The sequence below is a fragment of the Pholcus phalangioides genome, unplaced genomic scaffold (assembly GCF_987345545.1).
Source record: "Pholcus phalangioides strain wild (caught in Gottingen) unplaced genomic scaffold, Ppha-v1.0 ptg000011l_1, whole genome shotgun sequence".
NCBI lineage: Eukaryota > Metazoa > Arthropoda > Arachnida > Araneae > Pholcidae > Pholcus > Pholcus phalangioides.
Genome location: NW_028301604.1, coordinates 27,372,404 through 27,483,667, shown reverse-complemented (window position 1 = coordinate 27,483,667; position 111,264 = coordinate 27,372,404). Strand labels below are relative to the sequence as shown.

Sequence of the window (111,264 nt, the reverse complement as noted above, 5' to 3'; positions counted from 1 at the left end):
TCGCGTGCCACCGTTTGGTATTATCTCACCGTTCGCGGCGAATAAACTAAATTCGGCTGAAGAATTGAGTGACGTGGATGACGGATGAGGAATAATGCTGACTTGGCTTCCAGTGTCGAGCAAGAACACCCGGTTGTCGTTGACATTACGGACGAAAAGACGACTTGCTGGTTTGAAGAGAAGGGAGTAGTGTGTGTGTGTGCCTCTTTTCCCTCCCTGTTCACAAGTTTTTTGCGTACGCGTGGGCGACGAAGTTGGACGAAACGCGAAAAAACGAGCACGGTGTCCTACATTTGCGCACTTTCTCTTTGAAACACAAATGGTAGTAACACATACCTGTGTTACCTCGCTTTGGTGATCACTCTCGCGTCAAACCGGTACATCGTTGCACTGTTGTCGAGACCTGGAAATCCTGTTGACTTCGTGTGATCGCACGAGTGGTTGACACTTCCGATGATACAGTTGCGCTTTCGGTGTTAGCCGGAGTCACTGCGAGGATCTAGTCGGCTTGGTTCGCTAAGGCGTAGAGAGGCTATTCCGAAATGGGCAAGATTGAATACACATTAGACCCGACACCCCAAATTTCTGAGCCGAAGAGAAAGGATGGGCGACTAGTAGAATCGAAAACTCTGATTTTGTCTCCAAAATTTGACAAATGTCTCAATGGGGAAGAATACAAGAGTTTATTGATGCGTAGTTTAGAAAAGGAGTAAGCTTGGTCTATATGCCTTGTGAAAGATCCGTTGTAGTGGATATTAATCCACAAATACTTGTAACGATTGACAAATTCCATCTCTTCGCCAAGAAACGACCACCTCAAAGTGACAGGGAGCCTGAATCCTCTCCTAACAACCACTATCTTGGATTTAGATAGGTTTACCAGAAGATAGGTGTCATGAACAAAATTCTCGAGCTTGTTAATCAACTTCTGCAGTCCACTCTTGGAATCTGCCATCAGAACAATATCATCGGCAAAAGCTAGGACATTCACCGTCTCGTTGAAAAGCGAGACACCAGAACCTTCCGAAGAAAGGCCTAGAAGAAAATCGTTAATGAAGATATTAAAAAGAAGAGGACTGAGGCCGCATCCCTGTTTTACCCCTTTTAGAATACGAAACTTCTCTGATAGGCCAGCATGAGAGAATTGTGCCATGGTTTGAATTATACAGACCAACTATTGTGTTAACAAATTAACGCAATAGTAGCTCAACCCAAGACAAAAAAGTTTAGTAAAGAGTAAGTTTCTATTTATTGAGTCGAACGCTGTCCTGAAATCCACAAAGAAAGCAAATAGTTTCTCACTTCCTCGTGAGAGGAACTTTTGAATCAAGGTGTCAAAAATAAGAATATTGTCTAAAATTGAGCTGCCGCTTCTAAATCCAGCCTGAAAGGGGGATAAAATATCGTTGACAGAAAGCGATGATACAACATGAAAACATATGATTTAGAAATTGTACACAGAAGTGAGATTGGGTGGTAATTCTGGGGGTTGGAGATAGAACCTTTTTTTTGGGTGGAGGGAAAATCAGACTTGTTTTCCAGGAATCGGGAATATCATGACCATCAAAAAATTTGTTGAAGAGGTTTACTAAGAATGATCTTATCTCGTCTACTCTGAACAACTCAATTGGGATTCCATCAAAACCTGGGGCTTTGTTAGACTTGGTAGACCTTAGTGCTTTGGAGCAGGGTTGGCACAAGGTTTTGGACAGTACGGTAAAAACCACGGTATTTACCGAACTGTCCAAAACTGTCCAAAACCTCCTATTTATAACTATAAGTGAAACACTTTGCAGTTTGATGAAGAGGTAACTTCTATAATCAAATAATAAACTTTATATTATATACATTATATTATATTATTAAAATTACACACATTAAATATAATAAAATTTTGTAATTAAAAACAGTATGTGCAAAGGGTTATATGACTGATATCAGGTTATCAAACAATTGGAAACTGAACTGTCTTGAGGTTAAATATTAGATTTATGGAAACATGAAAGATACGAGAATGGGATAGAAATTTGTCACATGAAAATTAGAAAAAAGCGATAGATATGACTACAGAATGAAATTTAACTTACATAATAATCGAACACCAATAATTAAGCGCAGCTGCGCCTTTTAACATTTGATAACACATAACTAATTTAGCTGCGTTATCTGTGCCAAGATTTCTAAGATAACAAAATTTGAAAATATTTTTTCAATTGATGCATAACTTGGGGGACACGAAAATAAAAAAAACAATGTGTTAAAGACAGTCTTTTGATAAGCCTTAGTCCAGTGTTTTTCTTATTGCTGTCCTCCATGTGTGATAGAATTATAAATATAGCTTGAATTTAGTCGGTGAAATATTATCTTCTAGCCTCATAAGAGCAACAATTTAAATTTAGCAAAAATTTTGGGTCTTGAAGTCTTTTATCATATACGCATAATCAGTGTTTGTGAAATTGTATTCTGTTAGTCATGTGTAGGTGCTACATAGTGGCCTCATTTTCTTCGGATATTTTCCTTTATTTATAATTAGTTTTTGAAAATTGAGAATGTAAAACAGAAAGTTTACTCTCTTGAAAATTTAAAGAAAAAAGTTTGAAAAGTCAAAATAGAACAATTTGCTTTAAATAAACACTACACCATTGATATTCATTCACATCATTATATTGGTATCTAATAAAAATATTTATGTTTAGTTTCACAATAATGCAATGATTATAACTGTGACTATGCGTATACCTTCAATGTAATGTATTTTTTAAAGATAAATGTTTGGACAGATTCGGCAGGGTTGTGGACAAGCACCGTCCTAAATACTGTACCTGCTTCATAATCATACATGAAAAGTAAGATGTGAAGTAGAAATAACATTTACAACAAACTAAAAAATTGAAAACAGTGTTTATATTTAAACAGTTATACGAGTGATATTAATTTACTATCAGATTTCCAGCCTAAAACCATAAATTTGGTGAAACAATTAACTTATAAAAAAAACCCAAATGACACCTTTTTGAAATATTTTTGATTTAGTTAGTTTTATTTTCTGCTAGTATTTTTTTTTAATACATTAGTATCATGGAAAAAAACCAAAAAAACCAAAGGTTTCGACAAAACATTTTGAAACTTGGAGGTTTTGGACAGTTTCAGACACTTTTGGACAGTTTTAGACAGTTTTTTCCACGTGTCCTGTCCAAAACCCCAACCCTGCTTTGGAGATATCGTCTAAGCTAATGGGGGGCATCCAGAAAAATATCGCTGCAATTCGTGCAAAAGTTAAACGGTTCGAAAGGGGCGGAGTTGATGATTTCTGAGAAAACAGTCGAAACCGGACCAGTCTATATTATCACAGTTTTCACGCCCTTTCCTTCGTTCATGAGTGTTCAGAAAGTTCCAGAATTTAGAACTATATTTATACAAATCAAGATCCTCAAAATCAGTAATTTAAAATACATTGGTTTTTTATAGCGACAGAGTGAAAACGTGTTTTTTTTTTTTTTTTAATTTCACAAATCCTATGTGATCTTCCTCTGACCCAGATCTACGAAATCGATATAGAGCCCGATTTCGAGACTATAGCTTTCTTAGTCTTCAACAAACCAAGAATGAGAAACACGAGGTCTAGATCCTATCACATATCCGCAGATCTGGCCGCGGAAGAGATTGCGATGTTTAGCGAATTCCAATCTGAGTGGGAACATCGATTTTTGGGAGAGGTGTATGTCTACGGCCGGTATTACACTATAAAAGTTTGGTAAAATCCATTTTATAAAACTTGAAAAATCTAACCAATAAGGTTATTGGTTACATTCTAGAAAATGCAATCGGTGACTTTATTGCTGCATTTTTCAAGTTTTATAAAAGGACTTTTACCGAACTTTTATAGTGTAATACCGGCCTTACACTCTATAAAATTTTGATAAAAGAACTTTTATCAAAATTTTAGTGTTATCCCGGCCTAAGTTGGATCTAAAAATTTTACACCTCTCAGAAATCCAAAAAAAAATTTTTGTGCTTAAAACTAATTTTAAACATAGTGGGGGCACTAAAAATATGTATTTGAATGGGAAAGTGATCGGAGTCGCACAGATTGAGAACTTCAAAACGACGTATTAAATTGAAATAGTCCGGCGAGCAAAAGGCATAATCCATAACAGAGGAACCGTTGCCTCCAACGTAGGTTAGAGAACCATCAAAAAATCCGATACCTCGACCGTTTAGATTTTATCAAATCATTTATCCTGCACCAATCTATAAGCATACGGTCCCTAAGATTGATCGCACACGCGTGGTATCATAGGAATTCCTAGATTTCCAAATAGAGGGCAAGATATCCCGATCCGTAAAAATATCAAAAAGGCATATTCTATCATTAAAATCACCGAGTAAGATGAATTTGCGATTTGAACTTGTTATATAATTAAAAACATAGTTGAAAATAGTATTCCCCTAGGGCGAATTAATTAATTAATTAATTGTCATTAATATACACGAAAATAAAATTCAAATAAAAATCATGTGAAATGCATTCGATCGCGACAAAATAATTATCCCTGTAATGAATTTTAAATGACGTAAATTTTTGAATACACAGCAGCCAGCCATTTTTAAATCGACCGATGCTGGCATTTCTGATTGCTGCGGAAAACGAAAAAAGTTAGAACGAGTACTTACAAGTCTTGCCGGGAGAGGGGGCGCGTTTAGAGCGGGATGATTTTAAAGAGGGATGTTTAGAGGTGTTGTGAGTTCGATACCCGGTTCGTCCTTGTCAGGAAAGTTTCCTGACACAGGGTACAACAAAAAGGGCGACTTGACCGCAGCAAAAAATTGCTACCGCAGGGAGTCCCCCATCGAGGGGTTAGCGCACCAACCTCTCGATGAGTATAGAAAACAAGCCTGCCGTTCGGAATCGGCAATAAATTGTAGGTCCCGGTCTAATTAGCCCTCGTGTGCTCGAAAATGACCGTGGTGCGACAAAAATAATCAAACTTGCCGGCAGAGTATAGGTGACCAAGTAGGTATTCACACACAAAAAAATATATCATTCTTTAAAAGGGTATCCCAACTATGATTGTCAAGAGAACAAATTCCCGCGACATTCCAAGAAGTTATTTTACTCTTGCTTCTCGGCTATTGTATCAGCAGGGTGAGCACTTGAATTATTTTTCTAATGTGCGGTTAGGTTAGCACAAAGTTGTCTGATTTATCACTGATTCGTCAAATAGCGATTATCCAAATTCCTTGCCGAAAGCTTGTACGTAAAGTGGTTAAATCGAAGAACGAAATCATGAAATAATTTCAGATACTTCTGCTCTATGAAGTTGGGTGATGTGTTATAATCACGTCTGTACTCTTCTGAAGATCGAAAATTTTTTTTCACTCTCCTCTCCGTTGACATTTGTGATTCAGTGCTTTCCAAATTACAGACTCGCTGTGTAGTATGTGTAAATGCATACGCACATATGCATTTGCCTATTTTGGTATTTCTTGGCATTTTAATCCATATAAATGCATTAATGCATACAAAATCAAAGAATTTTCATAAGTGCATAGTTTTGAAATTTTATTTAAGCTCAATCACTTTTTTTTTATAATTTTTCAAATAAATATTGCTCATAATATTTTCATAACATCGAATTTTTTTTCTGCAGGTGGTAATTAGTGAATTAATAGAGAGATGGAAGATATACAAAAAACTGAATGTTGTGAAGATATTTATTTTTTGAGATGTTGATTTTTTTAAGAAATAAATATCTTCACAACATCCAGTTTTCTATATATCTTGCATTAACAAGTGGAGAGCGACATCATGTCATATAATAGAGAGAGAAGATGCTTGTAATATTTTCCAAATATCAACTGTTTCATTGTAACGCAATTTCTAGAGATATGTCAAAAATGTTAAATTTTTTTTTAGAAAATAGCGTTGAAATTCTTTGTCACTGGTATTTCGTTACTGAGCAGCCACAACTAAGTAGAAATCAGAAATGTCTAAATAAAAAATACGTGTATAAAGTATTTGCATACGCAATATATGTATATGTGGGGATAAATTTTTTGTAATGAATATGCATTAAGAAATAAAAATATGCATTTTATGAACATATCGGCTTTTTTTTCATGGTAATTTTTAATCAGATTTTCTCATTTTGGGTACATATTTTTGGAGTTTTTGACTTTTTCAGGATATTTTAGTGCATATTTTGGGCCTTTAAATGCATATTTTGGCATTTTTAAGTGCATATTTTTAGAACATATTTCGCCACTTTTTTAGTGAATGTAATCCGGGCTCTAGTGATTAGTGATAGTCTAGTGATAGTCACATTTTACAAATGTATTTCGTCACGAAACCTCTGCACAAGCAACCCAAAAACCTTTAAAAAAAATACTTAAAAATCTAAATTACATAAAACCTTACGTATTAGCATATTTTTTAATAGCAGATTCGAATTTTTTTTTACGCCCAAAAATCCATCGGAATTGATGTATCACATGCCAGATACAAAATGACTGTTGAGAGACTAGTGTAATTAATACTATATAATGTATTATATTTATATGTATTAGATTATTTATAATTAAACTATATTATATACTATAAAATAAAAAATATTATGGTTGTCTTAATCTAAGGATGGATAGCTTCTCAATTTATCCCACTATGCATATCAGTTTTCTTTTTAAACGTGTCAATTGTGTTAGAATTTACGACCCCCGGAGGTAAGCTATTCCATTTAGTAACAACCCTATTAGAGAAAAACTCCCTGCGACACCATAACCTGGAATTGTCCATTATTAAACGACACTGGTGTCTCCATGTCAAAGCAGTTGATTGACGGTGTATTAAAACTCACACATGGTCCATCCCCTATCCATTTCATTGAAATTTTAAACACTTCGATCATATCCACCCGACATCTGCGTTCCTCTAATGTAAACATATTCAAGAAATCAAGTCTCTCTCTTCATAGCTCAATCCTTGTGTGACAACAAGAGCACTCGTAGCTCTTCTTTGTATCCCCTTCAAGCAAGTCTGCGTCCCTCTGTAGGTATTAAATTTATAACGATAAACCCTTGTACAACGATATTTTTCTTAATTTTGTATGGTGTTGCCCTAAGTCTAATGTTAAAATTCTCTCGCTACAACGATGTCCTTTACTACAATAAATCCCTCTATAACGATATTTTTGAAGAGATTTTGAAATCGCTGAAAAAATGTGCTGTTTATTCTGTTTCGCCCAAAATCACTTCAATATACAGTATTTTTTAATATAGTAGTACGCAAAAGCGTAATGCAGTTGGTGTACTTATATTTTTTGTAGTGAATACATATTTATAAGCGCATTTTCTGACGTACTAAAAATGCCGACTTAGAGGAGATGCGAAGAACAACATAAATTCTTTGTTACATCTCGATGTAACGACGATTCCTCTACATCCATATTTTCCTTGATATGTAGAGTATCGTTATAATAACTTTTCATAGTTTAAATTGGCAAATTGAAATATTTTAATCGTCACAAAGCGTTCCACAGTCGTAAAACATTATCGCATAATATTCGTGTTATAGGAAAAGGAAATTTCAAGTCCTCAAACAACAAGTCCTCGAGTCAATTATACATATGTATTTCATATATCGTAGCTCTTATTGTTTTTAGATTATTTCATATTGAATATTATTTTGTAAAGAGTCCATGGAGCACAAAAAGTTGATTCCCTGCTTTGAGAAAGCTTGCTGTAACTAACCGAGTATCTAGTAACACGGTTCTAAAGGCTGACTGTGTAAAAATTGCTAGCAAGGATGATTCTCAAACCACTTTTTTCATTGCACCTTTAGAAATTTTAAATGTGTCTGTCCAATACGGAACTTCTGTCCAATTTCGGGTCACCTTAGATCATTGATGCACACTGGTTGAGATTCATAGTTATATAACTACGTTGGAAATGATGTCACTCTTAAATATGTGGGCATCCTTTTTCAGCCACCTCGTTGGGCAATTTGCCTGTTGTGGCCTTTGTGTTTGCGTTTGCATTTGTTTGTATCTCGTGGCACCACTGATTGATCTGAGGGTACTCCAGAGTGACATAGTACATTTTATTTGGGAAACCCTGACTACTGTCAATTTCCTCTATTCTCGAGTGTATCGCAACCACACTAGGGGAGTGCAGACCTGGATGGAACAGCAAACCTGACCTTAATTGAAACAAGTTTTTTCTCTTTTTGAGCATGGGCGCATCAAGAAGTTTCAACGCTTAAATATATATATATATACATATACACGTTTCTTTTCTTCGTATATATATATACACATTTATATATATATAAAGGTAAAAAAAATGCAAACAAAACATTTTAACAAAATAGTGAAATCACAGTCACACATGCTCTGCAACAAACAAAGAGTTGTTGTCGTCATACCAGCAAATTCAAAATATAAAACAAAACGAATGACCCATGTGCAAAGCGATTCTGAATTTTTAACTGGCTGCCTTGGACCTTTTGCACATATCGCACACCGGCAAGAATAACGTCACAACTCAAAAAAAATAAAATTGCAGAATAACGAAAATAAACTTCACTTTTTCAGTACAAAAGGTTGTCTACTAGAACGAAACTTTTGCTGCTTAGCGGCCAGTTTTGTTGTTGCAGGAATGTCAATATTACTGGCTTGTAAAGAAAAAAAAATTATTGTTTTGAATGTATGGAGTTAACCATAATTCATGAATTTTTGAGTTGTGACGTTATTCTTGCAGGTGTGCGATATGTAAAGTTTTGCATTTAAGGTTTAAAAAAAATATTTTTTTTACTTAATTTTTTTATCCTCCGTACATAACCTTCACTTTCATTCACGTTCTCCTTTCCCCCAACCACTTGATTCTGGAAAGCTATGGGAACTTCTGTCCTGGCTCTGAGTCTATACGGCATTATCTGATGATTCGACGGCACGAACGGTAGGATCCGTTAACGCGCCTAGAGTTTATAATTAACTTAAATGTCAAATTAAACCTACATGTAAAATGAGATTCAGCTATAGAATATGCATTGAAGCATATGTAAATGAGTAAATGATCAAAAGATTGCCCTATAAAACGAGGAACCATGCCAGTGAGTGACCAAAAGAGTGACTTAGAGCATGTGTAAATACGTTAGTGACCAAAACAGTGTGCAAGCGTATGAGTGACCAAAACAGTGTGCAAGCGTATGAGTGACCAAAACAGTGTGCAAGCGTATGAGTGACCAAAACAGTGTGCAAGCATGTGAATGACTAAAATAGTAACTTAGTGACGCAGGTGTACTTACAGGAGTTGGGAGTGACCAATGTGTAGTGGAGTGGAGAGAGAAATTTTGGAGAGGTCAAGCGGCACACTGGGTGCTGAATTCGAGGAAAGAGTAGTCAAAAATATCAGACTAGAATGGGAGAAGAGGGCGGTAAAATTCATGTAGCCCACAGACGGAAAAACCATAAATGCGCTTCTATGTACATAAGTGTAAAATAAAAAGATCTTCAGTGCGGTATCTCATCTTCCTGTAGATTAGTATTTATATACTTTTGAAGCTGTTCATTTTAGTCAGTTTTTGTCTTTTAATAGCGTTACTTGGTATTTTAAAAATCTTACCTTCAAATTTTGGGCCATTTCTGAAACAAATTAAACGATCTTCCATATAGCTGGACAATTATATTTACCCTTTAAAACTTTACACTTTCAATTTTACCCCTTTTAATTTTTTACACTTTACAATTTTACCTATTTATTTACTCTACTTACATTTCCCTAATTTACATTTTAGTACCGTCTGCAGCCGTGACAATTTACATATGCAAATAACTACACGCGACAAGTTATTTACAAATTATGAACTTAAGGTTCATAATTAATTTTTGTCACCTCTTTAGTCATCCATACTTCTGCACGAATTATTAATGGGAAAGTTCGTTTTCTTGCTCTTGTTGGCTATTACGCAATTAAAGCATTTCAGTTCCATTTCACAGTTCACGTGCCGGTGACCCTCCTTTCTTCACGTTCAGCAGCATTCTTCCTCGACACGACTTGGCAGGATAACTGTCAGCACCTGAAACAATGCAAGGGTTTGAGACACTCACTACATGACAGTACACGGGTGACAACCCACATGCACGTTTTTCGTACTGTTAACCCTATAAAGATTTTTTTTTTTTTGCTCCACTTCAAAAATCCAATACTTTCCACCTCAATACTTTGAGTGATCTCTAAATTCAGGAGGCGAATTTAGAGATCCCTCTAATCCTGCCCTCGTCTTCATAACTTTCACCACAACTACCTCTTGGATTTGCTAGTAGTTCATCCTCTCCCACGATTTCACCAACATCGTATACAATAACCCGCGGGTTATTTTTACGAAATTCTTCTGCCACTAACTTGCACTTTAGTTCGCCGAGGTTGGTGAAGTCCTCGATGAGGCTCTCCCGTCTCGATCTCGACCAAGACCAGGCCTTTTCTGGTTTCTCCTTGTTCCTTTATTTCATTCTTGTCTTAGGCTGCGCTCATAGTGGAGCGAAGAGGTACGAGAAACCAGAATTAGGACTGGGAAGAAAAAAATGCATAGGGGTGAAGGAAGAGATGTCCGCACATAGTAAAAGAGCAGGAGGAGAAAGAAAATGACTGGACGGGTTCTAAAATGTAAGGTATGATGATGATGATGATCCAGTCGCAGAAGAAGGAAAGAAAAAAGGGAGAAACAGACCAATCAGCAGATCGAGGTGAAAACAAACAGGTTTGCTCAAGTCGCGCACTTCGTTGAGTGGCCCCTTTGGCTCTTTCGCCTCGCTTCTCGAATATGTGTGGTGTAGAACCAAACAATTCAATTGTTTTCGTCACTGGTCTCTATTATGCACTCCCGTACCTCTTGGAAGCCGCACTATATGCACGGCCTTAGAAGATGCAGAAGTGTTGTATACACTACACTTTTGCATAAGTAAAAACGTCTTTTGTTCATCAAAAACGTTTTTTATCATTCTTATTTCTTTCCAAGTTAAACAATTTATCACAACCAAAAAAATAATAATAATTCCGAGGATATTTCCGACTAATGGCCGTATTCACCGGCAGAGTTTAAACTACAATTGCAAGTTAAAGGATTAGCGATCGACACGGACTGGTTAAATTGAGGATTTTAACCAATCCTTGTCGATTGCTAATCCTTTAACCTACGATTGTAGTTTAAACTGTGATGATGAATACGGCCGTAAATACGGTAAAAATCTGTTATAACTAGAGCTCATAATCGCGAGGAATATTCTCAGTTTAACGGCGTTCTCGTTATAAGCAAATTTCAATTTTTTTTGCTCTGTTAGGTTATAAATTGTTGAGAATTGTTGCTTTATGTGCAGCATTAAAACGTCTTTTAGATCATTTTGTTATATTATTTGTGAATGAACAGAACTCTTTTCAGACAGGGAATTTATACTTTGGTCTCACAGCAGTTGATTCTCTAAGATGTTTTTGGCATATAATTTCGTATTCTGATGACAATTAAATTTAATGGACTGACCGAACAAATAGAATTTTCATTGTTCAATTTTGTGGCTTTATGAATTTTTCAACATTTTTTTGCGGATCAGAAAGTTTTTTTAAATTATTTGTTCAGCCGCTCGGAGCCTTTTGACTCCTGTCAAAGGCTCCGTCTGGCTAGTCCGGTCAAATAAGTCCTGGCATTGACCGTGGTCTCTTAGTTACTGGGAGAAACAAAAGCCGAATAAAATCGTCATAAATCCCGAGTTCATAATGGGAAAGTCTAACAATATGAAAGGGAGGGGGAGGGGGTAAAAATATTACTTCTCAGAGTCCGTCTTTTGACAGTTGTACTTCAACATGACGGTACATGATTTTAGTTCAATTATTAGAAGGGGAAAAACTGAACTTTTTTTATAGAATTTTTTCACGTTATAGCAAAAACTTAATACTTTTCAACTCGCTATATCTGAATAGTTTCTGTACCTTAAATATTAGCTATTTGACAACCACTTGTAAATAATCACACGTCACAGCGAGATACTCGTTGTAACGGACTTTTACTGTATCAGATCAATTAATTATGATTAGTATGATGATAAATTAGATTGGTATTTGTCAAATAATTTGCAATTCTATTCGTCTTTAGGGTCTACCGCCTAGGAAAAGTGACTGAAGTTGATTTTCTGCAGTTTTTTAACTTCGAGGAATGAATGCGGTCGGTGTCTCCCATTTAAAAAAAAATCTCTCCTCAAAGAGCAGACAGGCGTCAACACGATAATGACAGAACATGAAAATTCAAGCATTTACCATGTTTATTTCAAAATATGGATGACAGGTGGCAGCACCGGTAAGAACATGAAGCAAACACTGTTTTGACAACACACATACACTCAGAACACATTCCGGTATGTGCCAATCCCTTAGAAATTACTCAGAAGAATGTGTACGAAATGCATGTACGATTAAGTAGAAGTAATAGTAGCCTAGCATGAGCCTGCTCAAAGAGTATTTTTTGCTGACCTATTTAAAGCCATCACTTTCCAGGTTATAAATTTTGTGTGCGTTTCTGAGAGCAAAGCACCAAATTTAGTCATAATTTGCATAAAAATATAATTATTGAGAACATTTTGTATACATTTTCAGATTCAATATGTTAGTAAAACATTTTCATATGTTTGTCTCGTAATGAAAAAGAAATGACTTCTCGATGACTTCAACAATTAATAGTTGGTAAATTGTTACTCGAAAATATATTTTTATTATTATTATTATTATTATCACGCGTCGTGTTTGATTGCGTACCCACCTATCGACGCATTCCTGAAGTAAGAGTAATGAGAGTAGTAAAATAAGTTCCTAATTTTCTACTTCATCATACTGCTTGAACAATTTTCGCTAAATATTGTCACGGCCAAACATGTGATCGGTGAGACCACCAACACACACATACTTATGTTTATAACTCGAATAGTTCGTAAGTCAGTAGTGGGTGCGTAAAATTTTTTGGAGCCCATAAAATTATTTTTTCCACGGGCTGCTATATTCCTAAGACGGCACCCTGGTCTCTTGGGTCACTTCAAGCCAGTCTGGAAAATTACTTTGCGCACATTCTTCAAAATAAATTCTTCGTAAAACTTTACAGAAAGAAATTCTTCATCATTATGCACATGGCCATTCTATGACAAGTAACTATGAAGATGTCCTTTACAACTCTGACGTAACTCTACATATCTGAATAGTTGCCGCTATACTAAAATTTGTTTCAAACAAAGCAGTTTCATTTTTCTTTTTTTTTCATTACATAAAAAAAATATTTATAATTTAATGTTTTATAAAAGGTGATCACATCTCAATTTGTGAAGCTATATTATTTCCGACTTCAATGATGCAATCAAGCCTAGAAATGAAATTCAAGCACGTGTGATGTTTAAAATAGTTTTACGATCACTTGAGAAACCGCAGTAACGCACAATTTGTTCCATTTCCCACAGAGCTTTAGTAATCAAAGTGCGATATTAGTTACAGATATGCGATTCAGGTTTTTGTATGCTTTTTAGTTCTTGAAGACAGACAAACGAACAGATCGGCCACTCCTGGGTTTGTTAATAGATAAGAAAAGGTAAGAGAGTGATGAATGTGTTTTCAGTTGCAAATCCAATTTATGGTACAAAAATTTATAATTTTTGTTGTGCTTCCAATACTAAATCTATTTTACTTGATTGCTTGAATAATTTTATTTTATAATAATAATATTTTACGTTACCGAAAAACCCTATCTTTTTTCAGTATTACATACAAAAAAACAAACGAATGTTACAATATGTTGGGTAAATAGTCACATACATATACTATAGTAATAAATATCAGCAACGCAAGTAGATCTGAGTTGAAATTATTTGGATGCGTCTGTGCTATGAAATCATACAAAAGACCAAGAAATTTCAAAAAATAACATTTACATTATTTTCAATGTTGCTCATTATGTTTGAAAAGTATAAATACATTTAATTTACTATATAAAGTATGGCGTATTCCTTCAAGTGATTGACAAAAAAATGTTTTTGTGAAATTCATCACACATTGGTTGTTACAGACCACACAAAATTTTCTTAACCTAATTATTCGACCGTCGCGACGGTCTAACCTTTCTCACACGTCGTGAGATAGGTTAGTTTTACCCTACTGTTAGGTATTTTGCCCTTGCGTGTAGGGTAGGGCTTCAGCTTGGTGCTGCCGTTATGTAGCATTAAGCCCTGCAGTCGAAGGCTATAGCTCTGTAGCTTTAACAAAAACCACACGACGGACATTAAGAGAGTTGGCACCACCGTCGAATTAGACCTCATTGGCACTCGACTCGCGATTTATTTCCGTTTCGCCCTGCCATTATCTTAGTTGGCAGAGCTGCAGCGTCTGATTTATGGATTTACCTGCATGGCCTTAGGGCTAAGACAGGGGTGTTGTTGATGCATAACCTAATTATTCCAAATACTGGAATGAGCCTAGTATGCAATGGATCTCCGATGTACTGCATTTTAAACTCTAGTTAAAGTTAAGATATTTTTGAGTAAAATATATATATTCAAATGTTTAAAATACAAATCGAATTCACCATTACATTAATTCCAGCGTTAATACTCTTATAGTGTAAGGATTCACTATATTGTACATGTTGATTTAAAACGCCATCTGCTGGATTATTGGTTGCTATACAATAGTATCGCTACACTCTCAATGGGTCTTTCAGCATGGGGAAGGATTACTCCTCTCGTGAATTACGTATTCATTACATCAGTGTTTCTCAAAGTGAGCATCGCGACTCCACGGGTCGTCACCAACCTTTGTCAGAGGCATCGCGGCGAGCTGGAGATATTTATTTGTGTGCCTATTTATGCTTTAAAGTGGTTCTTTTATATGTGGGCAAATATCTATCAAAGTATTCTATGAAGCCGCTGCCGAACCATGAACTGTGCCAAGAAAGCCGCGGGTGACAAAAAGTTTGAAAACCCCTGCATTATACTCGTTCGCTTGCCTATTCATCGATGAATACGCAAGCAAATTATTGCGCCAGACTTAATGTAACATGTTAGAAATCAAATTATACCTCATAACGAGTAGGCTCAACTTCGTAATTATGTTGATAAGAACTTTTAAAAACTGACGTAACAGGCGGGAGAGGTTGAAAGTGACAGATATTTTACAAAGGTTTAACTATTCTATGATTATATAATGTCCATGTCCATTAATGTTTGAGATTTCGATTGTTTGCGCCTAACAATAACTTCTTTTAGAAAATAAATATACAAGATAACTACATCATCAATGAATGCTAGGCATCACAAGAAAAATTAGAAAATGATTAAAAAGTAAGAAAATATGATGACATCACTCAAGAAAAGTTAGAAAATGATTTCATTTTGATAAGAAACCAAAAAATTAGGGTAGACTGTCGTACAAGTTTTGACGTGAATACGTTTTTTGTGCCTTGAATCGCGTGGTAGGTACTGACATAATGGCATTTTGTCATTACCATCGGCTTTGTCTTTGGAATAGCTGACAAACGCTACCAATGTGGTATGTGGTCGTTGTGAACTGCTCGAGATATAGCGGAAAACAATTTGTTGCAAATCGGGACAGCGGGCCTGGTGCCCAGACTTGAAGAGATATTAAAACCGGATATCATTGAATGAAACCTTTGCAATGTGCATCTAACAATACCATTGCTTTTAACTTGCTTTGCGTACTTTCTGAGGTATGAGCGTTTTAAAAATTTCGTCACGCAACTTTTTTCGAATGCTCCCAGTATCGTCAGGTGATTTAAAAGACGCATTCACGTCAAAAGATGTATGATGCCACAGAGAAAACTAAACTCCGGAAATGGAAATTATAGCTGGACGCATTGCAAGAAAAAAGGACAACAGATGTACCACAAATAGTCTGAAACGGTACTCATCTCTAATGCTGCATGTAGTCCGAAACGTCTGAGAAGTTGCTTCCGAACAAGATGGAGCGATGGGATCCGAGTGATGGCTGGAGTTGACTGTACAGCAAAAGCATTCGACTGAGAAAAATTTAAAAAATTAGAGGAGACCTACATGCAGCAGTAGATTGAAAATGGTTGATGATATCATCGATATCTTTCTTAATTTACACGATATTTAATTGGAATTTTTATATAAGTTGCGTTGTAACTAACCAAGTTATTTAAAAAAATGATACCGTTCGCGCATGCGTGTTTATGTTTAATTCTTTTTGAATGCGTATATCGTATCGAATGTTTTTATGTCAAATTACAGTAAAATGTTTTTCATTCAAGTTTTTTGTAAGTTTCATAACATTTTGTTGAAAATCACGCATATTTGGCTCATAAGCCAAAACCACTTTGAGAAAATTGGAATTTTTATCAACTGCTATAGGAAAACAGTGCGTATAGCATGTATAATATTTTTTTAAAGTTAAAAATCATTTCGACTTTCTCGTGGCACGGTGTTCATCAAAAGTATCGTTTGTTTAATTCAATTTCTTGTTGGTCCTCTAAATTCGCAAGTTACTCAATATTCACTTTAAAAGTGTGCATTGAGCATTTTTCTTACGTGCCTGAAATTACATAACATTAGTCGTATTGGTTCGAATCTCTAAAGAAATCTCTAAAAATTTGAAAAAAAAAATGTTTATAATCCAAAGTGTGTGATAACTTTTAGCTATATAGTGTATAATTTAATTCTTTCTGAAAACCCTATGCTATCTAGCAGCAATTTTACTGATTTTCATGATTAATTAATTAACTTTATGGTTGCCTACCTCGGTAAAAGCATAAAAAAATTAAAGAAAAGAAAGACGTGTATATAAATCGCTATTTAATATCAATTTTTTAACAAGATAGTAATCAACCGTAGTTTTGAGATCTGATCTGATTGATATTTTAGAGCAATTTCCCCATGTCATGAAACGGGTTGAGTTTGTATATTTTTCAGTTCAAAAAATAATTATGCAAATTTTTCTATTAATTTTCACAATCGTTGTTTGCCATATGAGAAGACCGCATTTACATCTTTAAGAAATGTATGTGAGCTTGAAATTTTTTGACTGATTAAAACAAAAAATAGCAGTGGTCAATTCATTCCGTAACTCTGTGTAATATTTCAGCAAAATCATTTTTCTCAAAACATACATTTTTATGGTAACAATTTTTCCTCAACTAACTAGAAGTTTGAAATTTATTAATAAACTTATTCACTTTTAGATTACCAAAAAGAAATAATGAAGGTGAATTTGGCAATTTTTTCAGCTCTTTTCTTTTGCAATGTGTTCGCTTTATGCTTATCAGGTAAATATCTTTTCTCTCGGTGGTTTCACAAGCATTTCTGTTATCGATATCGTTCTGAACATGATGATAATATGATGTATACTGATTAGCCAAAACATTATGACTATCCTTGTTTTATTGGGGTGCGTGTACTTAGTTTACGTGAAAAGCAGACAACACACACAACACGTGGCAGCATTATAGGCTACTAAGTTTCAGATTTATCATTTTCTCTACTACGTGCTTGTACTCGTATAATAAAAAGATTTCTAATATAAGTGAGTGACCAAGTGAGTGGGTGAATGAGTGATCAAGTAAGTGATTGAGTGACCGTATGAGTTAAAAGGCGAATGGATGAGTTACCGAGTGAGTGAACAAATAGTCAGTATCCGTATGAATGACCAAGACAGCAGGTGAGTGGCAAAGTGAGTGAGTAACCGTATGAGTGACCTACTGAATGGTAAGTCACCGAGTAAGAGAACGATTCGCTGAGTGACCGTACACTCACTCGTTCACTTGCTCATTTACTTACCTGCTCACTCACTCACTAATATTTTCACCTGCTCCTTTATTCACTCAATTGTTTATCTGTTCACTCAACCGCTTATTCACCTAATCACCCGCTCATTCACCTACTCACCTGCTCATTCACTTACTTGCTCTTCGTTCATTTGCTCACGCACTCATTCATTTTCTCACCTGCTCACTCCCCAACTCTCTGACTAACTTAATCAACCACTCACTTGATTAATCGCTCATTTTCTCACTTACGCACTCACTTGCCAACTGCCTCACTCACCTGTCTCGCCTGTCTCACTCACCACTCACTCGCTTTGTCAATGAATTGTGTGTCGGTGAATGTTCCTAGCAGCGAATTTTCCAGCGGTCAATCTTCCTTTCGGTAAATTGCGTGGCGGTGAATGGTTGGCGATGAATTTTCCGCACATGTACGAGAAGCGATACGGCCGCAACATCGACACCGTAGCCGGTCAATTTGTCGCACTCAACTTGTCGCGCTCAACTCGTCGCGCATCAATTTGTCGCAGTGCCAATTCGTCGCGGTACAAATTCGTCGCAGAGCCAATTCGTCGCGATACAAATTCGTCGCGGTACAAATTCGTCGCAGAGCCAATTCGTCGCGGTACAAATTCGTCGCAGAGCCAATTCGTCGCGGTACAAATTCGTCGCAGAGCCAATTCGTCGCGGTACAAATTCGTCGCAGAGCCAATTCGTCGCGGTACAAATTCGTCGCAGTGACAATTTGTCGTGTAACCAATTCGTCGGGACGTCAATTTATCGCAGAGTCAACTCGTCACGCGATCTGTATGTAGGTTTTTTGTCACATACGTGAAAAAATAAACATGAAGAAAAGTTTTTTTCCATCAAGAAATGCACACAGTTTATTAAATTTTTTTTTTGTCATTTCGAAAAAAATCATCGAAATTACATCGAAATTAAAATTACAATTGATATTAATGTTTTATTATTCAATTATTGTAAATGTTAAAAAAATCATTTTTTCTATGATAAAATTTTAAAATTCTGTAAAAAAATGTCGGTGTTTATGATATTCCCCAAATTACAGCACAGCGGAGGCTCTCTTTAAGTGTAAACTTGTATCTGTCCCATGTGGACTCGAGACTCCCACCAACATTAACCACTACAGTATCTCCACAAGAACCTGAAATAATTAATAATTTAATTTAATTAATATTTCATTTTCACCGGATAAGCCACACTTGTCGCTTTCTCTCGAGATTTCCATTACTCGTAGCGAGGGGAGTTGGGGCGCACACCGAGATGATAAATTGCGATCACATACATTTTCAAAATTTAATTTGCACCGGATAAGTTGCTCAAGTTAAAAACTCAAAAAATCCAACCAATAAAGTTCATAGGTTACATTCGAGCAAATGCAACCGATAATCTTATTGGTTGAATTTTTCAAGTTTTATAAAAGGACTTTTAGAACACTTTCATAGTGTAATGCTAGCCTTAGATATATTGTCGGTAAAAAATTCCTCAAAGATGTATTCTCTACATGGCAGATACATATTCAATAGTGAATTAGGGCCATTCAAGTATTACGTAAGCAGATTTTCAGCCATTTTTGACCCCCTCCCCCTTGTCAGCAAAAATCAGCAAAACACTGACCCCCATCCCCTCCCCTGTCAGCAAAATTTCACCAGCAGCTTAGAATATTTCATATCTTCAAAAAGGGGTGGTTGATGACGTAAGCGACCTTCAACCCCCCCCCCCCCCCCGCCATCAAAAGTCAACAAATCCGAAACTCCCTCCCCGATCCTGACGTAATACTTAAATGACCCCTTAGGCAAATTGTGCTTTGGGATGGGCATTGATCCTAATTTATCATCTTGGTGTGTTCCCGCAACACCCCTCGCTGCGAGAAATGGAGATCCCGCCAGAAAGCGGGAGTGCGGCTTATACGGTGAAAATTTAATTTTAAAAATTTATTTTATCATAACTTATCTATCATCTTCGTGTGTTCGCCCAACGCCCCTCGCTGCGAGAAATGGAGATCCCGCCAGAAAGCGGGAAGTGTGGCATGAATACCATGAAAACTGAATTTTGAAAATTTATTTGATCGGCGTACTGACTCTGCGACAAATTTGTACCGCGACGAACTGATTCTGCGACAAATTCGTACCGCGACGAACTGATTCTGCGACAAATTTGTACCGCGACAAATTGACTCTGCGACAAATTTGTACCGCGACGAAATGACTCTGCGACAAATTTGTACCGCGACGAACTGACTCTGCGACAAATTTGTACCGCGACGAGTTTGTAGCACGACGAATTGACGCTGCGACAAATTGATTGCGACGAATTGTCGCGCGACAAGTTGATCGCGACGAATTGACCTAGACCCCATCGACACGGATTAATTAAAAACGTGAATTTCAGGTTTTTTAACCAATCCGTATCTCTTGTCGTATCGCTTCAGTGTGCACCGCGCCTTACAGTTCTTCAACAAATGCATCGCCACATACATGCAGACAGTATTAAACTGATAAGCAGTGGCCCCACCCCGCGCTGTTTATAAACAAACCCTACATTCCTAGCTACATTATAGAAATTCAGAGTAACGTGATTGGCATAACTGAGTGATGACTTGGCTCCAACGTCCACAGTTAGAACAGTGGTTAGAGCACAAGACACACGTATTGAAGGTTGTGTGTTCGATCCCCTCTCAAACCCATTCGAGATTTCTTCATCTTTGCTATCATTTATCGATTCACTAAAAAATACTTCCATTTTTTTCTGATTTAATCAAATGCGATTCAGGTGCATCAAGTTGACAATAATATATATATATATATATATATAGCGCTCCTTATATTATATATATATATATTATACATTTGGCGATAAGTTGCTAAACGTAACAGCCGGAGACACACTTTACTGGAAGAAATCGTCTCCTCTCATATCACGCATGCGCGTTCTGACAATTTTCAACCCGCTCAACACTGCAGCGAGACTCGTATTCTTATGGGCTACAACAATATTTTTATGGGCTTTTCCTATAATTATTTATTTTTTATATATTGTTTTTCTTATACAATTTTCATTTATTTTTTATATACAGTAATATCTTTTTGTTTATTATTTTTTCCAGCCACCTTGTTGTGGCTTTTAATTTTGTATGTATACTTGTATTTTATTGTGCAAGTCAAAAAAAATTTTAATATCAATTGTTTCTAGAATCATAGATGCATCAGATTGATATGATTCATTGTTTCTTTTTTTTTATACATAAAAAAAGAATATATTAAAAATGTTTATTTGAAAACAGTATTTATGGTTCTTTCTTTCAGTAAAACAGTTCGGAACTGATAAAACCTGCAATGACTACATAGACAGAGTAATCCGTGATTTAAAAAACGAGAAGACATACTTCGAAGATCCCTACAAGATCCCCGAAAAATCATTTGTTTTGAGCAAAAAAGTTTTATTTGTTAATTATACTGGGGAAGCCTCAATATCAGATGGATACATATTCGGTCTGACTTCATTACACAGAGATGGTGAAGTGATTGTAGATAGAAAGAAATCTGTACATCTTAAAGTATATCTTGGAGCCGGAGAGCTTAAAATGAATTGCAATGGAAAAGTGAAGCTGATGGGGTATGGTCCTACGGTTAAAGTGGAAGCTAGGATTACATACATAAGTATGAAAATGGATTTCATACCAAATGCAAAAACTGGTGAGAAACCCAGGTTGGTCGATTTTCAAATAGAAGAAGTTAAAGGCAATAAAGTTGAAGTGAGTGGTCTTGGACCACTCAATTTTGTGATAAAGGCTTATATAAAAATGATTCAAACATTTTTTCATAGACTTATTCGAGTAGCAGTTCAAAATGCTATTAAAAAATTCTTGGAAGAAAAATTTAACGATTATATTGTCCCAGTCGAATGTATCGAATCGTCATTTTGATTATGTACTTTGTTCTAATCAATACATAAAAATATAATAAAAGTGATATACAGTATATACATGTTTAATAAAACTGCTTCACAATATACTTTTGTTCCATGTATTTATTTTCATAATAATGGCGACTGGAAACGAACTTGTCATATTTTTGTTTCGTTTTTTCTGTACTTAAAATACATTATTTTTAATGTGATATCAGCAAACTATATAACAGGCACGAGTAGGAGGTCGGTTAGCAATGCTATAGTAAGGGGTATCTCTAAACAGCTATCGGTCTCTTGCTACCCAATTACTCTTATTTAAAAATACTTTAATCATCTTCTTGGTTATACACAGTCAATCTATCTTTCTATGTATATAAAATTGATTTTCTGTCTGTCTGTGTGTGTATGTATGTTCTCGATACAAATCTACAATTTTAGATCGATCGTCGCCAAATTTTGCATATATACCAAATGGGACCCAACTTAAACGATAGGCTACTTTAAAATTTCGTCAGAGCAAGGCAAGTGCCCCAAATGGGCAAAAAACTGTCGGACAACAATGGTTTTTGGGCCTCAACAATCACTTTCCGAACGTTTACTTTGGTTACCGTAGTTCCTTAGCAATGCGTTTAAGACGTGTATATGCCTTTACAATGGTTTGTCATTTCTTCAACGTTGTCAGTATATGTATAATATTTATGCCTTTATAATGGTTTGCCACTTTATTCAATCCTCCCAGTAATGAGAGCTTTTTGAATAGACACCATCATCAGCATCACTTTGAGGGTAAGGCAAAGGATGATCCCCCATAGAAATCAGTGTTAAAATTGCCGATTTTAATGTAGAAATGCGGAAATTTGGTGGAGTTTTTTCTGTCACATCAATGATTTTAAAAATTGTATTAAATACTCGATTTTTGAAATATTGAGTTCGCTTAGAGATATACGAAGCAATTAGCCGGACCTACTTTCGAGTTGGATATCCATGCAATAACATTGATTTAAACTTTTTATTTATATCTTCTCAAGCATGAAAATTAATGTCTCCGTATTGTCTTTTAATACTGAACTGCATAAAGTCATATAGTTTAGGTTGCTTTAAAACTAATTATGGGCCGGCCCATAAAAAGTACATCGAAAAAATTCCACAGCTTTAATTAAGCATTTTTTGAAGCAGAAACAGGCAGAGATAACTTGAAGTTCAAAAGGGGGGGGGGGGAATCGAAATACCTAGCACCCTTTCAAAAAAGAAAAAATATATATATTTATTTTCTTACGTTTCTTTAAATCTAGATTTATTTTTTTCATGAATCGCGTAGGAAGTCGCCATATTGGTTAACTTGGATACGGTTTGTATGTCCCTCAAGGAAAAGAGAGGGAGATATCACGTGATCCAAAAAAGCCTCATTGAAGAAAACCTGGGCAGCGCCGGGTATTATAGCTAGTTCTTAATAAATTGAATTCTGATAACTTGAATATCTGCTAAATTCGAAGTTCGCTCCAGAACCTTCAATATTATTTTGGTGTAAAATTTTTCCTTGAGTCACTCAAAAAGTTTTCTTCCTTGAATTAAAAAAAAATTTCATTCCTCTAATTCAGGAACTAAAGGTGCGGCGTACAATAAATATAGGAACTTCTTTTCCTCTCTCTTCCTTTCTCTACTCCAGGTTTTTTGATAAACACTAACCAGTGATAAGACAATAAACTTGGTCATCTGTGCTTACAAATCTTTTGTTGTATGTCTGGTGGCGTCGATGTCGCCATTTCGCTTTCGACCAGTTGCGAGTGGGTTCAGTGTTCAAACGTCAATACAAATTTTGATCACGTGCAAATTTTTTAAAAATTTCGAAGCAAAAGTTGAAAGCTTTAGATTTGAAAGAAAAAGAACAAATTATCGATGATATGGAGAGAGAAGTATCCGAATCTGGGTATTATGCCGAGTTGAACTCGAAAACAAAAGTCATCTCGTCTTCTGCGGGAATTAAACCCTAAATTGTTTTTGTCATATGGTATATTAGGTTTCAGGCAAATAATATATTCTAAGCATTATAATTAAATAAAGTTGATAACAACTTTTCTCCTGATGGTTTTTGAAAAAATTATAAGCGAGATCCACTGTATATTTTATCAATTAAGAAATTATATAAAAAAATTAAATTAATGATTATTTTTTTTAACTTGTCCAAATACATTGCTTAACGCAGTTTCCCAAACTTTCTGTTCCATCGCATCCCCCCACCTTCAGAATTTTTTTCTCTCATCGCCCTCCCCCAACTCAAGCCAACGCAGAGTATCCTATGTTATATCCGGGGAAACACTGGTTTAAGTTATCGGTAATTAATTAGTTAAATTAATTAATTTATATCAATTGAAAACATCAAATTGATATCCGATATTTCCGAAATTCCTTTTAGAAAATTGGTTGGGAAATTTCGAAATTGGGCATTATTCTCGTGTTTTCGTTTCAATATGTAAAAAAATTAATCAATTTTACTGATTCCTCCAACAACATGTTAGAGAAATTTCAGAAAATTCAGAATTAGTTTGCTGGTTTTTCATTAATATTTTTAAATTAATTAAAAAATTTTAAAAAAATCATATTATAACACCCAGATTTTTAAAACAAAAAATTTAAACTCATAGATATCAATAATCACATAGCAGAAGGTTTCTCAACCTTTCTACACCCAAGGACCTGTATATTTTTGAAGCAATTCGACAGATCACTAATCTATAACTTGACTAATGCGACCACATGTCCAGTATTTTAAGGGACACTCTAGTATTTTCAAGTATTTTTGGCCTTTCCGACATCTTACATATAAATGTGAAAGTATGTACGTATGTTTGTCCTTTATACAAATATACAATTTTAGACCGATCGTCGCCAAATTTTGCACAAATAACAAACGGGACCGGGATTGAACCATACGCTACTTTAAAAGTTTTTCAGAGTAGGGAAATGTGTGCCCGAAATGGGCAAAAAACCGTCGGACGACAATGGTTCCTGGGACCCAACAATCTCATTCGGAATGTTTACTTTGGTTCTCATACATGCATTTCAGACATGTATATGCCTTTACAATGGCTTGCCTCTTCTTTAATGCTGCCAGTATTATACAGTTCATTCCTTCATAACGGTTTGTCACTTTTTCAATCCTCCCAATAATTGAAGAAAACCCGGGAAACGCCGTGTTTTATGGCCAGTTCTTTATATAGTTGTCCCGTTTTTTAAACCAAGCTTATTTGAATTTATAATCTTCAGTAAAAGCGTTAATGAAGATAGTTTTCATAACTTATAAATTATAATATGATAATTGGTTATAATTTATAAATTCTCAACTCATACAGTTGTCACGTTCAGCAATTTTTTCCCCACTTTGGGAAACACTGGTTTAAGGTATCGGTAATTAATTAGTTAAATTAATTAATTTATATCAATTTGATGTTTTCAATTGATGATATCAATTTGATGATATCAATTTGATGTTTTCAATTGATGATATCAATTTGATGATATCAATTTGATGTTTTCAATTGATGATATCAATTTGATGATATCAATTTGATGTTTTCAATTGATGATATCAATTTGATGTTTTCAATTGATGATATCAATTTGATGTTTTCAATTGATGATATCAATTTGATGTTTTCAATTGATGATATCAATTTGATGTTTTCAATTGATGATATCAATTTGATGTTTTCAATTGATGATATCAATTGATGATATCAATTTGATGTTTTCAATTGATGATATCAATTGATGATATCAATTTGATGTTTTCAATTGATGATATCAATTGATGATATCAATTTGATGTTTTCAATTGATGATATCAATGTGATGTTTTCTACATATCAATTCACTGCGATTTCGAAAAACCCCTCATTTCCCTACCCATTCATAATTTTCTCAGTAATGTTAGCAACGGTTGGTGATTTTGCTGATTTAATGCAACGTTTTTGGTGATAATTGGTGATGTCCTGCATATATTTTGATTTTTAAAAACTCAATTCTTTCGTATTTTTCTTAATGAAATGTTGTCACTTAGCGACTTATGGTGAACGAACTTTTTCACGAAATACATTTTTGTATACTGCGATTTGTAGCAGCCTTTTATTTCCTCGCAATTTAACAACTTTGGCAAATTTATCCAAAATTGCATGTTTTTATTACTTTTATCTGAAGTATAATCACTGTAGTACTATAAACCAGAGGTCTTCAACCTTTTTCGAGTCACGAGCACTGCCTATACCCATCATCAAAAAAGAACACCCTCACGGCAAATTCAACATAAGTAGTATGAGCGTCGGTATACCGCCGGAAGTGACGTCACACTTCCGGTGGTGAGATATAGTACGAGGTGTCTTATCGCACTTCCGGTGTCTTATCTCTTTTCCCGGTGTTAAGTGGCAGCTGTTGTTTATTAAATGACTTTCGGTGGTGAGATATAGTACGAGGTGTCTTATCGCACTTCCGGTGTTAAGTGGCAGCTGTTGTTTATTAAATGACTTTCGGTGGTGAGATGATTAGGGGTTAAAAGCGGACGAGACATATGCGGACATTTTGTGTTTACCAATAATCAAACGTTACTGGCGAGTAATTCTGGCGATTTTTAAGGTACGTTCTCTGGTCGCGATCGGGTCAAAATCGGACATTTTATGTTAACCGATAATTTAACACTTATTGGCGAATGATTCTGGCGATTTTTCGAGCTACATTTTCTAAATGTGTTGGATGGGGGGGGGGAGTAATAAGTTCCTGGAAAGTTTGAAGAAGAATCAATATATGTCGGCTGCCGACCCCATGGGAGATTGTACTATGAAGAAGAATGAATTGACTGAGAGCTGGGAGGATTAGAGTCAGTTGTCGCCTTGTTTTCTTCTGAGAAACGTCGTTTTCTAACATTGCCGTCCGTACCTCCAAATAAGACTCTTATCCAGCCCATGGATAAAAAAGTAATTTTAAAGCTTTGAGAGAAGGTTTAAATCAAAGGACTTTTAAGAAGGTGTTTTGCAATAATCTCTGCCTCAGAATTAACAATCGCTGACTTCTGCAAACATAATTTAATACACTAATACACTACATTCCTCATAATTTTTATTCATGAAGCTTTGCAAAAAGTGACTTACACAGGGACGCCGTTATCAGACACGGGGCCATCTCAAAAATTTCGAGGCATCAAAAATGTTTAGGACACCCTTAGCCCCGATTTTATATATTTTCTGGGGGGGGGGAGATCATCAGCTATTATTTCAGGATATGCAGGAATGCTGAGAAATATCCTAACAAACAATTTTAAATACGCAATAAAATGTAAATAAAAAAAATTAATGATAATTCAGTACTTAAAGGTAGTTTCAAAGTAATGAGAGGAAACAATATTCCAGAAACTGATGAAAATTTTAGAATTAATTAGAAAAATAGAGAAATTTAGAAAATGAACGGAAGAAAAAATTCTAGAATTGATGAAAATTCGGAATTAATGCGAGAAATAACTTAAGAATTGATGGAAGCCTCCAATAAGTTACCGTGTGTGCGGGGCCCGGTGCAACCGCACCCGCCGCACACCTCTAAGGGCGGCTCTAGACTTACAGAACCATGAATTCCGTTTGGGACGCATTATAGCTAGATTGCTTTTCAGACAGAAATTTCGAATGCTTTGACACGTAGACTGCTCAACACTAATTTTATTGCCAAAAAATTTTTAGTGATTTCAGGGTAATTTTGAGTGCTGATTCTGTGTGTGAATCTGGCATTATTTTTTTTCAAACGCTTTATATTTTAACATAAAGTGAAAACTAAATTTCAGTAAAATAAATAAAATAAATAAAAAAACACAAAAGTAAAAATTTGCCGCAAAAAATAGTGATTACAGACTGCATTGGAATGTTGGGAATATGTATTATCTCAAAACTAGAGTCATTTCGTCAAAACCAACACCAGTGTTTTGGAATCAGCAGCCCACTAAAACCTAAAACCTTTACCCTAAAACCGTTGAAGTTTCTTTGGTAAACCGATTTTTTTTTTTTTGAGTAGTGTTATAGAGGGTATTTTAACACTTCTAACGAAATTAGACATTCCCTGTGTCTGCCCCAGTCTGGCTGACTCTCTCTGAGGGAATTCACGCGTTTTTAGTTTATTCAAAGTTCTTTATGACTTTTTTTCAAAAACGCTACAAGCGGGATCCGAATTGGACAAAAACCGAGACTGCCATGTAAAACCAACAGATCTATCCACCCTATTTTGTAGGTTAACTATCATTCTCCTTCGACGAAGAAAAAGTTCTCCCCGCACCCCCCCCCCCCCCCGCACTCATGAGAAAATCTTCCGTACACTACTGAATGGAATTCACTGCACACACAATGTTCTTACAGTTCCCGTTTGAACTAGACTGGGACAGAAGGAGTCTTCTCCTGAACTGGGGTCTTCGGTGTACTTATAATGATTAGCAAAATTTTTCACAAGCATCTTTATAGTAAATTTACTGTGCAATCAAACAAAAACTATAGCATTCATATATCTGCAAACCGTGTCAGTCTCCCTTATAAAGATGTCATGGGTCTTCGCAGTCCTAATCTGTAACGAATTATGTTATTGAATTAATAGCAAAGCAGGGGAGATTGTGTCTGAATAGGCAGGTCGAAAGAAGAGAAACTAAAAAATTATTGTTTTAATGTAATTATTATACAGTATGTCATCAAATGGAGGTAAGTTCCTTATGGCCGTTAACTGTTCATGTTTCAAATGCCGCTACACAAGTAGAACGCGGATGGGGCTCCAGCTTTGTGACCCAGGATAAACGTAATATTTTCTTAACATTTTTTATTATATTTACCTTTAAATAAATGTAGCCCCCCCCCCCTTCTCGAGAGTCGTTTTCTATCGTTTTTCGGTACTCCGAGTCAGTGCTGTGGGTTCTGAGCACCCATGGTAATTTTTGACATGCATCCGACACCTGCAGAATCGATCAGAAAGCAAATTTATTTGTTTAAAACAAAGATGAATACCTACTGGTTCGAAACACTTCCGAAACTCCTGATCTTAGTCCTTGGTAATTTGAGGTAGTCTCGGTGCCGTTCACCCCAGATTTTCGACCAGTGACCCCAGTAATTTTTCTCGAACGATTGAATATAAGCAAAGGGTGTCCGGCCTCCTCCTCCTGTCCATACTCCTCTGGAGCATTTGAAATAAATTTCTTAGTAAATGTAGTTATTCGTGCTCTTTACCCATTTTCGGACAAGTGTAACTAATGATGGTTCATCAATAAGAGCTGCAATGTGAATCAAGTTATCAAGCATAATCAAGAACAATAAAAAAATCCTGGACCACAAAACGGGTGAGTTTATTTAAACGTGGGACGTATAGTATAACTAAAATTCAATGTCAATCATTTGAAATTACAAATAATTTTATTTTCAATTAAAAACGCCAATTTTATTTATGATTGTGTTGAATTTTAAGAAAATACATATTCGGTTATTCGCTCAAATCACTATTCGTCCCATCCTTAATAAGACACTAATAGAATTTCAATTCTGAATCAATTGAGCAAGAAGATCGCATGTATCTACTTGATATCTATCATTTCGATTCATTATGCTCAACTCAAAGATTTTTTAATAGACTACTTATTATATGCAAATGCATAAATATTAAATAATGTAGTGGATCCCGCTCATAACGTTTTCCAAAAAACTGTCATGGAAAATGTTGTAAGCGAGAGCCGCTTTAAATGGGAAATCTTAATGAGAATTACATTCGATCCTGCTTATATAGTTTTCCCGCTTAGTACGACTTATTCTGGTGTTTCCAACTCACTAATTCGCTCTAAGATTTAAAGCATTTCCCCGCTACAATGTTCTTGTGACAGGTTTTTTGAAAAATGTTATAAGCGGGATCAACTGTACTTAGAGTTGAGACCGCAGAAATAAGTCGTACTAAGCGGGAACGTTAAAAACGGGATTGACTGTAATCGGAATAAGTGTGTATGTGTGTGCACAGTTTTAGACCACTTCATTAGAATAAAATCTTTTTTTAATGTTTCTGTCGAACTAGTTCACATGTTTTCTATATTATCATATTTCTATCCACGTGTGGCATCTGTGAGTTGCCGTGATTTTTATTGATTAAATTTAGTTCAGTTGATGTAGTTATTTTTCTTTTCCCACGATATATCTTGCATGTACGATCAATCGATATCGTTTATGTATATGATCGTATAAGTGCTTATTAATTTATGAATGATTTTACTAATTTTCCCTCTTATGAAACAATCAACTTCCTTTGGTTTGACAATGCCGTAGTCCACGCACTGTGCTGATAATACTCAGGCGAGATTAGTTGTAGAGACCCTTCCTAGGATAGAAATCCCTCCGGATAAGGACTTATGATCATCTCCGCGCCGAGCCCGGTAATAATAATGACAATAGTTCTACTGAAGCTATATATTATTATAGTGTTGGTTATGTCGGCGTTTTTTTTTTTACGTGTAGCAATCCATCACTTGTCAGTGGTTCAAAGAGGACGGGTTTTTTTTAACTTGTTCTGGCGACTGGTAGACGACTCACGTCTTTCATTGTTCAAATTTTATCAAAAGTTTCTCTGCATGTCTTTATAACGTCCATCAAAGAGAAAATCGCCACTTAGCAGATTGGTGGAAAAATTAGGGATAAACCGCCAACATCGCCGGCTCGGCAAAATTTGTCCGATTTTGACCCGGTTTCTTGTTGCATCCATTTTGTCGCCATTTAACAAGTTGGAGAAACAAATGGGAGATACAGCGCCAACATCGAGGGCGCGGCAAAATTTGTCCGATTTTGACCCTATTTCCATGTTGTCCGCATATGTCCCGTCCGATTTTGACTCGCTACCGGTGAGATATAGTACGAGGTGTCTTATCGCACTTCCGGTGTTTATTAAGTGACCTCTGTTGTCTATTAGGTGATCTACGTTGTTTATCTGTATAGAATGCAGTCATACGGTGTTTATTAAGTGACATCTGTTGTTCATTAAACGACTTCCGGTGTTTATTAAGCGACTTCCGATGTCTTATCTCTACAGAATGACAACATCCGGTCATTAAGTGACATATGTTGTTTATTAAATGACTTCCGGTGTCTTATCTCTATTGACCTCCAATGCCTTATCGCTATCGACTTCCGGTGTTTATTAAGTCCCTTTGAGGACAGAGTGGGAGTCATGTTCTGGTTTGGTGGTGGTGGTGTTTATTAAGTGACATCTGTTTTCTATTGAGATACTTCCGGTGTCTTATCTCTACAGACCCCTATGTACTTCCGGATCTACCATCGTATAAATAGTGCGGTGTGTGTGAGACAGATACCATTAGCTTTTTCTTCACCGTCCTAGCTTGTTCGCTTTCTCTTATTGACTTCATCAGTCTTTCGACTCGGAGCAAGATGGAAAATCGTAATGTAAGTATCTATATATTCATCAATTCTAAATGTGGAGATATCGTGTTTTAATGTAGCGTATTATATTTATGGTTTTTTTCCAGAATGTTTTCGACGTGGAATCTGTGTTTGGCAACAATCCATTGCCTGATGATATCGATTGGGATGAGGTAACTTTATTTAATTCATATATTCAAAAGATTCATCTAGTATTGCTACTGTGTTTTAACACTGATGATAATACTGTATTTTTTCTAGAATTCTAATCTGATTGGATCGGATTTTACCATCGACAAAGCAGAACTGATACTGGCAGAAAACCCGTTCTTGGAAGAAATAGATATGATCCAAGTTGAGAAGGTTAGATTCAATTATGCCTCACAACTTTTCTTTTCATTAGTTTTTTCCTCGTATGTGTATACATACATTCTAACAGTTATTCTCTCTCTAACAGGATCCCGTGGATCAGATAGGTCAAGGAAGGGACCCTGGTGAGGGTACATCAAGACAAAATACAGTAAGTTTTCTTGAAATAGAGCATGTTTTTTTCTGATTATTTGACTGTTATTCCACAAAACTCATTTTCGTTTTTTCTCTTACAGAACACGAAGCCATACGTGTTGCAGGAAAAGTCCCGCAAGAAAAATGCCCGTTTTAACGCGGAACAGATCACCTTCACGGCTCGAATACGAACGGAGGCGTTGGTGGACCCGTCAACTCGTTTAATAGCTGTCGTGGCATTTTTGCGAGCGTTGTTGAGGAAACTGATTGACGAGACAACTAGTGGGTTGCACCCCGGGGACCGAATACGGTATGTATTTGTTGGATATTGTGACTGGATTTTCAGAGTGATTTGACGAATTATTTGAATAATTGATTATTTTCTCCTTTCAGAATCGTCATAACATCCGATAATTTGGACCGACCCATCTCTACATCACTTGTTCCAGTGGCTTCGCTCACTGTAGAGTCGCTACTGGCAGTAATAATGAAGGTGCTGCAGAGTAAAAACTCTATACCCCTGGACGACCCTACCCTGAGATTTGACGTTATCACCATGGCCCCCACAAGGGGTGGGCTGACAAGGCTCCAGCCCTGGGGCCCGGGACAATTTTCACCATTTTTTTTTTGCTTTTTCACGCTATAAATTCACCATAAAGAAGCCCGTGAAAGTGGGGTCAGGGGGGGCTGCAAAAGATCCCAGACTAGGGGCCCTGCAATAGGATGTGGGGGCCATGGTTATCACAGTGAGATTAACACGAGGAGGGGGCCGACAAAAGATCGTCAACATATCGTCTGACCGGCTGACAAAAAAGTTAGTCATACGTATTCCCGAAGACGGACTCTGTTGTGCCAGGGCGATAGTTATAGGTAAAGCCGTCCTAGAAAAACATCCAAAGCTCTCGCTGGTAAAAGATGGCCGTAAGAATATACAGAGGGAGATGGCTTTGGACCTGTATAGAGATGCCGGAGTACCGGAAGGTCCTTGTGGTTTTGATGCAATCGCCAAATTTGCCGAGGTCCTGAACGTGCAAATATTCGTCAAGTCCTCCGAAGAATTTTACCAGGTAATTTATCATCACCGAGAATTATACTAATATTATACACTGAAGAGCCAAAAAAACTGGTAAACCTGCCTAATATCTTGTAGGGCCCCCACGAGCACGCAGAAGTGCCGCAACGCGACGTGGCATGGACTCGACTAATGTCTGAAGTAGTGCTGGAGGTAATTGACACCATGAATCCTGCAGGGCTATCCATAAATCCGTAGGAGTAAGAGGGGGTGGAGATCTCTTCTGAACAGCACGTTGCAAGGCATCCCAGATATGTTCAATAATGTTCATGTCTAGGGATTTTGGTGGCCAGCGGAAGTGTCTAAAGTCAGAAGAATGTTCCTGGAGCCACTTTGTAGCAATTCTGGACGTGTGGGGTGTCGCATTGTCCTGCTGACATTGTCCAGGTCCGTCGGAATGCACAATGGACATGAATGGGTGCAGATGATCAGACAGGATGCTTACGTACCTGTCACCTGTCAGAATCGTATCAGGGGTCCCATATAACGCCAACTGCACACGCCCCATACCGTCACAGAGCCTCCACCAGCTTGAACAGTCCCCTGTTGACATGTAGGGTCCATGGATTCATGAGGTTGTCTCCATACCCGTACACGTCCATCAGCTCGAAGCAATTGGAACCGAGACTCGTCAGACCAGGCAACGTGTTTCCAGTCCTCAACAGTCCAATGTCGGTGTTGTCGGACCCAGGCGAGGCGTAAAGCTTTGTGTCGTGCAGTCATCAAGGGTACACGAGTGGGCCTTCGGCTCCGAAAGCCCATATCGATGATGTTTCGTTGAATGGTTCGCACGCTGACACTTGTAGATGGCCCAGCATTGAAATCTGCAACAATTTGCGGAAGGGTTGCACGTCTATCACGTTTAATGATTTTCGTCAGTCGTCGTTGGTCCCGTTCTTGCATGATCTTTTTCCGGCCGCTGCGATGTCGTAGATTTAATTTTTTACCGGATTCCCGATATTCACGGTACACTCGTGAAATGGTCGTACGTGAAAATCCAAATTTCATCGCTACCTCGGAGATGCTATGTCCCATCTCTCGTGCGCCGACTATAACACCACGTTCAAACTCACTGAAATCTCGATAACCTGCCATTGTAGCAGCAGTAACCGATCTAACAACTATGCCAGACACTTGTTGTGTAATATAGGCGTTGCCGACCGCAGCGCCGTACTCTGATTGGTTCCATACCTCTTTATTTGCATACGCATGCCTGTACCAGTTTTTTTTGGCTCTTCAATTTACTATTCAATGTAATATAATTATACATATGACATGTATAATAATATACAATGCAATATTCTTATATAATTTCTTACTTATGTATTTTTTATGTAGGTGATTTTCAAGACGGCCAAGAAGGACAAAAAAATATTTTTGTTGCTTCATGACGAGCACTATGACCTGATTACATCTCCCAAGGGCTTTCACGGCTCGGTTTACTATTGTTCGGACTGTGACAAATCTTATGATCATGTTCAAAAACACAAATGTGCTACGAGATGCAATACCTGCTTCAGCGATGCATGCATCCCCGTCGACCCACAATTATGCAGGGATTGCCACAGGACTTGCAGGTTCGCCGACTGCTATGCAAGGCACAAGAGTCTTGAAGGCAAGAGGAAAACTTTCTGCCAACAATACGAGTGCCCGTCCTGCAAGAGGTTTCTCGGGGGAAAAGAGCGGCCTCGAGGAAAACACGTCTGCGGAGAAAAATATTGCAGCAACTGCAAAGTTTTCCATCATGACGAACAACACCTATGCTCTCTCAAGAAGAAGACGGTGAAGGCCCCCACCGACAAGCTCATCTTCCTCGATTTTGAGACAGACCAGTCAACGGGGGATCATATTGTCTACTTTGCAGTTGCTCAATATGCGGACGGCCAAGAGACGGTCTTCAGTGGCTACAACACCATCAACGAGTTCTGCGCATGGCTGTTCCGCAAGGAACACAGATACACCGCAATCGCCCACAACATGAAGGGATTCGATGGCCAGTTCCTGCTCAAGTACTTTTTTTCTCCACTATTCGAAAATGCTAACATAAATACCATGTTACTGTTATTTAAGTGTTGTTTTTTTTTCTTTGTAGATATCTCCTAGAGCAAGGAGTAAAACCTTCAGTTGTGCCGTGCGGATCAAAGATTATGACTTTGCGGCTGGACACCCAAAAAATCCGGGTTATAGACAGCCTCAACTTTCTCCCGATGGCTTTGGCCAAACTACCAAAGACTTTCGGTCTAGAAGAGTTGAAGAAAGGTTTCTTTCCTCATCTCTTCAACAGACCGGAAAATCAGGATTACGATGGAGCCCTTCCGGAGAAAGCTTTCTATAACCCGGAAACATTCAGCGTCGATATGAAGGCGAAATTCGATGGCTGGTATGAACAGAGAAAAAACGGGAAATTCGTGTTCAAACACGAAATGTACGAATACTGCAAGTAAGTCCTTTTCTATTATGATGTTTTATTTACTGTTCTATATTATTTCTTCACTTTATTTAATATTTTTTAATTTTTTTAGGTCAGATATCGATATTCTTCGACGGTGCTGCTTGCAGTTTCGTGAGGAATTTCCGGAACTAACCGGTGTCGACCCATTCCAATACCTCACCATAGCCACGGCCTGTATGGCAACGTACAGGTCGAAGTACATTGAGGTGGGGTCGATTGGGATGGTGCCCGTCAACGGTTACGTGAATCAAACCAACAGCAGCCGCCTTAGTATCGAATGGTTATCATACCTGGATGAGAAGAACAACCTAAAAGTTCACCATTCCAGAAACGGGACGGGAGAAAAAAAGAGTGCTTGGTCTCAGCGTGGATGGTTTCTGTTCCGAAACAAACACGGCGTATCTGTTTCACGGTAATTACTTTGCAGATTTTATTTTCAAAACTTTTTTTTTTCTCTAATTATTATTTTTTTCATGTTTCATGATTCTTTTTTTCTTTTCAGGATGCTATTGGCACGGCTGCCCGCAGTGCTTCGATAGGGACTTGGTGAATCCCAGCAAGCAGACATACATGTGGGAACTCCACAAGAAAACATCAGAACAAGAGCAGAAAATCCGTCAAGGCGGGTACAGGCTTGAAGTCTTGTGGGAGCATGACTTCAATGCCATGAAGAAAACGGACGGAGGTCTGAAAAGGTTCTTGATGGATTTCCACTATGTCGACAGGTTGGCACCCAGGGATGCATTTTATGGTGGTAGAACCAATGCCACCAGGCTGTTCTACCAAGGAAGAGCAAAATACATTGACTTCACGTCATTATACCCGTGGGTCAATAAATACTGCAGGTAAGTACTTTAAATATTATTTATAAGTTATTATGACTAACGTATGAAATGTTTTTAAATGAATTTTCCTTTCATTGCAGATATCCGGTTGGCCACCCCCGAATAATTACGGAGAACTTTGGGGAACTGGGGTCGTATTTTGGTATCGTAAAGTGCAAAGTACAGCCACCAAGAGGACTATATCTGCCCGAAGTCCCATACAGGTAAATTTGGTATTATTTATTTTCATATCATTATAACAGGTACTAATTGAGGTCACAGTACTAATTGAGTTTCATTCTTTTTAGATCCGGCGAAAAGCTGACCTTTTCCCTATGTCGTTCGTGTGTGGAAACACTGTCTAACGAATGCCACCACACACACAACGACGAGGAAAGTGGTATTACGGGAACATGGGTTACAGAAGAGCTCAAGAAGGCAATTGAAAAAGGCTACGTCGTGAGGAAGGTTTACGAGGTATTTTTTAAATCATCACTTTAATCTCTCATCACTTTATTACTCTAGCAATATATTGTGTAGTCATATGTTTTAACTTCTTTTCTAGGTTTATCATTTCGAAGAATCTCGGGAAGGTCTTTTTGCCCCCTACATAAACGCCTTCCTGAAAATCAAGCAGGAGTCCTCGGGTTGGCCGTCTGACTGCGTCACGAATGAGGAGAAAAACTCATACGTGAAGCAATATGACCAGGTTGAAGGAATCCAGTTGGAGCGAGGAAACATTAATATTAACCCGGACGTCGACAGGTGGCGAAGCTATGTCTGAATAGGTAGCTATCAATTTTTCAACATCTTTATGTATTTTTTAAATATTCTGCTTTTTTAAGATAGAGTAAAACAAACTATTCTTTTTTTCAGCTTCTGGGGTCGCTGGGGTATGCAGGAGAATAAGTCGCAGTTGTCGTACTTGACTAAAGCCTCCGATTTTTATAAGATGATGAATGATCCTGCGATAGAGGTACTTTTTTAAATAATTATTATATGCTATGTGATTCTTCATAAAATTTTCTAAAATACTTAACATATTCACATTTGATTTCATCAAACTAAAAAACATTTTCTTTGCAGGTCAAGGACTTGTATCTGCCAACTGAGAACGTTGCTGCAGTTGAATGGCAGTACAAGTCGGATTTCATACCCCAGACCGACAGGACCAATGTTTTCCTGGCTGCCTTTACAACAGCGTGGGCTCGCTTGAAGCTATACTCCCAGATGGAGAAACTAGGTGATGCCTTGTTGTATTTTGACACGGACTCGTAAGTATCTATAAATTTTTATGAAACTAATTTTATGTGAGCATTTCATTTATTTGATTTTTCTTTTATATTTGATTTTTCTTTTATATTTGATTTTTCTTTTATATTTGATTTTTCTTTTATATTTGATTTTTCTTTTATTTCAGAATCATCTATGCTAGCGATGGTGACAATGACCCGCCATTGGGAGATTTCCTGGGACAGTTTACAGACGAGCTCGATGGTCATGTGATTACCGAATTTGTGTCAGGTACTTTTTGAATTTATTATTTTTCAACGAAAAATTCTCATTATTTTTCAACGAAAAATTCTCATTATTTTTCAACGAAAAATTCTCATTATTTTTCAACGAAAAATTCTCATTATTTTATCAACGAAAATTCTCATTATTTTATCAACGAAAAATTTATTCTTATTAATTTTGTAACAACAGGTGGAGCCAAAAACTATGCTTGCAGAAGATCTGACGGTAAAACATACTGCAAGATTCGCGGCTTCACCCTAAACTTCAAGAATTCGGAAGTCCTCAACTTCGACACTATGAAGGCTCTAGTACAGTCAATGGATTTCTCCACAAAGGACGTCATCCAAGACAAATATAAAATCACAAGAGAGGTGAAAAGGAGGCGTGTCACAACCAGAGTAGAAGAGAAAAAATACGGCCTCGTATATGACAAGAGGGTTCTTCTGCCTGATTTTACAACATTACCTTATGGGTATTGATTTTTTTCTGATTATCGCAATAACGGCGCGAAGACCTCTACTCTAATGAATAAATTTTTTTATTGTTTGTTATCGATTTGTTTCTCTCGTTCTTGTGTTATTTTCTTTCGAGTATTTAATGTTATGCAAACAGAAATATCTGTCATTTGCGATGGAGGAGTTGAAGCTTAAACATCCTTTTGGATGTATAGTGTCTGGACCGACTTCTTCGAGAAAAACCCGTTTTGTTTCGAGACTCATAGCCGAAAAAATGATTGATCCATTTCCTACGGAAATTGTCTGGTTCTATGGTATTTATCAATCGTTTTATGAACAGATTTCAGGTGTCACATTCGTTGAAGGTTTACCTACAGATTACGAGTCTTACATCGGTTCACGAACGCTATTCGTTATCGATGATCTGATGTCAGAGCTAGGCAATGACAGGCGATTAACTAATTTGTTTATTCGCGGAAGCCACCACAAAAACCTTTCTGTGATATTCATCGTTCAAAATTTCTTTCATAAAGGTAGTCAGATGCGAGAAATATCTTTGAATGCACATTATCTGATCTTGTTCAAAAATCCGAGAGATAGAAGCCAAGTTCAACATTTAGCTAGGCAGATGTATCCGGGTAGACAAGCATTTTTTCAAGAGGTTTTTAATGATGCCTGCAAACCCGCTTACGGCTACCTGTTGATAGATTTGAAACCGAATACGGAAGAACAATTAAGACTGAGAACCGGTTTTTTCCAGGATGATACATATTACGCTTACCAACCCAGATAAATTCATTTCGTGTTGAGCAAAGTGGTCACATCATGTGTTGGGAATAGTGTGAGGTTACGTTTGTAAGAGAGAGAGCCCTCTGGTCACCTCCAGATGGCGAAACTGATCCGTTACGTGACTTTTCGCTTGTCTTCTTTTCCCTTGTATCTTTTTTCCCTAGTATAATATGTTCGTTCGACGCCTACGTGTACGGATGTCTCGCTTGTCTATTAGGTAAATAAAATCGTTTCTTCTACGCATTTGCTCTCCCAATGAAAAGCTATTTCGGCCCCAAATATTTTGGTGCACGAAACCCGCCGGAACGAATATTTTGATGAAGGAAACCCGTCGGATGAACATTTTGACCAATGAAACTCGTCTTAATATGGATCAGGAGAAATTAACGACTCTCCATCGGAAACGGACAACGGTGCGCGCCAAGGTGACTAGATTCGTTTCAACGTTGGACAGTGCCGGGAAGGAAACCGACTCGGAAATAGACTTCATGGTTTCTCGTTTGACGGAGGAATTGGACGAATTACTTCGCCTTGACGACGGTATTCACGCTCTACTATCAGATGAGGACTACGCTATCGATATCGAAAAATGCGAGGAATACACTGAGAAAGCGAAACGTGCCTTGTTCGATGCTTCCCTCGTGCTACGAAAACACAACAGTCTCAAACGACGGTGCCTTCTCCGGTTGCTACTTCGCTTCCCTCTTCAGCTCAACCTACATCGACTTCATCACCATATGCTCTCAAGCTGCCTACAATTCGCCTAGAGCCCTTCCGCGGTCATGTTGAAGACTGGCCGACATTCTGGCAACAATTCACCTCTTCGATCGACGAGAATCCTCAACTGTCAACCATCGACAAACACGTCTTTCTACGGGGGTATCTACAAAACGAACCCAAGAAGCTCGTCGAGGGAATCGGCGTCACATCGGAAGCCTACGAGACGGTGAAGAAGATGCTGATCGACAGGTACGGCAACAAGGATACCATCATACAGACCCACATCGATTTCTTCGACAGCCTACGCCCAGCGACAGCTTCATCGCCCGATGCTCGTCTACCATCGTGAAGGTTGTTGTCAGGGTCCCGGGTTCGAACCCAAGGGAGGATATAGATAAGATATTTTCCTTAACGAACTCGAGGCGACCACCGATAGACAGCACCTTCACTACCAACCCATCTCACTAATGGCAGTAAATTGCAATATAGCGATATGGCCAGAGTTGGTGTTTGGTGAAGTACAGTAGACTCTCGGTAACTCGACACCCCAAAAGTATCGACAAACATGTCGACTTAAGCGGATGTCGAGTTAGCGGGGTTTCACTCTAAATTTTTGTCTGATCGTTTTTGTGTACTTAATTATATACATTCAAACAATTCGATTAAATAAAATGCCAATTCTCTCATTAATTTTAATTCGGGGTTGTTTCATAATAGAATCAAAACATATAAAAAATTTACCTCATGAAAAATAATCAAGTATATTTGTTTGTTTTTCTTTCCGCAGAGAAAACAAAAATTCTTCTATACTGTTCAGTTTATCCCGCGATTGTTCGGCTTTTTCCTGAGTGCGTAGGAAACGACGTATCACATCTACAGCGTTTAATGCATCATGGCGAGATGGTACAGATACTTATTCATCTGAACTTTCTGATTCTATTTCTTCGGAACATGAAGCACTTCCTCTTTGATTGATTGATTCTAGAATATCGTCGTCTTCTAAAAGTCCTGAAGTTGCAAGATCAGAGTCAATGTTCACAAATTCATCCTCAGTGAAATCACCCGTAGCATTATTCATGCTTTCTCCACACGTAATTTGAGAGGAATCTTCGGTTAAATTTTCGTTTTCCAAAGACTCGGAACAAAAACCAACATGACGAAAGCAGTTCCGAATCGTGGCACTCGTGACTGACTTCCACGCAGAATGAATCATTTCAATAGCATCTAAAACAGACATTTTTGCGTCTATTCCAACATCCACAAATTCAAAAATTTTTTTGTCTGTAATTTTCTGTAAAAAGTTTTCATACTTAGGATAATTCCTTGATCCAGTGGTTGTGAAATTGCTCTTGAATTAGGTGGTAAAAAGCATAATTTTATTGCAGAAAGGTCCGTTATTTTTGGATGAGCGGTGCAGTTATCCAAAATAAATAAAACTTTTCTTTTCTCACTTGAAAATTTTCTATCTAACTTCCTCAACCATTGTTCGAAAATATCTGATGTCATCCATGCCTTTTTGTTGCCATCATAGTCCACAGGAAGAGTTTTAACTTTTTTAAAGCACTGCGGGTTTTTGATTTTCCGATAACTAACGGTTTCAATTTTTCAGAACCGTCTGAGTTTGCAGCCAAAAGAACTGTCAAACGATCTTTGTGTTTTTTACCTCCTTCACATTTTTCGCCTTTGAAGGCAAGCGTTTGGTTAGGTAAAAGGCGAAAAAATAAACCTGTCTCATCACAATTAAACACATCTGCATCTTTATACCCTTCTATCATTGGTCTCAGAATATCGTTCTTCCAATTTTCAACAGTTTCTTGAGATGCAGATATGCTCTCTCCACAAACTTTCCTAAAAACAATGCCATGGCGCTCTTTGAATCGGGTCAACCATCCACTGCTCGCAGTAAAATCAGCTTGATCGAGACTTTTTGCGAAATCCTTTGCTTTCTCTTGAATTATTGGTCCTGATAATGGGATTGAGTGAGATCGAGCGGATTTGAACCACAAAAGAGTTGCTTCTTCTACGTCACTGAAGTCTGATTTTTTTATGCGTTTTCTGCTTGGTTTATAAGAAGATTCAAATGCTGACAAAATTTTTTCCTTATTTTTGGCAAATGTTGAAACAGTGTTCCATGCAACTCCATATTCTTTGGCGAGTTCACTCTGAGTTTTACCCGATTCTAGTTTTTTCAAAATTTCAACTTTTGATTTTAAACTTTTTGATTTTAAAGTGTGAAGTTTGCGTGGAGCCATTGTATTCACGGCCGTCGATACTCAAGATGAAAACCAAATGACATATTCAGCGTCTAACCAGGCTTTAGCCCTTTTTCTTTTACTCCTTTTCCAAGAAATCGTAAAACTGAGTTCCACCGAAAACATTCTTTACAACAGATGATATCAAAACTCACAATAGATAAGATTTTTATCCCTATTGGATGTTGACAATATCCACACTTTTTTTGACCATGAAAAGAATGAGACCTTTTTTGGAAACTCCACTAAAATGATAAGCCGGCCAACAGGTTTCAAACAATTATTCTTCACATACACGCCCCCCCCCCCCCCGCTCCCAATGCAAAAAAGGGGACCCATCATAGAGAACAAAGGATTGTCAAATTACCCATGAACAATGTCAAAAAATTCTTAGAAATGGTAACAGAAGGCCAATTGTAAAAACCAGTCGTGGTGAAGGGAAAAAATCGTAGAGTCGACTTAAGCGGAGTTAAGCCAAACATGTGTCGAGTTAGAGAGGTTTCCCTACATTGAAATTAGTATTGTGCCAACCAAGGGAATAATAGATGTCGAGTTATCCACGTGTCGAGTTACCGAGAGTCTACTGTAGTAGCTTCATCGCCCGAGTTTCTCAACGACACCTACTTGGAAATTAACGCCCATATTCAAGCTCTCCGATCACTCGGCGAAGATGTCGATAACTACAGTCGTATTTTGACACCGAAGATTCTTCGCACATTTCCTACGGACATTCGTCAACGGTGGATTATCCACTCTAAACGGCAAGATATCTCGGACATGGACATATCCAAGCTGATGCAGTTCCTCGGTGAAAAAATCGACGGACTTCGATTTTCAAGGAAAGAGCAAGGTGAGTTTCCTTTGCCACCTTCGAATTTCCGCCCGACTACGGAAGCATTTCATGTTCGCACTCGACGTAACGAGAAAAATCCGTCACCGTTTTGCCCATTTTGTGAATCGTATGATCATTGGCCCCAAAATTGCTCGGTGATAACTGATGTTCAATTACGAGTGCAGAAGCTAAAAAGAAACACGTCGTTATTTTTTGTGTACTAACCGTTCACATAATGCTAAAATTTGTCCACGCCGTGCTAGAGCTTTCTGTTCTAACTGTAAAAGGAAACATCACGTATCAATTTGTCCTTCACTTCATGCCTCTACTGCTGTTGGTAAAATTGATGTATCGCCCTGTTTTACGTATTTGCAAACTGCACGTATTTGGGTGTTCGGTCCCAACGGAAATTGCAAATTGTCTCGATGTGTGTTAGACGCCGGAAGTCAAACCTTCTTCATTCACAGCAGTTTAGTGAATGAACTGCAATTGCATGTGCTGCAATCGGTCAACTTGTCTATTAGTGCATTCGAAGCTGTGCCAAAACAATCGATGTATCGACGTCAAGTGCAATTTTTCTTATCTAGCATTTGGGATAACAGATCGATTCCGATAGTTGCTTTCGAAAGCAATAATTCCTACGCCTCACATCCTACGGCTCCGGTAGACATTGGTGCATTTGCTACTTCACGCGGAATTCAACTTGCGGACCCTCACTCGTCTGACGACATCCCGATTCAAATTCTCATCGGTAACGATTATTACTGGAAAATAGTGAAAACTGATTCGCCGGTCAAATTGTCAGACACTTCCGTTCTTGTTCCGTCTCATCTCGGACATATCTTCAGTGGTACCCGTTCCAACGTTCTTGTCCAACACACTCCTGCTTCGAACAACACTACTGTTCATTGCACGGCTACTACTTGTGCTGAAGAATTAAATGACTCGTTCAAACGCTTCTGGGAACTCGAGGCCATGGGAATCACCGATGTAAACGAAAAATCACTCTCGACTGGTGAAGCAAAAATATTGCAGGACTTCCACGAATCTTACAGCCTGGAAAACCATCGTCGTGTCGTTTCACTACCGTGGAAAGAAAACGTATGCCTCACGTCGGACAATCGACCTATTGCCTCACGCCGCTTTGACATTCTTCGTAGACGTCTGCATAAGGATCGCCCTTTTCGGGAAATGTACATTCAGCAAATGGAACGTTACATCCAGAACGGCCACGTCGAAATCGCGCCAGAATCGTCAAGTCCTAGAATTTATTATCTCCCTCACCCCGCAGTGAAGAAGACCATTCTTGAGTCGCAAAAGTGTTGTATCGTATTCGATGCATCATCTCATGTCAACGGACACCCATCTCTGAATGATGCTCTTGAGACTGGTCCAAATCTACTACCTGAGACTTTGTCGACTTTACTACGTTTTCGAATGTTTCGAATCGCTCTCACCACTGATGGATGTCAAGCATTCTTGCAGCTTAGCCTGCACGAGCAAGACAGAGATGAAACCAGATTTCTTTGGTTTCGCACAGTGACTGATCATGATAATAACTCGTTGACTTTAACAAATGATGTGCTGACCTATCGTTTCACGAGATTACCATTTGGTCTAGCATGCAGCCCTTTTCTACTGTCAGCTGCGCTACGTGAACTGGCGAACAAATTCTCTGAACAACACCCGTACGCTTCTCAACACCTGGATCGCAGTTTATTCATGGACGATTTTGTTGCTGGCGGCTACACGCACGACGAAGTGATCACACTTTACCGAGACTTGACTGCCTTGATGGGTATCATCAGTTTTCCAATGGACAAATAGGCTACTAGCTCAAAGGTGCTGAAAGAGATCTGGGCGACCGAGGGTATCCAAACAAACTCTGTATCCCGAGTACTCGGTATACCATGGGACACGGTGCACGACACATTGTGTTTAGATTTCTCCTCACTTGCTGTTGCAGGTGAGCCATGCACGCAACGCCTTCTACTCCATACCATCGCTCGCATGTACGATCCACTAGGCATCTATGCGCCTCTCAGCACTCGCGGCAAACTACTCTTCCAAGACACCTGGGTTCAACATCTGTCATGGGATGAAATCCTACCTCCCGTAATTGCTAACCACTGGATGTCATGGATTTCGGACTTTCATGTTTTCAAAAGTTGCCAACTACCCCGTTGGATTGGTTACAATCCCGATTCCAACGCATCCATTCATGTTTTCTGTGACGCGTCCGAACGTGCTTACGGTGCTGTTCTATATCTCCGGTCTACTCACGAAGGTACTGCGACAGTTTATTTATTTATTTATTCATTTATTTATTCACTTTAACCGTTCACTTTAACAAACTTACCATTATAAACTTAGAGTCAAACATATAAACACAATTTATTTATTTTATTTATTTATTTATTTATACAATATTGTTTGGCCGAGGCCTACACAAGAGGATGCAGAATTATATATGGCAAAAGTTTCGATTGATGGTACGAGAAAATTCAGAAATCGTAGTGCAATCTACAATATTTGATGGTAGGTTGTTCCAGTCGATAATAGTTCTTGGGGAAAAGCTAAATTTGTGACAATCTGAAGAGGCAAAGATGGGCTGTAATTTTTTGGAATGATTGAGTCTAACAGAGAAATGTGAAGGTTGGATTAGAATATTGGATGTGTAAATATTAAAAACCCCATGGAGGAGTTTGTAAAGAAAAGTTAAACGAGAGATAAGTCGAAGAGAGGAGAGCGGTTGGATATTGAGTTGTCGCTTGAGTTCCGTTATGGAGACAGATGAAGACCAACAGTTAAAAATGAAACAAGTGGACTTACTTCGGATAGATTCTAATTTGTCCATGTTGGTTTGGGTGTGGGGGTCCCAGGCTTCACAGGCATAGGAGAGGGCAGGGAGAATATATGTTTGGTAGCACAAGTGACGAACATGACGAGTGGAGTATTTTAGGTTACGGCGAAGGAAAAACAGTTTTTGGAGACATTTATTAAAGATATAATCAACGTGAAGGTTCCAGCGGAGATCGGAAGAGATTATAATGCCCAGGTATTTATATTGGGAAACCTCAGAGATCAAAGAGTTGTAGAATAGGGGAATTCGTGAGGGATTCTTTTATGTTTCATTCTCGCTGAAACATTCGTCCGAGTGGAAGACGATAGAAGACGAAGTGAACTCTTTGACTTATTGCATTTAATACACATACACATGATATAGGATGAAGCACGAATAGAAATAGATGTTAACGCGTTGGCTACATGATTGCGAATGCTCGAGAGAGCGTGAGACACAGAAGCAGAACAGACAGCAATCTTAAATCACTTGAACATTATAAACAAAGCACAGAATAAGGTCTATTAGATGCTGCCATCTATATTAACGAAATAGATCACAGCACCCCTCCCTTCTTAGTTAGGAAAGTCGTCGATTCCCAGTCGTTTTGGGCGAATGATTGTTCGTTTCGGTCTCGGAGTCTTTGTTGCCACAGTTCCGTTATCGTTTGGTATCTGCTCGTTTGCAAACGTTGAACTTGAAGGTTCTGCACTAGTCTCTGTTGACACATCTGCAGGAATTGGACTCGATCCGGAAATCTCTGAACTTGTAGGATCTGTAGGATAACGGTTCATCATTTGGTCAGCGTGACGTCGGACAACATCTCCGGTATTGGTGATGGCTTTGTATGACACTGGTCCGGTTGGTTTCACAACAGTAGCCGGAATCCAGGATGCACCCTGGCTATAATTTCTGATGTAGACAGCATCTTTGGCATCGAATCGTCTCACTTTTCGTTGCTTTTGCTCTGTAGCTGCATCTTGCTCTTGTTTCCACCTTCTATCACCCACCAAGTCTGGATGAAGACGGTCCAAGACAGTAGTTAGCCTCCTTCCCATCAGTAGCTCAGCTGGACTGACCCCTGTTACTGAAGATGGCGTGATGTGTTGATGAAGTAGGAAATTGGAAAGACGCTTTCTCCAGGAACCTGAAACGATGCGTTTTAGAGAGTCCTTCACCGACTGGACAGTTCTCTCTGCTTGACCATTTGCACATGGTCTGTAAGGAGCAATCAGTGCTTGACGAATACCATTACTTTCTAGGAAACGGCGAAAATCGTTAGATGTGAACTGAGGTCCATTATCGGAAACTACAACATCCGGCAAACCATGAGTAGCGAAAATCTCGCGCAGCACATCGATGGTTTCGGTGGCAGTAGTTGACGTCATTCGTCGTACTTCAGTCCACTTGGAGTAAGAGTCAATCAGAATCAAGAAGTTTTGTCCTTGAAATGGTCCAGCGAAATCTATGTGAACTCGAGACCAAGGCTTTGTCGTTATTTCCCACGGATGGATTGGAACTCTGGGAGGTGCATGCCTTGTACGTTGACAGTTCGTACATCTTCTTACGTAGTTTTCAATATCAGCATCCATGCCTGGCCACCATACGAACGATCTTGCAAGAGCTTTCATGCGTTCAACGCCTGGATGCGCGACATGCAATTCACTTAAAACTCGAGATCGACCTGGCACTGGAATAATTACTCTATTTCCCCATAATAAGCAATTTTTATGCACTGATAGTTCATTCCTTTTTATGAAATAAGTTCGAAACTGTGAATTTTTCATCTCAACAGGCCAACCTTTTAGTACCCAGTTCAACACTCTAGAAAGTATTGGATCTCTAATAGTAATTTTTGAGATATCCACAGCATGAAGTGGTGGATTTTCTAATTCTTCTATGAATAGCACTTCTAATGGAGAAGTGACCATGGATTCGGGAGTTTTTGCACTCGGTAATCTGCTTAGGGCATCCGCATTACCAATTTTCTTTCCCGGCTTATGAATTAACAAAAAATCATATGCATTTAGAAGCAAACTCCACCTTAGCATTCGCGGAGATAAAATCTCTTTCGTGGGCTTATTTTTATTGAAAATTCCCAACAGAGGTTGGTGGTCAGTAACTATAGTGAATGAGTGACCATACAGAAAATGATGAAACTTTTTTACTCCAAATACTATACCCAAAGCTTCCTTATCGATTTGAGCATAGTTCCGTTCTGTAGTAGTTAGAGTTCTCGAGGCATAAGCTATTGGTGCTTCTGAACCATCAGGAAGTACGTGACTCAAAACCGCACCAACTCCAAAAGGTGAAGCATCGCATGCCAACACAATGGGAAGCTTTTCATCGAAAGGAACTAACACACTATCCGAACTTAACAATTCCTTCAGAGAATTGAAGGCATCATCGTGGATCTTTGACCATTTGAATGGTGCATTTTGATCCAGTAATCTATGCAACACTTCCGCAACTGTAGCCTTATCCTTAAGAAAACTGTTATAGAAATTTATCAGTCCTAAAAATGCATGCAATTGTTGTTTGTTTTTTGGAATGGGAGTCGAACGTATTGCTTCAATTTTCGAATTGGAAGGGTGAATACCCGCAGCATCGATACGGTACCCTAAAAATTCAACTTCAGTGACTCCAAAAAGACATTTTTCTCTTTTAGCACGTAATCCGACATTTTTAAGTTTGTCTAGAACGCATTCTAATCTTGATGCTAATTGATCTAGAGAATTAGCTCTGATCAAAACGTCATCAAAATATGGAACTACTCCTTCCAAATTTGAAAACAAATTTTCGATCATATTTTGGAAAATTCCAGGAGCAACATTAACACCATATTGCAATCTGTTAACCTTGAAAGCACCCTTGTGAGTTACAATTGTCTGGGCCTCAGCTGAAGTTTCGTCTACACGAAGCTGTAAATAAGCCTGAGCTAAATCTATTTTAGCGTAATATCCTCCACCCTTCAGGTTTGACAGTAACTGATTAACAGCTGGAATTGGATAGGGGTGAGCATTCATGGCCTTATTCAAAGTTACCTTATAGTCCCCACATAATCTAACGTCACCTGAAGGTTTAATAACGGGAACAACAGGAGTTGACCACTTTGGGTTCGAAATAGGTTCAATAACTCCTTCATCCTGAAGTTTTTTCAAAGCAATCTCGATTTTTGGTTTCATTGCAAGTGGAACATTCCTAGCCTTGAGTCGAATGGGAGGAAATTGAGGATCAAGAGGTAAAGACACGACAGGTCCTGCAAATGTACCCAATCCAGCATCAAAAACCTCGCTATATTTTTGAATGACAAAATCCACAGGATTAGATTCAATCTTTTTGACTCCATTCAATGAAATACCCAGAGGCTCAAACCATGACAAACCCAAAATATTTGTGCATTTACATTTTGAAATTAGCAATTGTAATCTGACTTTCTTGTTCCCAAATTGTACTTCTACTATGCATGAACCTAGAAGTGAAATTAAATTTCCTTGAAAATCCCGCAACTTCACAAAAGTGTTTCTAATCTTAGGTTTGCAGCAACCAAACAAAGTTTCAAAAGTTTCTTTAGAAATTATAGAATAATAAGATCCAGAATCAATCTCCATTTTTAATGCATGGTTGTTCAATAAAACCTCGATACCTTGTTTGAAACCAGAAAAGTTAACTACAGAATTCGAATATTCATTTTCGGTTTTAATTTCATGTGTATTATGTGTGTATGCTTTATTTTTCTGAATACTCTTGGCCCGGCATACAGTTTGTACATGCCCTTTCTTGCCACAGTGCCTGCAAGTCGCTGATTTGAAACGACAATTAGAACGGTCATGTCGTCCACCACAACCAAAACATACATAACTGTTATTAGAAAAATCATCCTTTGAAACATTTTTTTGTTTCGAATTAAATTTCTTTTTACACTTCACTTGATCAACGAAATCAGAAGTTCCTGAATTAGAAACTTGAGAATTTTGAGAATGAATTTGTTTTGATTGTGAAAACGCAGTTTCAGCTGCAAGGCACTTGGCAACAGCATCGTCAAAATTCAATTTTGGCTCTGCCAGTAACTTCCGTTGAGTTCCTTCATCTCGTAATCCACATACCAACTGATCGCGCAATCGTTCAGCAAGAGTAGCACCAAAATTACAATTTTCAGCTAATTTTCTTAATTCGGTAACGTACGAATTTACTGACTCATTGTTTAACTGTACTCTCTTATGAAATTGAAATCTGCAATAAATTTCGGAGGGTTTTGGGCAGAAATGATTCTTCAGTAGTTCGAGTATGTTATCGAAACTCACATCAGAAATCTGCTGAGGCGACACAAGGGAACGCAAAATCCCTAGCGTTTTTATTCCGCACACAGCCAAAAGAACAGCCCTTTTCTTTTCAGGAAGCGTTATCGCATTTGCTTCCAAGAAAAAAGTCAGCTGTTGTATATATAAATCCCAGGACCCCGAATTTGAGGTATCGAACTCAGGCATAGACCCAATTGTTGCCATGTTAGAATTTTATAAACATCAATATAAATAGATACCAGTGCCACGAAACTCGAGCGTGATAAGGAAAAGCAATGTCGAAATAAACATACCAGCTCTCATCAGGCATCAGTTTGGTAAACATCCCATAGTTCGTCGCCAGTTTTATGTTTCATTCTCGCTGAAACATTCGTCCGAGTGGAAGACGATAGAAGACGAAGTGAACTCTTTGACTTATTGCATTTAATACACATACACATGATATAGGATGAAGCACGAATAGAAATAGATGTTAACGCGTTGGCTACATGATTGCGAATGCTCGAGAGAGCGTGAGACACAGAAGCAGAACAGACAGCAATCTTAAATCACTTGAACATTATAAACAAAGCACAGAATAAGGTCTATTAGATGCTGCCATCTATATTAACGAAATAGATCACAGCAGATTCTTTTACGGGTCACTTTCATAAAAACAGTTTTTGAGAAATTGAGGGGTAATTCCCAGGTTGAGCACCATTTGGAAATAATGTTAAGGTTGTGTTGGAGAGATTCTTGGTCAGAAAGATTAGACACTGTTTTATAGATGACACAGTCATCAGCGAAGAGTCTAATGCGGCAGTTTATGGAGTCGGGTAGATCATTTATGTAAATTAAAAATAATAATGGCGAGAGGACCGAGCCCTGGGGTGTGCCAGATTTGACATGAAGAAAAGGAGAGTTCTAGCTCTTGTACGAGACAAACTGGCTACGGTTAATAAGGAAGGCCTCCACCCATTTCAGCAGTTGAACATTTAGTCCAAGGTATGAAAGTTTTAGTAGAAGTTTATTATGGGGCACCCTGTCAAATGCTTTGGAAAAATCTAGGAAAATTATGTCGGATTGGAGGTTTTTATCAATGGAGTCTGTTAAGTCATGTATGAAAAGTGTTAATTGGGTAGATACTGATAACGATGATCGAAAACCATGTTGGTTAGGGAAGAAAAAGTTAATCGAATCGAGGTGGGTACGGATATTCTTGGCAATTATGTGTTCTAAGAGCTTGCAGCAAGAGGAGGTGATTGCAATAGGTCTAAAGTTGAGAGGGTGGGAGAGTGAGCCAGATTTATGGATGAGAATTATCTTATTAATTTTCATTAATTGGGTAGGTTAGAAGTATTCAGTGAGACGTTAAATATAATGAGGAGATAGTTGCAAATTTCATTGGCGCAGAATTTTAGGATATGGTTGGGGATCCCATCTGGGCCAGTAGAGTGGGGTTTTAATTTTTTTAGGAGATTCAGGAGACCGGCTTTAGAAAAGGAAATGGGACAGGAGTTATGAAGTGAATCGAAAAAGACGTATTGGGGGGTGAAGGATCAAAGGAAAAAACAGAAGAGAAGGCCCGGTTAAATTCGGAGGCAAGATCGAGGGGAGAGGTTAGATCCGAGTTGGAAGTTTTGAGCGAGGAGGTACTTGCTGATTTGGGGCGAAGAAAATTCCAAAATTTTGAGGGATTAGTTTTGAGATAGGAAAGCAATGAGTGGGATAAGTAGTTGGATTTGTGGCGAGAAATAAGGTCTTTGAGGTTACGGGTGGAGATCGAGATTTTGTTTCTGAGAGTAGAGGAGTCGTTAAATTTGAGTTTAGAGACGTCACGTCGAATTCTTCTTTTGAGATGGATAATGTCACGGTTGATCCAAGGGTTAAAGAAGCTTTTAGATGAAGAGCATTTGGTAGGAACAGTGGCTTTATATTTATCGATAACAGCTTTGAATTTACTCCAGAGACGTTGAATATCGTAAGAAGAGGAGATGAAGTCAGGAAAGTGGGTACGAAGGATATTTTGCATGAGGAGGTAGTTGGCCTTGTTGAAGTTAAGTTTTCTGGCGCGAAAAAAGGGAGCGATGGTATGATGAGGGAAGAAATCTAAAAAAGGGATTTTGTGATCGGAACAGCCATCAAAAACTGAAAAATTGGAAACCGGAATTTTTTTGGAAACTGCAATTAGGTCTAATGTGGAGATTGAATGATTGGATATTCTTGTGGGTTCCAAGATGGTTTGGACGAGGTTAAATTTTAGGAAAATGTCGAGAACTCTATTGTTAATACCATGGTTTCCCGAGAGGGACTGCATTTTATGCCAATCAATACCGGGTAGATTCCAGTCACCGGCGAAAATTAAAAGATGAGAATTATGAAATCGGTCCAGTATTGTTTCAAGTTCAATGAAGTAGTGAGGGTCCGAGGCAGCGGGTATGTAAAGGGAGAAAATTGCGATGGGAGTGCAGTTGTGATGGTGCCATTCGGCAGCGACAATTTCAATATTTGATTCAAGAGGGATTTCAATTAGGGGTATAGAACTGTTGAAAACAAGGGCAACGCCTCCTCCACGTGTGTTTCTATCTTTACGAAAGGCAAAAAGGAGAAATTCGGTGGTAGAAATTCTGTGTTGCTGATATTACTGTGCAACCAAGTCTCTGTAACCGCAAGAAAGTTGGGATTATGAGCTAGTAGGATGGATTCGAAGGAAGATATTTTGTTAATTGTGCTTCTTGTATTAACTGTTCCGATTCTGAAGAGATTATTTCGGAGAGGAGAATGGGAGATTAAGGAGGAGTGAGGTTTCGAGGGGTGGGGACTAAAGGGAGAGGAGGTAAAGGTAGGGAAAGGTCAGAAGGAGGAGTAATGGTGGGAGGGGTTTGGGAAAGTGGGATAATATCATTAAGGCTGGGATCCCAGATGTATTTGATGTTATTGATAAGAGCAAAGTTATGAAAAAGTTTAACTTTCAGACCGGACTCACGATATTTTTGGGAGGCCCCCCAGATTTGTCCACGTAGCCTGCTTGTCTCAGGTGAAAAGTCCTCTGAAATTGAGATGCTAGTGTTTTTTAATTTAAATGAATTTTTAAGGATTTCAGTTTTGGTTTTGAATTTATTAAATTTAATAATTGAAAGTCTGGGGCCTGGGATTCTTTTAGAGCCAATTCTGTGACAACGGTCGATGTCGGAGGTGGAAATTTCAAGTTCTAGGAGGTCTGAACAGCACTTAAGTATTTTAGATTCGAGGGTCGCGGTGGATTCAATGTCTGAGGTCTCCTCCGGTATGCCGCGAAAAATTAGGTTTGACCGACGTGAGCGGTCTTCTAGGTCGATAACCTTTGAGGCGAGAGAAGAATGAAGTTTGGAGAGGTCAGAGGAGAGGTCGGAGACTTGTTGTTGGAGATCCTCAATAGGTAAAAATTTGTCCTCTACCGCACTCAGACGTTCAGATAATCCATTGAGTTGGACACTAAAGGAATGTTGCTTGTGGGATAGGAGCTTGAGTTGGTTTAGTATGGCAAGTTGGGTATCCTGGATATTGAGAAGGATGGAGGAATCGGAGGGGGAAGGATTGTCTGGTGCTTTCGAAGGGTCAGACAGGGAACTTGATCGTGTTCGAATTTGGGAACCTTTGGGCGAATGGGTGACCCTTGGGCCGGGGTTTGACTCGATATCACTGGAGAGCAAAAGCAGTAGAAACAGGTGGGTAGGTAGGCCAAAGAACTGCTTATCGAGAGGAACAACCCTAAACAAAAAATGACTAAGGTAGGCCAAGACAAAAACAGACATGTGATAGGTAATTGAGCTATGGGAGGAACAAAAAACAAAGTACATGAGAAATTCAGATAAAGGATGCGAGATCAACAAGAGTGAACTTAAATTAAAAAACTTGAGAAAACCAAATAGAATACCGCGATTGATATATAAGAAAAATAAACTAACCTGTAGGAAAAATAATACTGGTATAAACATCTTGCGGAAAGATAATATGTCGATCTCGCAACCTCTTGATTTGCAGCAAAAGCCGCATAGCGCCACTGAAGAAGATCACGCTTCCTCGACTTGAACTTCTCGCTGCTCTTGTTGGTGCTCGTTTACTCAGCTATTTTTGTGCAGCAACCGATCTCGATGCACGAGAAGCCGTTTTGTGGTCCGATTCAACAATTACCCTGGGATGGATCAGACATGATCCGAACAAATTGAAAACGTTTGTGTGCAACCGCGTCACAGAAATTCGACGTCACACTGAATTGACGCAATGGCGGCATTGCCCTGGCGAATCGAATCCCGCGGATTATGTTTCTAGAGGTTGTTCTGCCACTACACTTCGCAATTTGAACAACTGGTGGCATGGACCTACGTGGCTCATTGAAACACAGTCTTCGTGGCCTTCCAATATTACTGTTGAGCAACCTTTGACAGAAATTCGTCAGACTGTGAAAAGTTCAATGTTGGTATCTACGTCTCCCCCAGTGATTGACATTTCCCGTTTCAGTTCTTACGCGAAACTTATTCGGGTTACCTCGTGGATGCAACGATTCATATACAACTGTCGCACGTCTTGCAAACTTCATGGCGAATTAACAGCAAAAGAACTCGAAAACGCGAAATGTTATTGGATTCGTCAAGTTCAAATAGATTGTTTTCCGTCTGACTATGATGCTCTTCGACATAGTAAACAACTTCCAAAAGACTCGAAAATTGCACAATTCCATCCATTTCTTAGTGACAATCTGATACGAATTGGTAGTCGCTTGCAGTTCGCATCACTTCCAGCTGCTTCAAAGCATCCTTTAGTTCTCGATGGTTCACACCCATTTGTCAAATTGCTCATTCGTCACGTACATATTCGTCTCCATCATCTGAGCACGAGAGTGGTACTATCAGAACTACGAAATGATTACTGGATTCTTCGAGGTCAACAGATTATTAAAAGTGTCCTACGCCAGTGTCTTCCCTGTAAAATTTTTAGAAACACGCCACCGGCTCAAATTGAAGCACCACTTCCTTCGGATAGAGTCACACAGTTGAAACCATTCAGTGTCGTGGGGATAGGCTTCGCTGGCCCACTATACGTTCGTAAAAGCTCTATCTCAGTGAAAGTGTATATCTTGTTGTTTACATGTGCTGTAACTCGAGCGATTCATCTCGAGCTCGTCACGGATTACTCTACAGATAAATTTTTGCTTTCATTTTCACGTTTTGTTGCTCGTCGAGGTGTTCCCAACACTGTATATTCGGATAATGCGCAGACTTTTCACGCCACAAATCGTGAGCTTTCCGTCCTTTGGGGTGCCATGACATCACCTTTTGCTCACCAGTACTATGCCTCCCACGGAATCACTTGGAAATTCATAGCCCCTCGAGCGGCTTGGTGGGGAGGATGGTGGGAACGCATGATTGATGTCGTCAAACGTTGTTTACGGAAAACATTAGGTCGCGCATCTCTCGATGCCGAACAATTAATGACTACGTTAGCTGGAATTGAAGCCGCAGTCAACAGCCGACCATTGACAGCTGATATCGAGTTAGATGATAGCTTCGAAGAACCTCTCACGCCTGCCCACTTCCTGGTTGGACAACGACTGACAACCCTTCCTTCTCACGAAAAGGTTCTTGCAGCTACCGACCTCAAGAAATCGTGGTCACTGCAGCAAGATTCACTGAATGACTTTTGGAGCCGATGGAGGAAAGAATACCTACTAGAGCTGAAGACATTCCACCAAGTGAAAAATAAAGACCCAGGGTCTTCAGCTACGAGTTGGAGATGTCGTCCTCCTACAGGAAGATGCAAGGCCTCGACACATGTGGACGAAGGCACGCGTAATATCTCTCGTCAAAGGTCGTGACGACAACATTCGTTCGTGTATTCTGCGTACAGCCAGTGGGACAGAAATTCGACGGCCAATTCAATTGGTAATTCCTCTGGAGGTTGACCAGGGTGGGGAGGATGTTGGGAATAGTGCGAGGTTACGTTTGTAAACCCTCTGGTCACCTCCAGATGGCGAAACTGATCCGTTACGTGACTTTTCGCTTGTCTTCTTTTCCCTAGTATAATATGTTCGTTCGACGCCTACGTGTACGGATGTCTCGCTTGTCTATTAGGTAAATAAAATCGTTTCTTCTACGCATTTGCTCTCCCAATGAAAAGCTATTTCGGCACCGAATATCATGGAAGGGGGTCTTATCATAGACTTTGAAGGTTTCCAATGTGGTTCGAGAGGATTTATAGTTAAGGAACTGGCTTACTTTTCGTTAGTTGGTAGTAGTTACGGGGCCTATACTTTCCAGCCACCTTATGAATGGTCCGAACTAAGCAGTAAAGAAAGAGCGTCTGCTACGTGGGTAATGTCTAAGCTACATCATATTTCTTGGACAGATGGCGACATACCTTATGACAAACTTTCCGGTATTCTTTCATTGTTATCGGATTCGTATTCTGTTATTTACTGCAAAGGTTAAGATAAGTGCAAGTTCATAGAGCGGATGATGGGGAAGCCTTGTTACGATCTCATCGGCTATCCTCAATCCCCCTCTTTACCAAATCCTAAAGTCCGCTGTTTCAAACACGGCTTTAATCATCCCCATTGCGCACTGATCAAGGCCGTCAAATACGGTATGTATATACGAGAAAGAGGTTTCGACTGTCAGTGAGGATCAAGATGTCGAGGTATGCACAACAAAATTTAGAAACTCTTAAAGAGCTAACCTGCTGTAGAGGCAGAAAGCGCACTGAACTGATAAAGAAAAGTAGCAACAGTGTCATACGGGCCCTCTGCGAAGTGTGTCTTAACGTGTTAAAAGGTAACGTTCCTGTCACGAAAACTCAGAAAGCTAAGCTCAGTCGTCACAAGAGGAACCTGAGAAATCTGTCTAAGAAGAATCTCCCACTATATAAAAAACGGCGTATTTTAGTCCAGAGAGGTAACGGTTTTCTCAGTCTACTTTTACCAGCAGCTATATCTGTTATCTCCTCCCTCATAAATGGAGCACGCTAAAAAATACGTCATCGTGACGGCAGATAGACATTTGAACGCTGTAGAACAACAGCTAAGCAAGTTAGATGGTGATATCAGCACTGTTCTCAAGAAGAAAGGTCTGAGAGACGATGAAAAAGCGAAACAGTATTTGCAGGTATTGCAAAGGTACCTAGCGCTCGCAGAAAATGTGGATACTAAAATTTTAGGGGGGGAGAAGAAAGAAGAAGATATGAGACCCGATTTTGAGAACATGATCATACGAAAAGCCACTCCGAGGCAGAAGAAAAAAGCTAGAGAACTGGTTGACACCATGAAAGTGAACAATAGACAGCTGTTTTGGAATGAGGATGGCGAGCTTGTTCAAGATGGCGTTGTGGTCCCGGGAACAAATATCGTGGAACTCACAAGACATAATCTGCGAAAGAAGAAATTTGGAAAAGTACCTAGAGGAAACGAAGCATTTAAAAATTCTGTTGAACAAATTATGTCTTCTCAATGGTTAAGCTTGTAACTATAATTCAATAAAACTATGAAAATTTAGAAAACTTGTGTTCCTTTTTTCTGGTATATATTCTCACACGATATAATTATACTCTCATTTGCTAATGAACAGAGCTAAGAAACAGGTGTGTTTCAGCGATAGCGTAACAGTATTCGTGGTTGGAAGCGAGGATAGAAGATGGTTTTGGGTTGATGATGCGATAAGATTTAGGAAGAGAATATTCGATTTTGAAAAAATATGGATAAATATACAAGTCCCTCCGAACCGGCCAGTTTTGGCGGAATCAACGCGTTTCACAGGCAACAGAGAGAAGTTTGTAAAAACGTGACTTTGAAAGATGTCAAAGAATAATTGCAGGGTAACGAAGCATATACTTTGCACAAGCCATCGAGAAAGAATTTTAAGAGGAATCGAGTGATAGTGGGAGGTATAAACGAACAATTTCAAGCCGATTTGGTAGACATGCAGGCTCTGAAGAAGGAAAACAAAGGCATCAAGTACCTACTTACTTGTATCGATGTTTTATTAAAGTTCGCTTGGGCCATACCCTAAGATAAAACCGGAAAAGAAGTTACTGAAGCGTTCAGAAAGATATTTAATGAGAGACAGCCTATGACTTTGCAGACTGATAAAGGTACAGAGTTCAAAAATAAAACTCTGCAAGTTTATCTAAAATCGATGAATGTCATACATTTTTCAACAGAGAGCGAGAAAAAAGCCTCTGTCGTCGAGAGATTTAACAGAACTCTAAAACATAAAATGTTTAAATATTTCACACATAATAATACGAACAAATACATAGACGTATTAAGCGATCTGTTACATAGTTACAACAACACGTGGCACCGCAGTATAAAGACTAAACCCGTTCTTGTTACTGCAGAGAATCAATCGGTCGTTTGGAATGAACTGTATAAGGATATATTGAAACCCGTGAAGACAAAGTTCAAGTTTGACATCGGAGATACGATCCGCATAAGTCGCGTCAAAATGGTTTTCGAGAAAGGATATGAACATAATTGGACTCGTGAGATTTTCACTATTAAAGAGAGACTCGAGCGCTTATCTCAAGTGTAGATTGTCCAGGGTACTTTCTACGAATCTGAATTGCAGAAGGTGAAGCCGAGCGAATATTATCAAGTAGAAAAAATTCTAAAAAGACGCAAATTGAGAGGTAGAATGGAGTATTACGTAAAATTTAAAGGATACGACAGCAAGTTCAACGCATGGGTGAGTCATCTCAAGCGTATGTAAGTGACAGTGCTTGCGCATTTATCAGTCATTCAACAAGATGTCGTTCTATGTAACACTCCCCAGCGACAGTTCAGGATCATACTATCCTGAAAACACTATGTCCCATTTTGTCACAAGACTGCCATTTCCAATAAGTTTGACTGGTGAATGGGAGTGTGCGCTTTCGGAGATTGTTTATTCTCACACGTGGTACAACATAACCGAAAACAAAAATCTGTTCGGATTCGATCTGAGTGATGACAAACTACATGGAAGAAACGTTCCAGTCGGATATTACGTGACAGTTCCCGATCTCTTGAACGGTATGAAGACACCGGTGATAAACAAAATAGTGTTCAATTACAATGAAAACACCAGAAAAGTGAAAATAACTCTAAAAGATGGAGCAAAACTTCTGTTAAAAACTGGCATTGCGGAGCTACTGGGATTTGAACCATTGCTGATCGAAGAAACTACCGAAATTCCTTACGTTGCTGACACAAACGTGTTTTTCCAGTTTTGTACGTCTATTCAGATATCGTGCAGCCTCAGGTTGTGGGAGATGTGCAAGCTCCACTACTGAGAGTCGTTCGCGTGAAAGGAAAAGATAACGAGGTTATAAGCTCTCATTATGATAGACCTCACTATCTCCCTATAGCTCGAAAAGAATTCCAGACTATAGAGATAGAAATTCGAGATAGCTCGTGAAATCACATACCTTTCAGTAGAGGAAAATCGATTCTGATTCTTCACTTCCGCATGAGACAACTCTTATAAAACACCGGTCTTATCGAACTATTGTCATTTAAGAACTAGATACGAAAGATGAAGGTTCCATACCATTGTTGCACTGAACAGTTTGAAGACTATTATGTCCAACAAGCCGGCCAAGGCCTGCCGTATTATTCGGGCGTTGTAATGCAGAGAGGATATGGACTAGGGAACATATTCGGCAGTCTTTTTAGAGTAGCCTTACCTTTTCTGAAAAAAGGAGCTAAAACTGTTGGCAAACAGATTTTACGCTCCGGCGCTGATATCGTTGATGACGTAATGAAAGGGGAAAACGTCAAAAAAGCAAACGAAAAGAAGAATGGGTGAAGCTGGAAAGATACTGACGGAGAAATCTGTGGCCAAGACTCGGCCCATGTTTGGAGCGGGACATAAAAGGAAATGTAAGAAGGTGAAACGCATCATTTTAGCCAAATGACCCAGCGTGAACACACACGATATTTTCGATCCGTGATGGCTTTTCTCTTGAAGGATTCTCAACTGGAAAAATCTGAACTGAACTTTTTCACTCTACCTGGAACGCAGACTACCATAGAAAGTGGAAAAAAAAAAAAAAAAAAAAAAAAAACCTATTACCCAATTTCCAACGTCTCCGATGGTGGCCCACTGGAATTTAACATTGGCGGAAGTGGTGACGAGTATCTGGATCTCTTTCAAACGTTAATTCATGTGAGAGCTAAGGTCATGAAAGGCGATGGAACTTTTCTGGATAAAGAGAGTAAAGTCGTCCCTGTGAACCTATTCTTGCAATCCATGTTTTCCCAAGTTGATGTTTCCCTGAATGACCGTCTGATTTCATCTTCCAGTAACACGTACCCCTACCGAGCTATGATAGAAAAACTCCTGAATCACGGAAAAGAAAGCAAAACCAGTCAACTGACTACAGAACTCTTCTACAAAGACACTGCCGGAAAAATGAGTGATATGGATCCAAAGTCAGAGGATCCCAACGAAGGTCTAATACAGCGAGCAGAGTTCATCGAAGAAAGTAAGACCGTCGACATGATGGGTACTATTCACGGAGACATATTTTGTCAACAGCGACTCCTACTGAATCTTCTTTCTCTAAGAATAAAAATAATACGTAGCAAGCCAGAATTTTGTCTCCTTTCACCAGACAAAGATGCAAGTTTCAAAGTCATTCTCCGTGACGCCTGTTTATACATAAGACATGTCAAAGTGTCACCTGGTGTGCTTGTGGGACATGCGAAAGCTGTGAGCCATACTCCAGCCAAGTATCCGATAGACAGAGTAATATGTAAAGTTTACTCGCTACATCAGGGTAGCATGTCGTGGGTGCAAGACAGTGTTGTCGTTGGACAATTACCCAAGAGAGTGGTAGTCGCTTTAGTAGACAACGACGCTTTTTCGGGATCGTATAGCAAATCGCCGTTCGAGTTTAAATATTACGATCTTAACTTCATAGCCGCATATACTGATGGACAGCCAGTACCTTTCAAGCCTCTAGAGCCCCAGTATGATCAAGACTTATATGTCAGAGCGTATCATAGTTTGTTTTTAGGTACTGAAAAAGCATGCCAAGACAGGGGTATAGACATCTCTCGAAGTGAGTTCCCATTGGGGTACGCTATCTAAGCCTTTGATCTCAGCGCCGATCTCTGCCAAGGTGATCATTTCAATCTGATCAGACACGGTAACCTACGATTGGAAACAAAGTTTAAAGCCCCGCTTGTCAAACCAGTCTCTGTCATTGTCTACCTGGAGTTCGCTACGTCGTAGAAATAAATCAGGCACGAAACATTCTCCATGATTTCAGCAGTTAAATATGTACTCGTCTCAAATAAAAACAATTTTAGAGCGGGAAACACCATATTTCATCGGCGTGTTTCCATGTGATATGTTACCTGTGCATATTCAAACTTATCCGGCGTCTTTAGTTGTGAACGCAGATAAGCATACAGAACCTGGTTATCACTGGATGGCAATCAACATTCCGGATAAGAACACCTTGGAATTTTCGATTCTTACGGACAGAAACCAGAGACGTACGGAAAAGAAATTGCATCATTTACAAGAAGTTATAAAAACATTTTATGGAACTGGACTTCGCTACAATCACCTACCTCCAATGTATGTGGACAGTATGCTGTGTTCTTCGTGATACAGAGAAGTAGAAATGTAAGTTTAGAAAGTATTGTTAAGAAACTAAACAGAAAAGGAAATGATTTTGCTGTTTATCAATATGTGAAAAAACATTTTGCTGTACGAATGTTTTTCAAAAAGTAATAAAGATATTTTGCCGATACATTGTGTTGTCTTTTATTTTTGTCGTTTGAAGTTTTTTTATTAAAATGTTATGTGAATAATCTTCACGCGTAGTAAAATGAAACAGACAACAAGTTCATTCAGTGCAAATATTTATTCATATCAAGATATCGATTGCATGCTCGATAAGTTTATACATCTGTCTGGAATTTAAATTAATTCCTTTTATCGTCGGTGTGTTATTGACAAAAACACGAGTATCATAAATTGTATTACATCTCGTGAAAAATACACCATCACCAAGAGATTCGGAACGGGAGTAGTTTCCTCTAAATTTAAAGCTTGGGTCGTCGTACGCAGTCAATGCAAGGCTAGTTAAAGTGATAATTATAATCACGGACACAACGATGATCCCGATTAAGGCTTTTCCCCGGTCTCTTCACTGCTAAAAAATTTTCTCTGGGCCGTCACAGCGATATCCGTCTCCTGTTGCATAATGGAGCACTCTGTACTGATAATGAAAAGAAAAATGACGACCGATCCCCCCGGAGACACCAGAGGTTTCTAGCGATAAGGCAGTAATATTCAATAGCGATATGATACCGGAAGTCCGTTTAATAAACAACAGAGGTCGCTTAATAAATACCGGAAGAGAGATAAGACACCGGAAGTCGGCATTCTTTAGAGATAAACAATGGAGGTCACCTAATAAACACCGGAAGTCGTTTAATGAACAACAGAGGTCACTTAATAAACAACGGAAGTGCGATAAGACACCTCGTACTATATCTCACCACCGGAAGTGTGACGTCACTTCCGGCTGTATACCGACGCCCATACTACTAACATACGTATGCTAATTGTAATCCTTGAATACAATTTGTACAGAGTGTTCAATTGTAACGTTGATCGAGTGCTCTCGAGCACGAAATCAGACACAAGCTTTGAGCATACTTGGTGCTCGTGAGCACCAGGTTGAAAATGCTTGCTATAAACTAACTATATCTTGTATTTTGATGTGAATACGTCTTTTGAAACATCTGACAATACTACATCCTCAAACAGTTGCCTAATGAAATTGTTTAAACCGTTGTATCTCAGGAATAAAAAGTATTCAGAATATATAAATCTTTTTCACACACACACACACACACACACATGTCTGTGTGCATATGTCATTAAGACAAATCTAATTATATTATTTTGGTTTTGATATCTATACTCTGGTCCACCAGGTTTGCGGCCTGCATTCGTAACGAAATCGTTTCTCGCAATATCTCAGGGAGATAATATAACTCCTCAACGCTAATAGACGAAAAGTATTGTCTGATAGATATTCCAAAGCCATTTCATTTATTCAGTAGGCCTACCTACCCCATGATTCAAGCCACAAAGAACGTATCCACGTCAAAACTTGCGGATGTGTCTATGGTACAGCCACCCCAATTTTCGCTCGATGGAATATGTTGTAGTTACCTTAAGTATGAATCTTAAACCTTCTTGAATCTTCACTGGTATATCGGGGTACCGTAGATAAGACTTCAAGAGTTCATACTCCCTCCATCATCGCTCTGTCACTTAAATGTAATTGCGCATTGAAGCTATTATTGTGATATCAGGTTATTTGGATTATTAGTTATATCAATTAAATTTAGCATTAACCTAAAGGGTGGGCCGTGAAGAGAAGAGGGGAGGAAGGGCTCAAACGTAAATCCCTCAGGTTCACTATCGAGGAGAATAAAACATCTAATTTGTTTATTCTCTTCCTATTCCTAACATGTTTATATTGTGCTATGGTTTTCTGTGTGAATTAACACAGAAAACCATAGCACAATAGGTCAACAACCAAACTCAATTTCTTCAAAAAAAATCATTTAATTTCTGATATTCATTACTGATTTTTAGCTGCCACTGAATTATAGAATAAAAAAAATTTTATATTAATATGAAAATTGGTGTTAGGCGTATATGAGGCCCTCAGGCATCACCCTGGCATATGGGAGAATTTACAATTTACTTGATTTTTACTGGAAGAGTCGGCCCGATAGTCGGATACCATCATCGGACGGATACATCAAAAAAAAAAAAAAAAAAAGCACATTGCCACTGGTGGAAGCTCGAAGACGGATGGAAAATGCGGGGATAGAATTTTTGGTGATGACCAAAGCTTGGAACGACGATGTAGTCATTGGATATGGATTTTTTTTATGATGACCAGCTCGGACGACGATGAGACTCTTGAAGCGTTTACACGAGATTGGGGTTGGGGGGGGGGGCAGCTTGCTGAATAGGATAGAATTGTGGTTAAGAGATAGATCATAACGAGAACAAGTGGAGTCCTTCAAGGAGGTAACTTTGGCCTCATACTTTTTTCACTTTTTATAGATAAACTCAGTCTGGGTATCGATAGGATTGTTACCAAATTCACAGATGCCGTGAAGCTAATGGGGTAGTCGGGAATCAAAGCGATAAGGAGTTGCTCCAGACCAACCTAAACAAGATTATAGCGTGGGCAAATGAATGGAGCATGTCTTTTAGCGTTGACAAGCGCATGGTCACTCATTTTGGTTTGCAAAACCCACGTTTCACTTACGAGTTGAATGGTATTACTATCCCTGATGCAACTGGGATCACCGATCTGGGTATTCTTATTGATGAGCGGCATATGTTTTCTGAACATTGTTCAGTGATAATGAAAAAATCGAATGGAATACTCAGTTTCGTTCTGAAAAGGATCTTTTTGCGTTCTCCTAAAATGATCCTCCCATTTTTCCGGGGCTTAGTCCATTGACTTGGTCGAGGGGCTGCAGAGAAGGGCCACGCGTGTTCTTGATGGCACACGGAGCTTAAACCATGAAGAGAGAGAGACTTGATTTTTTTGAAAATTTTAACATTGGAAGAACGCAGATATCGGGGGAATATGATCAAAATGTTCAAAATTTTCATCGGGATGAATAAAATAGACCATGAGTTATTAATACATCGTCAATAAAGTGGTTCGACAAGGGGACGCCAGTATCGATTGATAAGGGACAATTCCAGGTTTTGGTGTCGCAGGGAGTTTATCTCTAATAGGGTTGTGAATAAATGGAATAGCTAACCTCCATGGGTCGTGAATTCTAACACAATTGATACGTTTAAACAGAGGTACGATAAACATATTGGGATAAATCGAGAAGCTATCCACATACTTAGATAAGACAACCACAATTTTTTATGGGCAGTATATTTATATTTTATCATAATTATTGGTTTTTATTGCTCGTATTGGGTTGCTGTATTTTTGATATAGTTTAGATACGCATTCGACACCCATATTTGTTATGGGCATCTTTTTTCCGCCACCTCGTTGGACATTGTGTCCGTTGTGGCATTTGTATTTGTACATTTACATCGTCGTCCGAAGCTGGTCATCACTAAAAATTCTATCCCCGCATCGTCGTGTGGACCATGGACTTTCCATCCGTCTCCGAGCTTCCACCAGCGGTAATGTGTTTCTTTTTTTATGTATCTGTCCGATGAGGGTATCCGACTCTCGGGCCCGCTCTTTCAGTAAAAATTATATAAATGCCCCCATGTGCCAGGGTGACGCTTCCTATCCTCATATACACCTAACACCGATTTTCATATTGGTGTAATATTTTTTTATTCTACAATTTAGGGAGCCCTAAAAATCTCTGATGAATATTAGAAATTAAATGAAGTGATTTTTTTTAAAAAGGAATCGAGTTTGATTGTTGACCTATTATATTATTGTTTTCTGTGTGCTAAGATGCCAAGATGTTTTATTCTCCTCGATAGTGAACCCGAGGGATTTACGTTTGAGCCCTTCCACCCCTCTTTATGTCAATTCTAAATTTAATTGATATAACTAATAATCGAAATAATCTCATAATAGTTGGTATGGGAAAAAGTATGAATTTTTCATTCATATCTATTAGGATATTACTTATACCATATCCATAACAAAAAAAAAACTGAATAATTTTTCATTCGCTTAGAATTAAATCAAGTCAGCTTGCGGAGCCAGGGTCGCAATTAGGAGGGAAGCTGGCAGATCTGGTGACCCGGGCGCTGGACTAGAGGAGACACCGACCTTTTACATTACGCGGGGACGCCAAAATGCGTGCTTGCCTCGGCGGACAAAGTACCTAGTTGCGGCCCTGTGCGAACCGCCTATGCCATCGTCGCGTGCATGTGCCCTTTCCTTGCGTACGGTAAAATCGTCGCTGGTCGATTGGCCATTGTGACGGACTCGCATCGCGAGAACCCGGGTTCGAACGCCATAGTAGTGGTAGACTGAAGTTGTTTTTCTGTGGTTCTCAACTTCGAGGCGCGAATAGGAGAAGACTTCCCCATTAAAAAGTCTCACTACAGAGAGCAACAGGCTTACAACGGTACAAATTTTCAATCATTATACTTCACTCACAATTTGAAATGCATATGGCAGCACTGAAAAAGTCAAACAACACTAGATACGTACTCATACTGTTAGGTACACACACTTTGTTCCAGACTGCCACGAAGCCGGGCTGGAAAAGATGTCGGCAATGGGATAATTCCTGTGGCAGAGTCCTAGCATTCGTTCATTCGTTCGGTAATATCATTCATATTTATAGTCAACCTGTTAACTGAGAAATAATTTCAAGCTCTCTTTCACCTTCCGTGAAGTTTTAATTTTTTTTATGGAATAAATCTTGGACCTAACGCTATATTGACATTGCATATAAATTTCGATACTGATATTTCTTTTTTTCAGGCAAACGAAAATTAGTTTTCTGGCACAATATAATGCATTATATGATTTGTTTTCTGATGTTCACCATTAAGATATTTCTCGTAATTCAATACATTTTTTTCCCGTCAGCTATATTATCTTACTGATATCAGACTCTCAGATGTGAAACATCATTTGTTCATCAACCTGAAAGCAAAAAGATTGTTAAAAAAATTATCTAAAAAAAAACAGAAAATATCTCTGTGGGAACACACGCAGGTCTCTTAGATCTTTTTTACCTTAAATATAATTCTAGAAAAAGTTCTCACTCTTTACTGTGAAATTGTTCTACTCTCCTAGTTGTATTTAGGTAAGAAAATTAGATATCAAATTTTTCTGGAAATAGCGTTAAGAAATTCTGTTTTAAATACATACGGACTTTTGCAGAACTGCGTCATCTTCAGCAATAAAAGGTCCATGTTGAAGCTAGTTGGGGATATCCCCTATGTCATCATCTTAGTAGAATGAAAAAACGTTACGCTTTGGTAGCTCCGACGCTACCAAATACATAAACCTGCAACACACTTTACACAAATGAATTCCCTCATAACGAGCAAAAATTTTGAAAAAAATTTGACTCGGTTAACGAGCGATTATTCGCATTACGAGCAAAAATGTTCACTTTGTGTTCATTTATTTTCACGTTATCACAACCGAGCTGATGATTTTTTGCTTCCGCCCACACAGTGTTATGGAATTGCGGATAATTATTATTCCCCTAAAGTAAGCGTGTCTCACTCGGAAAATTAACACACGTGCGAATGTGAATATTTACGATACGAAACTAGATGTTGCAATTGTTGCATACGTACGTGCGCTTGAAGTTTTTTTCAAATTCTGCTTGGAGAAAACTGTGGTCTGATTTGAAGTATTGAACGTGACTTTGAAGGGCTAGCTCATGAACAGGAGCCACTATTTGCCGAAGAGATTGTGTGATTGGGGAAGAGCATGGGGTTAGGGTACATGAGGATGGCATGCAAGAACTAGTGGTGAAAAATGTCTAGGAGTTGACGGTAGATGAAGTGGTGGATCTTTTTTTGCAGGCACCAGTAAGAGTTTATGGACGGTATCTCAACTGAGGAAGTGAGAAGTAGATGTCCCTCTCCCATAAAATGAGATTAGAGAGATGTGTAGAATGTGGGTATCTGTGCAAAACTCTGTAGAAAAGAACCACCCAAATATAGCTGTAGCGGTGTGCAAGCAATGAATCTGTCTACCGAGAGAGAGAGAGAACACTGCAGTTTCCCATTTCCTAGAAATCCTAAAACATAGGCAAAAGCAAGTGTCATTGGATAAGGCTCTTTTTGAAAGTCATGCAAAACATAATACGTTTGCAAACAACAAGGTGTCTGTCTGTAAATCTGTCCGTCTATCTCTAAAGTTTGTCCTAAACGATAGTGAATGCCGTTTTTATTAGTCATTTTTATGTGAATGAATAATTGTGGAACGAATTGTCCGAGTTTATATTATTTTCTATGGGGAAGTTTGATTCGAATAACGAGCTATTCGGATAACGAGCACGCTGGCGGAACGAATTAAGCTCGTTAACCGAAGTTCCACTGTCTATTTCTCTCTGTAATATATAATATAATATTTATTACTGAATTTTCATTCCATTTTTTTCTCGTTCAACATGTTTTTGAGAAGGGAGGTGAAGGGGAATATGGGTTGTGTGTGTGGCATTTTTAGTGCAATCAGGCATAGTCAACCCTTCAGAAATGCCTACTTTTTTCGAACCATGCATGGGGTTCCCCCAGATGACGTCCCACTGTATAGATTCTATTTCACTCTTGCTCTTGCATAAATTCCATCTTGCATTCTTTCTCTTTTTCAAATAGTTACCTTTTGTTTGTTTGTGTGTGTTCATTCATGCGCCGCATGACTACGCGACGCTTTCACTCCGACTGAAATCTCAAATTTTGGTAAAAGTGTCATTTCACTCAATTGAATCCTAATTTATTTTATTTATTTATTTATTTATTATTTTTATTTTATTATTATTATTTTATTATTATTATTATTATTTTTGGTAGGCAGCATAAATAGAAAATTCAATCTATGTTTTATAGATATATATGAACATTGTAAGGGCTGTTATTCCCAATCAGTGTGTTATCATAGGTGGGGATATACAGGTGGGCGAAGGAGGCGATATCCCCCCTCCTTCACTATATACACTCTCTGTTATTCTTACTCCCGTTTTAAGAGCTATATCTACTATTTACGTTTCAATTCAGGGTGTCACCCAGAGGAGTGCGTAAGAGGCATAGCCCCCCCCCCCCACAAGATGATCAGAAATTAAAAGTATTTTTGTGAACAATTAAAATAGCATAACATCCTAATTTTCTTTTGCTATCTTAAGGGGTATCCGACTAACATTTCCAAGTATTTTTCTATAAAATGGTACTGGAGTGAACTTTAATAACATTTTTTGATAAAAAGTGTATCGAAATGGTGAAAACAATAATAAATTTTGGACTACTTGTGTCATTTTTATGTCAAATTTTAGGCAAAATTCATGTAGCATTCAAAACCACGATTGCAAAAATTCCTATGAATGAAATGTTTTGTTATTTTCACAGTAAATATTCAGTTAGTAATGATGCAGGTTATGAACCAAAATTTAAAGGATTGTATGGTATGCTCATTCAAATCCGCTCAATTGATAACCAAATCTTTTGATGTACGTGTGAATTTTTTGAAATGTCACTTAACATACCGTGTGTATAAAACAGTGAAATTAGACAAATACATATTTATTTATCATCATTCCAACAACAGAAAAATCCAGTTACAGTTGGAGAGGGGGAAAAAATGAACACATTTGCTTCAAACAAAATAAATAGTAACAAATAAAGTTGAAAAATTCATGAATTACATGAATAAAAATAAACAGGTATCTACGCTCCGATAGTCTGAAAAAGGGAATTTCTAAAGTTCATTAAAGGGGAATCAAAAATATCTAGATTCCCTGTTAGACAATTATATAGCTGACTGAATCTATAAATAGGATCAAAATTACATAAATTTGTTCTGTATCTCTTAATTGCGAATAAATTATAAGATCCCGTTCGGTACATTGGGACATTGATATTAACTTCCTGTAAAATTTGCATACAATCAATTTTATTATGGAACAGCTTATGGAAAAATATCTATAAAAAATCTCTACGATCACTTAGACCAACAACATGAAATAACGAGCGTAAAGTACGAGCGTACCAGTAAGAATATCATGATTAACACCGAACTTTTTGAAAAACAAATGTTTGAGAAATCTGTATTGGACTGACTCCAATAATTTTATTTGGTAATCATGAACTGGGTTCCAAATAATGCAAGCATATTCAAGTTTAGATCGAATAAAAGAGTTAAGCAGCATAGTTAAAACTTTAGTATCTTTAAAATCTTTGAAAATTCTCATAATGTTGCTCAGTTTTTTATAAAATCCAAACACATTATCATTAATGTGTTTTGAGAAAGTAAAATTCGAAGAGAGAATATAGGACACCAAGATCAGTCGTCGAGTCAATTCTTGACAAAGGAATATTATTTACATGGTATGAATGAATTATAGGTGAAACTTTGCGATTATAAGTGATTACAAAACACACACACATTTATCAATATTCAGATACAAATTATTTCGATCACACCATTGGGATAGAAGATTTAAATCTTGTTGTAGTCTATTGCACGATTCCACATTGTCAATAATTCTGAACATTTTTAAATCATAAGCGAACATTAGACACTTTTCAAAGATTTCAGCAGATGATAGTCGGATACTTTAATCAATTTCTATTGATTTAACACTGGAAAGACGGGTCGTGGGACTATATCTAGAAAGACGGACAGGGTTCTGTGTGACCCCATAGCTTTTTCCGGCAATTTTGAACATTTTAATATTTTAGAGCATTGTATAATATTTTTATGACAGAATAGAGTTATAATACAAAGAATTTGTGGAAGAAAAAAACAATTGATCTATTTTAATATATTTTTTAACCCTTTAATGCACGCTAACCTTTAAAGTTGGAATTTTAAAAAAAATTATTGTAGGCAGTCTTTTCAGGACTATAGAGGAGTACGCAGGTATAATTTTGTAAAGATGCACTTCCGTTTTAATTTACTCAAGCTTTCAATGTAAAAAGTTAAAACCTATGCAGAATGAAGAGAATGTACAGCCAACAAAATAACAAATTTTTTCCAAAAATCGTTTTTACATCCAAAAAAAAAAATTCTTTGAAAAATAAGGGTTTTCAAAAAATAAGCACAGGCCAAAAGTATGGATCGGCTTGTGTGATGTTATCTAGTGTTGATAAAGAAGGTTCAAAGTAATCCCTAAACTAATTTTCATTTTATTTATCGTTTATTTTCAGTGTTTGAAAAGGGAATTTTTAGGTGTCCCCCACAGAGTTAGAATAATATAGAGAGCGCGCGAGGGGTTACAATGTGAAGCAAAGATCCGGAGTCACGTGACTCCGGTCAAAAGGCTGGTCAGGGAATCTCGCTTTCAATGCTTTCCTTATGGCTATTCGTATGATGATCTACACGCGCTGTCTTATTTTTGATTAGAATGGCCAACACTTGCGCAACTTTCGGATGTTCTGAACGGTTTAGGAAAGGGGAACCAGTATCCTTTCACAAGGGAATACTTTTTTGCTTATTCCCCTTCTTATAAATTAAAAATTGGAATATTAAATTGACGATTCAATGGATTTCTGACGTAGTCTCAGTTTTTAACGATTCCATTTTGGATTTAATTCAATTAAAGTTCCAAGTTTTGGTAAAATTCAAATGTAGTGAGCCATTATTAAATGTTTTAATAGAATTTTTGGTAATAAATGATCGAAGTAATGAGTTTTATTAACTTTTAACTGAAATATACGTCTCCGCAAGATTTGGCGAGATTTGGCGAGCTAGTGAGTTTATTCGAGTTTCGCTCAACTTGAAGAAAATATGCTTTTCAGAATGAGGAATTTATGGAAAATATTTTATTTAAATAGAATGTAATGAAAACTCACCCTCTAGACAATGGCAGTTTTGCATAAAAATGTATAACTACCTCTAAAAATAGTATTTTTACCTCTCTTCATGCTTGAGATAAAACTATTACAGAAAAGAAATTTTTTTATTGATTAATTTGTGTTTGTGTTGTGCGTGTGAAATTGCCCTCAAACAAGAAAAATCAATTAATTAATTGATTAATTAATATTCAGTCAATATCTTTATTAGGACCATCTGAGTTAAGATCTGAAGTCACTATATGTACCTCAGATGTTAACTGAATGAAAGAATCATTCTAAAAACTACTTAATGCCTAAAAAAAAATGAAGATTCACATATGTATACTTCTGGAGTGAAGAGGTTACACATATGTGACATGTAACATACATTTACGTACTAAATTGTTACATATATACGCTACACGAAATTTCATTTTTTATAATTTAGAAAAGTACTGACGATGAGGTATTGCAATTTTTTTGAAAAATTCATTTTATTCCTGAAATATTATGTAAGTGTTCATATTTTTGTGTGATAAGGTTATAAAAGGTTTTCCAAGAATGACTTTTACTTATTGTTTAAATATTTCATGACTGAATATGGTATGAGTGTGAATGAGTTACATTACATAACATAATATGATGCATTATAATTATATACTCAAAATAAATGTATGATTGGAGTAATTTTAATGTTCTTGGAAGATAATTTTATGTTTTAATACCCCCTAGTTAAAATAAATTTTCGAAATTAAAAGTGACAGAGTGAATGAGAAGGGAATATTTAAAAATCTAAATGAAATAGGCTGTATATATAAGAGATAGGTTATATACATAATAAGATTTAAAAACTCAAAAGTCTTAAATTATTAGGAATTATCCCTTTTGGAAAATAAAATAATTCGTTTTTCAATATCTGTTTATATTGTATAGAATTGATTTTTTTTTTTTCAAATCCCACATTCCCTAAATATTTTACAAAAGAATGAATGAAATTCATTGAACAAATGAAGGAAAGTTTTCATCAACTCGATCGAGTCAAATTTTGTTACAACAACATCCTAGCATTAACACGAAATCACTATGTTCTGCGAAAACGAGGCAAATGTAATAGCGCAGAACCTGTTCTTTCCCCGACAATACTGCTCATTTTTTCTTCACGTTCGACAAGTTTTATGAATAGCGTGCGCTGTCTGTTATATCTTTAGTCCATGGTGTCCCCAGACCGGGCACACTGAGTCATAAAGGGTTAAAGCATTCTATGCAAACGATCTCTCTTTATGTGCATCAGTGTGGAAGAAACTCGAAACTTCGAGATTTGTATTTTCTATATACCTGATAGGATTTCAGTGCTACATCGCCTCTAAGTTTTGAATAGGATCAACGAGTGTGACCTTGATTTATTTTTTTCGCAGTTGGAAGCTCCTCCTGGCAATGTTCTTTTCGAGGGGTTTCAGCCAAGTTTGTCGATTTAGATTTGAAAAAATTCACATAATTCTATGATGCGGGATCAATATCTCTAAGCAATGGTTTCTCGTAAAATATTTTGAAATCCTTAACATCCTATTGATGAGGAAGATCCTACGACATTCTATACACTTCAATTTGTAGCAGCTTCTTCGCAACCACTAGACAGGATATTATCGAAATCACGAATATTCATGGAATTATGGCACTTAAAATGCCAAAATCAGTTGACATTTGATGTCAGGCAAGGTTTTCATTGGTGGCTTAAGTGTGGTTTGCATTGATTGTTTCTAGTGGCATTCTATTTTGCATCATTCCGACTCCGAACGGCAGGCTTGTTTTTTATACTCATCGAGAGGTTGGTGCGCTAACCCCTCGATGGGGGACTCCCTGCGGTAGCAATTTTTTCTGTGGTCATGTCACCGTTTCTGTTGTACCCCTGCGTCAGGAAAGTTTTCTGACAAGGACGAACCGGGTATCGAACTCGCGACACCTCTAAACACCCTTTGGTACTTATCTTATCGACCTGGGCTACCGCGCCCTCATTTTGCATCAGCTGAGGCATTGTTGGAGGTATAATTTTATTCTGATTCACATATCATCATCATCATCATCAATACTTCAAATGTCCTTTATTATAAAATATTTTTTATAAAATATGAAAATCACTCAAATTTAGATTGGAGCGTTAAAGTGATATATTAGCATCTGTCGAGTGGCCTATATAATGTCAAGACAGATTGTCTCATTTAGGTATTTGAGAACTTTTGTAAGCTAGTAACACGGAGTACCATATTGGACTAAAATGAAGTCGGCACAGTCTTCATCGAGTTGTGGCTACAATCACCTGCTGAGCGCCTGAAAGTAATTTTACTTTCAGGTAAATCATGTAAATCTCGCATAATGCAGCCCGGTGACTAAGGGATCACAAAATACTGTCAAACTTCGATATAACGAACTCCGATTTAACGAATTACTCGATATAACGATATTTTTCTAAAATTTTCACGAAAATAAAGTTCAAACCCTTATTCAACGAATGTTTTAATTCGTTCCTCGATATATATAGTGAATTTTTTCGAACTATCTTTAATTCTTTTTTCTTATTATTATTTCTCGTCACCCAAAACCATAATCCGAAGATTTCACTTCCCAGGATTTGACCTTTAACTCTTCTTTAATGGCAAAGTCATTTAGAGCGTGCGTAAGAACGTTTGAGTGACCACTTGGTATACACCAACACTTTACAATATCTTAGTAAAACATTATGCCGTTCGTGTTCAGATTTCATTAAAGAAATAAAGTTACTTCATGTTTGTGCTCTGTCTTAACAAGCAAAGAATGATGGGTTATCTGAACAAGCAGCGTTTTTTGGTTAGCAAAAAAATGAAAGTTTCGATAGAATTTGATAAAAATGTTGGATGCACCAAACAAACTTCTATCAAGCAATTTTTATATACACTCATGTCCATAAATTAAGGATAATGCCAGCTCCGGAAAATAAAGGTTCAGAAACAAAACAAACGTTACTTATTCATAAAGCCCATTTATTAAACAAAAGATAAAGGACAAAAACGATGATGTATGTATGATACCATTCATAAAAACTACGATTTTTGCTACCTGGAGCAATTGTAAAAAATACTCCTTTACTAAAACTTACTATTACATGGTTGGTATGATGGTTAATACATTGTATGTCTCCCATGCGATGAAATACAGTCCGTACAACGCCTAGGCATGCTGAGTATCAAATTATCGATCTGATCTTGGGGAAGATCACTCCACTCAGCAAGCAATGCTCTCCGAAGTTCCGGTACACATGTAGGAGGTGGTTGACGGGCTGCAACTCGTCGGCCAAGCATGTCCCACACATGCTCTATCGGATTCAAGTCAGGTGAGAATGCTGGCCATTCCATACGGGTTATATCCTCAGATTCAAGGCATTCGTTTACGATGTTTGCTCGGTGAGGACGGGCGTTGTCATTTCCATAAACACAAATTCAGCGCCATGGCACCCCTAAACAAACGTACATGTTGTTCCAGAATGATGTCCCGATGAATTTGGGCTTTCATGGTTCCGGTTTGAACATGCAGATCTGTTCTGGAGCCCAGTATAATTCCACCCCAAACGAGCGATGCTGCACCCCCGTAACGGTGTCGTTCAATGATTGTCAGCCCGTTCGGGTTTGAGACCGTTCTCGTAAGTACGTAAGCGAATACCGTTCCCTGATTTCAATTGCGTTGTGTTGTGTTTATAAAGTATATAACCCAGGCAAAGTTTACACAAAGTAGTCATACACGAGATGCTGGAAGTTAATTAGTTTATTTACACTGTAGTTAATTGAATTAATGCAAATTGTATTTGTCATATTACCATCCTTATTAAAAATATTAATACATATTCCATTCAAAGATACTTAACAAAATCTTCGGTTGGCCCCCAAAACAATTAAGCTCTTGGCCCTGAACATTATATGACCCGTGATTTTCCATTACATCTCAGTTCGCCCCCAAAACAATTAATTACTATTACCTACACTATATGTCACATGATGTTGTCTTGGTGGTAACGGGTACCTGGCGTTCTCCATATGAAAGTCCGACGGGAATCAGACTGCAAGCTAAGCCTGGACTCGTCGGAAAACATCACACAAGCCCACTGTGACGATGTCCACATTGCATGTTTTCTACTCCTGGCTAATCGCTGCCGACAGTGAGTTGCCGTGAGCGGAAGGCATCTGACAGGCCTGCGAGCATATAGACCAAAATCTCTCAAACGTCTGTACACGGTTTGCCTTGAAACTGTGGTACCCGTGGCTGCAGACAGCTGACGAGACAGGTCGGATGCTGTGCTCCGTCTGCTTCTTTTGGCAGTTACTGCCAAATACCGGTCTTCATTCGGCGTTGTACTGTAACGTCTACTGACATTTCCGTTATCTTGGAATCGTTGCCAAAGCCTAGAGATGACACTTTGGGCAATTCCAAGTTCCTCGGATACTTCCATCTGAGTACGCCCACATTCCAGGCGGCTGATAATTCTACCACGTAAAAAATCATCCACATGCGTCCTCTGTGTCATAACTATTCGCTTATGGCACTGAGCGCCTTACAGAACTCTTGTGAACAATTTCACTTCTTTGCCACCATTCCTTATATACCCCCTCTTACAGTCTCGTCACTGTGACGTACTATCGGCATCATCTGGTGGCTTCCTGAAATTTGCATATCATTCTTGCAAATGTGTGTGATAATTCTACAGGTGAAATTTTTACTTTAGATTTCGATTTCCGTGTGATTCTGAATTATCCTTAATTCATGGACATGAGTGTAAAATGCATCATAATTTCATTCTTAACCTCTTCAAACCTAAGCCAAAACTACCATCAAAATTTCTTTTTGAAAAAAATTGAAAAAGTTAATTAATTAGTTACGGTTGAAATACTCACTAAGACAACCGGCATTATCTATACGCATACCTCAAGTCTTGAAAAAAGAATCATTAAAACCATTTAAAGTCATTAAATTAATCACACGTTGAAAATGAATGAAAGTACACATGTGTGTACCTCTGAGGCGAAGAGGTCAAGTTAATATGCATATATTTTTTAAATTGTTGTAAGAAATGAAATGAGTTGTAACAACAACCCCCCCCCCCAAAGAAGGTAGCTTTTACCGTTTCGAGTGTATTTATGCTCCTGATTGATTTGACCTTGATTTAATCAATAAAATTGTTTATTTCTTCTGTGTTGTTAAATCGGGGTTCGATTGTAGAACATTTTTAACTTTCTTCATCGAAAGTTAAAAATGTTCTACAATCGAATCCCGATTACAAAATCGGCGCATTCTTGCTGTAGTTTTTTCTATAGCAGGAATGCGCCGATTTTGTAAAAATTATTTAGTGACTAGCTAGCGAAGATGATTGCGTACTTTTTAGAGAAAATTAAATGTTTTTCTTCCATCTAAGCTAATGCAGCCACTCTCCGACTAACAACCTTCCAACAGACGGACTTCCCGAGTTAGAAACCAAAACATTTTTCGGCATTTTTAGTGAATACGAGATTAATCTTGGCTTGGCGATATCTGATAACCACACCCTCATGTACATGCCCCCCCCCCTACTCCGCTCATTAATCATTGCCCTGAGTACAAAATTACATAGGAATTGAAAGATTAGATACAACTTCTCATTTTGCGTCCTGTGTCATGTATGCGACGTACCATCATATGAACGGATTGTAAAGAATGCTTGCTGTCTTCGAAATATTTTCAGAATGGCTATAGTGCAACAATTGTACGTAGCCGGTCAATTTGTCGCACTCAACTTGTCGCGCACAACTCGTCACGCCTCAATTTTTCGCGGTACAAATTCGTCGCGGTACAAGTTTGTCGCAGCTCTAATTCGTCGCGGTACAAATTTGTCGTAGCTCCAATTCGTAGCTGTACAAGTTTGCCCCCGTGTCAATTCGTCGTGACGTCAATTTATATATATATCACAGTGCAGAATCAATTTGTCGAACCGTCGATTTTTCACTGTACATGTTCCACGCGAGCTTGTATGTAGGTTTTTGTCTTACACGTGAAATAAGAAACATGAACAAAAGTGTACACGCAGTTAACGGAAAGGTCATCGAAATTAAAATCACAATATCAATTACAAATACAAATACAAATACAACGCCACAACAGGCAAATTGCCCAACGAGGTGGCTGACTTAAGAATATCATGGATCCCCGAGCCATTTTTTGGAGGCCCTACCTACTACTGCTACACCACACATGCACCCCGTCCACACCCCCCCCCCCCGCGAAACCCCCAATGAATCGGTACATGCGGGAATGTGCGTGTACGTGTAGTGAAACCTGACGTGAAGTTTTTTTTGTTTCTCTGTAATGCTTGTTATGTGTAGTTCTGCCATCTGCCACCAGTTTTTCAAACTATGAGTGAAGTGTTATGATTGAATGATTTATCGTTGTAGGACTGTTGCTCTCTGTGGCGAGACTTTTTAACGGGGAGATCGGCTCGCATTTGCGCCTTGAAGTTGGGAACCACAGAAAACCAACTTCAGCCGACCACCAATTACATTTTAAAATTTAACTGCATATAAAAATTTAATTATATTTGAAAATTCAGTTATAAAAATTTGAAATGTGTTAAATAATTGATTTTTAATGTGATAAAATTTCAATATCATGTGGAAAAATTTCGGTTTGTATGATATTCCCCAAATTACAGTGAGCCTATCTTTAACGGTAAATTTCTGTCTGCCCCATGGGCTCGAGAGTTTCCCCCCCCCCCTCCGAGAGTCACCAACATTTACCATTACAGTATCTCCATAAGGACTTGAAATATTTAATTAATTAATAATTCAATTAAATTAATATTTATTTTTCACCGTATAAGCCGCACTTCCCGCTTTTGTTGGGATTTATATTTTTCACAGCGAAGGTAGTTGGGAGCAGATCAAGGGTAGAAATGTACAGTGCTTATGAATGACGATTCGATGAAATTTCATATTGCCCACAGGATGAGCAGCGACAAAAAGACCATGTAATCACCAATAAGAAAGACGACTATGGGTCAGTCGCATAGATATAATATAACCATTAATCTTATGTTTATAATCAGTCGCATATCTTTGGCTGACTTGTTTGAATATTTTCACATAGTTTTCATTAGCGTCTAAGGTTTTGATACAAGGTTGGTGTGCTTGGTCTACATATTTATGTTGGCAAAAACATGGAATATTGCAAAACCGAACGTGGAAATGATATGTTGGTTTGCGTGTGTGTTTAAAAGTTTTTCCCCCATAATTCATGTCCCGAAATTAGAAAAACTTTTAATGCAATTGAATGAATTAACCTATAATTAATTTTCTTTATTTGAGTTGTTTGTTGTATCATAAAATAGGGATACAGATTATACGGATGACAAAAAATAATGTAGTACTTTTTAAATTATAATGTTTGAATTCAATTTAAATTGCAATAAATTGAAATCTCCTACGTATCGTTAAAAAGAAGAAAAAATTTACGATAGTTTAAAACAGCATCACTTGTTATTCTATTAATCATGATCTGGCTTTTTATTGCGATATTCACGTTAGATAAGTGTTTAAATAAAATGTTACTCAAAAGCCACTGAAAACAAATAAAGGTTTAGATATTGTGGAGTGTTTTTATATGTACGATACGAATTTTTTTTTAAATAAAAAATATCCTAATAAATGTAGGCTATAATCAGAGGCGGATTTATAGCTTTGCCACCTGTGTGGGCTATTCAAACCTTGCCTCCCTTCTCCCTTTCTAGTTCATGTTCTTGATCACCAATTACTCAATTTTGGTTACGCCCTTTCTCTTGAACTGGTCATCTTGGGATAAAGCCCGCATACCCCTTCCCCACCCAGGAAATTTTATTGTCTGTTAATGTTAATTCACTTGTGTTGTAAGAAGAAATTTTTACTGATCGTTGACTGGAGCCGTATGAGTGTCATGTGCATGAAGTTACATACAATGGGCTAATTGAAAGTCTACTTTCATTCCGTTTACTTGAGAGTTGTTACTTTAGAGTGTTGAAAAAGAAATCAAAAATCGAGTGAAATTTGCAGTGGTGTTAGAGACAGGGATGCTGTGGGGGCCCCGGGTACTTTATGGAATGGGTATGAGCATCCAGAGAAATGTGTGATTCAGGAATAAAAATTTCCTACTTCAAGACAAGAACCCACAAGTTCCAAACACTTCCGTCATTCTTGGCCAGTCGAAGGTGCCGACATGTAGGAAACATTGAGGAAGGAGGGGGGGGCTGAAAATCGCCATTCATTCCATATATTTGTATAAGTGACTCAAACCCGTACTCAGGAGACGAAATGGCGCATTACATTGTATTTATATTCATGAGTTATTGGAGAGGGGGGGGCTCAAATGGCATCAGCCCCCAGTTTCTGGAGCCTATGGTCGGAGTGTTTAAATATTATTTCGGTGTGATAATACAAAGTGATTTGAAATGTACATTGCATTGCAAAAAATAATTTGAAAATAAGACTTTTCGCAGCTGTTACACATAAAACTTAGATACATTGTTGATAAAAAAATTCCTTAAAAATATATTCTCTGCATGGATACATTTAATAGTGAATTACGGAAATCGTGCTGGGGGGGACACATTGATCGCAATTTATTATTTCGATGTGCACCCCCAACGCTGCAAGAAATGTAAATCCCTACACAAAGCGGGACGAGCGGCCTATACGATGGAAACTAAATTTTCAGAATTTATTTGATCCCAATTTATTATTTGGGTGAGCTCCCCAACGCCCCTCACTGCGAGAAATGTAAATCCCGGCACAAATGCGGCTTATATGGTGAAAATTAAATTTTAAAAATTTATTGGATCCCAATTTATTATCTTGATGTACGTTCCAATTTCCCTCGATGACTTCAATGAATACTTTCCTTTATTTGTTAAAAATTAAAGCAGAGATGGGAATGGGGAACATTTCCAATAAATGAGAAAAAAAATTAGTTCCATTTTTTACGCCTAAAGCAACAACACTATTTATAAGATCACAACAAACATGAATTTTAAAGCAATTCAAATTTGTCACGACGAATCAACATCGCGACGAAATGAGTCTGGGAAAAATTTTTACCGCGACGAACTGAGCCTGCGACAAATTTGTACCGCGACGAACTGAGCCTGCGACAAATTTGTACCGCGACGAGTTTGTAGCACGATGAATTGACGCTGCGACTAATTGAACGCGACGAATTGTCCCGCGACAAGTTGAGCGCGACGATTTGACGTGATCAAATAAAGATCATGAAAAGTGGCAGATACGTGTGAAGTGATTGTGTGAATATTTTAATTATTGTAATTAAAAAAAAGGGAATTGAAGTTCACCCACCAATAAAGGTGAACACAACACTGTGCATTATACCTTTTCTATAATATTTGTTTACAATTTTTGTCAATTTTGGGTCCTTTTTTTTAATTACAATAATTATTATATTCGCACTTCATACGTATCGTTTTCTATGCGAATTTTAGTGCACAGACTAATTTTGATGACGTGATCAAACTGTTAAAACTTAATGGCAAGGAATTCGAAAACATCTTCAATTCTCCAATAGAACAATTTCTACTCTTATTCCTTCACTGGAAAGATTGACGTTGAGTTAACAGAAAGGTACTTTGTTAGAGAAACACTTTTACGAACATGGTGAATTCGCATCAAAAGCTATGCCGAGATCTTTTGTGGATAGTTACGGTTGTAGACAGCTCAGATACAAAGAATTTTGATTAATTATGTACACTCTGTACATTTCAACTTCCGTAATGTAGTAGCTGGTGTATAGTATCTGGAAGAAAGGGTCCCAAGTTTTCATTCTCAAAAAATTATGGAAAAAATTTAAGTACATTGATCTCACCCAGAAAATAACCAAAAAATTAGTGGCGGAATACAATTATTACAGCCGCAAAAAATTAATAAAAATAATAACATTCGGCTGCTCATCGCTTCTCGTGCACCTTGCCGATATCTATAAAAAACAAAAAAAATTCACTTTCTTTTAATTTCTTTCCTCCAGCTTTTCTGTGTTCTGACACTAGTTATATTTCTCTTTCTTTGAGTTGCTGTACTTGATCATTTGTTGTTTGAATGACGTTTGCATGAAAAGTATTTGTAAAAAGTACTCGGAAGATCCTAAATAGCTTTGAAGGCCTTGAGGAGAGGAAAGTTGAGGACATCATTTGAAAACTTGTTGAATATGACGAAAGAGTTGAATTCAGAAGCGAAGCATATGAAAAAGAACATGGTTCAAACCATTTAAGCTGTCAAGCAGAGCTGCCCTTGGAGCTGTTGGGCCCTCACGCTTGGTAGAGGCCCTGCTCTCGTGAAATAAAGGAGGAGGGCAACACAATGAGACGACTACTTTTCAACTGTGAAAATAAAAATAATATCAAGTAATTAACAAAAATTATTCATCGTAATAAGCAACCTCGCACCTCGCATCTGGTAAGGATGGCCCTGCTTGTAAGGAAGACTTGATCGTAATCTAGATTATATATAGTCTAGATTCAAAATTTTCTTTTTTGGAAAACCTTTAAAAAAAACCTTTGAAATGCCAAAATTTGTAACGCATCGTTTACTACAATATATTTTTTTTTCGACACTGTTTTTCCTCTGCTTAATCCCGATGAAAAGAACTGTCCCGTTTTCCGTTTCTGCTCCGGAATTAGTGACCCTTCACGAGATGAAACGATTTCGACTGTCGGACAATCTTCAGAACGGAACCTGTTCGGAAGTTGGAGATTGGCTGCACATTATTAAATATGAAAAAAACTTCCCAAAATAATGAAATTATGTATGTTTTTCACTTCTATTGATTAACATTTAAAAGAAATATTTCATCGTCAATACACAGTAGTCTATAGATATAATAAAATTGCTCATTTTTAGGCTCTTCACAAATCATGCAACTGCAATTCGCATTGGCATTCGTAATATTCGGCGTTAGTTTAGCTGATGGTAAGTACACGTTTATTGCGAATTGAGTATTTTTTTTTCATTTGATTTTCCATCTTGGCCAAGCATACAATATGGGTTTTTTTAACAGATTTTGTGACCACTCAGCAATTTTTTTAAATTTTAAATTTAATTTTAATAAGATTGAGTCAATGAAATCAATCTTTTGCTTCATTTCATGAATTCAAGTTTCCTTTATTTTGAAACAATTTTAATTCAATTACATTGATGTCATGTTTTTTTTTTACATTCGCGCAAGCTATTTTTTTTATACACTCTGAAAATTGCAAAAAATTATATGAAAGTATTAGAGATATGAAAAACTTCATACTGGCATAGGATAGCATATACAATCAAAACTATGCGTAAAAAAATTTGAAATAAATCAAAAGTTAAAAATATAGTATTTTAAATGATATTTCTACTACAGCAGTGTTTCCCAAAGTGGGGAATATCGCCCCCCCCCCCAGAGGGTAATGGCATGGTCCAGGGGGCGGTAGAAGCTACGGGTATAACATAGAATCCTATGGGTTGGCTTGAATTGAGGGGCGATGAGAAGAAAAAAAAATTGAAGAAGAGGGACGGAACAAAAAGTTTGAGAAACTATGTACTAGAAACTAGAGCATAGTTTTTCACCATGTTAGAAGGTATGAGTCCCTTAATGTAAAAGTAGTAAAGTAAAATTTTAATTCATACGTTCGAAAAACTGACTGAAGGGACACTTTTTTGAGAATTCATCAAGTATTATATTTGAGAGTACTGTGATATATATTTTTTTTCTCTTTTAGAATTTATTTACCTCTCAAAATCATTTGATCATTGATAATTTTTGTCGCAGCATGGTCATTTTCTGCACACAAGGGCTAATTAAACTGACACCTACAATATACTGCCGATTCCGAACGGCAGCCCTTTTTTATATTCATCGAGAGGTTGGTGCGCTAACCCCCTTGATGTGGGACTCCCTGTGATAGCAAACTTTTTCTGTGGTCATGTAGCCGTTTTTGTTGTACCCCTGTGTCAGGAAAGTTCCTGACAAGGACGAACCGGTTATCGAACTCGCGACACCTCTAAACATCCTTTGGTACTTTAGGCGAGTATCTTATAGACACCAGGGCTACCGCGCCTCCTCTAAAAATCTGTCTGTCTCCTCAGCTGCTAGTCACGTAATTAGTGCTAACAGTTTGCGTGTAACTTTAAATTTTAATAGTGTAGTGCTTTCTTATCCGTATAGATGGTGTTTTCTGGTGATTTTGAAAAAGAACGTCAGTTAAAATAGTACCACCGATTTGTATAGCACATGTATATGATCATCTAAGCCTCGTCCTGGCCCATTGGGCTATACGACAAGATCTGTTAATCGGACGCTGAGTTAGCAATCCCGCTCAAGATGTTTTCTTTAAGTGTATAACACGTGTCTTCCTTCTCGTTACATTTCTTTCATATACTATGTATATTAAATCGTTAAGTTTTGATTGTGTTTTATCTTGTCACTACAAGCATCGGATCACTGGTGACCTATAGGACGCATCTGATTTTGGACATTAAAGTGAATTTTCTCATCGTTTACATTTCGTTTTCACGCCTTGTGCTTTCCGTTCGTACGTTCTTCAAAAAAAAAGATGAATATTTTTTTATGTCCTAGTCTTTTGGATGTATTTTTTCTTTCAAGCCTACTCGTTTCTACCCAATATAGAGACGTTCCTAGAAATTCAAGGTGAGGAATAAACTTTCTACTCTCGATTAGCCGCTTGTTTATTTTTTCGGTCTCCATACTTGCATTTGTTATAGCTCAACCTATTGCATCAGCTGAAGTTTCACGTGTTGCCTTTCGAGCCCCTCCGTTCTTGGAAGCAAATCCAGAGATTTGGTTTCTTCAAATTGAGCCACAATTCAAAACAGCAGGCATAACCGCCAATGAAACTAAATTACACGCCGTTGTAAGAGCTCTTGGTTGCAAAGTTTTGAACTATGTTTCTACTATCGTTCGCAATCCTCCTCAACAGCACATGTACGAGACTGCAAAACTCGCATGCTTGAGCAGTTTCAACAATCAATATCTTCCAAATTGCGGATGTTACTACAAGAGCTTCAATTAGGTGACAAACGTTAGCTGAGGGTAAAATGGAACGTGACATTTTGAAAAATCTTTGGATGCAGAGGTTACCTTTGCACTCTCAACAAATATTGCAAGCTTCTGGTGAACCGTTAATTGGGTTAGCGAAAATAGCTGACAAAATCTGTGAGGTTTCTCATGTGTCATCTAATACTTCAGCTGTGTCTCGCACTTCAGAGTTTGATGATTTTAAAAACGAAATCGCTTCGCTACGGCAATCATTTCGCTTTCGCGATCTCCTAGACCATCTCGCGGCTATCGCAAACGATCTCAATTTCATAACCGAAATAAATCCTTCGATGCTTTGAGAAACGGAAGGCTTTGCTGGTATCATGAGCAGTTTGGAGAAAAACTCATAAATGTATTCCTCCATGTCAGTTTCAGGAAAACTAGTGGGCAACTAGTCTGTTTCGGCGACAGCTGACTTAAGACTTCTCCACAGTCGCCTATTTGTCGTCGAGGTTAATACTGGTTTTCTGATTTCTAATTGACACTGGCGCATCAATCAGTTGTTTTCCGAAACGCCTGAATAGCTTTTGACAAAACCTCACAAACTCTCACTATATGCTGCAAATGGATCCGAAATCCAAACATTTGGCAACAAAAATCTAGTTCTGAATCTTGGACTAAGGAGGGACTTTCCTTTCATTTTCACTGTGGCAGATGTTTTACATCCCATTATTGGAGCCGACTTTTTGGAAAAATTTGGTTTGCTTTTATAGATGTTAAAAATTCTCGTTTGATCGATAACGAAACATCGCTGTCAGTGAATGGTTTAGAATCCCAACACGGCATTTTTCGTTTAACGCCGATCTCTGGTGATTCTCCATACCACCGCCTATTAGCCAAATTTCCCCAGCTTATCAGCTCAGTTTTAAATGCAGTTCCAAAGAAACACTTTGTCATGCACTTCATCGAAACTACGGGACCACCGGTTTCGCAAAAGATAGAAGATTGTCTTCTAAAAACTTACAGCTGTTAAAAAACAATTCAATGAACTTTTGCAACAAGGGATAATTCGGCCCTCAAAAAGCCCTTGGTCGAGTCCCATTCATCTTGTACCAAAAAAAAACAAAACAAGGAATGGATAATTTGTAGGAACTTCCGTGGACTCAATGCAATAACCATCCCGGATAGATACCCGCTTACAAATATACAGGACTTTTCCATCAACTTGAGTGGTAAAATGATTTTTTCAAAAATCGATTTAATAAAGGCTTATCATCAAATACCGATCAATCACAAAGTTATTCCCAAAACCGACATAATTACGCCCAATGGGCTATTTGAATATGTTCATATGTGCTTCGGCCAGAAAAATGCAGCTCAAACGTTTCAGCGTTTTATTGACGGAGCACTTCGTGACTTAGGCCCCTTTCACACGGAGCGGATGCGGATGCGGACGTGGGTCCGGAAGAAGTTTTAACAATTGGAATATACTGCGCCTTTCAGACGAGCCGAAAAATCTCCGCACCTAGGAAATGTTCATGCGGGTCCGGACGTCGTCCGCATGTGTCAAAACCAAGTGCGGGCTCCGCATCCGCACATAGAAGTTTTGACAATAGGTTTATTCGGAGCTATTCAGACGATGCGGATGCGGAGCGAATTCGTCCGCATCTTTGGCTACTTTTTGAAGGTGATTTTTCACGGAATTTTTTTAATTATTTGCCATAAATACCCTTAAAAACACCATATGATGGTCCCTGCTCATTAATATAATGTACCTACATACGTCTATCCCTCCGTTTCCTTCTGAGATGGAGATATAGCAACTTCAACTGTCTTTTGTCCATATTTCACAATTTTATACAATAAAACCTGTCAACAACGGCCACTGACGGGACCAAAATTATAAGCCGTTCTGTTCGTTACGAATATTTAATTGACTACATACTTTAATAACTTTTAAATTTAATTTAAAAATTTTAATTTTTTTCTTTTTAAATTTTTAAAATTATTTAAAAATATAAATATCTGAAATATTATTTTAAATATTTGTTATTTTTTTTAAATTTTTTAACTTAATTTTTTTAAACTTTAAAAAAAATACTTTTATTAAACAACGTTATCCACGTACGGTGTTCACTCAGGGCCGGATTAAGACGTTTGAAGACCCTAGCACTTGAATAATTTTTGGTGGTTCCCCCGATACCTACAAGTTTATTTTACTCGATATTCAGTCTATAAACTGAAAAAATGAAATTTTATATTTCAGAAGTGAGACTAATCTAAGGATGGGATTTCACTCTAAAAGGTTTATGAAAGTTATTTTATAAAACTTGAAAAATGTAACCAATAAACACATCTGTTACATTCGAGAGAACTTAACTGATCCGCCTATTGGTTGCATTTTTCAAGTTTTATAAAATAATTTTTATGTGTAATCCCGGCCTAAGACAGAATTGTGATGTGAATATTTCTAAGCGCAGGCATTTTGAAAGTCTCTACCCCTCCCCTTTTTTACTACTTGCAAATTCTTTGATATCTCCTGAATTTTTTTTTCTTTTTTTTGGAACATCGAATGTTTTGGATGTTTTTGAATTTGATTTTTCGAACATTGGATGTTTTTGGAGAGAATTTTTCTTCCATATTTTTCCGAAAAGACGGATTTTTTTTTTCAAAATATTTTGAAAATATTTGAAGACATTTTCTCCCATCGACTACTTGTGAGGATCGGAATGAAGACATCTTTATTCCCATATTCTATGTGGCTCTAGATTAAACCACCAAAGAATGCCTCTAGGCTGCCTATGGGCACTGAATCAGGGGTGAAGGAGAAAAATAATTACAAAAATTGCGAAAAAACAGTTTTTATGCACGAATTTCGAACTAAAGATGCGGGCGATTCGTCCGCATCTTCAGTGCTCGTTTGAAAGGGTATGCGGACCCGCGTCCGCATCCGCTCCGTGTGAAAGGGGCCTTAGATTGTTGTTACGCATATCTCGATGATTTGTTAATCGCTTTTTCAAATCGTGTTTTTCAAAGACTAAATGACTATGGTATCGTGATCAATCCATCTAAATGTATTCGGTCAACGTCAAATTAATTTTCTGGGTTTTCTTGTTTCTCCCGATGGGATTGCACCTTTACCAGATCGAGTACAAACATTGCTCGATTATCCATTGCCATCGACAGTGACTGAATTGAAGCGTTTTTGGCAATTGTAAATTTCTATCACAGATTCCTTAAAAATGCCGCCAGGGTGCAAGCTCCTTTGCATGAATTAGCGAAAAGCAAGATCAAAAAAGATAAAACTGAAATAGTTTGGTCCGAGGAGTCCAAATCCGCTTTTTTGTCATGCAAGCAATCAATTGCCAAAGCTGCCCTCCTAACCCATCCTGTTCCGAAAGCAAAATTGTTTTTGACTGCCGATGCTTCCGACACTTCATTGGGTGCAGTCCTTCAACAGCAAATAGGAAACAAAACTCAACCATTGTCATTTTTTTCACGCAAGTTCAGTTCGACTGAAAAAAAGTACAGTACATATGACCGAGAGCTCTTAGCAATGCATTCCGCTGTTAAGCATTTCAACAACATTTTGGAGGGACGCAACTTCATAATTTTCAGTGATCATCGTCCTCTCACGTAAGCTTTCAAACAACGTAATGATAAATGTTCTCCCTGGCAACTTAGACATCTCGAATTTGCGATATTTGCTTGGGGATAGTAACGTCATTGCTGATGATTTCTCAAGCATTTGTGAAATCCACACTCCTTGTGCAATCGATTATGCAGAATTGGCACGGGTGCAGGCAGATGATGACAAATTGCATACCTTGCTTCAAAGTGAAACTGGGCTTCAGCTAAAACACCTCGATATCTCCAGTGTTAATATCTACTGCGATGTGTCTACTGATGATATACGCCCGTATGTTCCCGTTTCAATGCGGCGTCTAGCGTTCGACTCTGTGTATAATCTGTCCCATCCTGGAATGAAAGCTACTCTAGGTATCGTACGCAAACGATTTACTTGAAAATCTACGTTTACACGTTCATCTGGACATTGTAGGACCCTTGCCTCCCTCTAAAGGATACACCTATCTCTTGACATGCGTGGATCGGTACACGCGGTGACCCGAAGCGGTGCCAATGTCTAACCAAACCGCTGAAACTATAGCTGAGACATTTTTTTCTACCTGGGTATGTCGGTTTGGGGTTCCCGAAAAGATGACCACAGATCAAGGTCGTCAGTTTGAGAGCGATCTATTACGCTCTCTACACGACTATGCGTCATCGAAAATTCCCGCACCACTGCCTATAATCCAAAGTGCAACGGCCAGGTTGAGAGATTCCACCGCGATATCAAAGCCTCTCTGATGTGTGTCCTCAAAGGTAACGAGCACTGGACAGAGGTTCTACCTACAGTTCTGTTGGGGTTACGTTCCAGCATCAAAGAAGACCTCTAAGTATCAACCGCTGAGTTGGTATACGGCACAGCCTTACGCCTTCCTGGGGAACTCTTCCGGCACTCGGATAAGAGAGACGTCCTACCTCGATATGACTTCTTGCAGAGACTGAGAGACCATTTTTCCCGTGTGAGACCAGTACCACCATCTCATCACAATTCGTCCAAGCCCTTTGTCTCGACAGACTTGCTAACTTCTCCATCAGTATTCGTCCGACAAGTCTGTGTACGCAAACCTCTACAACAACCATACACCATTTGAAGTTATTTCAAGAACTGATAAGTATTTTATGTCGAACATTAATGGCAATCATAAAAATGTATCCATAGATCGGCTTAAGCAATGTTTTATGTTAAATAATAATTTATGTGACACTTTCAAAAATCGGTATATTTCCAGGTCTGGACGAAGAGTAAGATTTCGTATTGACCCTTCGAAATTGTATGATTCATAATTATGTATAGTATATATATTGCATTTTTTTTTTTCGTATGATTATTATTCAATTTTTCTTTTCTTAAATGTTTCGTCTTCGACTGGAGGGAAGTACTGTAGTGCTTTCTCATCCGTATAGATGGCGCACCCTCCTCACGCTTGTGGTGATTGTGAAAAAGAACGTCAGTTAAAATAGTACCACCGATTTGTATAACACATATGTGTCTTCCTTCTCGTTAAATTTCTTTCATATATGTATATTAAATCGTTAAGTTTTGATTGTGTTGTATCTTCTCACTACAAGCATCGGATCAATAGAAACCGTAATTTCTTGCGAATCGTTCGCGGTGGTATGTAATTATATTATGTATGTTAGATTAGATTTCGTCACTTTGAAAGTGTTTTTCATCATATGATCCGCACATGTAAATGGCATTCACCAGCAATGAAATTTTAGGAAATGGAAGAAGTTTTTTGTCAAGTTTTTAAGTGGAAAAAAAATGTCGATTTTTTTTCCCACTTGAATTTGAAATTTTTATTATTTAGAGAAATCGCTGATAACTATTTTTTATAAACTTATTTTTTTATATTTCTCTTCCAACCCCTCGACGAAAAAACCGCAGATATATAATTGGCAACGGTATTTAATTTGAGTCAAGACGTTCAGATTTTTTTTAATGTATAAAAATTTATAATAGTAAAGAATTCATTATTGTAATTATTGAAAAACTATGTGATTTCTACGCATTTTTTCATTCATACAAGCAGCTCCACCGTAGTGTTAACTAAAAAGCGCCTAACGAGTTATTTGGCAGAACTCGATTTCGCAAAAAAGCTCCGCCCCCGTGACGTCTTATTATCTTCGTTACTCGTAGCAACCGATCACTTAGTGCTGATTCCTCAGGTACTCGAAGGAAGATAAACACTAATTACGCTACCGTGTCCGAAGCAATACTAATTTTTTTCCGTTTGCAACACTATTGTGCCATCCGATGACAAAATACCGGAGTCAGGCTCTTGTGATTAGGTACAATAAATATTTTTCTTTCCAACAAGATATTGTACGCTGTCTTCGCACGTGTTGTGCGGAATTTATTTTTATATAACCTCCTTCACATACAAGCTTATGGCAACAAATTTAGACAACGTGCAGTTGAACTAGCAGAGATAAATCCAAAAAACAGTATCATTATTTACGCATGGAGAATGAAAAATAAATGAGAAAAACTGGTTTTGCTTTTTTTTTCTACCCCAGCTATCCTCTACTTATGTTATACTATCTTTTTTTAATTGTCCAACCACACAACGAGGGAGAAAAGATAAAAATATAATGGTGAGATGAAGGGAAAAAAAAAGACAATTTTCTTTTGCAGGGTCACCAGTGAAGGGTGCTTCGGGACCCTTCACTGGTGACATACGCAGGGGGGGGCACACCAAGCCTACCATAACTTGAGTAAAAATTAATATTTTGGTGAAAACATTGAAATATCGAAAGGAAATATACCCTTTATATGCTATATTAACCGATTTCTGTTGATTTAAATGTTTTTGATAGGTGGACAACTGAAAATTCATCGGGAAGAAAAGTTTTGTGCCCACTTCAAAGGTCATTCCTGCGTACGCCCCTGCCCAACGTCATTAGTTCAAAAAAATATTCCGTATCTAACAAAAAACTTAGTTTTGAGAAAAGAGCATTTTAGTGGAAAACATTAGCATATATAATGCCTGCAGCAGATTATATTAAAATATTTAAAAAATATTTCCAGTACAAATAGAACAAAAACTTGAACACAGTTAGACGCAGAAAATTTCATGGTATTTGAAAATTGAAAATATTTTTTGGGTAAATTTGCGTTCACCAACCCCCTTAAATTAAAATAAGTTTTGAAAGATTTTCTTCACACATAATTATGTTCAAATAAAACCAACATTAAGATCGATTGTTTTAATGAAGAATTAATTTCATGTAGTACACTGCCTAGAAAAAAAATGTGTTAAATTTTACAGCACCTACTATGCAAACCTCAGAAGGAAGAATTGTGATCTGGGGTTTTTTCCACTAGAGTAAGAAATGAAGTGAACATTTTAGCATACATATAACGATGTATTCACCTGTGAAAAGATGTTTTCTTCCTTGAAGATGAAAATGTGATTCAAGAATTACAATGTCAGAGTATATTTGTTTAAAACTGTAAAAATTTAGTTGAAAAGCATGAGCCACCATCAGACACTTGGACTGTCATTCACCGAATAAATCCGATCGAGATCAAATATAAACCGACAAAATGCGATCGGGAACCTTTGAACTTATTGTAGAGATATCTGAACATTATCTCTGGATTCCCTAAGGGTGCAGGTGAAATATTACAAATCTGACAAAAAAAGAAAGTTGAGGTAATATTGCGGGTTGATTCTAAGTTTCAAAGCGTGACTTTCTTCTCAGGGAGTCACAAACAAATCAAAAAGAACCGACATCGTTACAATAAAATTTCATAAATTTTTTATCACTTTACCGTAATTTCAATCACGAATATGCGTGAAAGACGATTTCAGTGGCACAATTTCATGTGGATACAGCCCCTCATAACTTCAGGCCCTTATTGGGGAGAAGAAAAGAAGGAAGGGGAGGAAGAAAAACAGAAAAAAAAAAAGACAAGAATGGACCCATGTTTTGCGGAAGTGTCGCCAAAGTCCCCATGTGCGGAAATGTACCGTACGGATCTGTCACCAAAATCCCTGTTGGAGATTTAAAAAGCTCTCGTGTACTCCTGAAACGGCCGTACAAAAACCCATAATTGATGGCCATTTCCAAAATACTTGCACTATAGTCCGTTTCCGGTTAACTTTGTAGTGAAGGGGAAGCTACGAGGGAACCGCATCACTCGCTGCTATGGGAACGAAAGACTCTTAACAGATGTATCGATGCGTGGCCTTTGTAAGGTATGGCCGATTCTCGCCAATTTAACTGAGAAAAATCTAAATCTTTTTTACGTGTAATGTATAATTTTAGGGATACGTAACTTTCGTATTTATGAAATAACCGCGATAAATGCGAAATTTGCCAATTTTGACGAATAAATGCAAAAAAATTTGAATTTTTACTACTTTTCTGCGAATTCTCGATAATTTAAATTTTATTGTTAATTCTTCCGTATTTCCAAGCTATAATTGACACCTTAAAAGAATACGAAACTAAATACGAAAATAAACGATTTAGTATCAGACTCAGCGTGTTACACGACTGCGTGCTTCAAATTATTAAAAACACTTCTTGGTGGCAACATTTTCCACTACCAATGCTGCTGCTGCTGTTGCTGAACCAGACATGCACTACCAGTGCTGGGTGCATGAAGTGAATCTTGTGGGTGACGCATTCATTAAAGAATAAAAATAAAGGTATCACTATAAGTAGGCCATATTACTGGCAGCAAAATTCTTCCTGACACATGAAGTAACCAGGCAGAATTCGTGGTTCAAAGGTGTCGTTCATCTGAGAAAATATCATATATTGCTGCTTTTCTCAAAAAATATATATGAAGACGATTACTCCAACATAAGTTTCTTAAAAATAAGTTTTGACAATGAAATTCTAGTTCCTAAAATACGGATTGAGTTGGCTTTCGTTCCCGAGTTCTGTGGGAAAATTATGCTAATCGACAATTTGAAAGGATCAAACTTTCCATTTCACATGTTTTGTGGAGTAAGTTGGTAGATTTGAAATCTTTTGATCTCAAATTTCAAGGGCATTTTTACGGGAAAAAAAAAATTCACAAATGAGTACAGTAGTCTCGCTTATCCGACATAAACGGGCCGGCAGAACGTCGGATAATACGGAGGTGTTAAGGAAAAGCCTATTAAACGTCAAACTATGTTATAATTTTGCACATTACGAACCTAATAATCATGTTTTAAGCAAAACAACAGAAAAAATTAAGTGAGAAAAGAAACCTATAGTTACAGAATATTTTGAAGTTAAATACAGTACTTAAAAAAGTTCAGTCCTGTGATGATTTAAAAAATTCTTTAATCGTAGTCTGATTTCCTGACGAGTGCCGTTTCTTCGCTGCCAAATCTCGCCATCTTTGCAGCATCATTATGTCCTGTAGCTTCTTCTTGTTGCTCAATGTATTTAATTGGTTTCTAGAGCTTGGTTCTAGAACAGTTGGTGCTTGATCTTCTTTCTTTTTTTTGCGGTGGGACGTCGGATAGTACGGCAACAGAAAAGAGTTAAAATAAATTGACTTTACACATGGCATCCAACCACTGTCGTCTTAATGCATGGGTCCGACCGAGCATGTCCCAGAAACCTCAAGTACACAGGGGGCCTCATGAAAATGAGATCTGGTTCAAATTATCGAGAGTAAGCGTTTCAGGTAGGGGGCCTGAGAAAAATCATTTTAACCGAAGGCCTATGATATGCTATTTTTTTTTATATTTTATTTATTTTTATATATTTTATTTATTTTTATGTATTTTATTTATTTTTATATATTTTGTTTACTTTTTTAAATTTTTATTTTTTGTGAAAAAGTAAATTTTTTTTGTGAACAAATACGAAATTTCTCTGACCTGGTTTTTTTTTTTTTTTTTTTTTTTTTTTTGCGAATAAATGCGAAAAATTTATGATTTTTAATTTTTTCTTTTTGCGAAATTGAAATTTACGTATCCCTACGTAATGCGTGTAAAAAAAATTGCACAGTAAGTTAGTAATAATTTATAGAATTACAAAATAACCATTGCCGATACTTTCAGAAATTGAGGTTTTTGAAATCATTTATTTTGTTTTTTTGATTGAAAAGTGTTTTAAAATTTATAAAAAATAATAATCTTTTATAAGTGCCGTAAGTAACACTAAAAATTTTGAAAAACGTTGTAATAGTTTTCTGCAATATTTTCGTTCCCTCAGCTGAAATTTATTTATAAAAAAAAAATCCAAAGCAGATTAACTCTGCTTCCACGTGTAAAACAGAGGATAATGATAGGAAAGTTTAGAATTTTTTTACTCACTTTTCTTGCCGAAATTTCTGTCGTTCACCCCCCCCCTTCCCCCCCCCCAAACGGCATACGTCGATGCCACTTGTTTTCACGACAGTTTCAGTGTTTTGTTACGGATGATGTGCTGCTCATGGTTATTACGGATGATTCTTATCGAGTTTTGTTTACAGCGAGTATTCAAAAACCCAAAATATACACTGCTCAAAAGAATTAGGGGAGCAAGCAAAAAGTAACAGGCGGCCTTGGTCGCGCAGCAATGCGTCGTCCGCAGGAATTCAGGACAGGATTCAGGTCAGGAGAGCACGCTGGCCATTCCATACGCTGTATTGTTTCAGCTTCAAGCATGTTCTCCACCAGACGAGCTCTATGCGGTCGGGCATTATCATCCTGGAAAACAAAGGAATCTCCAATGGCTCCAGCGTAAGGGATGACATGAGGTCGCAGTATCTCGTCTGCATACCTTCGGGCCGTCAAAGTGCCATTCCGAATGATATGCAGGTCCGTACGTCCGCCTATGCTGATTCCACCCCATACCATCCAACCAGCTCTGTTCTGTTTCGACGGGCTGTTAACCGTATATACCGGTCATCAGTTGCTGTAGTGGCGCGTGGCCGACCTTGCCCTGGTCGACGTCTAACATTTCCTGTTTCTTGGAATCAATTCCCCAGCCTTGCAACAACACTTCTGGCGACTCCAACAGCGTCCGCGACACTACGTTGTGTTTGCCTGGATTCCAGTCTGCCTATAACTAACACGCCATGCCATGGATTCCGGTAAATCACGTTGTTGAGACATCCTCAAGTCACCTTGTCTCAAAAAAAAATACTGCGCAATCGAATTTCACAGTTACGGCAGTAAAACAGACGTTTCTGCACCATCCCAATTTCTGCCCTTATCCCCTTTTTCTGGTTTTTGACGTCATTTGCATATGAAGTTTTCTTCTTCCGTTTCCTGCTAGGCTTTAAATTATGGATGATTCATTTTATGTTACTTATCGGTATACATCTTTGCGTAATTTTGTTAAAACCATGTGCTCCTCTAATTGTTTTGAGCAGTGTAGTATTCAGGAATGGAAGAGCAGAGAACTTTTTAGCGCGTGGCTATCTCCGGTGAAAAGAAAGATACAACTGTCACATAAAAGATGCAAGCCTAAACCACTGTGAGCCCCTCTCTCGCTTATTTTATCTGAAGAGACCATAGACTAAAGATATAAGACTAAAGATATTATTCTTACTCTGTGGAAGAGACACTGAAGGGGCATCTGAAGAAACAGGTGGCCCCTGCTATGAGTGGACGATAACGTTCGTGTGGCGCAAGACGTGACTCGTGTCAACACTCTCCGTGACTATCGACTATAGGGATTCGGGGGGAAACCACTACTATCCCATGAACATGGCAAGAAATAAATAGTTAGAAAAAGTAGGACCTAAAACCAAAACTTCTGCACCCATAAAGAGCCTCTCACAATGGTAACGGCGCTCTAGTGGAAGAGGAACACTTCCTGTAATCAAGGAAACAGTTATTTTCCGGATATTATGCTGAGGTGAGCTCGGAAAGAAAAGTCATCACGTCTCCGCCGGGACTCGAACCCAGGCCCTCTTGCATACCGGGCAAGCATGCTACCATCTACAGCACTGGAGACACATGAATCTGCCTTCCAAATTTCACGCACTGTGTCGTGAGGCGCTGAAGTAGAGGCATTAGTAGCCTCTCTTAACTTCAGGAAATGGCCCCCGGGTGGGACGGTTTAGAGAGATATAGATGGCTTTTTTCTCAGCCAGAGATATCAAGGAAACAGTTATTTTCCGGATATTATGCTGAGGTGAGCTCGGAAAAAAAAGTCATGAAAACATTTGGGTCTTATCCCACTGGTCGTGGTAATGGAATGATCGCTATAACATGAGGTAGTTATAAAATGAGCGTCGACTGTATATATACAGTCGAATCCCGTTTTAACGAATACCATTATAGCGAAAATCTCGTTTTAACGAACACTTTTCTAATCCTTCAAATAAGTTTACATAGGAACAATGCTAGGTAACCTGGAATTCCTTTATAACGAAATTTCGATATAACGAAGTGATTCCTCCGGTCTCTTGGCGTTCGTTATAACGGGATTCGACTGTATATATACGGGGTGGTAACTATCGACTGCCCAATAATTACACAAGTGATTCCTTGTGAAAAACTAATGTCAAAAAGTGTTTTCCGTTTTAGGATAGTCAGAATATTAAACGTATTATAACATTTTGAACTTTTGTGACGTATCATTTTTGTAACGGCCAGTTACGTGCCACATAACCAACAAAAGTTAAATTCTTCCCCAGCGGAGGGTGGCGGGCTTTTCGAAAATGAACTGAAATATTCAATCACGTTAGAAGCCAAGTTCGATTGTCTTCTTTCACAATTGGAACTTTTCCTCTTCGTGAGGATTAATGTCATAACCTTGTTATTACGTAATAAATTCGATCACTATATAGGCAAATTGATCACCAGATTTGTAAAGTGTTTGCCAAATGACTTTTTTTTGAAAAATTGTTTCCCTGAAATCGAGACTTATTTGCCAAAATGTCATATTTTTCTCGCCCTCACTGTTAAATCAAATTTTCTGAGGGAAGGGGCATAATGTTTATTGTGCGTCCTTTTTCTTTTATGCTGTCGTTTTCATCAGATCACACGTTGAATAAAACAAATTTTTTTTTGGGGGGAGCGGCTAAAATTACCTCAGCCTCTAGATTCCGGCGCTTATAAGCCTACATGAGAATCGAGAACAAGTTGAGCATTTTTTTCAGATGTCGTTTCATTCATATATAAAACGGTAAAATTAATTTTTACAAACAGTGCAGTTCGAGGATTGAGTTCAATACATTCTTGATTGCTTTTTGCAAATAGAATGAAACCTGTCTTCAATGGAATCGCAAGGGACAGAGATTTTTTTCCGTTGAGCACAGGTTTCCGCTTAATAAAGGTTCAATTGATATAACGTGTGAAATTATGTAACGATCTCGTAGGTTATTGAAATAACATATAAAAATAAATTAATTGAAAATAAATAATTTAAATACAATGATAAAATTAATTATATTTGAAATAATTGAATGTAAATGAATAATCAGTCTATAATTACTAAATAATGTATTTAAGTTCTGGCAGCACCTCTATAAAGTTCCAACCTACACTGTTTGCGTTCTAAAATAACGACATTTACGTTGTGTCATTGTCTGTCGTGTCAAGTTCAGGTACAGATTTTATAACTGTCCTAAGATTTTATAACTGTCTTTTTGTTTCCACCTAAAATTTGTCACCCCCCTAAATTTTGCCACCAGTGCAGTTGTCCCCCTTTCCCTCTCTCTAAATAATTCCGGATCTGCTAAGCCTTGCGACCACAGAATGCACACAGCTCGCATACAATTTTGTAAGTCTTGCACAACATTTGAAAATTCAACCCTTACACTGATTTCTGCTGTTTAAAAGAATGCTCTTCTGAAAAATTTTGTTACAATTTCAGAAAGCAACTGCTTTACTATGGTTATCTCTTATCAAAACCACTGCATCAAGTACAGAAAAGGTTTATGCTAATCTACGGTGTTGATAATGTATAACTCTCATTTGCGAGCATAGATTGAGATGAAAAATTTTACGTACTTAAAAATATTTACTATTACTTCATAAATTGTCCTGCGATACCATTTTTATATTATTCTGATTATCGTCCATTGATCGCCGTGTGTGAAATTTTCCGTTTACAAGGGTACAATTTTTCTTTCTGTTCCACGGTGTTAAACAGGTTCCGTTTAACACATTTGAATCATTCGAAAAAGTGGAAAATTGGTCCATATCACCAAAATTTTTTTATTGTATCAAGTTAGAAATATTTCAAAATGATAAAAAGCAAAAAACAAAATGGCATACACAAAGAATTTATAATTTTACTTAGTTCAATGAAGATATACATTGAAAATAATTTGAAAAATTAAATTTAATAGTTTGATACAGTATGATAGTACTCTAGTGTTTTGTTCTTATGCATAAAAAACTAGCGTGCATATATGCGCTTATGATGCAAATGGGTTAATGCAGGTTTTTTAATGTGTATTTTGGCAGTGAAAGAAGAAATCATGGGACCACGAAATTTTTCCGTTGAGAGAGAGAGAAAAGACAGGTTTTGGTTTTTTTTTACAGCATTTATTCTTTTTAGCCGCTGTGGTGGTCGAGTGGTTATAGTGCCGGACTCGTGATGCGAGGATCCGGGTTCGAACCCCACAGTGGTGGTCGGCTGAAGTTGGTTTTCTGTGGTTCCCAACTTCAAGGCGCAAATGCGAGCCGATCTCCCCGTTAAAAAGTCTCGCCACAGAGAGCAGCAGTCCCACAACGATAAATCATTCAATCATAACACTTCACTCATAGTTAGAAAAACTGGTGGCAGATGGCAGCACTACACATAACAAGCATTACAGAGAAACAAAAAAAACTTCACGTCAGGTTTCACTACAAGTACACGCACATTCCCGCATGTACCGATTCGTTGGGGGTTCCGCGGGGGGGCGGGGAGGTGCATGTGTGGTGTAGCAGTAGTAGGTAGGGCTTCCAAAAAATGGCTCGGGGATCCATGATGTTCTTAAGTCAGCCACCTAGTTGGGCAATTTGCCTGTTATGGCGTTGTATTTGTATTTGTATTTTTGCAATCATGGAGAAAAAGGTAAATCAGCAAGGTAAACGTGTGTAAGGCAGCTTAGCAGGGCCGGATTAACCCATATGAAGGGTCAGCATATCACTTTACGGTCTTATTCACCGACAGCGTTTAAAAACGTCATATCGTAATATCTCTTTTAAAAACGTCTGTGATGAGAAGTTGGTCCATCAAAAATATAAACGCTTCTTAGATATTATAACACTTAACTCAAACCTGTGGACTAAAAAAAAAGGCAAAAAGATCAACAGGTAAAAATAAATGGATTACAAAAGAGCTCATAAAAAAATAAACATCAAAGAAAAATTATATAAAAAATACAAAAAGTATCCAGGCATAATTACATATGAAATGGAATACAAAAACTATGATAAGACACTGAAAAACCAAATTAAGCAAGCCAAATGTGAATATCAAAAAAACAAATTTTTTAAATGTCATAAAGACAAAAGAAAACAATGGAAATATATAAACAACTTTGTACTCAACAAAAATAATTCAAATAAAATTCTTCCAAATCACCAAGACTCAATAACATTGGCAAATCAACTTAACATAGACTTTATTGCAAGAAACCTGGATAGAGAAGATAATGAACACATGTATGAAGATGACAATGACTGTGTTTCAAATTCAATGGTCAGCATGGAAATCGAAATACCCACTTTAAAAAAATTAATAAATGATTTAAATGAACATAAATCAAATGGGTATGACGGGCTAACACCAAAAATGTTGAAAATTATTGCACTGTAACACATTGATACCTTAAAAAACCTAATTGATTCTTCAGTAAGTAAAAGTCATTTTTACGATGAACTTAAGTTCTCCCTTGTACATCCAATCTACAAAAAAGGAGATCCTAACAATATGGCTAACTACAGACCAATCTCAGTTCTTCCAATATTTTCAAAAGTTATTGAAAAACATATGAATGGCCAACTAATTAGCTTCTTAAACCATAACAACTTTATTGCATGTAATCAGTATGGATTCCAGCAAAACAAAAATACTGAAATGGCTATACTAAAAGTCTGTAATTATCTAAATAATGGTTACAATAATAACAAATATTGCATAATAGTCTATCTGGATTTAAAGCAAGCATTTGATAACGTAGATTAAATATATTAACAATAAAATTACATAAGGCTGGAGTCAGGGAACATGTACTTGAATGGTTCAAAACTTATTATTTACATAGACACCAAGCTGTTACTATAAATAAGGAAATTAGTGATTGCCACGAAACCAAAAAAGGTGTTCCCCAAGGATCAGTGTTGGGTCCCACATTATTCTTAATTTATATAAATGACTTTTGCAAAATGCACCTGAACGGACAGCTAATCTCATTTGCAGACGATACAGCATTATATATAGAAGATGACGATAAAACAAATCTTTTAATAAAAACTGAAAATGACCTTAGAAATATCAATCAGTGGATGACAAAAAATAAACTTAAACTAAACATTAGTAAAACAAAATATCAATGCATAAAAACACGAAGCATTCATCATGACAGTGAAATTCATGTTAAAATCCATAGCTGTCACCCACAGGAACAACATAACTGTAATTGTGAACTCATAGAAAGAGTTTACGAGTATGAATATCTAGGAATAATCATTCAAGATGACCTAAAATGGAGTGCTCATTGCAACAAACTTGTCAAAAAACTTAGATTACACACACTCCTGATATATAGATTGAAGTACCTAATAGATGCAGACTTTCTAAAAGATATTTTCTATGCTTGGGTTTTCTCGATAATAACCTATGGCTTATGTGCTTGGGGAGGTGCATACCAAACCAACATTGAAAAACTAAGCAACATATATAATAAAATAAGAAGTATGATATTGGACACATATCGTGAAAACAATAATAATATAAATAGCTATATTTTTAACATCAGACAGCTATATATTTACAGAAGGATTAACTTCTTAACAAGAAACAACGAATGGTTATAGAGAAAAACAAATAGAACCTCGGTAAGACTTAAAAACGAATATCCAATACCAAAAACTAAATAACATCTCTTCCAGAAAAGTTTCTCTTTCAATGCACCTAAAATAATGAATTTTTTCCAATTGGAGTACCAAACAACTAACAACACTAACAAAAAGTATGAAATATATCAATATGTAAAAACGTCTGAAATAATGAAAATGATATTTTCCTAGCATTATGAAATGTTTTGATTGCTCTATTTCATTTTCACATGTCCTGCCAATAGCATATCTAGACACTATTACATAAATTATGTCTTGCACACTGAATCACCTACAATATATATAATTCTCGAATTTTTTGCGAAACCTTCACAATTGTGAAGTTACAATCGTCTATTTTATTTATTTTTTTTCTCTGATAAATTTTATTCCATTGCTTTATGTCTTCATGCAAATAGAAAACCTAATAACATTGTAATGTACTTTGGTTCAAATTGGCGGCTAAACAAATAGAAATATTCAAAGGAAAAAAGAAGAAAAAAAAATATATATATATATATGTATCACTCATTGTATTACTTTTATAATTATTATTTTTCTTTTTATTTCTTATATAATTTGATTTTTTTTATCTCTTATTTTGCTTGTGTAAACAGATAAGATATAATTCTTATCGGCTTCCTGGAAAGACAATTGTCCCTTGGGGCCACACAGATGTCTTTATTGTTTGTGTGCGCGCTCAGCGCTCAATTTCATATGTATATTTGTGTATTGTTAAATTAATATTAAAAAAAAAAACTACATTTGCAGGTTCAAAGATTAGCGATCGACACGGATTTGTTAAAATACTCAATTTAACCAATCCGTTTCATCTTCAATCCTTTCACCTGGGATTGTAGTTTAAACTGTGGTGGTGAATACGGCCGTTTAGTGTCACCAAAATTGCCCCCCATTTCTGACTTCAACGCATGCTCCTCCCCCGTGATAAGTTTAGATTTGTTTACAATTTTCTAGTATAAGTATGCAAATATTTTGATAGGCAGATGGTTTATGGGGGGGGGGGGGTTCAAAATAATCATTTTGCCCGGAGCCTATGATACCACGGCTGCTGAGGAGCCTCGAGTGTCAGGAAAACCTCGTGACAATTTGATCTGTTTAAAATTTTGAAGAGAGTAAGTATGCATAGTGTAGTTGCATACAGGGTGTCCTTTAAGAGTTAGTACGGCCTTTGTCTCCTCAACCATCCGTGGTAAAGGTGACTTCAGTTTGAAAAAATGCTCAAAAGCCGTTCAAAAAATACCTTGTACCACTTTTGAGAGTGAAAACACAGTCTGTAACAAAATAAAAAAAAATCTAAATTTTTAATGGCCTCCCGTCCTCCAACTTCTAATTGTAAAGTGGCTGCACTGTCTCTCCTGAGGCCAACAAAAAAATTCCAAGTTGACAAGTACAATGTTCACTAAGATATTTGAATTCAAAATTCGAAGGAAAGTTGGAAAGGACAGCATAAATCAGGGGGAAGGAGCGTTGTCGATTAGTTTTTGCTGTCCTTTCATAACTTTTCTCTCTACAGTTTTTGAATTCAAATATCTTAGCGAATATTGCACTTGGAAACATTCAATTTTTCTGTTGGCATCAGGAGAGACAATGCAACAACTTTCTGATTGAAAGTTAGAGGACAGGGAAAATCGAAGAAAAATTTAGATTTCTTATTTTGTGACACTGTGTTTTCCGAGGATGATATCACTTTCCGCTATCCATACGAATGTTTCAACGGTTGGCTGATGCGAGATAAATTTAGGAAAGAAAAATTCAACTGCTCTTGCCAGGAATCGAGCTTTCTGGGTGAGCGCACTAGACTACAAAGGCAACGAATATCTCAATTTTTCCTTGGAACTTGTGTGCGATGAACGGTCGGACCTAACTCACGCCAAAGTCTGGGTGCCAGTTACACTGCCACCAGTCCATGTACGGTCCCGTTCAGCGCACACAAGCTCTAAGGAAAGATTGAGATATTCGTTGCCATTGCAGTCTAAGGCGCTCACCCGGCAAGTGAGAGGATGTGGGTTCGATTCCCCACAAAGACAGTTTTCAATGTTCTTTCTTTCCTAAATTCATCTTCGCATCAGTTAACCGTTGAAAAAAATACTATTTCCACTCTCAAAACTGTGTGGTACAGGGTAATCTTTGAAAGTATTTTGAGCATTTTTTAAATTGAAGCTATACCTCTCCGACGGACGGCTGATATGAAAAGGCCGCACTAGCACTTACAGGATACCCTGTATAGCTAGATAGGGCCTCAGAAAATTTTGTTTTACCTGGGGGATGATGCTGTTGAGGTAGCTCTGGGCTTACTTTATGGAAATAGAGCAAAATCTCTCAATCCAAAAACTGAGCCTTAACGCGAGTTCTTGTTCGAAATTAACTTTCAGTTTCTCTGCTTTGTGTCAACCATAGGGCCGCAACTAGAAACAAAAATTTACTGTCGCATGGGGGTCTGTACCTACATTATTATTTTATTGTATTTATGAGTATTTTGGTACCCCTCCACGTAATTTTTAATGGAAAAATAATAAGCTCCACGCCCTTACTGGTCCAGCCTCCGGGAAACATACCCCCCTACCCTCTTTTGATTATGGCCCTGTGATCAACCTTTCGATAAAGATCTTCAACTGTCCAATCCAGCGCTCTTAAAATTTTAGAATTTCTTATCGGATGGTTGATGCTGAGAAAAAAATTGTGCATTTAAAAAAAATGTATCAACTATTTGATCATTTTTTGTGGTGTCCCTTTTCTCCTGATGCCCTAAGCACGTGCTTATGGAATGATTAATCCGGCCATGCAGCTTAGCAATGAAAAGCGTCCATTCTGCGTAAACAAGTTGAACAGGCTTGCAGAATAACAGCACATAACGTCACCTCTCGCCAACTCCGCTGCATAATACATTTAAAATTAAAATTTGAAAATTTATTTGATCGCAATTTATCATTCTCATCGGCGCCCTCGCCGCGAGAAATTCAAATCCCGACAGAAAACGCGAAGTGCAGCTTATACGGAGAAATTCAATTTTTCACTTTGACCGTGTAGAGGTTTCGACTTGTCGGAATTTCAACGCTGTCGTTGTTTGACTTGTCGGGATTGTGAACGGAACCGATCCCAAGCATCTTTATCGATCTTTGACTTTTTGGAAATTTTTTTTATTCTGCATTCTTTACTGAAAAAATATTGCACATTTTTGAAAAATTCTAGAAAAATTCAAAGAAGGTTTGGGTGCTTTTTTACCTAAAAGAGCCCCTTCAAGAATTCTCAACTTAGAGCATCTATATAAGGGAAACATATCGAAAGTATCATGGCAATTACTTTTGGAAGCAAAAACATGAAGTGTAGATGGTAATAAAGGTGGAAAAGATTCCTTTATTTTTTATATTTAAAGTTTTATTTTACCTCAAACTTTACTTTCTGTTAAACGTCTAGATACGTGACATATTCTAGAATTTATTTAGTTTTTAAAATTATTATCAGTGCGTAAAGTTTTTTTTTTTTTTATCATTTTCAATGTACCAGTCACCTAATGGTAAGTGACCAATTCACAAATATCGATCTCCTCACCATAAAAACAGAATTTAAAGCATAAAATTGCTGTATTTAGTTTTTTTTTAGTCGTAAGCCATTAGGAAATGCGGTCCGCTAACAAAGGACAAGAATAGTGTTATATAGTGTTATTGAAATGCAGATCCCGCTCTGTGTGTGTGAAAAACCATTTACAAAACATTTCATATTTTTTAAGTGCAATACTAATGGATATGCACTCCTATGCAAAAAAAAACCGAGGCATCATGGAGAAATTGACTGTTTTTATTGACATTAAACATGTGTAAAGCTCATACACAGATAATAAAATGATTAAAAATTCAAAGCCGTAGGACCCATTAATGGCTAGAAATTGAGCATTGAATGTTCAAATCAGTAATTGGTGAAATCCCCCCGACGGCGATGCATGCTTGTATACGTCAACGTAAAGAGTGATAAAGATTCCTAATCTCATCTTGTGATACATTCTGCCAGGCATTCATGAATTGTTGCTCCAGATCTGCGACATTTTGGGGTGCCCGAATCTGGCGGCCTACCATGCCCCATACATGTTCGATTGGCGAAAGGTCCGGTGACCTGGATGGCCAAGGAAGAGTGGTCTGCCTCCGTGTTGTTGATAGAGATATGCGAGCCGTATGGGGCGTGGCATTATCTTGTTGGAAATTTGCCCCAGAATGACGTGCCATGAAGGGTAATGCAACTGGCCGCAGGATGTCATCAACATATCGTTGAGCTGTTAAACTGGTACGCAGGACGACTAGAGGCGACATGCTGTCGTAAGAGATAGCACCCCACACCATCACACTAGGGGTAACGGCTGTATGCCTCTCTAAAACAAAGGAACTGCTGACCCCAGCCCCTCCACACATGGATCCGATGGTCATCTGCTCCAAGACTGAAGCGGGATTCATCGCTGAACACTATGTTCAGTAAGCCAGGCTGCGACACCACTCTAGACGACTCTGCCGATGTTGTGGGGTTAAAGGCAGATGTCTTAAAGGCCGCTGTAAGCGTAACCCCGCCTCAGCCAAGCACCGTGAGATGGTGGAAGGTACCAAGGGTGGTATGGAAGAGGTTGTAGCACGTTGGATAATGGACAATGATGCCGCTGGGGCAGCCTTCATTCTGCTGATGAGTTCTTTGCCGCAACCATTCTTGCCAGCACCTTTGCACAGTCGTGTTCGTACGGTACAAGTGGTGGCCTATTGCTCGGTATGACCAGCCAGCTTCACGCATCCCGACTATGCGACCACGTTCGAAGTCGTCCAATTGGATATAAGGTCTTCGACAACGTCGTAACGGCATTATTGGTTGTGTCTCCAGAGAACTGCAACGCCGACAACGAGAAAGGATAAACCGTCTGCGATTGTTACCTGTTTTATACAATGCTAGTTGCGCAGTTGAAACGCGCGTTATGACCGAAGTTAACATTCATTAGCCTTGAAAGTTTAATCATTTCCATACTTGGCACAAAGGAATTTGCATGCGAAATTTCGAGATGAATGGATTATTTTTTAGGGTGCTTCGTTTTTTTGTTTTTTTTTGCAAAAGAGTGTATTAAGTAACAATAAATAAAATGATTGAGTTCATTCTATTTGTGTACAGTCGCTAAAAATGGCAACTTTCGAGCCAATGAAAACGTGCCAACACAGTGAAATCACCATGTTTCTACAACTTATTCACTGTGTTGGCACGTTTTCATTGGCTCGAAAGTTGCTATTTTTAGCGACTCTACACAGATAGAATGAACTCAATCATTTTATTTATTGTTCACAATAAATAAAAATTAAATTTTTTGACAATTATTTTGGCAAATTTCAGCATAATTTACGTTTAGCAATTTGTGAACCACACCTTCAATCATTGACGATAAATGCTAAAAACTTCGTTAATATTGCATTTGAAAATATGAAAATTTTTGTAAATGACTTCTCAGAGCCGCATTTACATTTCACTAATTGAAAGTTTTAACACACAGGGTCTACAAAAAAATTTAATTTTTCTATTTTTCATGTATACAACCTTTGAGAAATTTAAGATATTTTGAGTAACCGCACGTCATTTGGTAACTTTTTGTAATCGAAAATATGCTTTTAAAGTCAATGGTTGCAGGGATATTCAGTTAATATCTCTGCAGTGAATATTATTCACTGTGCAAATAACAGGATTCCTAGCAATATGGAAAGTCAGAAAGAATCAGGGAAAGGAAAAATGTTAAATATTTATCAAAATGTCAGGTAAATACTCAAATATTTGATAAAAGCCAGGGAAAAGTTCTGTGAAGGGAAAATAACTAAAACTCGTAAAACACAAAAAATCGAAATTTGGGATGTAAAGATTTTGAATTATATTTCTTTCTTCAGGAGTTTTGGTCATGGAAAGTCAGGGAAATGATCAAGCAGATTTTGCTGGAAACCCTGAGTAATTTGGGGCAGCCTGTATAGAGGGTTTGTATCAATTATTATGTTCGCAGGTCTGCCTGCACTCTGTGTATATATAAACGTTTAAATGGGAGATTTGCTCGCATATTTACGTCTCAACGTTCGAAAACCACAGAATATGTAATTATTCCAGCTGAGCATCCTTATGTCGTCTGCAAGGATGGAACCCGTGCTTTCACGATGTTTATTAATGATTAAAAGCCACGCAGCGGCTTCTTATCAATATCGTGGGTTATTTTAACGTAGCCTATTGTTAATTAGCTTCTTTAAATGCTTCTAAAAATATTTACATACCTAACTTATATGTATATAAGAATTTAGTGCATGTAAATCATGTGAATAAAATTTTGGCAGAGCATAACTGTAGTGACTATAAATTCTACATTATTGTAAAACTTTTCTGCTTTTTTTTAGACCAGACAGAGAAAGCTAACGCTTATATAGATGACTTCATAGCAAAGAGTACCAGTGAATCTGGCGGATTTCCTGATGTTATGAATCTGACTGAACTTGGACAAGAGTTCGTAAGAGAAATAGGATTTGTGAAAGTCAAAGCTGAAGCAAAATTATACGATGGAAAAATCAAAGGTCTATCAACATTGAAAAGAAAAGGCAGCGCAACTGTGTTTGATCTTGATGATCTACTGCTTATCTCTTGCGAAATGAGTTTCCAAAGAATTGATGCTTCATACAAAGGATTAATTCAAGTCAATAATAATGGGCCTAAAATAACTCTGAATGCTCGCGTTGGTTATTCTGAAGTGAAGATGATACTTACTGCTCCTGCACAAGGAGGGAATGCTACTCTTGTCTCTTTTGATATCAGCAGACTTAGTAACATCCGGGTTAGTATCCAAGGTTTAGGACCCATGGGCTGGTCAGCTAGTTTTTTCACGAGCATGGTACTGAGTGCTTTTGACAAAGTTATTGCGAAAGCAGCTTCAGCAAAAATATCTGAATATTTCAGTGAAGAAATAGGCAAGGTACCTTATCCAGGTTGAGCGTCATGTCCATCTTTGGATTTCTGGCTATTTTTTTCAATCCTGTCATTTCCTCTCAATCTAAAAAATAAATTATTCATATAAAATCTTAGTATTTTCGTGCGTTTTATTTTTGTTTTTCAATTTTTATGCTGCTGTCATTTTATTTGAAACCCCTGAATATATTGAAAATGGAGTCACCTATCCACGAGATAAAAATAATTTTAAAAATTTTGTAAATGCAGATTAATTTTTTCAAAATAAGAACACTTCAGAAAAAATTTTCAGAAATCTTACTTTATTACGAGAATAAAACCATTTGAAAAGCTTTACATCAAATAGACCAAGAAGAGCAAGGTCTCATCATCACGAACTTATGACACCGTTGGCCTTTCTTCCTGTTCAGTGTTTCTACCACCAGAAAATTCATTATGCACATAATTCCCCGCACAAATAAAGAACAAAAATTAATGATTGATTGATTAAATTAATTAATAATTTTTAAAGAAAACATAACATTTGCATTGAAATTTGGGTACTGTCTTATGCCATGACAGAAACGGAAATATTGAGAACGGAAAAACATACTACTTATATTACGTCCAAAAAATATTATACGAGTAAAAGAATGAAGCTTTTTGGATCCCGTGATATCCCCCCCTTCGGCCAAAGGTTTGAGGGGCATACAAACCGTATCCAAGGTAACCAACATGGTGATTTCTTCGATAGCTAGTGGAGGAAACAAATCTAGATTAAAGAAAGGAATCGATTTTTTTTTCCATGATGGATGCGAGATATTTCGATTTTTTTTTCACGTCCGAAGTATCCATATCTGTCTGCTTGAGTTTAAAAATGTTTCAATTAAATCCGTACAGTTTCTACTATGCAATCTATAGGCCAGTATGAATTATTTATTTATTTATACATACATACAATATTGCTTGGCCGAGGCCTATACAAGGGAATGCGGTGATGAAATTTGACAGAGACGATTGATGTTACAAAGGACGGAAGGTTGTTCCAGTCGGTTATTGTTCGAGGAAAGAAACTAAATTCGAAACAATCTGTGGATGCAAAGATGGGTTTCAATTTTTGTGAATGGTTAATTCTTTTTGAAAAGTATGAATCTGAAATTAGAAAATTGGAAGTGTCGATATGAAAAAGGCCATGAAGAATTTCGAAAAGGAAAGTTAATCGAGAGATTTGTCTACGGGTGAAAAGCGGTTGCATATTGAGTTGGCAGTCAAGTTCAGTGACGGAGGCAGAGGATGACCAACAGTTAAGAATGAAGCGGGCGGATTTATTTTGAATAGATTCTAATTTGTCTATGTTTGAGAGAGTATGGGGAGTCCCAGATTTCACAGGCATAAATGAGAGTAAAGGAAGAATGTAGGTTTGGAAGCAGATATGTCCGAGGTGACGAGTGGAGTTTTTGTGGTTTCGACGAAGAAAAAATAGTTTTTGTAGACACTTAAGACATAATCAGCATGCAGATTCCAATGGAGATCAGCAGAAATAATTGCACCCAGATATTTATAATTAGAAACTTCGGTGATTAAAGAGTTATTGATAGTGTAAGAAGGAGTCGAAGGGAATTCTTTTGCGAGAAGTTTTCATAAAAACTGTTTATGAAGAATTAAGGGGTAATTGCCAGGACGAGCACCATTCAGAGACAATGTTGAGGTTATTCTGGAGAGATGCTTGGTCAGATTCGTTGTGCATTGTTTGGTAGATGACGCAATCATCTGCAAAGAGTCTGATATGGCAATTGATGGAATTAGGAAGATCGTTTATATAAATCTAAAATAATAATGGCGAGAGGACCGAACCCTGGGGCGTGCCAGTCTTAACTTGGAGAAATACAAATACAACGCCACAACAGGCAAAATGCCCAACGAGGTGGCTGAGAAAAAGATGCCCATAACAAATATAGGTGTCATATATTTCAAAAATATAGCAACCCAATTAAAAATGCAATTAATAAAAATTATAAACAATATATACACATGATAAAATATTATACACTGCCCATAAAGAATACTTATGGTTGTCTCATTCTAAGTATGGATAGCTTCTTGATTTACCCCAACATGTTCATCGTATTTCTTTTTAAACGTGTCAATTGTGTTACAATTTACTACCTCCGGGGATAAGCTATTCCATTTATTTACAACCCTATTAAAGAAAAATTCCCTGTGACACTATAATCTTGCATTGTCCTGTAAGGCATATCGATGACTCCAGGAGAATCAGAAGTTTAAATTTAATTTTTAATTTTATTAAACATATTTACTGAATCATAACATGATGAGAGTCGTTTCCTTGACACGAGGTACCGACGTGCCTCGACTCTGGCGTGTGTAGATAACAACTGATAAAAAAGTAAAAAGTGCCGTCGTCGAGTTGTACACTTCGTACAAAAAAAAGGAAAAATATATGATGAGTAAGGAAGTACCACCACACGCTATGGTATGGCGGCGCCATCTGACGAGTGGAATATGAACTGAGGGCGCCGGTGCACCACAGTCCCTTAACAATATATACTGGTGTCCCCTTGTAAAAGCAGTCGATTGATGGTGTACTAATGGTCCATCCTATCCATCCCGTTGAAAATTTTGAACACTTCGATCATATCTCCCCGACACCTGCGTTCATCCAATGTAAACATATTCAAAAAATGAAGTCTCTCTTCATAACTCAAGCTCTTATATCCCACAAGGGACAGACCGGGGGAAATGTTTGGTGTTTGCATAACTCAAGCCCCGTGTGCCAATAAGGACACGCGTAGCTCTTCTCTTCACCCCTTCAACCAAGTCTATGTCCCTCTGTAGGTGTGGTCTCTAAAACCTTACAGCATACTCCAGTCCAGGACGAACTAAGCATCAAAAAAACGGAAGAATGACTTTAGGAGAACGCGAAGAGACCTTTTTGAAAATGAGACCAAGCATTCTATTCGATTTTTTTGACCACCGTCTCCACTTGTGACGCCTGTCCAACCAGAGAATTCCCCGTTTACCATAACGCGTTGCGACTTATCTATCGATTCTATCCAATTCAGCAAGTTGCCCCCAATCCCAATCTCGTGTAAACGCTTCAAGGGTTTGCCATGTTGGACCCGATCGAATGCCTTCTGGAAATCAAGGTAAACAACATCTACATTTTTGCCCTTACCCAAAGCCTTAGACATGTGATCATAGAAGCAAAGGAGGACTTCAAAGGAAGTTACACATGACTTCCTCTTCCTGAACCCATGCTGATTATTCGACAAAATATTATTCACTGTCTATCCACTTCACAAACTGCCTTTTGATGATAATTTCCAAAATTTTCGAGAAGGAGCTCGTGAAACTCACTGGACGATAATTGAGTGTGATAACACAGCTTCTCTACTACCCTTCTTAAATATCGGAACAACATTAGCAAGTTTCCAATCCCTTGTGAC

At 37.7% G+C, this 111,264-nt stretch overlaps 6 protein-coding genes across 10 annotated transcripts; all 6 read left to right on the top strand.

The window, feature by feature from the left end:
• The first annotated feature begins 13,494 nt into the window (after positions 1 to 13,494).
• On the top strand, positions 13,495 to 21,845 carry LOC149080299 (mite allergen Lep d 7-like). Of its 2 annotated transcripts, none has more exons than XM_089238628.1 (3): positions 13,495 to 13,612; positions 17,234 to 17,317; positions 21,139 to 21,845. In XM_089238628.1, exons 2-3 carry the CDS (start codon positions 17,251 to 17,253, stop codon positions 21,756 to 21,758), a joined length of 687 nt encoding a protein of 228 aa, XP_089094754.1. In that variant the 5' UTR covers positions 13,495 to 13,612; positions 17,234 to 17,250; the 3' UTR covers positions 21,759 to 21,845. The 2 variants fall into 2 exon arrangements, with proteins under 2 accessions (XP_089094754.1, XP_089094753.1); XM_089238627.1 differs by having other exon boundaries at positions 13,607 to 13,657.
• Positions 21,846 to 35,469: 13,624 nt separating this feature from the next.
• LOC149080298 (uncharacterized) lies at positions 35,470 to 38,034 on the top strand. Of its 4 annotated transcripts, XR_016193498.1 has the most exons (7): positions 35,470 to 35,598; positions 35,689 to 36,031; positions 36,112 to 36,234; positions 36,319 to 36,487; positions 36,576 to 36,798; positions 36,887 to 36,986; positions 37,097 to 37,133. XR_016193498.1 is itself a non-coding variant. In XM_089238624.1 (5 exons), the coding sequence occupies exons 2-5, from the start codon at positions 36,906 to 36,908 to the stop codon at positions 38,005 to 38,007; spliced, it is 663 nt and encodes a 220-aa protein (XP_089094750.1). In that variant the 5' UTR covers positions 36,713 to 36,798; positions 36,887 to 36,905; the 3' UTR covers positions 38,008 to 38,034. The 4 variants fall into 4 exon arrangements, 2 of the variants coding, with proteins under 2 accessions (XP_089094750.1, XP_089094751.1); XR_016193499.1 differs by having other exon boundaries at positions 35,566 to 36,031; XM_089238624.1 differs by lacking the exons at positions 35,470 to 35,598; positions 35,689 to 36,031; positions 36,112 to 36,234; positions 36,319 to 36,487 and adding exons at positions 37,431 to 37,534; positions 37,718 to 38,034 and having other exon boundaries at positions 36,713 to 36,798; positions 37,097 to 37,284.
• A 4,487-nt stretch (positions 38,035 to 42,521) lies between these two features.
• LOC149080297 (uncharacterized) lies at positions 42,522 to 44,403 on the top strand. The gene is made up of 2 exons (XM_089238639.1): positions 42,522 to 42,594; positions 43,193 to 44,403. Exons 1-2 carry the CDS (start codon positions 42,522 to 42,524, stop codon positions 44,401 to 44,403), a joined length of 1,284 nt encoding a protein of 427 aa, XP_089094765.1.
• An 8,814-nt stretch (positions 44,404 to 53,217) lies between these two features.
• LOC149080296 (uncharacterized) lies at positions 53,218 to 55,552 on the top strand. Its single transcript, XM_089238638.1, has 2 exons — positions 53,218 to 53,405; positions 53,722 to 55,552. The coding sequence occupies exons 1-2, from the start codon at positions 53,218 to 53,220 to the stop codon at positions 55,550 to 55,552; spliced, it is 2,019 nt and encodes a 672-aa protein (XP_089094764.1).
• A 4,108-nt stretch (positions 55,553 to 59,660) lies between these two features.
• Positions 59,661 to 60,803, top strand: LOC149080295 (uncharacterized protein F54H12.2-like). The gene has a single exon (XM_089238636.1). The coding sequence runs from the start codon at positions 59,661 to 59,663 to the stop codon at positions 60,801 to 60,803; it is 1,143 nt and encodes a 380-aa protein (XP_089094762.1).
• Positions 60,804 to 66,424: 5,621 nt separating this feature from the next.
• LOC149080294 (mite allergen Der p 7-like) lies at positions 66,425 to 107,934 on the top strand. Its single transcript, XM_089239424.1, has 3 exons — positions 66,425 to 66,520; positions 82,145 to 82,213; positions 107,257 to 107,934. Exons 2-3 carry the CDS (start codon positions 82,159 to 82,161, stop codon positions 107,841 to 107,843), a joined length of 642 nt encoding a protein of 213 aa, XP_089095550.1. The 5' UTR covers positions 66,425 to 66,520; positions 82,145 to 82,158; the 3' UTR covers positions 107,844 to 107,934.
• Positions 107,935 to 111,264: the final 3,330 nt, after the last annotated feature.

Excerpts from the sequence above, each read along its gene's own strand:
- LOC149080299 (XM_089238627.1), top strand. The coding sequence starts at position 13,624 with ATGAATGTGTTTTCAGTTGCAAATCCAATTTATG. Across the intron at positions 13,658-17,233 it reads AGTTGCAAATCCAATTTATG|ATTACCAAAAAGAAATAATG; the intron begins GTACAAAAATTT and ends ATTCACTTTTAG. Across the intron at positions 17,318-21,138 it reads GTTCGCTTTATGCTTATCAG|TAAAACAGTTCGGAACTGAT; the intron begins GTAAATATCTTT and ends TCTTTCTTTCAG.
- LOC149080298 (XM_089238624.1), top strand. The coding sequence starts at position 36,906 with ATGCAGGAGAATAAGTCGCAGTTGTCGTACTTGACTAAAGCCTCCGAT. Across the intron at positions 37,285-37,430 it reads TTGTATTTTGACACGGACTC|AATCATCTATGCTAGCGATG; the intron begins GTAAGTATCTAT and ends CTTTTATTTCAG. Across the intron at positions 37,535-37,717 it reads GATTACCGAATTTGTGTCAG|GTGGAGCCAAAAACTATGCT; the intron begins GTACTTTTTGAA and ends TTGTAACAACAG.
- LOC149080297 (XM_089238639.1), top strand. The coding sequence starts at position 42,522 with ATGGACATATCCAAGCTGATGCAGTTCCTCGGTGAAAAAATCGACGGA. Across the intron at positions 42,595-43,192 it reads ATTTTCAAGGAAAGAGCAAG|TTGCTTTCGAAAGCAATAAT; the intron begins GTGAGTTTCCTT and ends CGATTCCGATAG.
- LOC149080296 (XM_089238638.1), top strand. The coding sequence starts at position 53,218 with ATGGCAAGTTGGGTATCCTGGATATTGAGAAGGATGGAGGAATCGGAG. Across the intron at positions 53,406-53,721 it reads AGCAAAAGCAGTAGAAACAG|CAAAAGCCGCATAGCGCCAC; the intron begins GTGGGTAGGTAG and ends CTTGATTTGCAG.
- LOC149080295 (XM_089238636.1), top strand. The coding sequence starts at position 59,661 with ATGGCTTTTCTCTTGAAGGATTCTCAACTGGAAAAATCTGAACTGAAC.
- LOC149080294 (XM_089239424.1), top strand. The coding sequence starts at position 82,159 with ATGCAACTGCAATTCGCATTGGCATTCGTAATATTCGGCGTTAGTTTA. Across the intron at positions 82,214-107,256 it reads CGGCGTTAGTTTAGCTGATG|ACCAGACAGAGAAAGCTAAC; the intron begins GTAAGTACACGT and ends GCTTTTTTTTAG.